The 135098-nt window shown below is 41.8% G+C and overlaps 3 protein-coding genes across 4 annotated transcripts; all 3 read left to right on the top strand.

Moving 5' to 3' along the window:
- Positions 1-28319: 28319 nt before the first annotated feature.
- Positions 28320-44119, top strand: LOC125702289 (myosin-1B-like). The gene is made up of 38 exons (XM_048965367.1): positions 28320-28538; positions 28627-28770; positions 28866-29022; positions 29576-29603; positions 29701-29815; positions 29895-29987; positions 30108-30171; positions 30258-30356; positions 30445-30548; positions 30643-30781; positions 31906-32024; positions 32179-32328; positions 32882-33052; positions 33220-33526; positions 33862-33935; positions 34623-34710; positions 34806-34923; positions 35635-35758; positions 35844-35980; positions 36082-36337; positions 37260-37502; positions 37674-37850; positions 37941-38086; positions 38176-38266; positions 38353-38742; positions 38850-38976; positions 39371-39489; positions 39801-39997; positions 40158-40341; positions 40420-40585; positions 40755-40879; positions 41063-41371; positions 41513-41716; positions 42520-42645; positions 42731-42901; positions 42987-43091; positions 43334-43429; positions 43967-44119. Exons 1-38 carry the CDS (start codon positions 28335-28337, stop codon positions 44117-44119), a joined length of 5820 nt encoding a protein of 1939 aa, XP_048821324.1. The 5' UTR covers positions 28320-28334.
- An 8860-nt stretch (positions 44120-52979) lies between these two features.
- Positions 52980-77223, top strand: LOC125702274 (myosin-1B). Of its 2 annotated transcripts, none has more exons than XM_048965329.1 (39): positions 52980-53000; positions 55865-56102; positions 56191-56334; positions 56430-56586; positions 57140-57167; positions 57265-57379; positions 57459-57551; positions 57672-57735; positions 57822-57920; positions 58009-58112; positions 58207-58345; positions 59348-59466; positions 59567-59716; positions 60666-60836; positions 61534-61843; positions 62609-62682; positions 62960-63047; positions 63134-63251; positions 64023-64146; positions 64232-64368; positions 65105-65360; positions 66275-66517; positions 67779-67955; positions 68046-68191; positions 68281-68371; positions 68458-68847; positions 69478-69604; positions 70342-70460; positions 71355-71551; positions 71966-72149; positions 72228-72393; positions 72566-72690; positions 72895-73203; positions 73300-73503; positions 73727-73852; positions 73938-74108; positions 74194-74298; positions 74538-74633; positions 76917-77223. In XM_048965329.1, exons 2-39 carry the CDS (start codon positions 55899-55901, stop codon positions 77067-77069), a joined length of 5823 nt encoding a protein of 1940 aa, XP_048821286.1. In that variant the 5' UTR covers positions 52980-53000; positions 55865-55898; the 3' UTR covers positions 77070-77223. The 2 variants fall into 2 exon arrangements, with proteins under 2 accessions (XP_048821286.1, XP_048821285.1); XM_048965328.1 differs by lacking the exon at positions 52980-53000 and adding an exon at positions 53139-53278.
- Positions 77224-93150: 15927 nt separating this feature from the next.
- Positions 93151-134779, top strand: LOC125702277 (myosin-1B-like). The gene is made up of 39 exons (XM_048965334.1): positions 93151-93364; positions 93474-93617; positions 93713-93869; positions 94407-94434; positions 94757-94868; positions 100580-100672; positions 100769-100832; positions 100922-101020; positions 101112-101215; positions 101395-101533; positions 101799-101917; positions 102014-102163; positions 102262-102432; positions 104333-104642; positions 105420-105487; positions 105574-105661; positions 107725-107842; positions 109441-109564; positions 110068-110204; positions 111676-111931; positions 113733-113975; positions 115532-115708; positions 116342-116487; positions 116571-116661; positions 118429-118818; positions 118903-119029; positions 119537-119655; positions 120349-120545; positions 121151-121334; positions 122215-122380; positions 127220-127344; positions 129784-130092; positions 130180-130383; positions 130461-130586; positions 131718-131888; positions 133466-133570; positions 133653-133748; positions 134156-134290; positions 134660-134779. The coding sequence occupies exons 1-39, from the start codon at positions 93161-93163 to the stop codon at positions 134672-134674; spliced, it is 5811 nt and encodes a 1936-aa protein (XP_048821291.1). The 5' UTR covers positions 93151-93160; the 3' UTR covers positions 134675-134779.
- The last annotated feature ends 319 nt before the right edge of the window (positions 134780-135098 follow it).

Here is a 135098-nt window from a genome sequence, read left to right as displayed (position 1 = left end):
TCCTGGACTTATTTCTGCACAAAAAGAAAATCTATGGGAAGTGGAAGCAAGAAAGAGTTAACTGGCAGGACTACAAAGAAGTTGTCTGAGAAGCTAGGGATCAAGTTAGGAAAAGTAAAACCCAGGTAGAATTAAATCTAGCCAGGAACATAAAGAGAGCAAGAAATTCTACAGGTTTCTCAGTGATAAAAATAAGGCTAGGCAAGATGTGTGTCTCCTCCAGAAGGAAACTGGAGGCCTGGTCACAAGGGATGTAGAGAAATCTGAGGTGCTCAACATCTTCCTTGCCTCAGTCTTCATCACAAGGGCTCTGGCTGCACCACTCAAGTTGTAAAAAGCAAAGCTAAGAACTGGGAGAAGGAAGATCTTCCTGCTGTAAGTAAAGATAAGGTTCAAGATAATGTAAAGAATCTGAAAGTGCAGTGCACAAGTCCATGGAACTCAACAAGATCCATCCACAGCTTCTGAGGGAACTGACGGATGGAGTTGTTAAGCCGCTATCCATCATATTTGAAAGGTCATGCTGGCAGTTCCTCCTAAGGCCCTACTAAGGCACATGGAAAATAAAGATGAGGTGGTTGGTGGTAATCATGTCTTCACTAAGGAAAAATTGTGCCTGACAAACCTGGTAGCAGCTACAGAGTCAGTGGATAAAAAAAGAGCAACTGATGTCATCTACCTGGACATGTGCAAAGTGTTTGACAATGACCAGCATGACATCCTAGTCACCAAATTGGAAAAAAAAAAATGGATTTGATGGATGTATCACTGCTGGATAAGGAATTGACCTGATAGTGACACTCAGAGAGTTGTGGTCAATGGCTCAGCTTCCAAATGGAAACCAATAACCACTGGCATACCTCAGGAATCAGTGATGGGATGGTACTATTTCACATCTTCATAGGTGACATGAATAGTGGGATCGAGTGTACCCTCAACAAGTTTGCAGACAACACCAAGCTGAGTGGTGCACTTGACATGTTAGAAGGAATGGATGACATTCAGAGGGACCCGGACAGGCTTGAGACCCATGCCAACCTCATGAAGTTCAGCAAGGCCAAGTGTAAGGTACTGCATCTGGGTCAGGGCTAACTTAAGCACAGGTACAGGTTGGATGGAAAATGGCTTGGTGGCCCTGAGAAGAAGGATTCGGGAGTGTTGGTTGATGAAAGATTCAGCACGAGCCAGCAATGTGTGCATGCAGCTCAGAAGGCCAACCATATCCTTGGCTGGATAACTTTTTACAAGGGCATGTAGTGACAGGACAAGGGGAAATAGTTTTAAAATGGAAGAGGATAGATTTAAAATAGATATTAGGAAAAAAATTTTAAAGATCTCTTTCAATCCAAGCCATTCTATGTTTCTATAATCCTATGTGGAAAAGTTTATCCGCATAAATGACTGTAACAGATCTACTATGCACCACTATAATAATTTCAAGTAGTACATAAGAACTGTAAGAGAAAGCATTGATCCACAGTCTACAAATATTATTCAAAAGCAAAACAGCAGAACACTGCTTTGTATGCTGGCAACGGGTAGTCAAACACAGGGTACACGAAGAAAGAGGGAAATATGTCTGACACCTGCTCAAATCTCCTTTGGAAAGGACTTCCAAAGTTGTCTTTTTGCATGCCATGCAGGATCTGCAGCAGGGCCTAGGAATTACAAGACATGAGAACAAATGACAGTTCTTCTTGTCCTTCTGTGGGGGCACAGTGGGGAACATGATCTGGCCATCAGCAAGTGGAAACAGTCTGTAACAGAGTCTGTAAAAGACTACAAAGAGAAAAGGATGACAGGCATTTTGTCAAAGACAGGCCAAAGACAAATCTTTTGTCTTACTCTGATAATAAGCCCAATTGTCAGGGAAAAAGAGCTGTGATGTGTCTGATCTCACTGCACTTCAGCGACGTGAGGTGACATAACAGAAGTGCATCCGCACACCCACAAAGGCACACGGAGAGACAAGGCCACCAGGGGAGTAGCAACCAGCTCTGGGTGGGTGTGCATATCTCAGTGTGCATGGGCACAGCAGTGTGTACCAGTGACTGGAATGGTGCCATGGCCTCAGTGCTTGTACTAGGGGCCAAGACTGGTATCTGAGAGCAGTTATAGGACAGACTTAGTGCCTATGCCTGGATATCAGAGAGATTCACTTTGAATGCATAAATATATTTCCACTACTAGACTTTCAATCTGAATTGTCAGAGGGAAACAAGAGGAGCCTGTTCAGGCTGTCTGTATCTCTTTGTGACTGTGTAGTGTGTCTGTGCTGATCTGTGTGGCCAGGTGTGTATGTATGTATATATGCTACACATCTATGATCAGTGTGTTTGCCCCTGGCTCTGTTGCTGCAGCAGCCTTGCCTATGTCAGGCAACCAGATTCAATTGTTGTCTTACAAGAAATGGCTCTAAAACAAAGCCTGCAGGAAAAGTGCTGGCAAAGAAGGAAAAAGTAAGGGGCTGATCATTATGAGGTGGGGAAAGAAATGTTTCCCTGTAGGACAGCCAGCCTTCTAACTGCCCCCTGTCAACTGGCAGGGCTGCAGGGACATGCTGCTCAAAATACTCTGGCAGTATCTTAGATAACAAGTGAATGACAAACATAGTTGGAAAGTTCCAGTGTCTGACCTGGCCAGGAAGGCACAAACCTCACTATTTGTCTTCTATATTAGGAACTTGTTATTTGCTCAGTGCTGACAAGGAGGAAGCTTGATGGAAGGCAAATTAATCAAAATAGAAGAGAAGGGAACTGAACAGAATCGTGTGGTTTTATGACCACCATCTCCAGCTCAGTATGACCTGAGAGGACTATTGGCAAAGGGCTTGTTCATTAGGGACATTTTCCAGGTTCACATGAAAAGAACAGTCCCTATCGGACATAATCTAGGTGTTCCTGCTCTAGCAGGGGGATTGAACAAGATGATCTTTTGAGGTCTCTTAAAATCCCTGACATTCTGTGACTATGCGAGTCTGTGAAACGTCCAAAGAAAAGGCTGTGATGAAAGTTCACTTCTAAGAGCAAAATGCAGATATATTGGCACAAGGATGACAGTGCAGGTGGCAGGAAAGAGGGAGAGCACTTGGCTCAAGGCTGTAGGAGATTCAAGAGAGTGTGTGGGCAGCCCTGTAGTTGGCTGCACAGACAGTGCACTCACATGCATGTGCACTCCCTCACAAAACTACACAAAGCCCGAAAGGGCTCTTTCTTGTCACCTGAAATTTGGTGCTTACAACCCAAGAAACAGCATTCCAGCGTTTTCTTCCCTACATGGAAGCAATCTTAGGGCAAATCCTTTCCTTTCCCTCCTCCCATCTAAGAGGACAAGGCAGTGCTAGTGTCAATATCCACTCCGTACTCTGTCCTGGTTCAGAACTACCAGCTCTGTGTATGCCTCACACCTACCACACTGAGCCCTTGGCTTGTGCTGGAAGCAGCCTGAATGCTTTGCATTATGTGGAAGCCAAACTGTGTAGGTGCCAAACTTCCTTGTTATGCAGATAATCCACTCTTTAGTAGATTCTATGACACTCAAACAGTTCCCAAACAATCCAAGCAGCCATTCAATGTGTGGATTGTTTCCTGGGCATGTTAACAAGCCCTGTGCTGCAGGACTGCTTCTGGCAGGACTTCCATGTGGGCATTTCAGCTGGGGACATGAGGGTATGACTGCTGCTCTGGTGTGATTGAACTGGTGGAAGCCCAGCACCTTCTCCTATGCTAAATGCAGAGCACTGTCAACTGCCAGGTCTTCTCCAGCCCTGTGTTATGTTGTCAGTTTCCTCATAACACTGCTCCTTCTCCTGCAGTGCTTCTGTGACCTCTGAGCACACGCAGTTTTCTCTAGTATGCATGCAGCATTCTGTGGTGAACAGAAGGACAGAACTCATCTAAACATAAAGTTATTCACAAAATCACAGAATGGTTTGATTTGGAAGGGATCTTAAAGATTGCCTAGGTGCAACGAGCCTTGCCACAGGCACAAACACCTTCCACCAGAACCTGTTGTCCAAAGCTTCTTCCAACCTGGCCTTGAACAATTCCTGGGATCACCTGGAACTTTATCAGCAACTTCTCTGGGCAACCTGTTTCACTGCTTCACCTCCCTCATGTCCATGTGCTTCTTATTCTGTGTACTTCTTATTCTAAGCTGAACAAACTACTGCAGGTGGTATCTCACAAAAGGAGCAGAGAGGGAGAGTCACCTCCCTTGACCTGCTAGCCACACTTCTTGCCGCGCAGCCCGGGATACAGTTGGCTTTCTGGATTGCAAGTGCACATTGCTGGACCATTTTCATGTTTCAATCCACCAGTGCCCTCAAGTCCTCACCTGTAGGTTTGTTATCAGTCCGCTCATTATCCAGGCTGTATTTGTGCTTGCGATTGCCCCAACTCGGGGCTTTGCACCTGGCCTCAATTCTAAAAGATATTATCAATGACAAATACTACTGAAATAAATATGTTTATAATTCATCCAAATGGAAAAGACTGGGTGGAGAAATGTTTATAGTATAAGGAAGGAAACAAGGTTTTTATATGAACAGTAGGAGTATACATGTTTGACAAAGGCAGAAGTGCTTACAATGCTTGTACTTCTGAGCTATAATTCTACAGTAGTCAACCACAAATTGTTTAATTCTAAGTGCTAATATTCTGACGTTTTCAAGGCTATTAAATTGTCCTGTGTTGATTTTAGTCTAAAATTCTGACTTTGAGTCCTGCAAGCCTTTTGAAACTTTAAAACTCCCCATGTGTAACTATCATTTCATTCTTAAATCCTTCTTCCTGACACGTGACTTATCAAACGTGCCAACTTACTGCAGACATTTCTGTACATATATATATCTGAATATGTGCTCATAGCTGCTCTACATCTAGGCACCCAGGTGTATTTTTCAGCAATGTACTGGAGTGCACAGCAAATTGTAACAGGAAAGATCTCCACACAATCTGCCGGCGGGTTCAAAACATACTGGTCATGTCACAAATCCCTATGATACTTGAACATTTATCCCCAGAGAAACCTGAGTTTCTGCTGGAACAAAGTGGTGGTGGGTTTATGCTTGGATTAGATGACCTTAGATGTCTTTTCCAACCTTAACAATTCAGTGATTCCCCTCTGCTCAGCACTGGGGAGGCCACACCTGGAGTATTGTGAGCAGTCCTGGGCACCCCACTGCAAGAGAGACATGGATGTCCTGCAAAGAGTGGAGGGCTACAAGGATTGTGAAGGAATTGGAGCATTTCACATGTGAGGAAAGGCTGAGAGACAGGACTATTCAGTCTAGAGAGCAGAAGATTCAGGGAGGATCTTAATGTCTATAAACACCCAAAGGGAGGCTGCAAAGAGGCAGAGTCAGGCTCTTTACAATTGTGCCCAAGGACAGGACAAGAGGCAATAGGAACAAACTGGAACACAGGAGGTTCTGTGTGAACATCAGGAAATACTTCACCGTTCCATTACTTTTGTTGCTGCCAAGGGAGAAAATAAATGCACCTGCATTTATTTATTATTACAGAGCAAAAGCAGCAGTGCTCTCTAAAAATAACAGTTTTATTACATAAGAAGAGGATAACTTTTATTCTCTTGCACTCTGAGATTTATTTTATTACCAAAAAGAAAGCTATGAATGTTGTTTCATTTAATTGGCAATAACATAACAGTGCTGATGAAAGAGAAGAGCATGGTCAACAGTGTCCATGTTTCTCTGAAGAAAAACTTGTCCGTCTACACATTCATCCAGAGATTACCTCCCAGGAAGGCTTCAGACTCTGCACAGCAACAACATGATCAATGCAAAGGGGAAATATCAAACTTCCATAAATAGTATGGGGCAGGCATCTGTGCTGGTATGGGTGTAAATAGAACCATCACTTTAGATGGACTTCTAACATCTAAAACAAATTTATGAATCTCTGAGTTCTTATATTTGGCCCAGATCATATTCCCTGTGCAGCTGATGGAACCAAATGCTTCATTTACTCTCTGGAGACATTTAACCTTCCCCTCCAAATTTGCAATGTCAGCGAAAAATTAGATTCTTTCTACTGAAACCTGATCCCAGGTTTGAAAAGGTGCTTAGTGATATCAATAACCTTCAAAATAGGCACTTCAGCTAGGGTCCTTACAGACATGTTTGTATTGGAATCGCTGAGTTGAGAGATTTTGATACCAAATCGGGCTCCACTGGGTTCCCCCAGTATAGGCAAGTTGAGGAAATCTCCATACATTTAGTGCACAGGAGGGAGGCAGGCAGGCAATTTTTTCATCTATTCCAACATGCACAAGAATCAGAAGGAGAGAGATTTCCAAGCACCCTGATGAGGTTCCTCCCACTGGAAAGAATATTCAGCGTCATCTGGTGCAGGCATCTGAAATGTCCTTCAGCACTTGAAAATGCCCAGTCAGCTTTCGGCTTTTCAAGCCTGAGAAGAGACAGCCAGCAAGGGTAAGATAAGGTCTGTAAAATCAAGAGAAGACAAGGAGAGCCTGTAGGGAGTGGATGGATCCTTGAAATCTCCCTGCACAAGAAGTAAATCAATTAGTGAAATTAGCAGGTGCCCAAAAACAGAAGGGATTTTTCAGACGACTTTCAGTTAATCTGCACAGCTCCTCACCACCAGCAGATCCATTTTCACTGTTCAAAGAGCATTCATGGCGGAGGCTCAGGTGCAGACGTCTTATCACCCCCACAGCAAAGACATCGGGATCAGGGTGTGCCTGAGCCAGGAGCTGCTCAGAACAGAGCAGTGCCCAGGGGAAGCATCAGCCAGTTTGCAGTCTTGCTGTCCTTTCTCGGCCTCAGCATCAGTGAGGCTCACAGCCGCTGCCTGGGAGACACTGCTCTGGGTCCATCTTTGGGCTTACCAGAGCTGCTCCCATGTCCTGGCAGGCCTGACACCTGCAGCCGGCACACAAGCACACTGGTGCCTGGCACAGAGGCTGTGCCACAGAGAGTGTGGAGCCAGGGAGCTGCTGCCTGTCAGACTTGAAATACCAGTTGCTAGCCTCAGGTCAGTCTGCTTTCTTCCACTTGTGTCACTGAATCTCTGACCCAGAGATCCTGGTTCACTTCTTTGGTGCCTGGCACATTATGTTATCACTATTAGTATCTTCTGACTAGTGAGATACAAGCTAGTACAGGTGTACAGTGCTGCTATTGCACGTCTGGACTGCAGTTTGCAATGCCACGCAGAGGTACATAACGCAGCTGCCTACAGCTTCTTGTCTGAGAAAACAACCTTCAGGGCAGTTTAGGCTACTTTATAGCTGAGATGATGGAATCATGCAGAATAGCTGAGATTAGAAGGGCCTCCAGGTGTTATTGAACAGCCTGCTCAAATCAGGCCTAAATCAGGTTGTTCTGGCAATTGTCCCATCAAGTGCTGAGCACCTCCAAGGATGAATATTCCTCAGTGCCTCTGGGGAATCCATTCTTGCATTGAATCAGGGTCTGTGGCAATAGAACAAGGGGAAATGGCTTCAAGCTCAGAGAGAGCAGATTTAGGTTAGATATAGGGAAAAAATCTTTTACAGCAAGGGTGGTAAGACACTGGAACAGCTTACCTAGTGTTGCAGTTCATTCCCTGCCCCTAGAGACTTTCAGTGCGAAGCTGGATCAGGCCCTGGGGAACCTTATGTAGCTCATTGCAGGGGAGCTGACTAGATGGCCCTCAGAGGTCCCTTCCAACTCTAAGGATTCTATAATTTTATGATTCTACAATATTATCAGTCCTGTGATAAAAAAAAAATGATTCTTCTTCTATCTCATATTCCTTATATATTTCTTTAGATCTGAATTTCCCATGTTCCAGCTTGCATCCAGTCTTCCTCATCATATCAGATAGCAGTAGACATCAGTTTCCCTTTTGCTTCCTCTATGTAAGACTGAACAAATACATTTCTTTTTGTTTCTTCTCATACATTATGTGCTTCCATCCACTGACCACCTTAGTCCTTAGAAATTGAATTCTAATGGAGAGCTATTTGGTCCATGATATGTCCTTATTGTTAGAAACCAAGCAGGCTTGAGGAAAACTTGCAAACTTGAAAGCCTGGCCAAGTCTCACAAGAAAAGGTGTGAAGGTGGGTAATGCTGAAGTATGCATGAGGGAGATCAGCGTTTCAGGAACTGGCACAAGAAACTTAGTAACTCCCATAGAATCCTTTCTGGGCTACCTCCACCAGCTCTGCCTCCACCAGCTTATCAGTTAAGCAACTCAACTGGTCTCTTTTCCATTTGTATCACACACCAAAAGTCACCGAGTCTGGGAGTGGCTCCATCTCTGCAGCACAGGAAGGAATTGCGAAGCAATCTTCCCAGCAATTGTGGATGCCCAGTAATGGTGAACACAGAGATGGTAATGGAAACTGTTTTGTAATTGAAGAGTATGTTGTAGTTGCTATACTGTATTTGTATTCTATTGTCATTTCTTCACACTGCTTTTCATTCTGCTAAATCATGATCCTCTCTAACATCAAATACTTTCAAATAAATAAACTTGGTATTATGCATTAAAGTCCCCTCATGTGCAATATGTAAAAGGATCGAAGAACATTGATCTCTGATATAATCTCATAGCAGTTGTTCACTAACAGAGCTGATGTGGGTAGGCATGATTAGATTATGCTGCATGTCACAAGAAGCAGAGGAGAAATAGGCTTTAGCATGAAGCATTTTTACTGAAGATCTGGTGGTGTTGAATCTGTATGGGAGGAAGTTCCCCCAGGAGCCTAGGTCAACAGGAAGGAATAGTAATGATTAGGTGTAAGCCAAGTTAGAAATTCAACTTGCTTTTAGAATTCCAAACTTCTGTAGTCTGAAGTCTGCCATGATTTAAATGGTGGTCACAGTTAATTTTATCTAGGTGCATCTTCCACAGACTAAAAAGAAGCCATGGCAGGCCGCTACATCTGCAACCAGGTTACTATAGGTAGATCATTTAATCCTGCTCCCTTTTCCTAATACAATACTTCACTTTCACCAGAGGTAGGAAGAACAGTTAAATGAATTGTCCTCAAAACTTTTGTTTTTGAGAGTAGCAGAAATATTCTTAAAAGATAAAAAAAACTTCTCAGACAGTTATTGTTGCTCCAGAGAAAAGAACTTGCTGTTTCTAATTAGCTCCCCAGAGAAGGACTTTTACAGTAATCCAAGATGAAATCATGACCTCAGGTGCGAATTTGTAAACAAGCTGTAAAAATCTCAACATCCAGAGTTGTACTGCATGGATTGTTTAACTCCATGAGGTCACTTAAAATCTGCTAATGCAGAGGGAGCAGAAGGTTGTTCCAGGCTGGCAGCTTGGATTTTTTTCTCAGAAGGAATGACACAGACTTCAGTCTTTCATGAGAGAAGTGTGAACAGTCTTCCTTTGCTAAGATGCATATAATTATGCACCAAAGGTCACACTACTATGGTGTGTTTGCATAAATAACTGCTATCAGTGGCAGGTAAATCATAGACATAGAATCACAAGGTTGGAAAGGACCTACAAGATCACAGATGTCAATCTCTATGAACAGAGACCTAACCTACAGCCTACAGATCTACAACGGATCTGAACAGAAAAAAGATTTGTAGGAGCATCTGTTCAACTCTAGAGAGATAGTTTCATCATGCCTCTATTTAGTAAGTGGTAAAATTCTCCTGCTCAGCCTATCAAAATGTTCTGATGCTTAGAGCACCCACTCAGTATTTGAGTGACCTGGAATCAACTCTTTCTTTTGCCTGGAGAGAAACCACAAATCCCAGAATATGCAGTCTGTAAACCTGGAATTTATTCAGTAATTGTCAATTCTTATTCTGTCATGTTCATATAATGAAAAAGATTCCATAGACTACTGAAACTGTTCATCTCCTCAGATTAATATCCTAAACACTTGTGTTTGAACATCTCTAATCTCCTTTGCCCCCAAAATATTAACTTATTCTATGCAGAGTATGAAGTTTTTAACAAAAAGAAAACCAAGATATAATGATATCTCTCCATTTAATCCTTTATTAAATTCCCAGCCCTAGCATATCATTTACCAATTCCTTAAAACACTCTTGAAGAAAATGAGAGTATGCATTTAAATCACACTGAGCAGAGACAGAGAAGACCCATCACACACTGAGTGGGACAAACTTGAAAAGTGGGCCTACATTAACCTAATGAGATTCAACAAGGTCAAGAGCAAGGTGTTGCTCTTAAGTGAAGGCAATCCCACATATGTATGCAGACTGAGATAACTCAGTTGAGTAGCTCTATGGAGAAGAACTTGGGTGTTCTGATGGAAGAAAAGCTGGAAATGACCCAGCAGTGTGTGTTTGCAGCCTGGAAGGTCAGCTGTATCCTGGATTGCATTAGCAGAGGGGTGGCAGAGGGCAGGGAAGGGATTGTCCTTATCTACTATACCCTCATGAGATCTCATCTGCAGTGCTGCATCCAGGCCTGAGCCCACAGCACAACAATGACTTGGAGCTCTTGGAGCAGGTCCAGAGGTCAAGAAGAGAGCCACAAAGATGTTCAGAGGGCTGGAGGACCTCTGCTATGAAGAAAGATTGATGGAGCTGGGCTTGTTCAACCTGGAGAAGAGAAGCCTTCAGGAGACCCTGTTGTGGCCTTCTAATATGTACAGGGAGCTTATAAAGAAAATGGAGAGTTACTTTTTATATGGGAAGATAGTGAAAAGACGAGAGGAATGGTTTTCAATTAAATACGGAGATTTATATTAGATATTAAAAGGAATTTTTTTTACTCAGAGGGAGATGAGGCACTGGAACAGTTTGCCCAGAGAAGCTGTGGATGCCTCTTCCCTGAATGTATTAAAGGCCAAGCTGGATGGGGCCCTGGTCTATTACTCAATACTCAGTGGCAACCCTACTCATAGCAGGATTGTTGGAACAACCAGATCTGTAATGTCTAGGGATGTGATTGTCCCAGTGTGCTCTGTACTGGTGTACAGTACTTAACCTTAACAGTTCTGTGTGGTTTTGGGAGGAATGATGTAAAACTATTAGAGGCATCCAAAGGAGGGCTGAGGTCCCTTGGATTGTTCAGCCTAGAGAAGAAGAGACAGAAAGGAAGACTAATGCTGGCCTACAGCTTCCTCTCAAGGGGATCTGAGGGGCAGGCATTTGTATCTTCTCCCTGGTGACAGTGACGGTATCTGAGGGAACAGCATGGAGGAGCTTCAGGGGAGAGTCAGGATGGGTATTCTTCATCAGGAGGGTAGCTGGGCAGTGGAGGAGGCTCCTTAGGGCAGTGTCACAGCACAAGGCCTACCACGGTTTAAGAAGCTTTTCCACACTGCAACTAAAAATACAATTTGAATTTTAGCCTCCCTGAGCGGGGCCAGGATTTGGACATAATGATCCTTATGGATCCCTTTCATCTCAGGATATTCTATAATTCTATGATTTGATGACTCTAGATGAAGTTCCACTAATCTCTGACCTTCAGAAATGGTGGAATTTTATAGTAGGTTTGGTTACTTGCAGCCTTTTCAGTGACTCATGTACCGTAGATAGAGCTTACATGTGCATTTTGAACATTATTCTTTTCACATTAATATAGCAAATTTTAGTTATTTCATTGATTTGAGTGGTGAGACAGAAGTTTGGGTTTTTTTTGTAGATTTAGTACAGTACTGCTATTGCAGTATTAGGTAAGACTCCATGGGGATAGTGCTCCCAGCAAAGCAAAAAAAAGAGAAATAAACAAAAAAAGAAACAAGCTTGTGAACTCTTTAGTGGAAAATATAGTGGCAAGTGATTTATCTGAATCTGAAATTTGTATACCACTTCACTTACAAACCTGGGAGTTTTCAAGATTAATCCTGGAAGACTTTGAATGGTTACAGCTGACTGAAAAAAAAAAAACTGAGACTGAATTGATATTTAATGGAAGTAAAAATTTGGGTGCTTAGCTTAAGATCAAGGCTGGGACTGGGCTGTTCTCCACCATGTGACCCAGCCTGGCATGAAGTGAGCACTATCACTCAGCAACAATCAAACATTAGTTATGTGAGCAGCACTATCTGGGCTGAAATCAGGGAAGGAGCAGTGCAGTGCCAACTCTAGTTATGGTAAATTATTTAATGCATTTTGATACATTGGCTAAACGGTTTTGTGAACAGCAAAAAATATACAGCCTTGCTTTACATTCTAATAAAGGAATTTAAGAATAGGTTTCAACATTGTAAAATAAATTATTATTTATTTTTTTTTTATTTGTATATTTGTGACTCCACTTTTAGGCAGCATGAATACATTATCTGCCAGTTTTCAAACGCAGAAAATTGATAATGTCTCTCTGCTAGATTGTTTTAAGACCTATCTTACAAGAGAAAAATACCCCTTACTTCACAGTCATGCCTTATTCATCACTTTTTGGCATTACGTACATTTGTGAACAAAAGGTTTTCAGGATGAAGCACAGGGAGATTAAAATTTCATCAAAAATCTCTGATGAACACCTTGACAACTTGCTGAGAATTGCAACCACTGTTTAAATAATAAAATGTAAAAAGATAAAATATGTTTTGTTAGTTATATATATTAACTTTATTATATATCTTACATGCGACTCAAGACAATTCATTTTCACTCAGTGTGGCCCAGGCAAGACAAAAATTGGACATCCATGATCTACTCTCTAGTATTTTAAAACTGTACCATCTCTTACTATCAGTGTCCTATCACTCTCTGATAGAGTCACTCCACATCTTTCCTATAGGTCTGCTGTTAGAAGTGGAAGTCTTCTACAAAGAATCCTCAGAGCCTTCTTTTCTTTAGGTCTTCAAGTGCCTGAAGTTTTTAGCTCTGAGAAGAATTACTGCACTGCAAACAAGACCAAAGGAATCTTACAGAGATGTTGTTAGATGTCTCTGTTACCAGAGGAAACCTGCTGTGGCTACATCACCTGATTTTGTGACTTATTTTGTTGTACTTGTTTTAAGGTACTGTGATGTGATGTGTTGTGTTATTTATATAAATGACCAATGGCACTTAAAGAAATAGCTCTCTAAAGAGTACTCTTCAATTTTGTCTGAATAGCTATGAATATATATATATAGCTAATGAATTTGGCTTTCTTAAACTCATTTCTTGAACACAGTCCTATTTGTGAGCATGTGCTGTATAGCACTTAATGAAAAAAAGTGTAAAACCAAAGATGAAGCTTAAGAGATGAAGAAGCATCACACTCACCAGAGCCTGTTACCGCATTTTAATTCTGCCCCATAAACTACTGAAGTGCACACCCTTAAAAATACTTGATTTTGTGCAAAATGTCTGACTATTACACTCCTTGCCATTTACTTCCAGTGAGCGACATAAGCTGCATGCTAGTCCTTAAGCGATACACATATTCCATCACAGTCTCAGAGGGGAGGTTATCCAGGGCCCCTATAGATAATATCAGGAGTGGGAATGAAGGGAGGGAGGGAAAGAGGAAAGATAAAGATGTGGTATGGAAAATAGTCTGGAAAGGTGTCATGTAGGGTTTGAAGGGTCTGTCTAGGACAAAGAGACACCTAGGAAGGATCATAAATCAATATTGCATCTGCTTTCTTATGTACAGTCACTTTCTCTTCCTTTCTAACCCCAGAGCCTGTTTATGTAAAGACTAATTAGTCTCTGCATTTTCTTTTTCTTACTCCTACGACTGCTCCTTTACCAGATGTATCTTGTCAGTTTTGTATAGCACGGAGAAACACACTTCCTGAAGACAGCAGTTTCTTTTATACTGATGACTTAAGTTCTTCAAGACCTTTTATGCTTCGGGCTTCACCCAGAGGCAGTGGAAAAAATGTGAATTAATACTTAAATAACAATTTTTTCTTTCCTCAGTTTCCTCATTCTTGTTAGGAAAGGACGTCTTTAGCATATTTCCAAGTCTAAGCACAAGAGACTGCATAACCTATTTTACAGCCCCCCAATACAAAATATTTTCACACAAAGAAACCATCAAGGAGAACAAATAACACCATTATGGGTAAGAAAAGGAAGGAACAGTAGAGTGAGAAAGGTAAGTACTTTGAAAACAACATAAAATGATGGGCAGCTGTCAGGCAAATAATGTGTCCCGATCAGAGTAAATGCCCTAGGTTCTGGTATTGCTCAGGTCAGCAGAAGAATCCATTCAGTCAAATCAGTCAGACATTCCCTGCTGCTGCTTTGCTATGCTTACTTGCAGCTGGCTAGAGTTGTCACCTGTCCTGGGACATCTGCCTCTTTAGGTCATGAAGAAGAAGATGCTGCCTTCTTAAAGGCTCAAGTTCAAATTCCTCTCCTCCTGGCAAATGACAATTAGCAAGCAGCAGCCACCACTTAGTATGGGTTGCACAGGGCATGCAATGGTACTAACTACCATTACCTCCTCAGCACTGATCCCAGTTAAGATCTGGTTGATTAGAGAAGCTTTGGATTGGATCACACTGTAACCAGGGGCAGGATCAGAGTCTAAAGTCTGGGACAAGGAACCCAGGGAGGGAAACTCAAGGAGTCAAGCATTAACATAAGATGGGAAAATGGGAAAAAGCACTTAATATGTTAAACATGCTAACACCATAGAGATTGTATTCTTTATGAGTAAATACTCCTTTCAAATCGGTGCATTGTTCAACTCAGTTATTCACACTTGAAATGTAACCATCAGCACTGCAGCAACATGAAAAGGAGGAAGTTCACTTCTCCTGAGGCTCTCGCAATGCCAGACAACCAGCTGAAAATTTTGAGACATTTCAACCTTATCTGAACTGCTGGAATTACCTCTCTCCTTTATGGCCCCTTCAGTGTGGGGGAGGGGACGTTGTGTCATTGGAGCTGGCAGCGTGAGGCAGCTGTCAGATCATCTTCTCAGGAAGGATCTATTTTCTGCATGCCCAAATCCCCCCTCCTCTGCAGAAGAATGTCAGCAATCCAGGGTCTTGCTCACACCACATAGCAGTGCAGGATATTATGTATCCAGAGGTGGCTTTCAATCAACTACTTCTATTTGACTGTGCTGTTTTACTTTTAGCACTACAGGAGGCCAGCTGTAAGACATGGAAAAGGGATTCAGAGAAATTCAGGACACTCCTTCTGCATTGTGTAGCTGAATCCTGATTTGATATCGTGTACGGGTTCCCAGGCTGAATGCAACCCCATTGTGAACTTCAGGTGCTGTTCTGTGTTTCTTTTCACAATCACATCCCCTTTTGTAGGAACACTTTTTGTGTTCAGCTGTTGTTGCTTTTAAAGCATACAGACATGCACATCCTTTTACTCTTCTACTTCCCTAGGACTGTACCTACCTGACATTAAACTATGAACATTTCCCTCTCTTCATGAGATTCGTGTCTTCTCATTTCTCCAGCCTGCCAAGGTCTCTCTGACTGGACCATTCAGCAGCATCAATTGAAGCAGTAGTCTATATGACCAGACAACATACATCTACCACAGAAAAATGCTCAGAGAAGGTAAGGAAGGATGATATGCACAAGAAGTTCAGAAAATAATACAGAAAGGGAAAGGGAAAGGGAAAGGGAAAGGGAAAGGGAAAGGGAAAGGGAAAGGGAAAGGGAAAGGGAAAGGGAAAGGGAAAAGGAAAGGGAAAGGAAAAGGAAAAGGAAAAGGGAAGGGGAAGGGGATGGGGAAAAGGAAGGGAGGGGAGGCCAGGACTTCTGTAAGACCTTTGACGTTGTTCCCCATCACATCCTCATCTCTAAATTGGAGAGAGATGGATTTAAAGGCTGGACTATTCAGTGGATAAGGAATTGTTCAGAAGGTTGCAGCCAGAGGCTTGAGGTCAATGGCTCTAAGTCCAGGTGGAGGCCAGTAATGAGCAGTGTCCCCAGGGTCTGTCTTGGATCCAGTCTCTTTAACATCTCAATCAATTACATAGATGGTGGAATTGAGTGCACCTGCAGTGAGTTTGCTGATGACACCAAGCTGAGCAGTGCAGTTGATATGGCAGAAGGAAAGGATGCCATCCAGAGGGTCCTTGATAAACTCGAAAGTTGGGCCCTTGTTAACCTAATGAGGTTCGACAAAGCAAAGTGCAAGGTTCTATACTTGGGTCGAGGCAATCCCAGAGATATATACAACCTTGAAAGTAGCCTGCTGAGAAGGATTTGGGTGTTCTGGTAGATGAAAAACTGAACATGAGCCAGCAGTGTGCATTTGCAGCCAGAAGGTCAACAGACAATGTGGGCTGCGTCAGAAGAGGGGTGGACAGCAGGGAGAGGGGCGGAATCTTCCCCCTCTACTGTGCTCTCATGAGGCTCCATTTAGAGTACTGCATCCAGTCTGAAGCCCCCAACAGAGAAAAGTTGTCAAGTTTTTGGAAAGATCTGTTCAGCCCGGAAAATAGAATGCTGTGGGAAGATCTAATTATGGCCACCCAATATTTAAAGGGAGATTATAAACAGAAGGGAAATCATCTTCTACATGTGTAGATAGTGATAGGACAAAGAGGAATGGATTTAAACTAAAGGAGGAAAGATGAAGATTAGATGTCAGGGGGAAGTTTTTCACTGAGAGGATAGTGAGGCCCTGGCACAAACTGCAGAGAAAGGTTGTAGATACCCCATCCCTGGAAGTGTTCAAGGCCAGGGCAATCTGATCTAGTATGTGATCTAGCAGTTGGCAACCCGGCCTGTAGCAGGGTGGTTGGAACCTGATGATCCTTGAGATCCATTCCAACCCAAGCCATTCTATGATTTTATGATTCTATGACTGTGGCAATTAACAAGATACCTAAGAAGTCCATCCCTCCCAGGAATGTGTCCTTAGCTTCATTAACATATAAATGATTACCCCAAGTCCATTGTTTCTCAAAAACACACACCTGGCTTTCTAAACACTACAGTGATGTTCCTTACCTCTTTCATTTCTTTGAAATGGGATGTAATCCAGATTTCTGCAATCTTGTGGGGATAGAGCACAGAGGAACTGGGGAGAAATGATGCCTCAGCATTCTCTCTCTATGATCATAGTTAATAAAGCTTCAGTCGAAATGATCCTAAAGTGTATCTGCATTATTATATACTCAGAGTCCTGATATTCTCTGACAGTAGAAAATTACATTATAAAGATGGGTGCTAACTGCAGGCTGTTCTGAATCATCAGGAAACATATCTTGATGTTCAACATGGAAGAAGGATTAGCACCAGCTCTGGATAGTCGCATGGTATTCATGGTATCCAATGATATCCTGCAATACTTGTGTTTGTCCAAGGCTCTCTAGTTTAACAAGAAGCCTTGGCAGAAGTGGGAAAATTGCAAACAACTTGCTATGGTGCATGGATGTCCAACCTTTTGGCTTGTCAGGACCACATATACATAAGTTGTTCTGAAAGCAATGCCTCCTATTTATTTCCACAGAAACTACAATAGATACAAAGAGCACAGTAATACTATTGGAGCAAATTCTCAGCTGCAAAACACTATTTTTCAACATTGTAACCACCATTAGCTTGGCATTTTTGCCAGCCAATGAACATGGTGCTCATAAAAATCTGCGCCAGATAAGGTGACCCAAAGTCGCCACTGTTGAAGCACACCAGCCAAGGCCTCACTGTGCTCATTGTGCTCACCTGTTTGGTCTTCATAAATATTCAGCAAGAAGCAAGGAATGTCAGTGAGTGCCATTTTTTCCACATGGATGAGTTCAATGACAGACTTTTGTTTCATACACACTTCCATGTCAGGCATCATTTTGTCAGACTGCCCCTCTGCTGCCATCTGTCACACATCAATAAAATGTAATGGAATATTGGTGGGAAGATGCAGACTCTGCTGCCACACTGATACAGGCTGATTTGATTAGCAACAGGGATCAGTATAGTAGTTTAAGGATCAATACATTAGTTTAGCAAAAGGAATCAACAAGTACTAGTTCTAAAGCTTTCCATTTCAGCTTTGCTTGGTGTGTGAGCAGTCTTGTTTTTCTCAATGATTCTGCTCCACAAGAAGCACTGGGATCATAATAGGCCACTTCTCTTTGCATCCACCAGGTGCAAGGAGTTTTTCCTTGTATTTCACGTATATTGTTTCGGAAGTGGCTCATTGTGACATAACAAGCAATGGAAATCTGTCAGATTTGGAAAAACAGCTGAAGGTTGGCCAAAGGTCTCAGAGTTGAAGCTGATGATGGAAAAATGGGGAGAAAGAATGTGGTTGTACAGCACCTTAGATGCAACTGCACATGCACTGAGGGATATTAGCATATATTGATGAGGTCTTGGAAAAGAATGAATATGTATGCCAATGTAATGTGTATATATGTATCAAGTGTTTAAATGTAGAACTTGGGTGCTTGATTTGTCAAGTGGCCTGAAACTTATCACAAGGAATAAGGGAAAGCTGCTTTCTAACATCACACTGGAGTTAGGGAGTTTTCTTCATGCATTATGGATGACAATACGACCAACATCCAGCTCTGACATCGTGGGCCAACATCGTAGCATCAGAGATATTACTTTCAGAGCAGACCTTGTAAAACATACAATACTGTTAATATAAAAAACATTTTAAATTTTAATTTAAAAATGTCTTTTTAAAAACATTAAAAAAGAGAGCAAAAAAACATAAAACTAGTGGGATATGTGACTTTGTTTTTGTGAAACAGACATATCACCCCAGTTCGATGGCAGCAGCTGCAGTTTCAGTGAGGTCCCAAGGTGTTCAGCAGAGATTTTTGAAGGAATTTCATTTCACTCTTCCCCTTCCTCATCCTTGAAGACAATTGTTCAGAAATGTGCGTACTGCTAAAAAATGAAGACACAAATAAAGTTTGACAGTTCATTGAAGGCTATTTTTCTCTAATAAGAGATGGAGTATGAAAGTCTGGTAAAGAGATGTGATCAGATTTTTGAGTTGAATGTCTGACTGCAACTCCTTACGTTCTGTTTGAAAATTTTCAGGTATGAATTTATATCAACTGAAAATGGTGTCACAAACCTGAATTGCTGATTTTATTTTTTTTTCAGTCTTGAAACCTGTTCTGAAACTTCTTTATCATAATGGAAAGCTTCACTGTTCAGAGCACTGTGTTTACCTGATGGATCAAAATGGACTTATCTCCCCAAAATTATTCTTATAATTAAGAATTGAAATCTCATGAAACAAACAAACAAACATAAACACAACTTCTTTTCAATGCATCCATCTCATTACCTTCACAGTGTTCTGTGGAGATTTTGCATTTCCAAAAAGCGAGAGTCCTGTCTTACATAGTGTATTTCATGTATGGGCTACTCTTAATCACTGTTCATTCTTTCTTCTTTTTTTCTTTTTTTTTTTTTTCTTTTTTTTCTTTCTTTTTTTTTTTTTTTCTGGTTCTACTGTGCATTTTTTTAAGTGGAGTAATCGTTTGGGATCCCTAGTCAAGATATGCATGCCTCACCCATTTAACAGCATAGCACAACAATTTTTCCTGTTTGTATTTTCTTTATATATTAATCTTTTGAGAGTTGCCAAACTCTGACCTACTTGATTGAGTGCCACATTTTTAATAGCTTTTCGTAAAGTTTCTGAGATATCTGGCTATGCCAGGACCCCAAAATGATGAAATCTTCATTGCTATCCTGCAGAAATAATTTTTTTAAGGTCATGCCATCAGAACTACTGTAGTACCATCAAACCTGATCCTACTTAAATAGAGTTAATAAGAACATAAAAAAAAAATCAGAAATGGACAGATCAGAAGCATAGAAGCTTTACAAGTGAACCCCCTCTGTCCACTCACTGCATCTTGGCAAGTTTCTTCTCCCTTCCGTTCAGTGACATGCAGCTTTGTTGTGAAATCTCTGCAGTCTACTCAAAGAACATAAGGACAAATACATCCAGAGTGAACAGCTGTTTCATAAACTGCAGTAAATTACAAATTTGTTTGATAGAAGCCTGGACAGATGAGGGAAAGAGGCATATATTTGGGAATTTTCTTTATTTTCAGCAAGTAGTACATGTCATGCTGAAGACAGGATGTCAGAGGAAGGTGTAAAGCTATTCAGGAGTAACTTTCAAGGATCTGTAAGGATTATTAGTGGCCAGGTGCAGTTAACAGGATAGCAAAGAGCAGCTGCTGGGGATAATGATCAAACAACACTGACCAGCTAATGCTAACACTTATGTACACATGTGTGCTAGACTCTGACTCTAGGAAAGGCAGGATCAGGAAATGGCCAGAGTCTCAATAGAAAGAAGACACTGATGCCCTTTCACATATTACTCCTTTCCAATCTGTCCAATAACTTTAATTAAGCCTGTTTGTTTGTTGATGCAGTAGGAACGGAAGAGGGTGGCTGCTCAGATCAACTGATCAAAATTTTCTGGTCTTCTGAGTAGGACTCCAAGCTTTTCCTTCAATAAAGGCTCTGAGTACCAAAGATTCATCTCTTTGCAACAGTTATATCATGGCAATGCAGTTCTCTCTGCTCTTACCTACCCCTGCAGCTGTAGCTGAAAAAGTCCAATTCAAGGTGTTTTCCATCAGTTCTTACAGGCAGAGTAGACCAATTTTTTCTGCCTCCCTCCAAGAAGCAGAGAGTGAGTAAGACAAAGAAGCTTGAAGATGCTCTTGCATACAAAATCATTTACTCAGAAGCTTGAGAATGATTTGCCCTTGCTTGCAAGTTGCTGTGCAGAAGCTTGCCAATTCCACTTGCCAGAAGCTTGCCTTTCCACTCAGTCTGTACACTCATACCAAATAAGGTTTTAGTTACAAAGGTCTATAGACAACTTGAACTTATGATCTTTGGACTTACTGTGCAGGTCTAACAGGTCACATGCAAGGGGGCACATGTATTAAGTGGACCAGGAAGTCTGTAACCACCAAGTACTTCAGGAAAGGAGGAGGGACAATGTGTCAGGACAAGGGATAAAAAAAGAAGCCGTGACTTCTAACAGATTGAGAGATCCCATAGGGATATGTCGTGGTCTCTCCCTTTAACAGAATAAAGAAAGCTAAATCGTAGAATCATAGAATTGCTCAGGTTGGAAAAGATCTTAAAGATCATCAGGTGCAACTGCAACCCAACCATACTACCCTAACTCTAACAACCCACCACTAAAGACTCTCCTCTGTCTCTCTTGGGGATAAAGATAACTGAGCAAGTCTGTTGAGCAAAAAATTCCCAAAAGTTGGGAAATACTGTCTCAAAAATAAAGATGTATAGAGGAGTTCTTAAATCAAACATTGAGAGAACACAGAAGAGTGTGTACTTTTAGGTGAAGTCCTGCTACTCTCTTCTAAAGCATCAGTAGGTCTCCCAGTTGGATTCACAAGCTTCTATTTTTTAACTAGATTTGGTACTTCGCTGGAAGACACAAAGCACAGTGGGAAAAGGTAAGAGAGTAAGGTAGTTCTAAAGTCAACACCTATGATGTGGTAGACATGACAACTGTACATTTAAATCTTGTTGGAAGCTGTGCTCCGCATGACAGAGTATGCAGAGACAGATAGCTGCAAAGTGCTGAAAACTGAGAAATACTGGATAATGTCTTCTCTTGGTAGGGTATATGGAAGTATGGTTATAAGGCAAAGCTACAGAAATCTAATTGATGGAAATTAGTGTGAGACAAAAAGGATAATGCACATCTGAATTTCTTTAATTCCCATCATAGTTGGACCCCAACAAATGTGATTGATTCAAGCAGTTAATGATGCTGGGAATGTAAGTATATGTTTAAGGATGTTATACAAAAGATGCAGTACAAACTAAAAAAAAGCATGAGGAATGTAGATTTGTGTCCTGCCCTCTTTACACAGCCAGAGGAAAGCACTGTGATAGACACGGAGAATATTGCTACCTAACATGTACATCAATGGAACATCCTTCATATACATTTGTGTTAACTATGTGTATGTGTTTGGAGAGAGGTCTGCAGTTGTCTTGAGACCTCAACCTTACCTCTCCCATTCACATATATTTGGGTAATTAATGACAGGGCTAATCTTCCTTCCAGCAGGCTAGATTGATATGAGAATTTTCAAGAAAAGATTAGCCATACCAACAACATGTAGACATTCAGACACACTATTGTCAGACAGTGCCAAGTCTGAAAAACCTCTAGTAGTGGAAAATGATGTAGTCATCAAGACACCCTTGATAATATTTGAAAAGTCATGGCAGTCAGGGGAAGTCTCTGGTGACTGGAGAAAAGATAACATCACATCCATTTTTAAAAAGGATAAAAAGGATGAGGAGGGCCACAAAAATGACCCAAAGGATGGAACATGTCTCCTATGAAGACAGGCTGAAAGAGGTGGGGCTATTAAGCCTGGAGAAGGGAACGCTCTGAGATAACCTGATAGCAACCTTTCAGTATCTAATGGGGAGCTCCATAAAAGAAGGCAACAGATTCTTTAGCATCGTCTGTGGTAATAGGACAAGGGGAAATGGTTTCAAACTTAAAGAGGGGACATTTAGGTTGGATATAAGGAAAGAGTCTTTTGCAGGGAGGGTGGTGAGGCACAGACACAGGCTGCCCAGAGCTCTGGTGGATGCCCCATTCCTGGAGAATTTCATGGCCAGGCTGGACTGGGCTCTGAACAACCTGATCGAACTGTGGATGTCACTGTTCATTGCAAGGAAATTGATCTAGATGACCTTTAAAGGTCCCTTCCAACTCTAAGGATTCTGTGGTTCTATGAGAAAAAATATGATTACACAGCAGAATAACAGGGAATAGCAGATATTAATAAAAAGAAATTCACAGGTTCCTATCCTCCTACATGCTAGAGGAAGGTCAACTGAGCACCACTTTCCAGACCTCCCTTCCTCAAACCCACCATTGCAGAAAAGAAGTCCATGCAAATTAACACAACATCAAAGAGCAAATCAGTGCATAAAATGAAAGAGCAGGACCACATTCTAATAGTTTACATTTCCTCTTAGAAAGCAGTTGTACAAGAGGAAAGAAAAAGAGCCTCAGGAGGCTTTTCTGTAGACTCCTGTAAACTCCTTCCCTATTCCATTCCCAATAGTGGAGAACTATGACTTGTCTGTAGAATTTTGTGCAGCAATCATGAGCCTGACATTCCTCTTTTATAGCTTTAGACTGGCCATTTTGGAGGAATGTAGGAACAATTTCAGGGCGTGCAGGGATGTGAAAAGGAATGCTTTGGCCCACATGGAATTATATCCGGTGATTTAATTTTCAAGATTATTTCTATCACCTCCTTCAAGCTCAGCACCGGTCCATCATGACATTCAGGAAGTCAGGGGAAAGTGGCAGGAAACATACATAGATGGACAAGGAACTAGAAACTCCTAACTCAAATACAAAAGAGGCACATGGGAGATGGACAAAAGGTCACATCACCTAGGAGAACTATAAAGATGTGTGTGTGTGTAGGGATGGAGTTATGAAAGTCAAATTCCATCTTGAGTTGAATTTGGCAAAGGAATGTAAAAATAAATAAGAGGGCTCCTAGAAATATAGCATCAGCAAAAATGAAGACTAGATAAAAGGTAGGTCTGTTGCTCAGCGGAGCAGGTTACCTAGTGGCAGGAGACATAGAAAATGGCAAGGTACTGAAAGACACATTTCATCTTCATTTTCTCTGGTAAGAGCTGTCTTCAGATTTTTAATTAAAGCAGTGGTGATAACATACCAATGCTTTTAGTTGTTGCATGTTGCTTACACAGAGTCAAGGACTTTCCTGCTGCTTAATCTGCCCTGCCAATGAATAGAATGCACAAGATATTGGAAGGGGACACAGCCCGGACAGCTGAGCCAAATGGACCAAAAGGTAATTCCATAGCATGTGGCCTCATGCTCAGCAATAAAAGCTAGAGTAAAAGGAGGAGAAAGTTGGAGGGGATGGCATCTCTCCAAGTAACCATTAAGTATGAGTCCTGCTTTCCTGGAATTGGCTGAACATTAGCCTGTTAGTGGGAAGCAAAAAATGAATTCCTTGTTTTGCTTTGCTTGCATGTGCAACGTTTGCTTTACATACCAAATTGTCTCTATCTCAACCCAGGAGTTCTTGCACTTCTCTATTTCCAATTCTCTTCTCCATCCAGACTGCGGACGGTGAGCAAGCAGCTGTGTGACTCTTAGCTGCCTTAGAGGGTTAGACCACAACACAAGAATTGAAGAACTTGGATGTACTCAAATCCAATGTCTTCATGGAATGCATCTTAAGTGCTGGAGAGCGTTGGCATATGTCACAGTAGGTAACACAGGTAGGAGTCCAGATGAGTCCTAAGTATTTCCAGAGAAGGATAGAGATTACTATTCCATCAGGAAGTGTGGAATATGTGTAAAAGCAAAAAGAGAAGTGGATTTTAGTAAAGGTTTTGACCTTATATTGTACAGCAGAATACAGAAGAATTGGATAAATGGATGGATAATTAGGTGGGTTGAAAATTGGCTCAAGCCCTGAGTTCAAGAGATTGTGACGAATGGCATGATACTCAGTTAGCAGTCAACAACGCACAGTTGTTCAGTACTGTAATAAGTGTTTTCACCAACACCAGGGATAATGATGGTACAGAGTGTAACCCTGGCAAGTTTGCAGATGTCAAACCTGAATACAAACCAGCAGTGTGCTGTTATTGTGAAAAGAAACAAATTGTATATGAAGATATGTTAGAAAGAGTGTGATCAACACATGTGAGGAAGATGTTATCGCCCCTCTATTAAATAACAACGTGGAGAAACAGGAGAGAGTGAGTTGGTGAGCTACTAAATTGGCCAGCACATAAAGCATACAATGCATTCAGTCTTGCAAATAGATTGCAGGGTGGTGTGGCAGACTAAAACTGCTTGACAGGCACCTGAAAAGATGATGAAGACAAATTATTCCTGAGAGCATCAGATGATGAAACAGTGGCAGTGACTGCGAGTAGTGGCTTGGAATGTTCAGCCTGCACATTGTTTTCTGCTAGGAGGATAGTGTGCCATTGCACATGGTTGCATGACTTGAAAACATGCCTCATGATTTGAAACCATGACTAGGATCCTCCAGATGTTCTTTCCCACCGACATTTCTGTGGTTCTATGAAGTACCACTTCTTTTTCTAATGGGGACAGTCAAATTTGGGGAGCACTTATTGTTGTTTTTCTGATCAGTATTTTGAGTATCAGGACAGGGGTAAGAGAAACATTTCATCTCTTCTCATACAGCAAAGCAAAAAAAAATGCTTCTTGATGGAAATAAAGGCTGATTAGTCTCCCCATTGTCACTTTTCCAAACTAGATTGGAAGATGCAAGGCAGTGCACAAGATGTCACTGGGACACGGTGGTGCACATGCTGCAGAAGGAATATGTGTGAGGTGCTATCTCCTGAAATGAATTCTATGGATTGTAGAAAGTGGCCCAGTATTACCAGGTTTAAAAACACAGGGAACAGAAAAATGTTATATGTAATTCCCTCTTTAAATTATTGCCTTGCCAGATTATTCCTATTAGCCCTAGGAGGTGAAACAAAATACAAAGTATCAAACTGACAGACAGGATGATATATTATAAGTGTGATCTTTGAACCACTGTACTGGAATCTTAGTCATCCTCTTCAATTAGCATGTGCAAAGGACCTAAAAAGCAAGCCGAATAATAAAGAATCATTTTCAACTACTACTAGACTTAACGACAAAGTAAGGACTGTATAAGTGGGTATTGCCAAGGGCACTGAGAGCTTTAATCAAAATGAAAATTATGACAGTTATCTTACCACTGTATGGATTTCAGCTGCTAAGCTTTCCATTCCTGCACAACTTGGAAGTCATGTCAAAAGTCAGAGCAGCTCATCCTTGTTCCATGGAAGGAATTCAGATGGTAGAGCGCACCTTACTCTTTGAAAAAGAAACTGCAGATCTGCAAGTTCCAGAAGTTATTCCCAGAAAACTCATGAATCTCAGACTTCAGTTAGATAGAACAGCTAGCATTCTATTTGTGTCTTTTTTCCTTACTCCTATCCCATAAGATGATAAACATTAATTCTATCTATTGCTTGTCTGTAGCACCAGAGAATACGTCACACTGCCTACATTGCCCTATGAATTCCAAAAATACATGAATGATTTTCAATTATTTAATGCTTCCAAGTATATCTAATGTTCCCCTCCACTGAGAACTACCATGCTAAGTCTAAAAACTATCTACACAACTGAACTTATTTGTACATGGGTAAACAAGGTGCCTTCCTAAGTCACAACACATCATTACTGATGTATCAGAATACGACAAGTGCTCTTCTTCCTCCATGTAAACAGCATCTAAAACAGTGAATTTTGCCGTTGTTTTTAAAATGAAAAGATATTCTAAATTTAAGAAAAGCTATCTTACTGATCTAAAATTGTATGCTATGGACTACAATTATGTTAGTTTTGTTATTTATGTTAACAGAAGCATATGGTGGAATAAATCTGCCTACACTACTCAGAATTTGCATTGCTTGCTATAGGAAATAAAAATGACTTGTCTACATCCACAGGTTAGACCTGTCTAGACTCTGAATTTCACGGGAGTTCTGCACATTTCTGTGGAGTCTCTGTTTGGGAGCTGGGAAGACTAGTATATTTGTGACTTAAACCCCTGTACTTTAATTCGGAAACCATAGCCACTGTTCAAGGTCTTTACAGTATCAGTAGAGTGCTGAGCTAATACTGTCAATAAACCTAAAAGACAAAGAAAACAAAAAGCCAGCAATCGCTGCTGATCTAACCTGACTGAAACCTCTGCTAGACATTTCTGAGGGAACTCTCACAGTCAGATATGGAGAATAGCAAGGAAATACTTCTGAAATCCAATTTCTAGTTGTAGCCAACTTGTGACAATTCAGAAGATAGTAAAAGATGTATATAAATATATGGATTAAATAGCCTGACCTTTTGAAAGCAAAGAAGAAAAACAGTGAATTGTAAGTAGTTGCAGTAAGGTAAACATAATATTGCTGTCCAAAATTTTGCAACTAGATTATTCAAGATATTGCTAGTCTTTATCTGCAAGAATATCTTGGAATAGAATCTCTCTTTGCTCTTCGTAATATTTATCCTTCTCATTACTGCTGAGTCGTGAGGCACACAAATCTTATATGTCAAACAGCAATTCAGGAGTCAGGAGAAGAGAAGCCAACAATTCCAAGTCCTGCTCTACTTGCTGGGCAGCACTTCCTCCTTTCAGACCCCCAGTCAAAATATTTATAGGAGATTTATTCATGTAGCAAGTAAGACTTCAAATATTTCTAAATATATCCATGATGAACATGAATGAGAATCATGTACTCAGTCAACTTTGCCAAACAATGCTTTGCCAATTTTTTTTTTTACCTAAGAAAGAGGAGGAGGGAGTTGCATGTGCCGACCAGAACCTATAAAAGCACTGCTGGGACAAGCCTTTTCTGTCTCTACAGAAACCTTCCAGCCTTCCAGGTAGGAATATAGTTGACTGGGTGCTGGCAGAATCCCTTTGCATTCCTGCTGCCTGTGGAAATGATTTCCTCAAAGGGCTGCTTCTATCAGCAGAAATTTTCTATCTACTTTCAAGTCACTTGCATGTTTTCACTCTGTGGTTTATCCTTGGCATTCTGTGCAACAATAAGAACAAATCTGTTATTTCTGTTTTTCAGCACTGACCAGCATCCAGCCTGTGAGCCATTTGTTGTCACGAGAGGTAAGACTCTGATTTATATATTCATAGGAATAGACCCACCAAGAAGAGTTTTATGCAGCTATGTGGGCACTTTCTACAACCCCTTAGATCAGTAAAAATTAATGCAGTGAATTTCTAGCTGGGTTTGCTGTCTAAAACAGCACCTTTTTTTTTTTTTTTTTTTTTTTTTTTTTAATAAAACATACTGTACATGCTGGGAAATATTTATTTTCTTACCAAACAGAAATATTAATAAGAAACTGCCTGTGAATAGAACTTCATGAAAGAGAAGATACACTTCTCAGATTGCTGTGAATATTTTGCATTGAAAAGTTTCCTTATTTTGGTACAGCTTAATCTTAAAGGATCAGATCAAAAGGAGAAGGCTGAAAACAAGAAAAGCTAGAGCTCCAATTTCTAGCACAGAAGAACATCTTGCTAAGACCTAAAATTGCAGAGATTTTCCGCTGTAGGATACTGAAAATCTAATAGTTCTAAAGAATGGAACATGAAAACTGGAACTAAAGAAAGTAAAAATCATCTAAATCAAAGAACACTATTACATCTGAGATCTAAATAAATTGAATGTAAATGTAGGGGAAAAACAGATTAGACAGAGAGGGAAAACTCAAGAATGGATAGAGAAGAACACAGTAAAGTGATGTCCAGTACAAAGGAATTTCTTCCATCACTCAGAACTTAGGTATATCTGTTCCTTTCAGCCCCCTGCTGTGCTGAACTGCATAAACCGCAGCCATGTCATCAGACGCTGAAATGGCTGTCTTTGGGGAGGCAGCTCCTTACCTCCGAAAGTCAGAAAAGGAGAGGATCGAGGCCCAGAACAAGCCTTTTGATGCCAAGACATCTGTCTTCGTGGTACATGCTAAAGAATCCTATGTGAAAAGCACAATCCAGAGCAAAGAATCCGGGAAGGTCACTGTCAAGACTGAAGCCGGAGAGGTGAGTAAAAGGCAAGATATACAATGTGAATTTAATTCCCACAGTGGTTTCTGAGCTGACATGCAGGGATTTGTCTTTTCTTTGGCAGACTCTGACCGTGAAGGAAGATCAAATCTTCTCCATGAACCCTCCCAAGTACGATAAAATTGAGGACATGGCCATGATGACCCACCTCCACGAACCCGCTGTGCTGTACAACCTCAAAGAGCGTTATGCAGCCTGGATGATCTACGTAAGTACCAGCAGCTCTCTTCCTTGGCTGGTAGCTGGGGAGGACTGCTGTGCCAGGCTGAGTGGAAGCCAACGTGCCGTGTCCCTTCCTTGCAGACCTACTCGGGCCTCTTCTGTGTCACTGTCAACCCCTACAAGTGGCTGCCGGTGTACAACCCGGAGGTGGTGTTGGCCTACCGAGGCAAAAAGCGCCAGGAGGCCCCTCCACACATCTTCTCCATCTCTGACAACGCCTATCAGTTCATGCTGACTGGTGAGTGCCTGTTCTCCTCCAATGCAATCTGAACTGAAGAGCCCCATTGCTCATACTGCTCTATGTGACAAACCAGCACCAAACACCACAGAGCTGTATGACAGCAAGTGAATGAAGAATTAATGTTAAGATAAGCTGGACCAGATACACACATAGATTCAATCCTGCGTGCTATTTACACTGCGTTGTACCAAATCCTACATTTTCCTAGTGCAGAAGTAAAGCTGGACTCAGAGTTTGTTGCTTTTTTCCAGTGATGGAAGAGAAAGCATTATTGCTCTAGACAGTTGCTTACTTTGAACACAGGTAGGCATTTTGTCTAGATTCCTTGAATCTAGAACTGTGTGAAGGGCAAGAGGATACACAGTTTATGTGAGGACCTCTGACAGCTGTATGCCTCCATTTGTGCTGCTACTGTGGGATATGGAAGCAATCCATTTCTTTTCCCGGGGAATTAGTGCTTGTGAAGAAGCTCCAACTTACAGCTTTGCTTTCAAGTCAGTGCAGTGCTACTCAGGACAGTGGCTAAGCTTTCCTTTTGCCTCTTTCACAGACCGCGAGAATCAGTCGATCCTGATCACGTAAGTACGCTCCTGCTCGGGTCCCTGCGGGGCTGCCCTGTGCCAGGGGACCTTCTCCCTGACCTCATGCTCTCTGCTTCTCTGTTTGGCTCGACAGCGGAGAATCCGGTGCAGGGAAGACTGTGAACACGAAACGTGTCATCCAGTACTTTGCAACAATTGCAGCTAGTGGAGATAAGAAGAAGGAGGACCAGCCAGCGGGCAAAATGCAGGTGAGCTCCTAAAAGTAGGACCCTGCAACTGTCAGACTGTTTTCTGAGCTGAAGCATAACAAGAAGATTTCTGTTTCAGGGGACACTTGAGGATCAAATCATCAGTGCCAACCCTCTGTTGGAGGCTTTTGGGAATGCCAAGACTGTGAGGAATGACAACTCCTCACGCTTTGTAAGTTGTTGCCTGGCCTAAGAAGAAACAACTCTTCTTCTCACCATCATAACAAATGAAATATTTTCACAGTCAGAGATGGGAAGGTGGACCTAGGTCACTTATTTTTTATTCTTTCAGGGTAAATTCATCAGAATCCACTTTGGTGCCACAGGCAAGCTGGCTTCTGCTGACATTGAAACTTGTAAGAGACTCTCCAGGCCTGATTGGTCATGTTCTTTCTGACTGTCCTTGCCTTTTGTGCTAAGTTTCTCCTTCCATCCTTGACAGATCTGCTGGAGAAGTCCAGGGTCACTTTCCAGCTCAAGGCTGAAAGAAGCTACCACATCTTTTATCAGATCATGTCCAACAAGAAGCCGGAGCTAATTGGTAGGAACTTCGCCAAGCACAGTACACTGAACAGTCTCTTTCGTTCTTTTCCATGCCAATTCTGTTCGTGTTCTGTCCTTTTTCTCAGAGATGCTGCTGATCACCACCAACCCATACGACTATCACTATGTGAGTCAAGGGGAGATCACAGTGCCCAGCATTAATGACCAGGAGGAGCTGATGGCCACTGATGTAAGCAGTGCACAGGAGTTTTCTTGGGTGAGCTCTGACCTAGAAGCAGGCATGGTATTTACGGCTAAGCATTCTTCACTTCTTCCTGTGTTAGAGTGCCATTGACATCCTGGGCTTCACTCCTGATGAAAAAACAGCCATTTACAAGCTGACGGGGGCTGTCATGCACTATGGCAACCTGAAGTTTAAGCAGAAGCAGCGTGAAGAGCAGGCAGAGCCAGATGGCACAGAAGGTATCAGCACAATGTATACTGAAACACTCGCTAATACAGGCAGTAATTCCTCTTCAGCGTCACTGACTCCACCCACGGTTTTCCCCTGATGCTCGTATTGCAGCGTATAAGGCTGTCCTAAATAGAGGTCTTCCGTGGAAGAACACAACCCAGTGGGTGATGCAGACTGCTTTGAACTATGCAGATGCAAGGGCCAGGGAATCCTGAACCACATTTCCATTGGCTGACATAGTAGTAGTCAGGCAGAAGAGAGACAAGAGGGGCTGCTTTCTACATCTGGCGCATAACCAAGAACCGCTGCGCTCACTGACTTACATTCATGTACCCAAGCAGCTATCTGTCATTTGTCATCAGTGGTAGTCACCTCCTGAAGGTGTTGTTTCCGTGTAAAAATATGCTAGAATCCTGATGCTGCCCTGAAGCCCGTGTTCTGAAGGCAACTCTCAATGCCTGCAGTAAGAGCACTGTCCCATTTTAAACAGTGGAATACTCTTCTAATAATCATGAATCAATCTGCTCTGGTTTCTTCTTACATTTTCTATGATTTATTCAGGCATTCTTAGACAAATCATTGTGCATCCCGTGTCATTGACAGGTCTGAATCTAAATTCCATTGTAGAAGTAAAAGCAGAAATTTTTTATGCCAACATTTTGACCTCTGTTAGAAGGTGCACTTTTAAAATTGCTCTTCAGTCAGCTGTAAGCATTATTTTTTCCTCAGTGTTTTCCTCTCTTGAGTATCCTGTCTTTAACCTTACTTCACCTGCAGTCACTGATAGAAATTGCACTGTATTTGCTTCTGTAAGGATCTCTGATTTCTCACTATCATCCCAGACTTAGTTCTCCTTTTTCTTTTTTAAAGCATTTACTATTGATTTTCATTTGCATAAACGTGTCGAAATCATTTTTTTCATTCAATAAAAATCAAAATAATCCATCACTGAAAAAAAAATCAAACAGTATACATGTTCCATATCTTCTGGGGATTGTTTTTACGATAAATTGTAAATATGTATTTTTCTAAATCAGAATTCTCAACTGGACTGGAATTGTCATTCACTGTTATTTTAGAAGAACACTAATGTCTCCTAGTGCTCCAGCAAGAGATTTCTTTTTCTCTTTAGTTGCAGACAAGGCTGCCTACTTGATGGGTCTCAACTCAGCAGACCTGCTCAAGGCACTGTGCTACCCCCGAGTCAAAGTTGGGAATGAATTTGTGACCAAGGGTCAGACTGTGCAGCAGGTAACAAAAATTTGGTGGTTGGCAACTGACACCTCTTTCAGTAACAAACTCTATGACCAGCATCTGGGCAGTGTTTGATAACTGATACCCCAGACTTTCAGTTTTACTCTGCATGATAACTGGAAATCTTCTGTTTTTTGTTTGGTTTTTTTAGGTGTACAACTCAGTTGGTGCTCTGGCAAAGGCTGTCTTTGAGAAGATGTTCTTGTGGATGGTTGTTCGCATCAACCAGCAGCTGGATACCAAGCAGCCCAGGCAGTACTTCATTGGTGTCCTGGACATCGCTGGCTTTGAGATCTTTGATGTAAGAGTGGTGTTTTAACACAGTTTTACAAGTAACTCTACTGTGTGTTGAAGGATTTAAGAAGAAATTGCCTTTTTTTTTCTTTTTAGAGGGTTTTGATTCTTTAAGATTGCATCTAAAGCATCATAACTCCTACAAGGATTTCCTGAGAATAGAGTTGCGTTGCACATATGCTAACAGACATTCATAAATGTAGGGTTTTTACTGTTTACAAACAGCAGATTAATACTTTGTACATAAAGCACAGACACAAATTCCATAGACAGTGCTTAGATGGTTTGTGACACTTTTAAATCAGTAACTATAAAACCTTTAACTGAACTGGGCCAGTCCAGGAGATATCAAAACTGACAAGTTTAAATGAGTTCATAAACATATGAATAAAGTTCAGCATGACAGCAGAGACATCCTGACAAGTTCCAAACTGCTGACTGAGTAGAGAAAGATCCACTTGCAGATCCTTCCATAATTTGTTAAAAAAGGAAATGGCGATGTTCTTTATACTCACTTTTTCATATTTATTTTAATAATAAACTCTATCTCTATTCTTCAGTTCAACAGTCTGGAACAGCTGTGCATCAACTTCACCAACGAGAAACTGCAACAGTTTTTCAACCACCACATGTTCGTGCTGGAACAGGAAGAGTACAAGAAGGAAGGAATTGACTGGGAGTTCATTGACTTTGGGATGGACTTGGCTGCCTGCATTGAGCTCATCGAGAAGGTATCTTCTAATTCACAATGTCTAATACAAAAGAATCATAAAATCATAGCATTATAGAATTATGGAAAGATAGAATGTCTTGAGCCAGAAGGCAAGCCAGAATGAAATTTTTTTCACTTTCTTTCTCCTCACTGCTTTCTTTCTTCATGTATTCATATTTCTCCCAGCCCATGGGCATCTTCTCCATCCTGGAAGAGGAGTGCATGTTCCCCAAGGCAACTGACACCTCTTTCAAGAACAAGCTCTATGACCAGCATCTGGGCAAGTCCAACAACTTCCAGAAACCTAAACCTGGCAAAGGCAAGGCTGAGGCCCACTTCTCCTTGGTGCACTACGCTGGCACAGTGGACTACAATATCTCTGGCTGGCTTGACAAGAACAAGGACCCCCTGAACGAAACTGTCGTGGGGCTCTACCAGAAATCATCCCTGAAGACATTAGCCTTACTGTTTGCCTCTGCTGGCGGAGAAGCAGGTCAGTCCTTTGAAATTCTTTTTTTCTTATTTAGCAACTCTGATAACAGTGAATATCAGTAGAATGTTCTTCAGAAACTGCATTTTGTGCAGGGTCTTCCATGATTGGAGTTTATTAATAAAGGAAAACCAATGAATCTGTCTCAGACACCCACTCAGCCATGATAATCCTGAAGATCCTCTGTTCTTTTAGTCTGAATGTTTTCTCTACTTCCTGCCTCATCCTAGTTTCCTTTCTTAGTTTGATCTTTATATATGACCAAGATTCTTGCAGTTTTACACTGAAAAATTCTACAGCTCAAAGTTCTAATACCTTCTTATTTGGCTATTCTTCAGAGAGTGGTGGTGGTGGCAAGAAGGGAGGCAAGAAGAAGGGTTCTTCTTTCCAGACTGTATCAGCCCTTTTCAGGGTAAGTACAGATGTAATTATCTCTTGATTTTTCTCTTTTTACTTCTTGAAGATTCTGACATTCCAAGTTAAATTCCATAAGGCATTTTACTGAACCAGTTAACATTTTTCTTTGTATCAAAAACATCTTTTTCATGAAAGGGCTAACTTCAGCAGATGAGGCCAGGGGAAAGATAAATATTGATTTAGTCCTTCCTTGACCGATAGAAAAAGTAGCCTAGGTCAGGCTACAGTTTCATTTATATGCACGTGGGTTAGCAGAACTAAGCGTCTTCTGTCCTGGAAGGACAATGGTGGATATGGATGTCTGCCTGAAAGAGTATCTAGTCTGGATCTGCACATACTTTTGCAAACGGCTATACACATGAAGTCAAAGCAACAGGGAAACACCAACACCAGCTATCACCTCTCCAGAGAGTAAGGCAGATGGAAACATCCTTATTTGAACACTAGATATGATCAGGCATCCTGTACAGTTTTTTATACTGAGTAAAATATGTGTATCTCTGAACAGCTTTGCCATCACTCCAAACCAGAACTTCAAGACTAAAAACTATTAAAAAATTCAAATTGGTGTGGTTCTACATGGGAATATCAAGTCCATTATTCCTATACAACAGCTCCAGTTTCTCACAAAACTGCAGGGGTAACATTTGTTAATAAAAAACCTTTGTTCTTGCTTCTACAGGAGAACCTGAACAAGCTGATGACCAACCTACGGAGCACTCACCCCCATTTTGTGCGTTGTATTATCCCCAATGAAACAAAAACTCCTGGTAAAAACCTGAAGTAGAGATAAATCTTATCGTGATGCAGCCATTATTCTCTATGCTTTATAATGAAATACCAAATAATTATCTCATTCGGTTAGGTGCCATGGAGCATGAACTGGTGCTGCATCAGCTGCGTTGTAATGGTGTGCTAGAAGGAATCAGAATTTGCAGAAAGGGATTCCCCAGCAGAATCCTCTATGCAGACTTCAAACAGAGGTCAGACTCTTTCCTGTTCTCCATTGAAACTTTACTGCTTAAGTGCACTTTTTAACTACTTAAGATTGATGGTTATTTTGAATTCCAAAACTACCTAATTAAATCTAAAACAAAGGAAAATTGCTGGAATGTATAACCCAAACCAACATTTATGTCCAGCATAACAATTTCTAGGAGAAACTGTTGAGAAATAAAGGGCTCATCAGATGTCATCACTGACTTTTATTCATCAAAAAATCAAGTTTTGCCAAAGTGTCTGACTATGGAAATAAACTAGAGCTACAAAAGCTTATGCTCACAAGATTAAAAAAATGAAGATTGATACCTGGATGCAAAAAATTCTTATGCACGAATTACAAACTCAGAATGCTTTAGACACTGTATCATCTGATAGTTTCAGGGAATAATAATTTCTTACCACTCACACAGTGGCAATGTTCCTGTCTAGCAAATTTATATTTAAAAACAACAACACAACTTAAGAAACAAAAATAACAGAATGCAATAGTTGGAGATCAGCATTCTATTTACACCTAGACTTTAAAACTTTTATTTTGTTGTTGAATTTGGACTTAATAATTAATGTTATCTATAAAAAGGGATGGAATGCCACAGGCTCATTCTGCAGCAAAGAATATCATTAATTTCAATAAAACAGCATAACCTTACAACTTGAGATTACATTAAATCATATCTTCTTTCATTCCTCAGATACAAGGTGCTTAATGCCAGTGCCATCCCTGAGGGACAGTTCATTGACAGCAAGAAAGCTTCTGAGAAACTCCTTGGGTCAATCGATGTGGACCACACCCAGTACAAATTTGGTCACACCAAGGTACAAATACTGCTTGACTGAAGAGCTACGTATCTGTACTCTGCAGTACCAGAAAATTATGTGCTGCAACATTCCATTTCTCAAGGTGTTCTTCAAAGCTGGGCTGCTGGGACTCCTGGAGGAGATGAGGGATGAGAAGCTGGCACAGCTCATCACTCGCACACAGGCCAGGTGCAGGGGCTTCCTGATGAGAGTGGAGTACCAGAGAATGGTGGAGAGGAGGTAGGTGTTCCCCATCTTCACTTAAAGGCACTGTATTTGAATAAAAGTTTTACCACTCATCACACTCAAAATATTCAGTGTACATTTTAATTATGCTTCAGAGAGTCCATCTTCTGCATCCAATACAATGTTCGTTCATTCATGAATGTCAAGCACTGGTCCTGGATGAAGCTGTTCTTCAAGATCAAGCCCCTGCTGAAGAGTGCGGAGTCTGAGAAGGAGATGGCCAACATGAAGGAAGAGTTTGAGAAGACCAAGGAAGAGCTTGCAAAGTCTGAGGCCAAGAGGAAGGAGCTGGAGGAGAAAATGGTGTCCCTGCTCCAGGAGAAAAATGACCTGCAGCTCCAAGTGCAGGCTGTGAGTATTATTTACTCCAGGGGGAAAACAAGCAAAGTTTAAGTTCTCTTTCACAGTAGAGAATCCCCCATCTGCAAACAAAACTGCCTTAAAACTACTGTAACCTGAATCACTAAAGGTAATATTCATTGTCACCATTATAATATGGAGTTCCGGCTTGGGAAGAATTCTGTAAGTCTCCGATCCTGTAGCTATGTTACTCCGTGTAAGTTCACATTATAAGTCCCAGATGTAGAAAATAGTGAATAGGTTTATACAGATAATGGAGAGAGATTAGAGTTGATGACAAAGACTGTCTTTAATCAGTTGTCGAAAAAAAAAAGAGCCTTGTGACATTTCTTATGGTATGTGGTATCTCACATGTATTCCTGCAGCTACTACTACTCCAGAAAGACACAAATACCCTCTACATCCAAATACAACTGACAGCCCATACAATGTATACAGTCTCCTTTTGCATATCAAAAGTTTTGGCAATATTTGGCAATTTTTTGAGCATTAAAGAGTCTACTTCAGAGCTTCAGAATACAGTCAGATTCAAGTGGCCACCTACAATTACATCTAGATTATGTACTGCTTTACCAAATTCAAATTCAGTTATGCCAGTAAAACCCTTCACAAACATAAAACAAGAAGATTTCTGTACAATTTTACCCACTTACAAATTTTCAAGCAAAGGAAACAAAGACCGCAGTAGAAAATGATTTTTTATATATTTCTAAATCTTATTTATAAATACAGCAAGAGGAGACCTGAGGATGAAATAGAACTAAAAAAAAATTCTGACTAAAAAAAAAAAAAACACATTTCCTACAAGATAAAAAAAATAGAAATTCCATGACTTCTTTTTCAAAATGACTCCCTTTCTATTCCAAGCCTGCTCAAATTTGGAAATAGAAAAAATGACTATCTTTCCCCTCAGGAAGCAGATGCCTTGGCTGATGCTGAGGAAAGATGTGACCAGCTCATCAAAACCAAAATCCAGCTGGAAGCCAAAATTAAGGAAGTGACAGAACGAGCTGAGGATGAGGAGGAAATTAATGCCGAGCTGACAGCCAAGAAGAGGAAACTGGAGGATGAATGTTCAGAGCTGAAGAAAGATATAGATGACCTGGAGTTAACGTTGGCCAAGGTTGAGAAGGAAAAGCATGCCACTGAAAACAAGGTACGAGGCAGAAGCTATCAATCACACTCCAATAAAGAACATTTTGTGTTTTTGTGCTTTTGGAATTACAGAATGTCTTGAGTTGGAAGACTCAAGAGGGTTGTAAGTCCAAATGTTACAGAAGTCTTGAACCTACTTGCTTTAATTATACTTGCTCCCTTCTTCTGAAAGGTGAAAAACCTTACAGAGGAAATGGCAGCCCTGGATGAGAACATTGCCAAGCTGACAAAAGAGAAGAAAGCCCTCCAAGAGGCCCATCAGCAGACACTGGATGACCTGCAGGCTGAAGAGGACAAAGTCAATACGCTGACCAAAGCTAAAACCAAGCTGGAGCAGCAAGTGGACGATGTAAGAACAAAAGCATATGGCTATTATAGGTTATTATATTTGTGGAAATAAACATGGCTGGCAGAGCACTGATGATCTCATTCTGTTTAGCTGGAAGGGTCTCTGGAGCAAGAGAAGAAGCTGCGCATGGACCTTGAGAGAGCAAAGAGGAAACTTGAAGGAGACCTGAAGTTATCCCATGATAGCATAATGGACTTGGAAAATGATAAGCAGCAACTGGATGAGAAACTGAAGAAGTAAGTGAGGTTGTGGGACACCTGAGTGCTGGGCAGGTGCACGTAGGAGGTTTTGTTCAGGTGTTAACACAGTTTGTTTTGTGCAAAAGGAAAGACTTTGAAATCAGCCAAATCCAGAGCAAAATTGAGGATGAGCAAGCCCTGGGCATGCAGTTACAGAAGAAGATCAAGGAGCTGCAGGCAAGTCTCTGGTCCTTCCCTTCTGGCCTTCAGAAAACATCTGAAGGAGAAGGACATGGGTGTGAAGGGTTCCTGATGCTCCCCAGGCCCGTATTGAGGAACTGGAGGAGGAAATCGAGGCAGAGCGAACCTCTCGGGCCAAAGCAGAGAAGCACCGAGCTGACCTCTCCAGGGAGCTGGAGGAGATCAGTGAGCGCCTGGAGGAAGCAGGAGGGGCTACGGCAGCTCAGATCGATATGAACAAGAAGCGTGAGGCAGAATTTCAGAAGATGCGCCGTGACCTGGAAGAGGCCACGCTGCAGCACGAAGCCACGGCTGCCGCCCTGCGGAAGAAGCATGCGGACAGCACAGCGGAGCTTGGGGAGCAGATCGACAACCTGCAACGAGTCAAGCAGAAGCTGGAGAAGGAGAAGAGTGAGCTGAAGATGGAGATTGATGACTTGGCCAGCAACATGGAGTCTGTCTCCAAAGCCAAGGTACAGCAATACCTTATAGGTTTGTTGCCTCATTGGAATTCTGTGGAATTCCACCTCCTTGTGGGGAGTGTGAACTGCTAATTCTCTTTCTGTATGCTGACATATAGGCAAGTCTGGAGAAGACATGCCGAGCATTGGAAGATCAGCTGAGTGAGATTAAGACAAAAGAAGAGGAGCATCAACGGATGATCAATGATATTAATGCTCAAAGAGCTCGTCTACATACAGAATCAGGTAAGACTTTCACGTTTCCTTTATGTCAATGAACAATGACTGAGTTGAGTCTGTTCCATTTAAAGTAGAGGAGACACAGAGGGGATCACAGAGAACAATTTAATCTAGGGAGCTCTCTTCAAGATTGGGTTAGACCACACGACATCTGAAAGCCCTTTCCAACCTAAAATCATCATGTGTTTCTGTGATTAACTTAGTGTATAATTTACCTTATAATTTACATGAGGCCTGTCCAACAGAATTGTCTCTCCTATAAGGAGAAATGTATGAATTAATATTATAATTTTTTGAAAGCAATGTAATTGAAATATATTGTCTTAAAGCCCAGTCCTAATTGTCCACAACACTGTCATCAGTGGCAATTAAAGGCCTAAGTTTCTGCAAACTTTCCCAGGTGAATATTCACGCCAGGTGGAGGAGAAAGATGCTCTGATTTCTCAGCTGTCTCGAGGCAAGCAGGCATTCACCCAGCAGATTGAGGAACTCAAGAGGCATTTAGAGGAGGAGATAAAGGTGAGGAGGTTATACAAAATTTTGTTTTATCCAGTGCATCCCCCTTACCAAAAGGTGCTGCAGACATACTAGATTACAGAAAAATTGTGTTGAGAGAGAAAAAAATGATAGTTAATTCAGCACAAGTTGTTTTCTTCCTGATATCTGCCACCTATCCTTGGAAGATATTGCAAATTCCCAGCTATTCATTCCTCATTCTATATATTGCCATTATTTTCACGAAAATAATTATTAAGAGTCCAATAGCTTATCAGTCAGAACACTTTCCAAGAGATTTCTATTCTTCATCATCCTACAACTTCTCTCCACAGGCCAAGAACGCCCTGGCCCATGGCTTGCAGTCTGCCCGCCATGACTGTGACTTGCTCCGGGAACAATACGAGGAGGAGCAGGAAGCCAAGGGTGAGCTGCAGCGTGCCCTGTCCAAGGCCAACAGCGAAGTGGCCCAGTGGAGAACCAAATATGAGACGGACGCTATTCAGCGCACAGAGGAGCTGGAGGAGGCCAAGTATGTGGAGGGGAAGTGGGGAAGTCTGACAGAAACTAATAATGGAAAATTGAAGAGGGCGCTGTAATATACTGGCTGTAACATACTGGCTGCACACCACTGCTTCCTATGGACCTGAGAATTTGCTTTCTCAATGGAAATTGTGCTTACAACCTCCCAGGAAGAAGCTGGCACAGCGCCTGCAGGATGCAGAGGAACACGTTGAAGCTGTGAACTCCAAATGTGCTTCCCTGGAAAAGACAAAGCAGAGGCTGCAGAATGAGGTGGAGGACCTGATGATTGACGTGGAGCGAGCAAATGCTGCCTGCGCAGCTCTGGACAAGAAGCAGAAGAACTTTGACAAGGTATTCTGGGCTCCAGGCCTGTGTTTCCTGGGCACACAATGATTGTCGCATCCGAACTCACGATCTGTTTTTCCTCAGATCCTGGCGGAGTGGAAGCAGAAGTACGAGGAAACGCAGGCTGAGCTGGAGGCCTCCCAGAAGGAGTCTCGCTCCCTCAGCACAGAGCTGTTCAAGATGAAGAATGCCTATGAGGAGTCCCTGGACCACCTGGAAACGCTGAAGCGTGAGAACAAGAACTTGCACCGTAAGTACACAGGCCTCTGCTCTTAGCAGGGCTTTTTCTCAACTGTGTCTGTCCACCTCTCCACGTTTATTTGCCTGAAGATCTACAAAGATGTCTTTGCCTTAATGTGCAAGGGCTATTCCTTTTTTTTTTTTGCCTGGTGTATTACAATATAACTTTGCTCACACAGAGGAGATTTCTGACCTCACGGAACAGATTGCAGAGGGAGGAAAAGCAGTTCATGAGCTGGAGAAAGTCAAGAAGCAGATTGAGCAGGAGAAATCTGAACTTCAAGCCTCTCTAGAGGAAGCAGAAGTAAATCTTCATTTCATAAATTTTAGTATACAAAATACATTGAGCATCATTATATCATTATATATTGATACACAGGTAGCCTTTGTTTTCCTTTGCCGATTAGACATGATGGTGTATTAAATTCTTCAGCAGAACAGTTTATGTAAACTTACTGATATTGTCAATTATATAATTAATTGATAGGCCTCCCTGGAACACGAAGAAGGGAAGATCCTGCGTCTCCAACTGGAGCTCAACCAGGTCAAATCTGAGATTGACAGAAAGATAGCTGAAAAAGATGAGGAAATTGACCAGCTGAAGAGAAACCACCTCAGAATTGTAGAGTCCATGCAGAGCACCTTGGATTCTGAGATCAGAAGCAGGAATGAAGCCCTGAGACTGAAGAAGAAGATGGAGGGAGATCTGAATGAAATGGAGATCCAGCTCAATCATGCCAACCGCATGGCTGCAGAAGCACAAAGGAACCTGAGAAACACACAAGGAGTGCTCAAGGTATGTAAAAACTAAAGATGTACTGATTGATTTCTCACAGAGGTAAAAATGTTCTTGTATTCAATTTTATCAGTTCTAGCCTGATGAGAAAACAGCAAAACAGGAAAAATGTGCCTCACAATGTCTCATATCTCCAACCAGGATACCCAGATACATTTGGACGATGCTCTCAGGTCACAGGAGGACCTGAAGGAGCAGGTGGCCATGGTGGAGCGCAGAGCAAACCTGCTGCAGGCTGAGGTTGAGGAGCTACGGGCAGCCCTGGAGCAGACAGAGCGCTCGAGGAAAGTGGCTGAGCAGGAGCTTCTGGATGCAAGCGAGCGTGTGCAGCTCCTCCATACCCAGGTCTGTTTATAAATGTAATAAATGTTCATATATTTGCTCCATACAAAGAAAATAACTAAGGACTGCTTGAACATAAATAGCATTTAGTAAATTATATATTATAATGTTTAAAGTACAAGTAAGAAATAGTAAAAGTGAGTTTTTGTCTGCAGATACAGCAGGGAGCTGTAGTATTAGGCTACAGCAGAAATATTTGAAAATTAATCTTTTATCATAGTCACTGTAAGTATTCTGTAGATTGGGCTCAATTGCTTTCGGCAAGTAGACAGAAAGTGATAAGAGAAGGTTATGTTGTTTTTCTTGGCAAGTATAAATTCCCTCTTTGTTGACTCACAAACTGTAGGAAAAGTTTTATGGAGTACATTCTATAATATTGAAGCATATCACAGCCACAGGAAAATGAAAATCTACCCCAGACACTCCATTAGAACAGCATTCCATGAGACCTAATGGTACTATTTTGCAGTGTTCTGAATTTGATATAAGGTAATGGAAGCAAAATGTTGATGCTCTTCAGCAGAACACATAAGATAATCAACACCAGGATGAAACTGGGAACGTTTGGCAAATTCAAAGTCAAATGCAAGAAACAGTTCTAGAGAACTCACATAATTATGAGACCCATTTTCATTTTTTATGAGTATATCCCATGGCTCTTCAGACATCTTCTACTACAACTACTTATGGGAGATTCTTCATATAAATATGAAGAGAACTCTATATAAAAGTGTGTAAATTGTTTTTTACTAAATATGGTGTATTAAATCTGCTGGAGAAAACACAGTATACTTTTTCTTCAACAGAACACCAGCTTGATCAACACCAAGAAGAAGCTAGAATCAGACATTTCCCAAATTCAGAGTGAGATGGAGGATACCATCCAGGAAGCCCGCAATGCTGAAGAGAAGGCCAAGAAGGCCATCACCGATGTGAGTTGGGGCATGCCTTCACTGCTGATGGTGGATGCATTCTCCCCAAACATCTCCAGTCACAAAGGGATTCTTTCTCCTCCAGGCGGCCATGATGGCAGAAGAGCTGAAGAAGGAGCAGGACACCAGTGCCCACCTGGAGAGGATGAAGAAGAACCTGGACCAGACGGTGAAGGACCTGCAGCACCGTCTGGATGAGGCAGAGCAGCTGGCCCTGAAGGGAGGCAAGAAGCAACTCCAGAAGCTGGAGGCCAGAGTGCGTAGAGCTGGTATTTGTGCAAGTGTGTGCAATGCCAGGTCAGAGATAGCAGGGAAGCTCCAAAATGGGCTTTTCATTGCAGGTGCGGGAGCTGGAAGGGGAGGTTGATGCTGAGCAGAAGCGCAGCGCTGAAGCCGTGAAGGGTGTGCGCAAGTACGAGAGGAGGGTGAAGGAGCTGACCTACCAGGTAAGGCATATAAAGCTTTTTCTTACACATCCTTCTCTCATGAAGTCTGAATGTTGTCACACTGACATTGCAATTTCTTTGATATTGTGATTTCTTCCCATTGTTCTCTTTCATTGACATGGTTAATATGTCTTTGTCTTTGGTCCTACTGGACAGCAGTGCTCTCTGATGAGTGCTACTACCTTTGTTTCATCTAAGGGTGGAGGATAGGACGTGTTACTATTACTTACCCTTTTCTGTAGTCTGAGGAAGACCGGAAGAATGTTCTCAGGCTCCAGGACCTGGTAGACAAGCTGCAGATGAAGGTGAAATCCTACAAGAGGCAGGCTGAGGAGGCTGTAAGTATCATTCTGAAATGAGCCATAATCTTTTCTGTTTTGTTTTGGTTCTTTTTTTCTGTGCAGCTTTTGAAATTTTTACTTTTTAAATCCTCTTGCAAGACACAGCAATGAAAAATTTAAGATTAGAACTGCTGCTTTGAGGACGCACTACAGTGTCCTATCTCTATTTTTGCTCTAAGTGTCAGTTTACTGTTCTATCTCTTAATTTCTGCCCTACCCTATCTATTAGCAACTGCTGCCAAAATGTCTCCTGCCATGGATTGTGTTGGGAATGTGCTATGTGTAAAATAGTCTTGGCCTTTCCCGTACCATGATGTTCTTTTCTCTTCTGAAAAACATATTGCACTTAACAGCTTTTTTCTTTGTCTTTTTTTGAAGTTAGCCCTGCTTGCCCAGCATTTGGATTTTTGTCTGAGCAGTAATTAATACTGAACTGTTTCTAAAAAAATTGAATATCTTGGAAAACATCCACTCATTAGGCATTCTGACACCATAAGCACACTGTTGTTTTCATTACTCCCTCTCCCTGTACAGGAGGAGCTGTCCAACGTCAACCTCTCCAAGTTCCGCAAGATCCAGCACGAGCTGGAGGAAGCAGAGGAGCGGGCTGACATTGCAGAGTCACAGGTCAACAAGCTCCGAGCAAAGAGCCGGGAGATTCATAAGAAGATAGAAGGGGAGGAATGATGCTCACAAGGCTAAAATGTGACCTGAGGCATGCATAAAATGTAAACCTCAGTGTTGCTTTTTTATGCAATTGTCGCTTATGTCTAGGTAATAAAGAGTGTAGAGACCTTTGCATATGATTAGCATGTTGTAATTATTTTAGAGTGCATGTACACTGCTTATGTTTACATTTAAAAGTATACTAAACAAGAATATATTTACATTTTTTAGAATGCATTGGGAATAATGATGACTAGCACAAATTAATTGCCACTTCAAAAATGGGGACACTGGCAAGAATCCACAATTTAAAAACCATGGAGGAAAAAATAGTCTAATTGAAAATCAAGAAATATGATAATATTTTTTTCTAAGGAATTAGTATTGTATCAGAAAAGTCAGCTACACAGAGGCTGAGTTTGAATATGGGTAGATATTTTTATAACATAGCAAAAGAAAAATAATATTGCAGGCTTCATATTCTTCCAGAAAGTTCTCTGTGAAACAAAAGCAGGCTGCAGTCTACAGCTAATTTTGCTAAATAGCAGTACTAGGAACAAATACTGGAGTGCAAATAGTCTTCTCATGTTGAGAGACGACAGCTTATCCAGTTAACTTAAAAGAAAGGATATGCGGAATCCACTCCAACTTTGGTTCATGACTTTTACACAGTAAGGAAATTTTTTAACATAAAAATTCACAGGCAGAAACAAAAACTTAGAAGAGGTTTAGCAGCTATCAACAGTGGATGGAATTCTTTCTCATCTGTTGATGTACATATGTAGAACATGCCTTCTATAGTAATCAAGCATAATTTCATAATGAATTACATGTTCTGAGTGAGATTCACCTGCTTCATTCCAATGCAGAACAGATACCTACTGGAGTGTTTATTTCATCTCACTGATTCACTTCACTATTTCCTGCATGAAAGTTTGCTGTAGGAAAACCTGCAGAAGGAGTCTCTGTGGAAAACAAATACACTCTTCTGGTTTAACTACAGGCATGCCCAACCCGTGGCCCACATCCTGTGGGTGGTCCTGTGTCCAGCCCCTGCCCCGCACCATGAGGGCAGCAGTTCTTCCCACCGATTGGATCGGCCTGGCCCTGGACGCATCCTTATCACCAACAACACCAAACATCACCGATTTTTTTGTATATTTGCATCTCCGTTTTCAGTTGACATAAATATATTACCTGCAAACTGAATGTATAGGGTTTCAATCAGATGTTCTAAACTAAAAAATCTGATCATGTCTCTTTATCAGACAGTTATAAGAGCTATCTTACCAGAGAAATATATCCTCACTTCACAATGAATATTCATGCCATCACTTTTTGGCAGTACATACATCTGTGAACAACTGTTTTAAGGGATGAATATAAGAAGAACAAAATTTCATCAGAAATCTCTGGTGAACACCGTGAGACCTCACTAAGAATTGCAATCATTGCTATTGAACCAGGGCAATGCATTAGTTTCACAAAAACAAACTCATATATACCACTAGTTTTATGTTTTTGTTGCTCTTTAACATATATACATATATATATAAAGTATATCTTTTGTATAAGTTTATGAAGTTAATAAGTTAATGTATATAATTATGAAGTATAAGATATGAAGTATATCTTCTGTATATATATGTATATATATACATACATATATATATATCCTCATATATATATATACAGAAGTTTAACTACTTATAAACATTAAATACGTTACATATTTTATATACAGCTGAAAACAATTCCTCTTCACTCAGTGTGGCCCAGGCAAGCTAAAATGCTGGACAACCATGGCTTACTATATTCTGTGCATTCTGACCTGCACAGAAAGTTCTCTGTGCATGTTGTGCTTAGACAGCAAGAGGTATGGAGGAGTATCTGTCACCATTGGAAGAGACCAGTAGAAGGAAAGATTAGAGGGAGTTCCTGCAAAATGATGCCCTGCGGAAGTGAAAGGAAGACTGCCTAGGTCTTCCGTGACAGACCAAGTGCAGCCAGACATGATTTCATGTGGGAGAAGTTGCACTTTTGGGCACAAAATACAGATTTCCTCACTTGGAAGTAGAGGAGAGAGATTAGTCATATACCTATTTAATCTTTACCATCTTGGAACATATTTTGGGAGGTCCCTTTGATCAAGAACACTACAAGACATAGCTCTCTACAAGGCAACATTGACAATCTTGTGTTATCTCTTGGCTGAGAGATTGCACCGATCATTTTAAGGTGCAATCAAAACCTGGTGGTGAGAGCAGCTAATTATGGCAAAGAAAACAGGAAGTATATGATAATGGAGAGGTAAGCTGGAAGGTCTGTCATGTTTCTGCATTGCTACAGAAACTTTCACAAGTGGTGAAAATCTGTTTTCCTACCTAAAAGTATCTTTCTACTCCTCTTTCCTTGCAGGCTCTCTTGCTCCACGACCTGTTCTCAACATGAGCCAAGTCCCAGCCAACATCACACATTCTTCAAAGGGATTCCAGCCAAAATTCAAAAAATGTCACACAAAGGCCTAAGAATAACAATCCCTTCTTTAAGCTATCACATCACAGTAATGTTCTAGATATTGGACAGAAGCTGGATGGTCAGCCCATAGGGAAAATGGAGCAAGACCAATCGAAAATACATGGTGCCTGTTTCATATGCAATAGTGTATCTTTACCACCAAAACTTATCATAGGTGTTCAGTGGAGAACTGGCTTGTGCTGTTGAATTGTCACCATGATCCATCATCCAGAAATCATAAAGTAAATCAGATAAACATGGAGATACATTTTGGTAGTGATCACTTCTGGCTTAAAAGAATCTGTCAGAGGATTAAAACACTAAATGGGACTCCTGAGTGCACACATGCTCTCTGAATTGTCTCTACAAGTTAACAGTCACTTTAAGGATGTCTTAGCCTAAGTAAGTCTCCTAAAATCTGCTCTCACAAACCAATGTTGGTGCTCTCAAAAAGACTGGATTCTTTGGAATGTGGGGTCGAGCAGGGTATGAAGACTGCAGTTTGGGAACAGCAGAGCCAGGCTGGATAAAGGAGAGGTGTTTACCCCAGTCTCTAGATCAAGAGCCTTTCACCACAGGGAAGATTCAACGAGTAAATAAGAAACAGAGTGTTTCTTTCCAAGCATCTCATTTGTTTTTCACTTGTATTGCTGCATATTTCAAAAGCTCCTTAGAGGAGGGAGGAATGCCCTAGGTTGGGCATTCTATATAGTAATGTCACTACGTATTATATAATTACAGTTTGAGTTAAGCCCTCCCTTACCTTTCTTTAAGTCCTTACTTTCTCTCTGCCCAGGGAGGATTTATCATATAGCCATCCAAGAACGGGCTTGGGAAATTGTGGGTTTAGTGCCAGCGCCCAGATCCATAGCAAAGGTATAGCTGTCACCTCATAGAATACAAATGACATTACAGTGACTACTGATGTTAATCATTCACATCTAGATGAACATGCCAGCTAGGCAAACTCTTCTCAGATGCAATGTTATTCTCATATCATCAAGTCCACTACTCTTTCTGTCTACACAACCAATTCCAGGGCAAGAAAACTGCAGTCTGTGTAGCTTCTTAAAAGCTTTAGTTCTCTTCCCTGTATGACTGAGGCAAAGCTTTAGCACTGGATGGAAGGAGTCTGTGCTCCTTTCCACTAATTGCAAGTAAGGCCAGAACTGTGGGCAAGTGTGCTATGCTGTAAAACGTGTTAAGCCTCCAGCCATCCTAAAGAAATAAGGCAGTGTGAAGGTGGTGATGCATTCCTCATAACCCGAGCATGTGGAGGCGGCTACTGCACTATACCAAGATCTCTGTGAACAAAATGAGCCAACTCTGCCCATGGACCCACTTCATGCGCAAAGTCTAGTGGTTCACAGAATCACAGAATCACAGAATCACAGAATTGTAGGGGTTGGAAGGGACCTCCAGAGATCATCGAGTCCAACCCCCCTGCCAAAGCAGGTTCCCTACACCAGGTCACACAGGTCGGCATCCAGGCAGGTCTTGAACATCTCCAGAGAAGGAGACTCCACCACCTCCCTGGGCAGCCTGTTCCAGTGCTCCGTCACCCTCACTGTAAAGAAGTTCTTGCGCATGTTTGTGCGGAACTTCCTATGCTGCAGTTTCCAGCCGTTTCCCCTCGTCCTGTCTCCACTCACCACTGAAAAGAGTCCAGCCTCGCCATTCTGCCCCCCACACCTTAGATATTTGTAGACCTGGATCAGGTCCCCTCTCAGTCTCCTTTTCTCAAGGCTGAACAGACCCAGTTCACTCAGCCTTTCCTCATAGGGGAGATGCTCCAGGCCCTTCACCATCTTAGTGGCCCTCCGCTGGACTCTTTCCAAGAGATCCCTGTCTTTTTCCTGATCCCTGAGATCAGGAAAATCCTGATCCTGATTTTCCAAGAGATCCCTGGTTCTGTGTGTCCTGCTCTAACCTTCCTGCTGCCTCACTTCATCTCCCTTCTTTCACCTTCCTCTGTTCACAGGCTAGTTTTCTTGCCTGATTATTGTCATTCTCAACACATTGGACTTTTTCAATTTCCTAAGAACAAGTTATTAGTCCCAAACATAGTATCTGTGTTGTGCTGAACTAAACATTCAGCAACATTCAGTCTAGCAAGTAAATTAGACTGTTTGGAAATGCACATAGTGTATCTAAGGGCTCTGTCTAATTAGAAGTGAAGTTGTTTTTCTCTTCAGGGACTCCTTTTACTGGTCAAGAAATTTGTTTTTGCAAAGCCACAGAGAGTGTGTGATTGACTTGGTTGGTATTTTTGGCACATGTGACAAGCTTTAGCAGCTATCTCAATCTTGCTGTTTATTTAAAGTAAGTGCTAAACATCTCTGGCTATCCCTCCAGAATTGTCGATCCCTAGCTGACCTTCATGCGTCCTTCTTGGATATTTCTTCCAACCCACCAGCCAACTCTCAATTGCCGTAAAAAACACCAGCTTCAAACGATAATGGTTTTTAATAAAATATGTAAATAACATTTTGGCAGCAGAAGACCGCTAGAGGTAAGAAGGGACATGGATCGGTTCATTTTAGAAATCATCTTTAAACATCTCTAGTGCTTTTCATGCATTTTGAACCCCTTGGATTATTGTGGTGCCCTTAACACAAGTAGCACCTGTTTTCTCTGTGACACTTGTAATGCTGAACACAGCCTAAGTGGCAAAGTGAAGAAGCATCGCCCACAGTAGGATTCGTAAGTGTGCTAACACATGTTCTGTTATTCCAAGGGTTCTACCACAAGCTCACTCTAAAAGATCACGGTTTTTGGTACCAGCTGCTTTTCAGAGATGATGGCAAGAGATAAGTGAGGTGTTTCTGGTAGCATATTTGTTCTTTTGGCCTCTCACCACGGGAAAGATCATTTGCTGCTGCTGTTTGCCTATGGCTGGCTCCCCCCCCATTGGGTGTGTGAGGAGTGCCTGGGGAGAAGGCAGCTCTAGACCGTCCCTGCAAGTGTGCAGGGACATGGGCCAACAAATGTCAGCTAAGAGCCGGATTTAAAAACTTTTTTGGTGGTCCAGTCAGCTGTGTGTGAATATTAACACTTTCCTTTCTCTTTTCACTGTTCTCCCAGTCTCGCTGTGTTCTGCCCCCCGCACCTCGTGCACAGAGCCTGCCCTGAGCTCCAGCTGGCAGCTGGTCTAGCACAGCCTGCCACAGGCCCCAGCAGGCCAGTCCACGCTCAAAGGCCACGCTCCCTGAACCACACGAGGACAGCTGAAATGCTCTTCAGAACATATGAGCTTGAGCTCCATCAGTGAGCTCCATCAGTGGAGCAGGTCCAGAGGAGGGCCACAGAGATGATCAGAGGTCTGGAGGACCTGCCCTACAGGGAGACACTGGGAAAGCTGGGGCTCTGCAGCCTGGAAAAGAGAAAACTGGGAGGGATTTTATAGCTCTTCCAGGGGACCTACAGGAAAGCTGGGGAGGTGCTTTTTGTACAGGCGTGTAGTGACAAGACAAGGCAAAATGGCTTTAAGCTGGAAAAGCGTAGATTTGGACTAGCTATTAGGAAGAAATTCTCTACTGATGAGACACTGGAACAGGTTGCCCAGAGAGGCCATGGATGCCCCCTCCCTGGAAGCACTCAAGGCCAGGCTGGATGGGGCTGTGAGCAACCTGGTCTATAAGGAGATGTCCCTGCCTATAGCAGGGGGTTGGAACTTCATGATCTTAAAGGTCCCTTTCAACCCAAACCACTCTACGATTCTGTGATAATGGGATCTCAGATAACTAGCTTGCAGGAGGGTGCCATGCATGTCTGCATACAATTTACTATGAAATGAAAGGATGGTGGAGGACTTGACCAAATGTGGAATGCTGGTATTCTAGTGTGGTAACACTGGAAGAGCTGTAGTCATGCAGGTGGTAGGGAGGAAGTTGCATGGGATTTGGTAGGGAAGGACAAAAATATCAGTCAGCCCATTATGAAAAGCTATGAAAACTTGCGGCTGTCTTTGTTCTGCTTGATTGAAATGAAACTAATCACAGAATGATATCATAGAATTGGTTGGGTTGGAAGGGACCTCAAGGATCAGCAAATTCCAACCCCACTGCCTCAGGCAGAGTTGCCAACCAGTAATGTTCATTTAAAACAAAAGATTTCCTGACACTTTAAAAGAGGGAAAGTATATATATATACTTTCCCTCTTCTAAAGTAAATATATATATATATATGACTTGACACAATTAGTTTTTTTTTCTTTTACCACCAAAGAAAACAAAATAAATTTTATACAAAATTTAATCCCCAAGACACACACACACACTTTTTCTTGACCTCCATCTTTTATTTGCTTATGCTTTTTCCAAGATTTTTCATCTCAGAAAGTCACAGTTTGAGTTTTTCTTTGATGACTACAGAGTTTCTCCAAATTAAGAAAACTGCTCTCAAAAGCACAAAAAGGAAAAAGCAAAAGCAATAATAAATTCAGAGAGATAACCAATATTCACATGGAAACAAAAACAAAGGGAAAGAATGAGAAAAACAGACCAAGCAAAATTTTAGTTTGTGAATATTTTCAATGTAATATTGAAAAGTACCTTGAAAAATTATTTCTTTTATGTCCTTCAGTCTTCCAAAAGTTATGTACAATTCTTTCTTCTGTTTAAAAACTTGTACATAAGGGCTATTAGCTGTGAGAACATCGTGCATGCTAAAACATACACAATTCAATTTTTTTGTTAGCCAATTTTAATCCAGATAAGAAGTGCAAGTACCAGTGAAATGAGACATCACACAGTCAGTAAGATATCTGAAATTCTCAACAGACACCATTTCTCAAGCACTATAATTGCATTAAAGATAAGTAACGTGGTTTTTTTTTTTTTAACTCAGCTAAAGATCTATCCATTAGAGTTAAATAATAGGATTCAATGTCATTCTTCAGTGTGGTTTTACTCCAAATGTGAATTTGACCTCTGCCAATTTTCTTCCCAGCCCCAGGATTACAATATTGTCACAGTGAGAGTCAGCTGAGAGAAGAGGAGGAAGGAATTTCCTTGCTTTCTTATCCAGACCTCTGAGTAGGTGATGCTAAGAGGGCATGAGACACAACAGGTGCTGCTATGTAGAGCAGCAGTATGCTAAGGGATCAGGTGAAGTTGCTGAGTGTTTTTTTAGTTCAGATTTCCTTGCTTGTAGAAGGAATTATATGTAAAAAAATCAGTGTACATTGCATGAGTGTGAAAGTGTTTCTCCACAAAGTAAAAGGTTGCACTGCCCCCCTTACTTTTCATTTCCTTGCTACATTGCAAAATACGTGTAATATCCTTCATAATCTCAGCTGCAGACAGCTTCGGTGATCAGCGTAGTAAAGAGTCTCTTTTTGCATGTTAGCATGGGGACTGGATCTTTCTAATGCTTACTACTTCTCTTCCAATCTAGCATATGACATGATGATTCCTCTTTCAGAGAAGCTAAATGTATTCATCTTTCCCTCCATCTAGCACATTTACTCAGCAGAAGCAGTGTAAACCATTCTGTTGTGTTGAGACAGCACATTTTCCTACTGCTTCCAACAAGATGCATGTATTAAGTTCAGTGAGCAGCTCAGTAGCTCTGTTTATATGACCCTTGAATCATTCAGCCCAGAAATGAATTAAATTTCTGTGCCTTTCTTCTGAGCTTTCTCACTGTTATTTTAGTCTTCTATCTTCAACTCTAGATTTGATTAACTGGTTTTGTTTTTCTTGGACCTTGAACCTGTGGTGACCTGGTGTTATCCCCTTGGACTCACACTCCTATTACATTATTTTCCTTAATCTCATAGCCTGCTTTCCTTATCACTATCTCAAAGACTTATTCTTTCCCCATTCTCTTGCTTTAGCTTCAGCCTATTTTCTAATTGAACGTATGCTGAACCCCTCAAACCTCATTCCTGTGACTTCTGTTCCTATTCAAATGCTTCTTCCCGTATTGGGATTGCCTTTCTCTATGACCCTGCATGTCACTGCAAGCCTTTGTGCTTTTTCACACTGCAGGCTCAGAGCATTTGCAGAAGGTAGTAGTCTGTATATTCACCTCTCCATCATGTTTTGTTACAATATGCTGGCTCTTTCACTTCACTTTCTCTGCTGAAGTTATTATGACACTGTCCATGCAGTCCCTTTCATCTTCTTTGGTACGTACTCCTGTACGCTCCCTCCCCTCTTCTCACACACTCTTGTCAAATTATTTATAGGAGATAGATTCACAGACCTGTTATGTCTAATTATATCCATTCACTTCTAATGAATGGGAATTCTGCTAAGAGTTAAGACTGCCAAAAATGTTTTGAACTAAGAGGCAGGAGGTGGCTGCTACGTATGCAAATCAGACCCTATAAAAGTACCTTGGGGTCAGTGTTTCTTGTCTTTCTTCAGAAATCTCTAAGGTAAGAGTGTCAGGGGCTTCTGACTGGGGAGGTGGGCGGGTGAAGGGAAACTGGCCCTGCATTCCGCAAGCACCAGTGCATTCCTGCAAACACTTATATTCATTCCATGGGAGGCTGCTAGTGTCAGCTGGGATTTTCAATCTGCTTTCAAGGCATCTGTACATTTTCCATTTATAAATTTTCTCCGGAATTCTGTGCAGCAGAAGGAAATTACTAATTCTGTTTTACTACACTGACCAGCTTCCAGTCTGTGAACCATTCATCTGGTCTCACAAAAGGTAAAATACTGATTTATTTGCTCTTTCGGGATAGAGAGAGATGCTCTAAGACAAAGATTCTATGTAGCTGTGCTGGCAATCCCTGTATTCCATCTGTTTATGGCCATTGTAGAAATACAGTATGATACGTGGGCTGGATTGCCTGTAACAGACAGAATTCAGAAAGACAGTAGTTTGAAAGCTGCTTTATTGCCAATTCTCCCTGGGATTCTTCTACAGGGAGTGGTTTTCTACATTTATAGACTCTTAGTCCTAAGCTTATGAATAATAGCCCTGAGAAAAAAAAATCAGGTAGCAGTTTTCAATTACTTATCTATAAATTAAATATGTTCTTGAAGCCAACAATCATCCTTTTCGTTGCCTTTACCTCAAAAATGAAGGGTTTCTTGTACTGGTCTGGAAACAGTGGGGAAAAAAAATATGTTTATTTGAATAATACTAAACACAGTGTTAAAACAACTGTTGAAAGATTGAATCAATTTTACAAACCTATATAGTCATTTTGTGAAATGGTCTCACTTTTTTAATATTAAGTCAACAAAGTTGAAAACCTAGTTAGAAACAGAACAGTCACGCTTCTGCTTATGGCAGTAGATAACATCAGTACATTTGAATTGATAAAAAGATGTGTAACTTCTTTATTGGCTAAGAAGAGAAAGCAATTTTTATCACACAAACGGTGTGGAATACTGAATGAAATGAGTTTCAGAATGTGTTTCAGTGATGATACTGAGATTATTATTAAAATATTATTTCAATGAGGCCGGACATAATTCACTGAAGAAGTTGTTAAATGGTAAAAGGTTCAGAAAACAGTATAAAAAGTATTCAAAATTCAACATGTCTTTCCCACAACCAAAGTGAAATAGTTTCTCAAGAAAAGCAAACAGATTATTTGATTTTCACCTAAAGATCTTTACCTACCTATGTAGGTATAGAAATGGGCTTCCTAATTTATTGGAAAACTGCTTCAAATTCTAAGTTGGAGATCATGTATCTAGATGAAATTTGGAGGAATATACCTTAACTGGCTTTACAATTGCATGGAATTTTTCCTTCAAGATAAATGTTTGGCAATAATACATGGTGTTACTCAAAAGTGGTTAATGAATGTAAGATTACTCCGTTTCTGCTGTGAAACTGAGAAACAGATCAACACAGAGAATATCAACACTGTTAGCAGATGGATCTGTGGAATAATTGAAAGATTTAACACCTTGGGCTATTTTATCCCAAGGAAAAGTCTTTAATGAGAAGTGCTAATAATACTAGCTGCCTGCATATCAAGTGTTCTCTTTCAGTTCTTTATTGTAGACATGCAGTCTGAAAGATACTACATAGAAAAGACACACAAAGGCTTTCACAGTTTCAAAATGTGGAATATCCACTGAGAGTAGAACCGTGGAAACATTAATCTGAAAATACAGTAGTATAGTAAGCCTACTGCTCTTACTTTCTTAAAAAATAAAAATGAAAAAAATTATAGAACAGAGCTCTACATTAGCAGAAAAGAAAAAAAAAAGAAAGCATCAGTTATCAGTTAAATTGGATGATGCATATGCTGATGTGATACATTTAACATTTAATCAGCAATATGATCAGAGGAATTGAGTTCACCCCCTGCAAATTTGCAGATGACACCAAGCTGAGTAATGCAGTTGACATGCTAGAAGGAAGGGAAGTCATGCAGAGGAAGCTGACAAACTTGAGAAATTCACCCAGGTAAACTTCATTCAGTTCAGCAAGGCCAAGTGCAAACTTATGCCTGGAGTGAGGCAATCCCTAGTATCAGTCAGGTTGGGTGATGAGAGAGTGAGAGCAATCCTACCAAAGAGGACTTGGGGATACTGGTGGATGAAAAATTGGATTGAGTTGGCAATGTGCGTTTGCAGTGCAGAAGGCCAGCCACATCCTGGGCTACATTCAAAAGTATAGCCAGCAGTTCTAGGGAGATGATTATCCCTCTCTACTCTGTTTTCAGGAGACCTCACCTGAATTCAAATCTAGGAATTCAAATCTACTGAATTCAAATCTAGGAAACACAGTGTAAGAAGGACATGGAACTGTTAGAATAGGTCCAGATGAGGTCATAAGGATGATCAGAAGGCTAGAACTTGTCTCCTGTGAAGACAGTCTGAAAAAGCTGGATTTACTTAGCCCAGCGAAGAGAGGACTCCTGGGAGAGTCCTCGTTTTGGCCTACCAGCACTTAGTGGGAGCCTACATAAAGTTGAGAAGGGTCTCTTAATCAGGAAGTGTAGTGACAGAACAAAGGATATAGCTTTTAAACTGCAAGAGGCAGAGTTTGAATAGGTATTAAGAAGAAATTCTCTACTCTGATAGTGTTGAGGCGTCCCTGCAAGTGTCCAGGGCAATATTGGAATGGGCTTTAAGCAACCTGGAATAGTGGAAGGCATTCCTGCTCATGCTGATGGGAGTAAGAATTAAAACTGGTATTTAAAGTCTCTTCCAACCCAGACCATTGTATTATTATGGGATGCTGTAGCAGAGCACCATAAAAATCCACTCTAATGTATTAGGGTTTCTTCTGTTGCACACTATTCTAATGAATTTTATAACCATACAGATATTTGCTGCATTACTCCCAATAAACAGCAACCATGGCTACAGATGCTGATATGGCCATATTTGGGGAGGCAGCTCCTTACCTCCGAAAGTCAGAAAAGGAGAGGATCGAGGCCCAGAACAAGCCTTTTGATGCCAAGTCATCTGTCTTCGTGGTACATGCTAAAGAATCCTATGTGAAAAGCACAATCCAGAGCAAAGAATCCGGGAAGGTCACTGTCAAGACTGAAGCCGGAGAGGTGAGTAAAAGGCAAGATATACAATGTGAATTTAATTCCCACAGTGGTTTCTGAGCTGACATGCAGGGATTTGTCTTTTCTTTGGCAGACTCTGACCGTGAAGGAAGATCAAATCTTCTCCATGAACCCTCCCAAGTACGATAAAATTGAGGACATGGCCATGATGACCCACCTCCACGAACCCGCTGTGCTGTACAACCTCAAAGAGCGTTATGCAGCCTGGATGATCTACGTAAGTACCAGCAGCTCTCTTCCTTGGCTGGTAGCTGGGGAGGACTGCTGTGCCAGGCTAAGTGGAAGCCAACGTGCCGTGTCCCTTCCTCGCAGACCTACTCAGGCCTCTTCTGTGTCACTGTCAACCCCTACAAGTGGCTGCCGGTGTACAACCCGGAGGTGGTGTTGGCCTACCGAGGCAAAAAGCGCCAGGAGGCCCCTCCACACATCTTCTCCATCTCTGACAACGCCTATCAGTTCATGCTGACTGGTGAGTGCCTGTTCTCCTCCAATGCAATCTGAACTGAAGAGCCCCATTGCTCATACTGCTCTATGTGACAAACCAGCACCAAACACCACAGAGCTGTATGACAGCAAGTGAATGAAGAATTAATGTTAAGATAAGCTGGACCAGATACACACATAGATTCAATCCTGCGTGCTATTTACACTGCGTTGTACCAAATCCTACATTTTCCTAGTGCAGAAGTAAAGCTGGACTCAGAGTTTGTTGCTTTTTTCCAGTGATGGAAGAGAAAGCATTATTGCTCTAGACAGTTGCTTACTTTGAACACAGGTAGGCATTTTGTCTAGATTCCTTGAATCTAGAACTGTGTGAAGGGCAAGAGGATACACAGTTTATGTGAGGACCTCTGACAGCTGTATGCCTCCATTTGTGCTGCTACTGTGGGATATGGAAGCAATCCATTTCTTTTCCCGGGGAATTAGTGCTTGTGAAGAAGCTCCAACTTACAGCTTTGCTTTCAAGTCAGTGCAGTGCTACTCAGGACAGTGGCTAAGCTTTCCTTTTGCCTCTTTCACAGACCGCGAGAATCAGTCGATCCTGATCACGTAAGTACGCTCCTGCTCGGGTCCCTGCGGGGCTGCCCTGTGCCAGGGGACCTTCTCCCTGACCTCATGCTCTCTGCTTCTCTGTTTGGCTCGACAGCGGAGAATCCGGTGCAGGGAAGACTGTGAACACGAAACGTGTCATCCAGTACTTTGCAACAATTGCAGCTAGTGGAGATAAGAAGAAGGAGGACCAGCCAGCGGGCAAAATGCAGGTGAGCTCCTAAAAGTAGGACCCTGCAACTGTCAGACTGTTTTCTGAGCTGAAGCATAACAAGAAGATTTCTGTTTCAGGGGACACTTGAGGATCAAATCATCAGTGCCAACCCTCTGTTGGAGGCTTTTGGGAATGCCAAGACTGTGAGGAATGACAACTCCTCACGCTTTGTAAGTTGTTGCCTGGCCTAAGAAGAAACAACTCTTCTTCTCACCATCATAACAAATGAAATATTTTCACAGTCAGAGATGGGAAGGTGGACCTAGGTCACTTATTTTTTATTCTTTCAGGGTAAATTCATCAGAATCCACTTTGGTGCCACAGGCAAGCTGGCTTCTGCTGACATTGAAACTTGTAAGAGACTCTCCAGGCCTGATTGGTCATGTTCTTTCTGACTGTCCTTGCCTTTTGTGCTAAGTTTCTCCTTCCATCCTTGACAGATCTGCTGGAGAAGTCCAGGGTCACTTTCCAGCTCAAGGCTGAAAGAAGCTACCACATCTTTTATCAGATCATGTCCAACAAGAAGCCGGAGCTAATTGGTAGGAACTTCGCCAAGCACAGTACACTGAACAGTCTCTTTCGTTCTTTTCCATGCCAATTCTGTTCGTGTTCTGTCCTTTTTCTCAGAGATGCTGCTGATCACCACCAACCCATACGACTATCACTATGTGAGTCAAGGGGAGATCACAGTGCCCAGCATTAATGACCAGGAGGAGCTGATGGCCACTGATGTAAGCAGTGCACAGGAGTTTTCTTGGGTGAGCTCTGACCTAGAAGCAGGCATGGTATTTACGGCTAAGCATTCTTCACTTCTTCCTGTGTTAGAGTGCCATTGACATCCTGGGCTTCACTCCTGATGAAAAAACAGCCATTTACAAGCTGACGGGGGCTGTCATGCACTATGGCAACCTGAAGTTTAAGCAGAAGCAGCGTGAAGAGCAGGCAGAGCCAGATGGCACAGAAGGTATCAGCACAATGAATACTGAAACACTCGCTAATACAGGCAGTAATTCCTCTTCAGCGTCACTGACTCCACCCACGGTTTTCCCCTGATGCTCGTATTGCAGCGTATAAGGCTGTCCTAAATAGAGGTCTTCCGTGGAAGAACACAACCCAGTGGGTGATGCAGACTGCTTTGAACTATGCAAATGCAAGGGCCAGGGAATCCTGAACCACATTTCCATTGGCTGACATAGTAGTAGTCAGGCAGAAGAGAGACAAGAGGGGCTGCTTTCTACATCTGGCGCATAACCAAGAACCGCTGCGCCCACTGACTTACATTCATGTACATTCATGTACCCAGGCAGCTATCTGTCATTTGTCATCAGTGGTAGTCACCTCCTGAAGGTGTTGTTTCCATGTAAAAATATGCTAGAATCCTGATGCTGCCCTGAAGCCCGTGTTCTGGAGGCAACTCTCAATGCCTGCAGTATGCACTGTCCCATTTTAATTTACACAGGAGGTTAAAAAGGAACAGCAGTTAATAGTGCAGATGTGGCTGTTACATTTTCTGTTGACTTTAAGCTTGTTTCCAGGACTTCCATTTGAAAACCGTCAGCTAACATGCATGTATTGTGTTTCCTTTCCCTGGAATTTTTCAGGGTTTTATTCACTTAGAGGTTTTTGGAAGTATTTCTAAAAACCACAGTTATTTACACCTAGAAAATATATCATTGTATAATGTTAAGCAGAAGAGTTATATAAGATATAATTCCTATGGTTGTAAAGAGAAGCAGGGAACTATTACACATTTTAAAAATACCCTGTAAAATTGACTGGGGAAAAAAAAAAAGAAAAAAAAAAACTCCAAAGATTCAGCTTGTAAGTATGTGACTCAGAAGATGATTTATGAATAATATGAATAAATATGATTTATAGAACATGATTTATGCAGAAACCATTCCAGATTACTAAAAGATACATCTACTGGGGAGCTTATACTTGATCTGGTTGTGTGTTTGTTTAGTTGCAGACAAGGCTGCCTACCTGATGGGTCTCAACTCAGCAGACCTGCTCAAGGCGCTGTGCTACCCCCGTGTCAAGGTTGGGAATGAGTATGTGACCAAGGGTCAAACCGTGCAGCAGGTAATAAACAGCTGATGACAGAAAACACATGGCATGAATTAAAACTGTGGAACTTCTGCTTTTATCGTGGATGTTAACTTTTTATTCTATATTTGTTTAGGTATACAACTCAGTGGGTGCCCTCGCAAAATCTGTCTTTGAGAAGATGTTCCTGTGGATGGTTGTTCGCATCAACCAGCAGCTGGATACCAAGCAGCCCAGGCAGTACTTCATTGGTGTCCTGGACATCGCTGGCTTTGAGATCTTTGATGTAAGAGGACAGACTTACAAGTTTAATGGAAGGGACATTGGACTGGAATAGTTTTTTTTTTCCATTATGCAGTACTTAGCTCACAAAGTACTTAACTTAGAAAGGCTGTAGGTTTGTTGCATGCAGCAATAAAAATAGTACTTAAAAGTGCTATCAGAATGTTTAATAACTGATGGCTAAAATAGATTGTGAGGAAATTGAAACTTTTATTCTTGAAGATTTTGTTAATGCAGAAGCCAGATTCCCCCTGAATGCTTGGGAATAGACCATCAGTATAGATTAATCCAAGAAGGCAAAGTACCGAGATAACTAGCATTTTGGTGAGCGCTCTGAATGTTTTCCAGTGTTCGTAAACATGGTCAGGCTAGGGCTTGAAGGTGTAAATATATGAAAGGATGGAATGCTTCAGTCACCACTCCAGGTCCACATTCATGGAGGACCAAGAGGATGCTCAGAGGATTGCAGCAACTCCCTCATGAAGACTGAGGGAGATAAGCTTGTTCATCCTGGAGAAGATAAGGCTCTGAGGGGAACAAGTTGTAATCTTCGAGGACTTATATGGGGCTTACAAAAAATGTGGAGAGTGACTTTTTACACAGACACATAGAGATAGGACAACGGGGCTGATTTTCAACTAAAAGAATGGGAGGAAATTCTTTACTCTCAGTGTGGTGAGACAATGGAACAAGTTGCCCAGAGATGCTGTCGATGCCCCGTACCTGGATATGGTCAAGGCCAGGTTGGATGGGGCCCTGTGATGTCTGATCTAGTGGGTGGCAAACCTGCCCACAGCAGTGGGGGTTGCAACTAGATGATCTTTAAAATTCCTTCCAACCCAAGTCATTCCATGATTCAGTGAGACCTTAACGGGTTGAAAGTGCGACGTATTAGAAAATCTCATGTATTCATGGAACTGAACTTTACAAGTACATATCCTTGCATTCTGCAGTTCAACAGCCTGGAGCAGCTCTGCATCAACTTCACCAATGAGAAATTGCAACAGTTCTTCAACCATCACATGTTCGTTCTGGAGCAAGAGGAGTATAAAAAGGAAGGCATCGAATGGGAGTTCATTGACTTTGGCATGGACTTGGCTGCCTGCATTGAGCTCATTGAAAAGGTATTTGGGACTCCTGCACTTAATAGTTTTTCAGATGTAAAAGGAATTTTTCTATGCTAAAATTTAGACTATACCAATACATGGCACCCACGTTAATGCAAGGCATGTTTGTTTTTTTCTGGTCAGTGAGCTCTGTATATTTGTCTTCACCTGTCTGATTGTGAGGTGGTTAAGTTGTACCTTATATCACTACCTGTAGGATTTTGTCAAGTAGTATATATTCACAGGTGGGCAAAATTCTCAGTCCTAGTCACAGTAGTAAGTCTGTTTTAGAATTCACACTGAAACGCTTGTATTCTTTTATTTCTGCTGAGTGAGTAAATAAACTTAGCAGCTTCTACTTTAATGTTTGAAGGAATTTTCTATCTTGTTTCAAAAAAAAAAAAAAAAAGCATTTACATAATGTAAACTCTTTGTTACACCTAAATGCTGATAATTTCATTCATTTTACTTTTCATCTTCAACTAACATGCACAACATGAATGTTTACATGCTAGATCTGTACTACATTAAAACTTTGAAATGAACTGTGAACTTGTTTTCATATAAATGATGAAACATCTACTAAAAATATGCCATTTCTGAAAAAAAAAAAGAGATGACACATTTGTATCATCACTATCTTCCGTTCCTTTTTCTTATATTATTTCTCCCGTGTCCTGACTTTCTTTCTTTATATATTCGTATTTTCCTTCAGCCCATGGGCATCTTCTCCATCCTGGAAGAGGAGTGCATGTTCCCCAAGGCAACTGACACCTCTTTCAAGAACAAGCTCTATGACCAGCATCTGGGCAAGTCCAACAACTTCCAGAAACCTAAACCTGGCAAAGGCAAGGCTGAGGCCCACTTCTCCTTGGTGCACTACGCTGGCACAGTGGACTACAACATCTCTGGATGGCTTGAGAAGAACAAGGACCCCCTGAACGAAACTGTCGTGGGGCTGTACCAAAAATCATCCCTGAAGACATTAGCCTTACTGTTTGCCTCTGTTGGTGGGGCAGAAGCGGGTAATTTATTTTAAATAAATTCTACAATAATAAATAAATATTTGCAATAATATTTTGCATCAATTTACATTAATATTTATGTTACATAAATGTAGCACTTCCAGATTCATAAGTAAATGTAGCAAGTATTACTTTGATCACTAGAGTTTAAAATATACAGAAAACAGGGCTTATATATATAAAAGGCTTCTTAAAATAATGAAAAGATTGTGAGTCTAAAATCTTGTCTGTTTTTTGGAATTTAGTCACTCAGATTAATAAAGAATATCACATTTTCCTAGAAACTTTAATAAACGTGTTGATTTTATGATCAGACAGCTACACTAAAGAATTTACAAAGACTTACTGACACACTGGATAATTTCTATAGTAAGAGGCATTCCCAAATACTTCAGGAAGTAATATCAAACTCAAAAGAGTGGCGCTAGATTTATGTGTAATTTTAGATATAAAGATACTTAAAGACTAATAAGTTGTTGCATTTGCTGTATTCATTCATGAGTTAATTCCTTAATTATGCTACTGTGCAAGATATTGCATTTATTTTCTGTTTCCATTTTCTTAACTTGTGTTAAGAGAAGTCATTAGATTTTCTTCTACTATTGTCTGAAAAACACTATATTGTAATTATAAACACTGTCTGAATTTGTTATTTTTTCTCATATCACTACAGCTCGTATTTCTTAAGACAAAAATACATATTTTTTAAAATTCTAACCACATTTGTTATTCATTTCTTTTAAAAGTAGATATATTATTTTTCAGAGAGCGGTGGCGGTGGCAAGAAAGGTGGCAAGAAGAAGGGGTCTTCTTTCCAGACTGTCTCAGCTCTTTTCCGGGTACTGCAGAATAAGTACTATAAACTCTACTAAACTGTGAAAAAGATACAGAAAAATCAGTACAGGAAAAAAAGCTTTATATCAATCTAATATATAAAATATTTATGTTCAGAAAGAGTAAAGGCCTATGTTTTGTAACAAAGGGTTCTCATTAGATTGGAAGAATTACTACAGAATTGCCAAAAAACTATGATCATGATCTTAATGCAGCAGCTTTACTCCATCTAATAATGAGATTGTAACATTTTAAAATATAATCTTAACTCTTATTCTTAAGGAAAATTTAAACAAACTGATGAGCAATCTGCGAAGCACACATCCCCATTTTGTGCGATGCCTCATTCCCAATGAAACAAAAACACCTGGTAAGTAGTTCAGGTTCAAACATGCAAGAAATGTGTTATTCTCTGTGCAGTACAATGAAGTACAAATTCATAATGTCATTTGTTAGGTGCCATGGAGCATGAACTGGTGCTGCACCAGCTGCGCTGTAATGGCGTGCTGGAAGGGATCAGGATTTGCAGAAAAGGATTCCCAAGCAGAATACTTTATGCAGACTTTAAACAGAGGTCAGACTCCATTTAATTCATTTTTACCACATCTTTACTGAATAATTTCTATTTCCTAACTGTTTTAAATACTGTGGATGTTATGGAAGTTTTATAGTACCTATCTTCATTCATACTAAAGTCAATTGTCCAAATTACTATCTAATTTCTTTCTATAGCTGACTATAAGAGCCACCACCAAAGGGCAATTTGGAGTCTTTTATTAATTCTTTAGTATGTCATAAAGCATCCAGAAAGTTGACTAGCTTGGACTTAGTTAACTTTCAGATAACAAAGAAGAATGACTTGTAGGCATCAGGATATAAATGTGAATAAAGCAGCTGCAAAATACACTAGACTAAGTTTTTAGAAAACTAAATAAAATTAGGTTTTTCTTCTTTCTCTGTATCAGCTGCAAAGCACAGTAAGAGCATGTACTACAACTATTTTAGATGAGGAATTGTTTCACATTTTGTTCTTGCACATAGAGTTCTCCTTTGAAGATAAGGCATTAAATGTGCCTTATAAGGCATGGGAAACACCTTATATATCAGCAGTTACTTATGAAAAGCAGTATTAAATGTGTCAAGGATTTGTGGATTAAGGAAAGTGATTGCTTCATTCTAAAACCACATTTACCCACAAAAACGTCATTTCTAAGAAATAGTGCAGAGTTCAAGCTTACTTCCACTAGTGACTTCTCTTGCAGAAAAACTAAACAATGGAATCAGTTGCTACAGGTTTGACTGAGCTTCCAGGAATCTGTTATTCATAATCTACTTCCTCCCATAGGTACAAGGTGCTTAATGCCAGTGCCATCCCTGAGGGACAGTTCATTGACAGCAAGAAAGCTTCCGAGAAACTCCTTGGGTCAATCGATGTGGACCACACCCAGTACAAATTTGGTCACACTAAGGTACAAATACTGCTTGACTGAAGAGCTACGTATCTGTACTCTGCAGTACCAGAAAATTATGTGCTGCAACATTCCATTTCTCAAGGTGTTCTTCAAAGCTGGGCTGCTGGGACTCCTGGAGGAGATGAGGGATGAGAAGCTGGCACAGCTCATCACTCGCACACAGGCCAGGTGCAGGGGCTTCCTGATGAGAGTGGAGTTCAAGAAAATGATGGAAAGAAGGTAGATGTGTACAGTTATTTGGCCTGCTGGTCCAATGACACACACCAATGACATGAATGCAAGTGAAAATGTGCTCCATCTCAGTGAATCTCATATATTTCTCATTAGTTCCGTTTATCAGTATGGATGTGTTTGAAAGTGTACAATGACAGTAGATGAAATATAAAACTTGTTTTCATAAAAAATCCAGTATAAAGCCCTGTTTTTGGAAGAACAAAAAAATTAACTTATGTCACCCTTGATAGTAATTTTTATTGAACTCTTTAGATGCCCAGAATTCAGATATGCAACCTAAAATAACTGTAAATAAATACGATAATAAGTTATAAATAAAATAATTATTCATAATTGTTTTAGGTTACCATTATAATCAAAGGGGAGAAATACATACCCCTAGCAGAGGAAGAGCATTCTTCTTCCTTAAATAACTCATGAAATGAACTGAGTCCCCTCCTGGAGGTGCTTCATAAAAATGGTTCAAACATCTGAATTTCAAATCTGTTCGTACAAATTGGCCATCTCTACATCACTAAAGGACATTTGCTTCAAATGTTCATAAAATATATATGTTTGTGTATCTATAATCCATTATGTAGAGAACTATAAGAAGTATTCTATGTAGAACAGTCACTACATAATATATATATTGTTATATAGACAGTTAATTATGTATTACACGTTTAAAAATATATAAGGTAATATATATAAGATAATATAAAGGTTCAATACCTTTTAGGGAGTCCATCTTCTGCATCCAGTACAACGTTCGTGCATTCATGAATGTCAAGCACTGGCCCTGGATGAAGCTGTTCTTCAAGATCAAGCCCCTGCTGAAGAGTGCAGAGTCTGAGAAGGAGATGGCCAACATGAAGGAAGAGTTTGAGAAGACCAAGGAAGAGCTTGCAAAGTCTGAGGCAAAGAGAAAGGAACTGGAGGAGAAAATGGTGTCCCTGCTGCAAGAGAAAAATGATCTGCAGCTCCAAGTACAGGCTGTGAGTATTGCTAATGCTTTGGCTCTCATAATGCCCTATGTGAAATTATCACAGTTTTCTCAGTTAACAGACACATTATTCCAAAGCAGTATTAATTTAAACAGCATATAAATAATTATATAAATAGGAAGGATATTAAAATATTAGTTAGTAAAATAGAAGGGAAAAAACACATTAAAAAGCTAAGATGAAATACATAAATTTTAACAGATTTGCAATTAATTATGGCATTTGGTTCCTTACACTTTAAATCAAGAGAGAATTAAACCATTTCCCAAGGAAGTTCTGCAATTTACAGTATGATATTTTAAATCATAGATGACAACTTACAGCCTCTAAATAGCCTCATTTACTATATAATTCTGTTATGTTATACTCTGATTAATGAAGGTAGCTTGGAGGTCCAATTAATACCTTAACTTGGGGAATTACAAAGGAATTCAATTGGAGTAAGAATGGATGAGAATAAGAGACATTTCTCAACCATTTCTGGTCCCTGTTTCCTCAGGAAAAATACTGATGAAAATAGAGTCCCGTCCTTCCCAGGAAATAAAAGGATAGCAGCAATAATCCCCTCAGAACTGTCTTTACTGGCAAGGATTAGGAATACGTTTCATCTGGCCCCAACAGTTCTCAACATCTATAACTATAGTCTGACAATTAAAAATATGTATTCCTTTACCTTCTGTGCTTGAGGCATTCAAAAAAAAAAAAATACACTTATGATAACAATTTCTAAGTAGAAAAGGCTATTATAGGACAGTTGTGGAGATAAACATGGCTGGCACAGCATTAATGATCTCATTCTGTTCAGCTGCTCTAAAATAATAATTCCTTGCTAGTTAAAGAATGGAAGAATAATGACTTACAAACAAATAGCATTTTGAAAAACGTTTTATTCAAATCATGTGCAGGAAGCAGATGGTTTAGCAGATGCTGAGGAAAGATGTGACCAGCTCATCAAAACCAAAATCCAGCTGGAAGCCAAAATTAAGGAGCTTACAGAGAGAGCGGAAGATGAGGAAGAGATGAATGCTGAGCTAACAGCCAAGAAGAGGAAACTAGAGGATGAATGTTCAGAGCTGAAGAAAGATATAGATGACCTAGAGTTAACGTTGGCCAAGGTTGAGAAGGAAAAGCATGCCACTGAAAACAAGGTATGAATCACAGAATCACAGAATCACAGAATCACCCGGGTTGGAAGGGACCCCAAGGATCATGTAGTTCCAACCCCCCTGCCTAGCAGGGCCACCAAACATACACATTCAGATCAGGTTGCCCAGGACCCCGTCCAACCTGGCCTTAAACACGTCCAAGGACGGGGCATCCACAACCTCCCTGGGCAGCCTGTTCCAGGGCCTAACCACTCTCCTAGTAAAGAACTTCCCCCTAACATCCAACCTAAATCTTCCCTCCTTCAACTTAAAACCATTTCCCCTAGTCCTGCTGTTGTCAGCCCTTTTGAAGAGTTTACTCCCCTCCTGGGTGTAGGTTCCCTTCAGGTATTGATAGGCTGCAATGAGGTCATCCCGCAGCCTTCTCTTCTCCAGGCTGAACAAGCCCAACTCCCTCAGCCTGTCCTCATAGGGGAGGTGCTCCAGCCCCCTGATCATCTTAGTCGCCCTCCTCTGGACCCTTTCCAAAATCTCAATGTCTTTCTTGTACTGAGGGCTCCACACCTGGACACAGTACTCCAGGTGGGGCCTCACAAGAGCCGAGTAGAGAGGGACAATCACCTCCCTGTCCCTGCTGGCCACCCCTCTCCTGATGGAGCCCAGGATCCCATTTGCCTTTCGAGCTGCCAGAGCGCACTGCTGGCTCATGTTCAGTCTCTTGTCCATCAGGACCCCCAGGTCCTTCTCTGCCGAGCTGCTCTCAAGGACCACTCCTCCCAGCCTGTACAGGTGCCTGGGGTTCTTCCGGCCCAAATGCAAAACCCTGCACTTTGCCGTGTTGAACCTCATCAGGTTCACCCGAGCCCAGCCCTCCAGCCTGTCGAGGTCCCTCTGAATGGCATCCCTTCCTTCCACCGTATCAACCGCACCACTCAGCTTGGTGTCGTCAGCAAACTTGCTGAGGGTGCACTCAATTCCCTCATCGATGTCATTAATAAAGATGTTAAAGAGCACCGGTCCCAAGACAGACCCTTGGGGGACACCACTTGTTACCGGCCTCCACCTGGACATAGAGCCATTGACCACCACCCTCTGTCTGCGGCCTTTCAACCAATTGCTTATCCATCGGGTCGTCCACCCATCAAATCCACTTCCCTCCAATTTGGAGATGAAGATGTGGTGGGGGACCATGTCAAAGGCCATGAAGCAGAAGCTATCAATCACACTCCAGAAAAGAGCTCTGTGCTGTTATGGGAGTCGTGTACCTAGCTTTAATTGAACTTGCTTCTTTCTCTTCTGAAAGGTGAAAAACCTCACAGAGGAAATGGCAGGCTTGGACGAGACAATTGCCAAGCTGACAAAAGAGAAGAAAGCCCTCCAAGAGGCCCATCAGCAGACACTGGATGACCTGCAGGCTGAAGAGGACAAAGTCAATACGCTGACCAAAGCTAAAACCAAGCTGGAGCAGCAAGTGGACGATGTAAGAACAAAAGCATATGGCTATTATAGGTTATTATATTTGTGGAAATAAACATGGCTGGCAGAGCACTGATGATCTCATTCTGTTTAGCTGGAAGGGTCTCTGGAGCAAGAGAAGAAGCTGCGCATGGACCTTGAGAGAGCAAAGAGGAAACTTGAAGGAGACCTGAAAATGACTCAGGAATCCACAATGGACTTGGAAAATGATAAGCAGCAACTGGATGAGAAACTGAAGAAGTAAGTGAGGTTGTGGGACACCTGAGTGCTGGGCAGGTGCACGTAGGAGGTTTTGTTCAGGTGTTAACACAGTTTGTTTTGTGCAAAAGGAAAGACTTTGAAATCAGCCAAATCCAGAGCAAAATTGAGGATGAGCAAGCCCTGGGCATGCAGTTACAGAAGAAGATCAAGGAGCTGCAGGCAAGTCTCTGGTCCTTCCCTTCTGGCCTTCAGAAAACATCTGAAGGAGAAGGACATGGGTGTGAAGGGTTCCTGATGCTCCCCAGGCCCGTATTGAGGAACTGGAGGAGGAAATCGAGGCAGAGCGAACCTCTCGGGCCAAAGCAGAGAAGCACCGAGCTGACCTCTCCAGGGAGCTGGAGGAGATCAGTGAGCGCCTGGAGGAAGCAGGAGGGGCTACGGCAGCTCAGATCGATATGAACAAGAAGCGTGAGGCAGAATTTCAGAAGATGCGCCGTGACCTGGAAGAGGCCACGCTGCAGCACGAAGCCACGGCTGCCGCCCTGCGGAAGAAGCATGCGGACAGCACAGCGGAGCTTGGGGAGCAGATCGACAACCTGCAACGAGTCAAGCAGAAGCTGGAGAAGGAGAAGAGTGAGCTGAAGATGGAGATTGATGACTTGGCCAGCAACATGGAGTCTGTCTCCAAAGCCAAGGTAGTGAAATACATGTTTACATTAATTCCAACTTATAAGCAAGTATTCATATTTCAAAATGAATGATAATCATATTTTACAATAAGTAGTTGTCTTTTACAACTTGAATTTGTGTTTATGCATTTCAGGATTAGCATAATAATGCACTGCTTTTTTTTGGTGAAAGCTGAAAATGTTTAGCTGATGCACTTAATACAAGGACATATAGAGAACTCAGTGCTTGATTCACTGCTTGATATTTTAATGAAAGACACTGAAATTAACAGGTTTTCAGTTTTTTCTAAATTAGAAATTGCTTCAGTCATACATTTCCTTTTTCCTTATTATTTTATTCCTTCTCCCTTAAATGCATCAATGATATAATAAGTAAATGTGAAGCAGAAGTTGAAAATAATGGCACAGTGTGCCATCATCCTTTTTATGTATTTCAAAAACAGATTGTATGTTAATTAATTCTACAAATATTGGAATAAAGGATGCAGAAATATAGAAAAATATATCAGTTATTTGACATAGATTGACTTAACATGCTTTAAATCATTAGCTTCATTTTTTTTGCTTTTCACAAGACTTCTGATGTAATTATGTTAAGTCACCAATCATCCTTCATTTTGTTCTTCATGCAAATAGGCAAATTTAGAGAAGATGTGTCGTTCCCTAGAAGATCAACTCAGTGAAATTAAGGCAAAGGAAGAGGAGCAACAGCGCACCATAAATGACATCAGTGCACAGAAAGCTCGTCTACAAACAGAGTCCGGTAAGACATTTGTGGTTTGTAAGACAACATAGTCAATAGCCAGGAGCTTAGAAATAAGGGGTCAAAAATGGGTCATAGAGACCTTGATAGATACCGTAACATGAATATGAATATGAACATGAACATGATAGAACATAACCCAGCAATGTATTCTTGTAGCAAAGAAGGCCAACAGAATACTGAGCTGCATTAGGAGGAGCATTGGCAGTAGGTGAATGGAGCAGGTGGCCCTTTCCTGTATGTAGCACTGCTAAGATCACACCTTGGAGTGCTGTGTCGAATATTACACTTGTTAGTATCAGAGTTGGAGATATTCAGGAGCAAGTCTAGCCCAGGACCAACAAAATGATTAAGGCACTGTAGTTTGAAGGAAAAATGCATCTGTCTCCTAAACTAGACTTCATCCCTCTGCTTGCCAGGAAAAATTCAGATGTCAGGAATATGCAACTCTATACATGCGCTATTTGGTATTCATGTTGTAAGCTTTAAGAGACCACTAAACTTAGTTCAAATATAAAGCAAAAATAATCAAATAACAAAAAAGCAAGAGTGATTAATCTCATGTCCTGACTATAAGATGAATACTCAAAGATATGGATGAAGATCAGTGACTAATATTCAAAGAGAAGAATAAAATGCTATTTACCAAAATAATTTTCACATGTATTTGATTATCGAGGAAAAATAACTTTAACATTCATATAACATTTTTCTTACTTGCCTGCAAATTCTCCCAGGTGAATATTCACGCCAGGTGGAGGAGAAAGATGCTCTGATTTCTCAGCTGTCTCGAGGCAAGCAGGCATTCACCCAACAAATTGAGGAACTCAAGAGGCACTTAGAAGAGGAGATAAAAGTAAGAAGGTTTTCCAAAATTCTGTCTTATCCAGTGGATTTTCCTGACCAAGATGTTTTTCAGACACATATAAAATTATAGAAACATCATGTTGAGTGGGAAAAAAACCTAAACAGATATTTAATTTGGTTTTGAGTTATTTTGTCTCTCTGACACCTGCCACCTATCCTTTAAGATGTTGCAAATTCCCAGCTATTCATTCCTCATTCTATATATTGCCATTATTCTCATGGAAGAGTTATCTGGTGTCCAATAACTTTTCAGGACATTTCCCAAGAGATTTCTGTTCCCTATGTATATGGATATATCCATCCTTTTAATGGGTAAGGAATTAGACTGGCTGGTCACAGCCAAAGGGCTGTCATCAATGGCTCTGTGTCAGGGTGCAGGCCGGTCACAAGCGGTGTCCCTCAGGGGTCGGTGTTGGGACCGGTGCTCTTCAACATCTTCATCAATGGCACACGATGGCATCCAGTGCACCTCAGCAAGTTTGTGATGACACCAAGTTGAGCGGTGCAGTCGATACACTGGAAGGAAGGGAAGCCATCCAGAGAGACCTGGACAGGCTGGAGAAGTGGGCCCATGAGAACCTAATGAGGTTCAGCAAGGCCAAGTGCAGGGTGCTGCAATTGGGTGGGGGCAATGCCAGGTATTGATACAGACTGGGGGAAGATTGGGCACTGGAACAGGTTGCCCAAGGAGGCTGTAGATGCCCCATCCCTGGAGGCATTCAAAGCCAGGCTGGATGTGGCTCTGGGCAGCCTGGTCTAGTTGTTGGTGATCCTGCACACAGCAGGGGGTTGGAACGGGATGAGTATTGTGGTCCTTTCCAACCCAGCCGATTCTATGATTCTATGATTCTATGATTCTTATCCTACTACAACATTTCCACAGGCCAAGAATGCCCTGGCCCATGCCTTGCAGTCTGCTCGCCATGACTGTGACTTGCTCCGGGAACAATACGAGGAGGAGCAGGAAGCCAAGGGTGAGCTGCAGCGTGCCCTGTCCAAGGCCAACAGCGAAGTGGCCCAGTGGAGAACCAAATATGAGACGGACGCTATTCAGCGCACAGAGGAGCTGGAGGAGGCCAAGTATGTGGAGGGAAAGTGGGGAAGGCTGGCAGAAACTAATAATGGAAAAATTGAGGAGACTGCTGAAGTATTATCAGGAGAAAAATTATGCTGTACTTCAGGATGGGGTGATAGGGAAAAGGAAAATATAGCCATGAGAAAATACATATTAGGAGAAGGAGAAGGACCAAAGCTGTTCAGACACAGTAGTGGAGATTCACTGGAGTGAAAACAAGTGAAGAGCAGAGAGTGTTTTACTAAAGCCCATGCAATTACAATCATTGTCCAGAAAAGTCTGTACATGTGGTGTAAATGGGTGTCACACTATCAAGTGGACAAGACTGCTGTCCAGAAAACATACTGGCTGCACACCACTGCTTCCCATGAACCTGAGAATTTGCTTTCTCAATGGAAATTGTGCTTACAACCTCCCAGGAAGAAGCTGGCACAGCGCCTGCAGGAGGCAGAGGAACACGTTGAAGCCGTGAACTCCAAATGTGCTTCCCTGGAAAAGACAAAGCAGAGGCTGCAGAATGAGGTGGAGGACCTGATGATTGACGTGGAGCGAGCAAATGCTGCCTGTGCAGCTCTGGACAAGAAGCAGAAGAACTTTGACAAGGTATTCTGGGCTCCAGGCCTGTGTTTCCTGGGCAGAACGTGATTGTCGCATCCAAACTCACAATCTGTTGCTCCTCAGATCCTGGCAGAGTGGAAGCAGAAGTATGAGGAAACGCAGGCTGAGCTGGAGGCCTCCCAGAAGGAGTCTCGCTCCCTCAGCACAGAGCTGTTCAAGATGAAGAATGCCTATGAGGAGTCCCTGGACCACCTGGAAACGCTGAAGCGTGAGAACAAGAACTTGCAGCGTAAGTCGCTCAGCCTTTCCTGCTGGCAGGGCTTTCTCAGAAGCTTTCCTGCCCACCTCTCCACCTGGGTCTGTGCCTGCAGTGATGGGAGCAGACCTGTTATGCTGGGGTCACAGGGCCTTTCCCTCTATGCTCTATACCTGACCATGTGAATGTTCATTCTTCTCTACAGAGGAGATTTCTGACCTCACGGAGCAGATTGCAGAGGGAGGAAAGGCGATTCATGAGCTGGAGAAAGTCAAGAAGCAGATTGAGCAGGAGAAGTCTGAACTTCAGGCAGCTCTAGAGGAAGCTGAGGTACCCAGAAATATTTACTTATCTGATTTAGGTCTTGGATCACTCTCCTTGTAAGTAATGTGAAGTCATTCCCAGAAAGAAAAGCATGAGAGTTCTTGAATGAAAGTTTAGAGATGCTGTCAGAATCATTGCACTATTTTTTACTCAAGCATCATTTTCAGCATTTGTTATGTAAGTATTTAATTCTCATTTATTCTTCTATAGGCCTCCCTAGAACATGAGGAGGGGAAGATCCTTCGTGTCCAGTTGGAACTCAATCAGGTCAAATCTGACATTGACAGGAAGATAGCAGAGAAAGATGAGGAAATTGACCAGCTGAAGAGAAACCATCTCAGAGTTGTAGATTCCATGCAGAGCACTTTGGATGCTGAGATCAGGAGCAGGAACGAAGCCCTGAGACTGAAGAAGAAGATGGAGGGAGACCTGAATGAAATAGAGATCCAGCTGAGCCATGCCAACCGCCAGGCTGCAGAGGCACAGAAGAACCTCAGAAACACACAAGGAGTGCTCAAGGTCCATTGAATAAATGATGACCATTAACAAAATCTTAACTAATATTTACAATTTTAGAGGCCTATGAATCTTATAATTTCTTTCTTTGTTCTACAGGATACCCAGATACATTTGGATGATGCTCTCAGGTCACAGGAGGACCTGAAGGAGCAGGTGGCCATGGTGGAGCGCAGAGCAAACCTGCTGCAGGCTGAGGTTGAGGAACTACGGGCAGCCCTGGAGCAGACAGAGAGGTCAAGGAAAGTGGCTGAGCAGGAGCTTCTGGATGCAAGTGAGCGTGTGCAGCTCCTCCATACTCAGGCAAGTTCATGGGTTGAAAGCATTTAATGATTAGACCTGTTTTGATTTTTCAATAAGTACATAACTTCAACAGACCTCTACCATTACTATTATCAGCAAGGGTCATTCTTCATATAAAAAAACAATAGAACTCTATGTGAAAGCAGGGAAATGGTATTTTACTGAAAATTAGTGATGATATATATGTATATGATATATATGCCGTGTGGTTTTTCTTCAACAGAACACCAGCTTGATCAACACCAAGAAGAAGCTAGAATCAGACATTTCCCAAATTCAGAGTGAGATGGAGGATACCATCCAGGAAGCCCGCAATGCTGAAGAGAAGGCCAAGAAGGCCATCACCGATGTGAGTTGGGGCATGCCTCCACTGCTGATGGTGGATGCATTCTCCCCAAACATCTCCAGTCACAAAGGGATTCTTTCTCCTCCAGGCGGCCATGATGGCAGAAGAGCTGAAGAAGGAGCAGGACACCAGTGCCCACCTGGAGAGGATGAAGAAGAACCTGGACCAGACGGTGAAGGACCTGCAGCACCGTCTGGATGAGGCAGAGCAGCTGGCCCTGAAGGGAGGCAAGAAGCAACTCCAGAAGCTGGAGGCCAGAGTGCGTAGAGCTGGTATTTGTGCAAGTGTGTGCAATGCCAGGTCAGAGATAGCAGGGAAGCTCCAAAATGGGCTTTTCATTGCAGGTGCGGGAGCTGGAAGGGGAGGTTGATGCTGAGCAGAAGCGCAGCGCTGAAGCCGTGAAGGGTGTGCGCAAGTACGAGAGGAGGGTGAAGGAGCTGACCTACCAGGTAAGGCATATAAAGCTTTTTCTTACACATCCTTCTCTCATGAAGTCTGAATGTTGTCACACTGACATTGCAATTTCTTTGATATTGTGATTTCTTCCCATTGTTCTCTTTCATTGACATGGTTAATATGTCTTTGTCTTTGGTCTTACTGGACAGCAGTGCTCTCTGACGAGTTTCAGCTAGAGGAAATGTAAGTGGTGAGGATAGAAAGTTTTACTACTATTTACCTTTTTCTGTAGTCTGAAGAGGACCGGAAGAATGTTCTCAGGCTCCAGGACCTGGTAGACAAGCTGCAGATGAAGGTGAAATCCTACAAGAGGCAGGCTGAGGAGGCTGTAAGTATTAGTCTGAGCAGTCAGTCTCACTCATGGCAGAACTGGCATTTTGTGTTGGTGTTTTTCTCTGCCTAGCTGTGTTCAAGCCCTTAACATTTATGTCATTTTTTTGTCTGTGCACTACACAATAGCTCAGCGGTTCTGAGTTCTGTTGCATCAGTAGGTGATGTTGAAGTCTAAGGTCAACTCATCTGAGAGCATGTCCTAGCTTCTTTCTTTCACTTTCTTTATCTCACATTTGATAATTTCCTCTTGAAGAAATAGAAATTGCCTTCCAACGACTTCAATACATAGTTTTATAGCAGGAAATAAATGGAAAGTGATTAAATAGATACAAATCTCCCTTGAAGCTCCTTCATGCCCTTGGAATAGTTTTCAGAGGCTCTGGAACAGGTGATCTTCTGTTTGATCCTGTTAGTTAGTGGAATAGGCTTTGAATGGACCAGACAAATCTGGCAGAGAAATGCCTGGTTACAATGGTAGTCTTAAAGAAAAGGATTTGGCTTCTTTTAACATGGGACTCTCTGAGAAAAATGGTGTGATGGGGACTGAGGCAATCCATCTATCAGAGGAGAGGAAAAGCATCTTTGATTTACAGGCTTGCCAGGCTGATGTAGACAGCTTCAAACTAAAAATGCCAGAGGAGTTGCCTCCATGTACCTGACTTTTAAAGAGGTCAGTAAGGAGTATCCTGGGAATTACGAGCTGTTGTCTGACCTCATTCCCAGGGAAAGTTATGGAGTAGATTACCTTGAGTGCCATCACATGGCTCATACAAGGCAATCAAGTGATCAGAAGTAGCTAGCATGTGTTTATGAAAGATAGGTCCTGCCTAACTAACCTTATCTCCTTTGACAAGATGACCTGCTTTGTAGGAGAAGGAAAGTCTATGGATATTGTTTATCAGGAAAGCATTATATGCTATTAGATACTGTAAAGCATTTGATAATGTTTCCTGCAGTATTTCCTGGATAAATTGGTTCATGATGTACACGTGTACTTGGTGAAGAACTGGTTGGATGGCCAGGCTCAGAGTCCTAATTAAATATAGTTAGGCAGGAGAGTTGATCTGCTGGAAGGTTCTACAGAGGGATCTGGACAGGTTGGATCAGTAGGTTGAATCGAATCACACTGCATTCAACAAGACTAAATGCCAGATTTTGCAGCTGAGTCATAACAAATCCATGCAGTGACAGAGGCTTGGGGAAGAGTGGCAGAAAGCCGCCCAGCAGGAAAGGACCTGAGGCTGCTGATCTGCCAGCTGAATGTGAGCCAGCAGTATGCAGCTGGCTTACAAGCCAATAGCATCTTGGCTTGTATCAGAAAGAGTGTGGCCAACTGGCCCTAGAGAAGAGATTGTCCCTGGCACTGGTCACTGGACCACAGCTCAAATATTGTGTCACTGTGGGGTTCCTACCGTAAGAAGAATACTGAGTTGCTCATGCTCATGTAGATAGGAGAAATGAAGCTGGTGAAGCAACTAGGAAATAGGACATATGAGGAACAACTAAGGCAATTGGGGTTATTTAGTCTGGAGAAGAGGAAGCTGAGGGGAGACCATTTCACTCCCTATAATTACTTGAAAGGAGGTTGCAGCGAGAAGGGTGTTGGTCTCTTTTCTCAAGTGACAAGTGATAAGATGAAAGGAAACTGCTTCAAGTAGCAGGGAAGGCTTAGATTAGAATTAGAAGGAATTTATTTACAGAGGATGGATCAAGCACTTAAACAGGCTTGGAAATTCAGGGAAATGAGACTTCCCATCCCTGAATGTATTTAGTCAGTATGTGAATATGGCACTAAGGGGTGTGGTTTAATGATGGGGCTCAGGAGGTCAGATTGACAATTGGACTTGATGATCATGAAAGTCTTTTCCAACCTAAATTATTCTATAATTATATGTGTATTATTCGGAAATTTCTAACTCCATTAGGACGTACAGAGAGTCTTATATTTCTGTCATGTATTATTAACCATCTAACCATTTAGCATTTAACAGAGTAACTCTTCCTTTGGATTATCTGTAAAAGCATTGGAGATATTATCCCAGTCTTTGACTCTTTTCTTGTAAAGACAAAACATCACAGAATGTCCACTGTAGTTTTTCAATGTGAAAAAATTACTGTTAAACATTTAAAAACCTATTTTTAATAAGTTTTAGTAATTTTTCTAAAGAAATAATTATGAATTTGATAATGTTATTTTAGAAAATCTCACATCAACACAGTGAAGGAAAAATGGAAATTACATTATTTAAAATTTTCTTATCTGGTTTCCTTTCCCCAGGAGGAGCTGTCCAACGTCAACCTGTCCAAGTTCCGCAAGATCCAGCACGAGCTGGAGGAAGCTGAGGAGCGAGCTGACATTGCAGAGTCACAGGTCAACAAGCTCCGAGCAAAGAGCCGTGAAATAGGCAAGAAGGCAGAAAGTGAAGAGTAGATGCCTCCAGTGGTGCAAAGTGAAAGAGAATTGCACAAAATGTGAAATTCTATCACTTTGATTTGTAATTACTGCTTAGTTCTTTATCAATGTCTAGATAATTAATATTTAGTTAATAAAAACTGTAGAGATTTTCCCATGGAAAATAATTAGATCACTGTTGTATTTTAATCATTATCCTAGATTGTTCTAAGATTTACATTTTCCCTTATCTACATTTTAACGACCACTGTTAAAGCGGTCTGTTCAGCTATCCGGCTTCATTCTCACCATGGAATTTCACGTAAGGATTCCTCAAGGGAGAAACCATTATTTCTTTACAACTGAATGTAACTCTTTCTTATACATTTTGCTTTAGGAAGATATTGCATTTTAACTAAAAGGCTTTGTTCAGGGAACAAAACTTAATTGAATCTTCTGGTAATCTAGTCTAATAATTGATTACTGAATAAGCCATGTAGCTTAATTGCAAGAAAAGAATTTTTTTCAGGTTCAATCTTTTCGATTCTTCAAGACTTTTTGAGGACATTTCTACCTAAAGTGAAAACTACTTTTAATTTTTGTTCATAAGATTGATACGTAAACATAAATTGCAAGGACAGCAATACAAGCTATCTCATGTAATTGTTCATCCTCTGTTCTCTAAAGCTGGCTATATATTCTAAACTGAGAAGGGAGATACTGTATAAAAGCAAACCGCAATTAATCTTTTAAAGCCACTTCTACTTCTATAAATTCCAAGTATATTTCTCTTCAGGACAAAAATTCCTGTTTGGCATACTACTATTTTGTCACCTCACTTGTTTGCTTTTACACACTGTTTTTGAGCATGTTGAAAAGTACAGACTGATAACAAATATCTGCAGGATTCTACTACTGAGATACTTTTATTACAAGAGTTTTTACCCATATGAGGATCTTTTCTTTCTCTATAGGTGTTCACAGCAGGATATAGTCCTATCTTCAGGCTAGGCAGGGACAGCCTGGACAGACAGAGATATGAACAAACAGAATCAGTGCAACCAGATAATGCACCCAGGAAGAAAAGATCTATACAGAATTAAGTGACATTATCCATATTACTTAGCAATTGGACCAGGTCCCACCTTCATAGCTATTCTATAGGCCTGTGTGCCTATTCCTCCCACACAGAGCATATGACCACCCTAAAACACCAAGACAGAGTCTATATACTGCATGCAGAGAAACTGTCCCTGAAGTATTCATTCTAATAGCAGACCTTCTACTGCACCTCAGATTGCAGTTCTCACTGATCCAAATTATGCTACTGTTGTATCTCTGCCATACTGCTGTGCTTATACCTTCCCTATATTTTATTCAGAGTAGGACTAGGTAAGGTTTCATCAGCAGCATGAATCTGAATGTAGGATAGACCTCCCCCTCAGACTCTGGGATCTCTACCATTTAATTACATAAACTCAGGCTGATAGGTCAGGTCCATTGTATCAACCCAACATGGCAACTCATCCAGGAGTGGGACACTCCTCTGGGACAAAACCCACCTCATCACTATGGTGTGGTCCAAGCACTGTGCAGCGCAGTTACAACAAACTTCCTCTGACTTGTCACAGGTCTTATGTACACTTCAGCTGTGCCTGACAGGCTGAATATGAGTAGGCAAATCCTAAGAGAATAGGCTGGGTAACAGGTTTCCCCCTCCTTCCACACCATGAGAATACCAAAAGCAGTGCTACCAAGGATCACTGAGTCTCTATACCCACATCATCCCAGTTCTGCCTTCTCTGTAACAGAGCTAGTCATAGGGAGATACTGTCTTAATATTACCTGAAGTGATTCCAGTATTGTGCTATGCCCGTTGCAAAGCCATGACATACTGCAACAAAGTATTAAAACACAGTGGCAATAAGGAAATACACCTCTGGTCTGATCAAACATTTCTGGCAACAAACATGGATCGGGTTGGAAGGGATCTCAAAGGTCATCCAGTTCCAATCTCCTGCCATGGGTAGTTGCCACTCATCAGCTTAGGTTGCCCAGGGCCCTATCCAGCCCCATCCAGCCTTGGCCTTGGGCACTTCCAAGGGACACTACAGTACTCTGAGAGGGCTTAGAGGTACAAATGTAATCCTTACTTTCCTTAAAAATATTTTGTGCTTTTTTGCCCTTTCCCTACCTCCTTTATTTCTACACATTCTATTATAGTTCTTTATTTGGCATGAAAATTGTAGCTGTAAGTACTGTAAATGATGGTATAATATACATGCAAATACTGCCAATAATGTACACAGTATAGCTATGTAATTCCTATACACTGTGAAAGTATGTTTTGTGTTTGTGTGCCTGCTGGGATACATCTGCAGCCTTTTTACTTTTTGTACCAAAGGGTGTGGAGCTCTATCAGCCTTAGCTGTGTTGGGCTACTGGATCCAGCATGTTAGTGGTCTTGCTGAATTGCTGTCAGAAAAGCATGCAGGAGCTCCTTCAAATGAATTCTGCTGAGACTAAGAAAGGAGCTAGAAAAAGCGCAAGATCTTTACTGTAAAAAACATAGGAAAAGGCCAATAGAATAGAGAGCACAGTCCTTTTCAATAAAACAGATTCACAGGGGATGGAAGGGATCTCTGGAGATCATCCTGTCCAGCCCTCTGGCTAAAGATGCTCCCCTTGTGACCCCAGTCCGACTCCCACCCCAATTCCCATTGCCTCCCAATCCAATTTGCCCCAGCACTGCCCTGTCCCAGACCGGGTGTTCAGGTGCCACCTGGACGCCCTATGCCAGCAGAAGAGCACAGTGCCCTGCTTTGTCTGGCTCTGCATAGAGGTTGTTGAGCAGAGGAGGTAGGAGCTCATGGTGGCCCTGAAGCCCACTCCAGCTATCACAGATCCACTCACCATGATTCACCCACTCATTGTTCCCAGGCATGGAAGATGATGGGATCTATTAAATCAGTGGTTTGTAGATGACCAGGATGAGGGGACAAGGCGACACAAGATGGAGATGTGACATCAGGGCTGTGTTGGAGCACAGGCCCAGGGATGGGAGGAAGGTGGCTGTGATACCTGCTCCATCCCCACACAGCGAGCCACAACCTCAGATGGTTACCACATCTTCCACCAGCAGCTGTGCCAAGGTCATCTGGAACAGTGGAGCAGGCTGGCCCTGTACTGTCATGTACTGACTGAGCCCCTTGTTCACCCCAGACAAGAAGCTCAGCCTGTCAGACCTGAGTGGAGCAACATCCACAGGTTGATCAGTGCCTTCAAGCTCCTCCTCTGGGAAGAGCCCCTCTGATCCCTTCATTGAAGCCATCAGTAAGTACCTCTCTGCAGCACTCCTAGGCTATTGAATCTGTGGTCTGTGTGATCACTGCAGCTTCTCCAGAGCTGCCAGGCTCTCAGGAACAGGTGCAGCAGGTGGCTGAGCTGCTGCAGAGCCTGCCCCTCAATTACAGTCAGCACTAAAGAGATGGGGCTCAGGTTTGCCCTGCAGAGGATCAGGGTATGAGATATCTGAGGGGTTATGTTATATGGATCATCCTTGACAGGGGCTGTCCTACCTGTCCTGGGGGCAGCCCTGAGGAAATATGCAGCAGTCCTGGTACATGGGGTGGTTGGGGGCATTAGAACACAGCACCCCTTGCCTGACAGGAAGATGGAGCCTTGATACATGATCCCCATAGACAGTGGGGTGGGGAGAGCCTGATGGGCTGTATGAGTAATCATCCATCCCTGTGCATCCCCAAGGTGATGGAGAAGCTGGACATCAATGGTACACAGTATTTCTCAAGCAGAGTATTCTTGAGAAATAACTAATGCCACTGTTTTAAATATCGATCTTCCAAAGCATGGGCAATAATAAGGCAAAAAAAGAAGAGCAATCTTGCCTGTGTGGGCTGTCAGAAGGCCACTTCTCCACTACATCATTACTGCTTACTTTGAATAAGAAAGAGCTCAAGTGATACACAGTGTTGATGTCCCAAATGTAGAAGATATTTTATCAAAACTGGTGGAGTTCTTGGCACTATGCAAGATACTTTTGACACTCTGCTGTCATTCCTGACTCACTTGCACATTTACATAGAACACCCTGAGTTGGAATGGACCTACAAAAACCATCGAGTCCTGGTTCCACACAGTACCACCCAAACCCTACAGCTGAGAGTGGTGTCCCAGCTCTCCCTGAGCTCTAGCATCAGGGCTGTGCCCACTGCCCTGGGCACACTGCTCCATGCCTACCACCCTCTGGGGCAGAACTTTTCCTGACCCCCCTGACCATACCCTGACGCAGCTCCATCTCGTTCCTCAGCTCCTGTCACTGTCACCAGAGAGCAAAGATCAGCATCTGCTCCTCTACAGTACATTAATATCTTAAAATAATGATTGCTGTTTCATAATCTAGCAGGCTCTAACAGGGAATGATAGCAAGGGTATAAGGGCGTTACTTAGGAATGGTGTGAAGTCAATTACATAGGGAATGTGAGGCCACAAGGCCTGCTGAGATACCTTGGGAGGGCTGTGCTGGGCTCTAATGCAGCCCCATCTGTACAGCCTATAAATAGAGCTGCTGGAGTGATCTTTCCTTCAAGCTGCTCCTGGGATTTGCTTCAGATCAAGCCACTTTGGACACTCAGAGACCATGCTCAGGGACGCTCATATTTCTGCAGTGATGGTTATCTGTCTATCCTCTTCCAGATCACTTCTCAGAACTATCATATAACAACACGGACTCACACTTAGCTCTGGTAAGAAAGGTGACGTACATTCTCACATGACCTTTAGATATACATTAGGAAAGTACCAGCTGTTTCTCTCCAGTCCACATATTTTTAATTCTCCCATATGCTGGTGGGATATGACTCTCATTCACAACACCTTTTTTCTCAGTGTACAGAATTTACCATTACCAGCTCCCATTGTTTTCCCAGTGCAACCACTACATGTACAGGACCACCTTTCCTTGAAACACTTCTTAAAAACTGGCATTCTGCTAGACAACATCCATACCTCCAATAGCACGGTAGTTTTAGTAATAGCTCACACAGTTCATAGTGAACAGAGGACGGACTCTTTAACAAGGGGTGTTGTGCTAGGACAAGGGGAAATGGTTTCAAACTAAAAGAGGGGAGATTTAGGTTGGATATAAGGAAGAAGTTTTTCGCACTAAGGGTGGTGAGGCACTGGCACACGTTGCCCAGAGAGGTGGGGGTGCCCCATCCCCACAGACACCCAAGGTCAGCCCGTATGGGGCTCTGAGCAGTGATGGAGCTGTGGGTGTCTATTCATTGCAGGGGAGTTGCACTAAATGACATTTAGGGGTCCTTTCCAACTGAAACAATTCTCTGAGTCTCTGAAGTGTTTTCTAATTAGGCTGACTCAGGGAAGGCAGAAGGTGAAATAAGGCATTCAAGGTGAAATAGCCCCACGGTCCACAGGGTAATATTTAATTCCCGTCAGTAACTTACACAGAATATGGATGGCTGCCAACCTCACAACTGTAGAAACAACCTGAAGACATGATCATATCACTGCTTTAGGCTGGAAAAAGAATGATAAATTTAGGACAGAGCTCACCTTTCAGCCCAAGTACACAATGTATATCACTGACCATTTTGCAGTGCTCAGCAGTTAGCTGAAAGACATCTTCAGTGCCCATCCTCCATGAGTACAACAGAAGCTCCTTTCAGCTCCTTGACAGCTGTGAAAAAAGAAGCTAGCAAATATTTTTAAGATAGGAATCTCTCTGTGACTATAATTAATTCTATTGGCCTTGATGCGGTGTCAGACACTCAGTGGCACAGAAAATCTGCGTTTCAGTTTCACACACTTTTGAGAAGTTTACATTACCTTTAGCATTTACCACTTAGCATAAATGATAATTTTTTAAAAGTGTCATTGAAAGTCAGGCTGATGAAATATACCTTGAGTACATATTTTCAAGGTTCAGCAGATGGGTTTCTCTTAAGTGCAGGAACACTTGATGAGTTCAGAAATGTATCAGATGCACCTTTCCATTAATATACATTTACTCTGCCATCAATGGTCCTTTGAACTAAAAAATAGATGTCCAATATGTAAAAAATCTGTGAAGGGCTATGGAGGAATTTTCACTTATTTGCCCATGGACTGGGGGATTTTTTGCCAAAAAGCTTCAATAAACAGAATGTTATGAAATGAAACTATAGAGTTACCACAGCATTAAGTTACAGTGAGAATCACATGCAAGGTCAGTATCCTGTGGAGGGAAATTGTTTTCCTCCTTTTCTCCAGAACCGGTCCCACTCAACTTCGCAATGTGCTTTACAATGCACAGAACAGGGTTTATTCCATAACCAACACTAATAATGTATATAATAGAGTCTTCTCTGTGGCTTTTAGAGTCTTTCATGAACAATTGCAGATACAATCCAAGTTTACTGAACTTGTATGGAATTTAAAAATAAGATATTTATGCTGGAGATTAACTACTGTAAAAACCAGGCAACTTTTCATCACTGAAGATGTAGCAGAAGAATGTGAAAGGTAATACAACAGAATATTGTATTTTTGGAAGCCGTATATATAAGGATGGGAGACAACAAGGAGTTAGTTGCCTCTCTTCCCCATTCATTCCTCCAGGTGCAGTGCAATAACATCAATGTGGTGACCTGTTAATATGCAGTGAGAAAAGGACAGGACAGTGGACAGTATGAAGAACAAGTATCTACACGCAGCTCTAGAAAAAGAGATTTTATGAAAGCTTAGAATATCTACCCTAGATAAGACAAAATGTCTATCTAACCCATTGATGCCAGCTGCAGGTATATAAAGTTATTAAGTGTTCTGGGGACTTAGTATGGACAGCAAAGGACTGCTTGCTCTAGGAAAAGTATATTTTCATGAGCCCAGTGGAACAGAAACTGTATAACTGCAATATGATCAAATATATTTAGTTCTATGAACAGATGTGTCATGTGTCAACCTGCACTAACTGCAGAAAACAAACGCACATCAAGAAAGAGTAAAACATTTCTAGGATAACAAAATGCACAAATTGTACAGGTTGTGGCTCACATAGCTAACCTGCCAGCAATGATGAGTAGCTTACATTTAAATCTTGCATACTGCTTGACAAAGCAAGAATGAGGAAAACTCATACAGATGCTGCTTGCTTGATGATGACTTGATTGATGAGCCCATGTAAGTAGCAAAATTTACAGAATTCTCAAAATAGTAGAATTTACAGTAACTGATGAATGAGCTGATACAGCACATACTGAAGAACTGTTGCAATAAATGTGTGCCATTTTTCTTGACAATTATATTGCATGAAACACTCCAGCCCTACTTACCCTTTCAGCTTCTCATACAATGGGAAGTAAAGTAGACATTTATACCTCTGAATTATTTAGCTCCTCAGTGCCTTACAGGGGTGTTCCAAAAGGTCAGAATGCTCAAAATGCACACAGATAGCATTTCCATGTCATATATATATTCTCATTCCTTTGACACAATATCCCACAATCACCTGTTTGACAGTTATAAGTGGGGAATGTTCTCCTTTGTGGGTAGCACTGGTGTCGGTGTATAATTAGGAGGTGGGGAGCTCTCTTAAAGGACAATGATGTCTCATAAAACAAAAAGAAGCACCCTTCATGGGGCACACCCCATGCTATTCCTTTGCTGAACCTTGCAGTGCTACTCTCCAACTACTGCAGCCCACAGTGCCTCCAGACTACAGCTTACATTTTGTGGCCATTTTGTACAAATGGATTTGTCTAGCCTCTGCATTCTGGCTTCTTTATTTTTGCAGGATTCTTCTGGTTGACTGATTCTGGTTTCCTCACACAGATTTTCAGAGAAGACAATACCTGAGGCAAAGGCAGAAGAGATGCAATGTGCCTTGAAGAGAATACAAACCCTTCCAGCCATTCCAATTTGTTGTTACCAATTCTTTATTTTCAGTGCTCCAGAAGCATAATAAACAGTGTGCAGGGGTACAGAGCTGCTTTTCGTATATTCACTACCTATAGAAAAATTGGAAATTAATGGTTTTTAAACCCAAGAGGCTCTGATTACAAGTTCCTTTTATCTGCTGTCAATAAGCAGATCTGGGATTGTCATCACCCACAAGTCTTGTTTCTTTTGGCTGTGGGAGATAAGCACAGTATGGGAGATGGTTAGGTAGTATTCCTGAAGTTCTTGCATACCTTTGTTTTTCATACATCCAAGTCCTCCTCTAGTAACTGACGAATTCCCAGCTGTGCTAGAGGATGATCCTTATTATTTCTCCTTCATTCTGTAGGTCTGCCTTTGAGATAATCATTGCAATTGGCCCGTGTTGTCAGACAGCCTGCACAGCTGAAACCCATCATGGCCTGTGCCAAAGAATCACACCTTTTCTGTTTTGTACCACCATCCTTTTTTCTTTTGCTATTCTTGCATTAAAGGGACATTGAAGACCTTCCCTCTGTCTCCTCCTCTCTGGGCCGAACAAATAAAGGGATTCCAGCTGCTTCCCATAATTATTCCTTTCTAGATCCTTCACCACCTTTGTTGCCCTCCTTTGGACACTCTCTGATAGTTTTATGTTCTTTTTGTACTGTGGTGACAACAGTACTCAAGGTGAGGCCATAGGAATACAGTGCAGAGAAGGACAATCCCTTTCCTTGACCTGCTAGCAATGCTGTGCTTGATGCACCCCAGGGTTAAAAATGGTTCCATACATGCACAGTCACCAGTAGCTGACTGTGCATTCAGAAAGAATTGGTTCTTAGCCATACAATATTTTAACTAAAACATTACCCAGGAGAAAAGGCAAAATCATTTTCATTGCATAATAAATTGATAAGTAAGATATGAAAGAAAAGATGACGTCAGAGAGATAGTAATTTTTATTCCATTATTTCTATAGTTAAACCAAAGATACACACAATTAAAGTGCAAATGTATGTGCACATAGCAAATCATAAAGAATGTTAGCTGGGAATACAGGTCAGAGAGGATCAAAACCAGACTTCAGACTGCTAAATGCAAAAAGTGTGTGTAATTTTGATGCTGCAAGAAGCACAGCTAATTTGAATCTAGCCCAAATTTGATATATAGCAATCAGTCATAGAAAAACACAGTAGTATTATTTCCACATCAGAGTATTATCACCATCATTTCATGCAGTGTTCATGCTTGTGCTTCAGGACAGATTTTGACAGACTGGAGAGAATTTTCATTATAAAAAAAAAATACCAATGTAGTAAAAGTATTTAAAAGAATACTAACAACTCAAGAAATAAGAAAAAAATGTTAAAGAGAATACTTCCCAACTCTGCATGTTGCAATCCCAGACTTGAAGGAATTCTCTGTATTTTTTCTGTAGCAGTATCCAATTGGCCTTTCCTTCCTATTCAGTGACCCTAAATAGTAGGTATCTTGAACATGATCCAAAGCAAACAGCTAATGAGAACAGTGTAAATGCACCGAGGACATTCTCTAGATATTCCCTAGATGAAATGATGGCAGTAATGCATCTGAAAATCCATTTCTTTCTGGATAGAGACATGAGCAACTTCTACAAAGACATGATAAATGTCATGGTTAAAGTAAAATCCTTCTCTGACAAATGCTTTTTTTTTCCTTGTTTTTAAATTACAGACAAGATGAGATAATGTTGATAAATCTAGTTTGTCACTTCATCTCCTGTACAAAATAGTCTAATGGTAAGAGCATTTACCCAAGCTATAAGAGACCTGAAGTCAACAAATCAACTCCCACTAACACTTCAAGAACTGAGATCCCCAGCCCTCATGCCCCTAGTACATGGCTTTCAGCAAACTCACAATGTGCACATGCCTATGTGGGAATGGTTATGCATTCTCAACTTTCCTTCTGAAGTTCTGCTGTCTGCCTGTGGGGAAAACGGACTACAAGATCGGTTGGAACACAAGGAGGAAAGAAGGGATTTCTTCCTAACCTAAGAGTTAAGAAATTCACCTGCAGAGGGAAGCTGTATATGCTAATCATTATCCTAGGCCTCTTGGTATGTGCCACCATCTAGAACATCTCCTCACTGCTGATCCTGCAGAACTCTATATCTCTCTTATTTGTTCTAATTCAGAATAATTTGCTCTTTTTTTCTTTGTAAAAGATGAGTTTCAAGGGAAATGCTGGTGAGTTTCATTCTTTAATTTCATCATTTGACTATATTGTAACTGAGTGATTAAGATGCAGATGAAATTAATGTATATAAATTTTATGCCCCCTAAAACAATGAAACCAGTGTTTACAAACGAAAGACAAATTCTAAGATGACCATCACCACTCAGTAGAGATCACTAAGATACAGTCACTATCTCTCAGAAAACATCTGCTTTAGTGCTTGGAAAGGGGTTGTTTCTTTATTTATGTTTTGTACATGCTATCAGGATAAGAATAGAGCACCAAGAGAAAGTATTACATAACATGATTCCTAGACTAATCTAGGGTAATAAAAACATTAGATTAATTTGGACTGCAGACTGGAAACTACATAATGTTCGGAACATGGGGAACAACCGGGGTGGTATACGGACTTGAATGCTTTGTCTAAAGGATAGGTTAGGGTGAAGTACCAGGGAAAACTAGAGACAGACTTCTACTAGGGAGCATGCAGGGACTAGAGGTGGACAAGGGCAGGGAGGTGAACAAAGAATGAGGCTGGAGATAGGTATGTGCAGCAGAATCCCCACCACGTCAGGGGAAATGTTCATTCATGACTGGAGAAGATAAAAAGCAGAGTGGAGAAGGACTCCATTCTTCCATAATATTCCACCTCTACATCTTTAAATAAATCAGTGTTGTTTTTATGATAAGTACTGCTGTGTGATACTTCTTTGTCTCCCCAGTTCACAGTATGTTATCACTGTCACCATTTCCTTCGTGATATGAGTTGGCTCTGCTGTTATTACTCTGGTAACCATTTGCTTCAGTCTCATTTGTCTCAGTGACATCCAATGATAGCACAATGGGTGCAAGCTGAAACAGGAGGTTCCACATAAATATGAGAAAAAAACTTGGTGAGGGTGACAGAGCACTGGAACAGGCTGCCCAGAGCACTTGTGGGTTCTCCTTCTCTGGAGACACTCAAAACCAACCTGCACATGTTCCTGTATGACGTAATCTGGGTGTTCCTGCTCCAGAAGGCGGATTGGACTAGATGATCTTTCAAGGTCCCCTCCCGTCCCTGACATTCTTTGACTCTGTGATTCTGTGATTGTTTATTATATGCCTTATTAATCAGAATCATAGAGTCATAGAATTATAGAATGGCTAGGCTTGGAAAGTATCTTAAAGATCCTTCAGTTCCAAGCCCTTGCCTTGGACAGGATTGCCACCCCTTAGATCAAGATGACTGTGGCCCCATCCAGCCTGGACTTGAACATCTCCAGAGATGGGGCATCCACAGCTTCTCTAGACAGCCTCTGCCAGAGCCTCACCAACTTCTGAGAAAAAAAATTCCTTCTCATATTTAAGCTAAATCTCCTCTCTTTTAGTTTAAAACCATTCTCCCTTGTCCTCCCACTATCAGACCATGTAAAAAGTCGGTCTCTCTCCAGTTTTTTAAGCTATTTTTTTTTTAAGTTTTACATACTGGAAGTCCAAAATAAGGCATCCCTGAAGTCTTCTCTTCTCCAGGCTGAACACACACAGCTCCCTCAACCTTTCTTCATAGTAGAGGTGCTCAAGTCTTCTGTGCATCTTTGCGGCCCTCCTCGGGACCCACTCAACAGCTTCACATATTCCTTGTGCTGCAGGCCCCAAGCCTTAACAGTGCTCCAGATGGGGTGTCACAAGGGCAGAGCAGAGGGGGGAAATCATCTCCCTTCCCCCATCACCCTTCTGTTGATGCAGCCCAGGATACAGCTGGCTTTCTGGGCTGCACTTCTGGCTCATGTCCAGCTTTTCATCCACTAGAAAACCCAGGTACTTTTGTGGGACTGCCTCAACTCAAGTGCAACACTTTGCACTTGGCCTTGTTGAATCTCATTATGTTCCCGTAGGACCATTTTTCAAGTTTCTCCAGATCTTTCTGGATGACATTCCTTTCTTCTGTTGTATCAACATTCAATTTAGAGTCATCAGCAAAGTTGCTGAGGGTGCACTGAGTTCAACTGTCCAGGTCACTGATATAGTTGTTTAAGAGCACCTGTTCAAAGAAAGACCTCAGGGGAATGCCACTTGTCACTGGCCTTCACCTGCAAAAGCAATCCAGACTGTCCAGGTATCTTTGCAGGGCCTTTCTTCCCACCCCAAGGCATACCAACACTTCCCTCCAACCTGGCATCATCTGCAAACTTAACTGAGGGTGCATTCAAGTCCCAAAGATATTAAACATGGGCCCCAATACCAACCCTTGGGGAATACCACTTCTGACTGACTGCAGCTGGATTTAACTCCATTCACTACTATTCTCTGGGCCCAGTGACCCAGATGGTTTTCTACCCAATGAAGAGTACATCTGTCCCAGCTGTGGGCTGCCAGCTTCTCCAGTAGAATGCTGAGGCACTCAGAATCAAAGGCTTTACTAAAGTCTAGGTAGACTGCATTCACAGTCTTTTCCTCATCAACCAGGGGGTCACTTGGTTGTAGAAGGAGATAAGGTTGGACAACCACGATCTGCCTTTCATGAACAGACCATGGCTTGGTCTGATCCCCCAGTTGTCCCACACATGCCATATGATCACACTCAAGACAATCTACCCCATGACATTCCCTAGTACAGAGGTCAGGCTGACAAGCTTATAGTTTCCTGGATCCTCCTTCCGATTCTTCTTGTAGATGGGTTTTGCATTAGCAAATCTCCAGTTCTCTGGGACCTTCCTGTTTGATCAGAACAGCTGATAAATGGTATGAAGCAGCTTAGGAATCACTTCCACCAGTTCCCTCATACCCTCAAGAGGACCCCATCTGACCCCGTGGATTTGTGGCAGTCCAGATGGAGCAGCAGGTCGCTAACTGTTTCCTCCTAAATTGTGGGAGGTTTATTTCTGTTGCCTATCCCTGTCTTCCAGCTCATGGAACTGAGTAACCCATGGATAACTGTCCTGATTGTTAAAGACAGAAGTAAAGAAGGCACTTAGAATCTCAGTCTTGTCCTTGGTGATAATGCTCCTCACCACATCCAATAAAGGTGAGAGATTCTCCTTGGCCCTCCTCTTGGTGTTAATACATTTGTAAAAACATTTTAGATTATCTTTAACAATGGTGTCCAAATTAAATTCTTGCTGGGCTTTTGCCTTTCTCATTTCGCCTCTGCATACCCTACTGATATCCTTGCACTTTTCCTGAGTTGCCTGACTCTTCTTCCAAAGACTGTAAACTCTCTTCTTTTTCTGGAGTCTCAGCAAAACCTCCCTGTTTGGCCAGGCCACTCTTCTTCCATGCTGGCTCATCTTATAGCACCAGGGGACAGCCTGTTCCTCTACTTTTAATATTTCCTTCTTGTATCCAATGGAGTTGCAGTAATGCCTTTGATTCCCCACACCTTCTCCCAAAACTACTGGACCTCTGCAATGAAGCAAGTAAAAAATATTCTGTTTCTGTGTTTAGCCTGCTCCATAACATCCTCTACATGGTAAGCCAATAGCACAGAAGCTTTCTTCCTACAGGTTGAGCTCTGAAGCACACCTGCAAGCCTCAGATATTGTAGACCTACAGGTCAGGACTGCAAATCTTTCTTGTAGTCCATAAAATGTCTGTACACTGTCCCAAGTTTACACTGGCCTCAGACTTGCCAGCACTCTACACAATGCTTTAAACAAAAATAATGAGAGAAAAAAGCAATCTTAGCAAATCTTCCCCCTTCTCTACCAGCATGTGCAGATAGATACAGAGGTGGATGGGATGGGATCTATTAAAATTTAATGTTGTTAAGAAATAATTATGCACAGTTAAAAAAGAAGAAAAAGAATTCTTGTTGTTTGTTTAAGTGTTAAAACTCCTGAAGTCAGAAACCAAGGGTTGCCTTATTTGGCATTATTAGTGCTATTTTTGAGTTCCCTAATCCTCCACATTGGCATGGATCAACACGAAAAAAAGAAGGTCAGTGCAGCTGACTCCATACAACCTTCAGTCAATCCTGCCTCTAAGTAATTAGGAGACAGATCACAGCTTCAACACATTTGCAACTAGAGAGTAAATTATAATTGACCAAAAATAGAGCACTCAATTGCTGCGTGGGCAGGAAGTTGCATATAAAGAGCCACAGCTGAAGTTGGCTTTATTCCTTGTTACCTCCACATCTCACGGTAAGTCCCATCTCCTTGCTTCATGCTCTGACCATGACATCTCCACAACTACGGAAAGAACTGGAATATGTAGGTGCATGGTTTTTTTAGTCATCACTTCTACCATTCTCATTCATGTTTTACAAGCAGTGACAAGGTTAAATAATCCAACCCAGTCCAGTGTGGTGGCACAAGGAAGAGCAGAGAGCAGTTGTATGCTATTTCTTGAAGAGCCTTCTATTAACTTCGGTATCTCCAAGCCCTGTGAGAGGCACAAGAAAACCAACAATTCTGAAGGCAACTGAAACTGATTGAGATAATATGCAAAAATTGCTTAGTTTTTCCTGGACATGATATATGTTTCCAGCAGATCACAGCAATGTGGAGAGAAACACATCTTTCTCTGGGATTTGGCCCTGCTTTAACAATTATAAGACTACACAAGAAATGTGAACATGTTTCATAGAGCATACGCTCTAGGCATATTGACTAAAAGCTAACAAATAACTCTTGTATTTAACTCTCTGTCCTTTCTTTAACCATTCTATACAGATACTGAAAGCAGATTTCCTCCTTGGCTCTCTGAAGGTAAGGGTTTAACAAACAATCTTCGTTGATCAGTTGAGTGGAGCTCATCTAAACAATGGCAAAGGATTGTTTTTTAGAACCGTTTTCACTGCAAAAGTTATATTTTGATCATTATGACCATATTCATAAGTCTTAGTAAGAAATACTCCAGTTATGGAGAAAGAAAAGTGACAAATATTAATGCTTAGCCAAGGAGACATGAAAGAAAGAAACAGTAATGTTTTTTTGTGGTATAAATTGGTACTTTGGAATTCATAGATTATCAAAATTCACCCTCTGCAATCTGCCCAGTTGCTGAAATTGAGGATGTGCTCAGAGAGGAGGCTCACAGTACAATTCAAGAATGGTCTAAGTTTGTCCTCCCTCACGTTAATTTCCTTGGGGGTAAGGTCTAGAACATTGCATGCTGACTGTGGCTTACCTACAAGGTCCAGTATCCAGAACAAACTCAGTATGTTCTTCTGTCCTGTCTGATAGGTATGACTGTTTACACAAAAAGAGGAACCTTCACAGAGAACTTTAGTATGAAACATTCCTGTCTAAGTGTTTTAGGGAAAGTTAGTGGTTGAGTGACTGGGAGAAATATTTCTAGTACAAATATTTCTACTAGAATAATCCCTAACATAAAATTATTGTTACAATCAAGTCATCTTTTAATGACTCATAACTGATATCACCCTGCAAAATATGGTCCTTTGAAAATATTTGAAATCTAATATCAAGTACTTATCTAGCTAAATACCATTATGCTTTGAATGATATCCTTTACTACTTTATATGCCTTCATTTATTAATTTTGTCACTAAGATGTAAAGATGTTTTATGTTTAGTTGATAAAATAAACAGGTTTGGCTCTAGATGGATGATGACTGCCATTCACAGTTTGTTCCAGTACTTGATACATAAAGAAACTAGTTGAACCTTTCCTGCTTAATATTAAAACAGAAAACAGAATGGCACAAAAAACACCTCCACTTTGAAATCAGGTGTGAAAGCAAGCCTTCCTAACTTACAAATCTTGCTTTTGTATACAAGGAACTCTATTAAGATTTGTTCAGTGTTCAGTGTACACTTAAAATTATGGCAGAGGTTAGGCTCCTGAGGTTGATTAGCTCTCCTTTTCCTTTTAGTCACTGAACAAAATTACTTTCTGGATAAGTTTCAATTATTAAATTATATATAATAAGTTATTAAATGTATAATATTAAATATATATATTTAATTATGAAAAACTAAATGCACAGGATATCTAAAACTTTTCTGAATTGCTTCAGAAGAACTCCAGCCATGTCTTCAGATGCAGAGATGGCAATCTTTGGAGAAGCTGCTCCATATTTAAGGAAGTCTGAGAAAGAACGAATTGAAGCCCAGAATCGCCCATTTGATGCTAAGGCAGCATGTTTTGTAGTGGATCAAAAGCAAATGTACGTGAAAGGTACCATACAAAGTAGAGAAGGTGGTAAAGTCACAGTTAAAACATACGATGATACAGTAAGTGTTGTTAACCATCATATTGTCACTCATCATACGTCACCTCTCCAGTCCAGAAAGTTCCCAAGCCAAAATTTATTCTCCTTTTGTTTCTTTTCATTTTCTACAGACTGTGACAGTAAAGGATGATGAAGTATTTCCAATGAACCCTCCCAAGTACGATAAAATTGAGGACATGGCCATGATGACCCACCTCCACGAACCCGCTGTGCTGTACAACCTCAAAGAGCGTTATGCAGCCTGGATGATCTACGTAAGTACCAGCAGCTCTCTTCCTTGGCTGGTAGCTGGGGAGGACTGCTGTGCCAGGCTGAGTGGAAGCCAACGTGCCGTGTCCCTTCCTCGCAGACCTACTCGGGCCTCTTCTGTGTCACTGTCAACCCCTACAAGTGGCTGCCGGTGTACAACCCGGAGGTGGTGTCTGGCTACAGAGGCAAAAAGCGCCAGGAGGCCCCTCCACACATCTTCTCCATCTCTGACAACGCCTATCAGTTCATGCTGACTGGTGAGTCATTTAACAAGAATGTAGGACTGACTGATTGTTCACAGAACACTTAGCAGTTCAGGCATCTTTTGTGCTCTTCTATTCAGTGCCTGAGGGAAACAACTCCCATAGTCCTGTGGCTGAACTCCATTAAGATGCCACGGGTTGTCCAAACTCAACCATGCCCTGTTAGATAATGAAGAAAAGGCTGTAGCTAGCCATTTGGCCTTGTGCACACTGAATCAGTAAGGAATTTGAAGAAACACGGTGGAACCGTCACAGAAGATAATCTAATTTCAATTAAACAATACTCAGGACATGCACGTGAAAGGAAATAGTAAGTGGGAAAGCATTATAAGCAACCACTGCCTAATTTTGGACAGCTTCATTTGGCTGTACCTATAAAATTGCACAAGCAGATTAATGCAGAATTTACTGATTACAAAGTGATAAATACAGTTTTGACATTGATAACTTTTGAAGTCAGTTAGCTATTTCTGAGGAATAAAAGTCCTCCACTATTCATTTGAAGAGCTCTTTCTGTGGCTTTGTTTTCAGATCGTGACAATCAGTCTATCCTTATCACGTGAGTATATTTTGATATGCATGACAAAGCCGACCACATAATCATAGAATCACAAAATGGCTTGGATTGGAAGGGAACCTCAAAGACCATCAAGTTCTAACCCTCTGGTCTGGGCTAGCTGTCCCCCTACCAGATCAGACTACCCAGTGTCCCATCCAAACTGGCCCTGAGCATCTCCAGGGATGGGGCACGCACAGTTCTCTGGGTAGTTTGTGTCAGAGCCTCACCACCCTTTGAGTAAAAAAATTTTCTTCTAATATCTATTCTCATAAAGAAGTAAAAAAAGTTCCTGTTTCCTGTAACAGTTTTTTCATTCCAACAGTGGAGAATCTGGTGCAGGGAAGACTGTGAACACAAAGCGCGTCATCCAGTATTTTGCAACAATTGCAGTTACTGGTGAGAAGAAGAAAGACCAACAGCCTAGTAAAATGCAGGTATGTGATTGGTGCCCTCTTCTAATGTTTGGCTGAGAATGTGCTCGTAGAGCAGAAGCTATCAGTGCAGATTTCTACATTGCCAGACTATCAATATAAAGTGTAGTATGACTGGGCAGGATACGCTGTCCAAGCACATCTATGCTTGGTTACCCCTGCTACCCAGCTTCCATCCCCCTTCATCCAACATGAGTGAAACTCTACCTCAAGAAACAGAATCATAGAGTGGATTGGGTTAGAGGTGACCATAAAGATCACTTAGTTCCAACCATCCTGTCATGGGCAAGAACACCTTGCACTAGACCCAGGTAGTCAAAGCCCCATCCAATCTGGCCTTGAACACTTCCACAGATGGGACATTCAAATCTTCTCTAGGCAGCCTGTGCCAGTGCCTCACAATTCTCATAATGAGGAATTTTTTCCTATTATTTACCATAAATCTACTCCTTTATTGTTTAAAAACATTATCCCTTCTCCCATCACAACAGTCCCTGATGAAGATTCCCATTCCATTTTTCCTGTACCTCTTCCTTCAATTGCTAGAGGGCCCCTAAAAGTTCTCCCTAGAGCCTTCTCTTCTCCAGGCTAAATAAACCCAACTCTTTCAGACTGACTTTTTAAAAGAGGTGCTCCAGCCTTTCTGATCCTTTACCAGGCCTGCTGTGATATGCCTATATCCTTCTAATGCTTGTGGCCTCAGAAATGAATGTAGTACAGTAGGTGGGGCCTCATGAGAGCAGAGAAGATCAGCTCCCTCAAGCTGCTGGCTACACTTCTTTTGATGCTGCCCAGGATATGGTTGGCTTTCTGAGCTACAAGTGCACATTGCTGACCCATATTCTCTTTAAAAAAAAGAAAGAAAAAAAAAAAAAGTATTCCTAGGTCATCCTCTGCAGGGTTGTTATCAATGCATTCATCACCCAGCCTGCAGCCGTGTTTGGGATTGTCCCAAGTGGAGGCACACAACTTTGTACTTGGCCTCATTGAACTCTGAGGTTCACACAAGCCCACTTCACAAGATTGCCAAGGTCCTTCTAGTAGCATTCCTTCCCTCCAGCATCTTGATCACAACATTTAGCTTGGTGTCATCCATAAGCCTGTTGAGGATGTACTCAATCCAATTACTCATGTCACCAAAGATGTCAAATAATTCTGGTCACAATAGCAGCTCCTGAGGAACACTACTTGTTCTTGGTCTCCACCTGGACATCAAGCCATTGACTGCAACACTTTGAGTGAGACTATATAGCCAATTCCCTATCCACCAAGTGATCTGTCAAATTCATGTATCTCAAATTTAGAGACAAGGATGTCATGCGGGACAGTGTCAAATGCTTTGCACAAGTCCAGGCATATGACAACAGTTACTCTTCCTTTATCTATCATTGCTGTAACCTCATCATTGTAGGCCAACAAATTTGTCAGGCATGATTTGTCCTTAGTGAGGATGGCTCTCCTCCCCAGTCACCTCTTTGTTTTCATGTGCCTCAGCAGATTACAGGTGGATCTGCTTCCTGATCTTGCCAGGCACAGGGGTGACACTGATTGGCCTGAAGCCAGAACTCCTTTCTTTTTCTTTTTAAAATGGGGCTTACCCTTTTTCAGTCAGCAGGAACTTCACTGGACTGCCACAACTTCTAACATATGATCGATAGCAGCTTAATGATTTCTTCTGCCAGTTTCCTCCAGACCCTCTACTGCACCTCACCAGGTCTCATGGACTTGTGCACATTTCAGGTTTCTTAAATGGTCTCTCTCTTGATCTTCTCCTACAGTGGGCAGTTCTTCATTCCCTTGTCTCTCCTTTTGGATTTTGTGAGTAGCGTGGTGTGGTTAGAGGACTTGCTGGTGAAGACTGAGGCAAAAATGTCACTGAGTACCTCAGCATTTTCCACACAGTCATTCATGCACCCCACCCCTCCGAGTGGGACGTGGGAGAGAATCAAGAAAAAAAAAAAAAAACAAATTTGAAATCATGGGTTGACATTAAAAAATATTTACTAAGTCAGAAAAGAGAAGAGAAAAAGAGGATAATAGTTACAAACAAAACAATAGTTACATACAAAACAAGTGATGCACAAGCAATTGCTCACCACCCACTGACCAATGCCCAAGATGTCCCCAAGCAGCAGCAGGTTGCCTGACATCATTTTCAAGCTTTTTCTACATGCAGTCATATGGTCTGGGATAGCCCTTTGCCCAGTTTAGCTGAGGTGTCCTGGTTCTGCCCTCTCCTACCTCCTTGTGCTCCGCAGCCACCCACTGGCAAGACAGTGCAAGCAGCTGAGAAACTGAAGTATCTTTGGCTCTGTGCAGCACTGCTCAGCAAAAGCTAAAACATCAGTGTGTTATCAACAATGTTTTTCTGCTAAAGCCAAAGCAGAGCATCTTACCAGACATGATGAAGTTAAAAACGATTCTATTTCAGCTGAAACCAGGACAACATCCCAAGTAACCAGATCTCCCATTTGCTTGTGGAGAGGGCCCATATTTTCTGTAGTCTTGCTTTTATCACATATATAATTTTAGAAGCCATTCTTGTTGTCCCTGACATCCTTTGCTAGATTCAATTCTATCAGAGCTTTTTAGCTTTACTGACCTGATCCCTGCCTGCTCAGACAACATCTCTGTATTCCTCCTAGGCTACCTGTCCTTGCTTCCATTCACTGGAAGCTTTCTTTCTGTGTCTAACTTTGTCCAGGAACTCCTTGTTCATCCCTACAGGCCTCTCAGCATTTTTTCTGGCTTCCTCTTTTTAGAATGCATCAACTCTTGGGCTTAGTGTAAGTGATTATTGAATATTATCCAGCTTTCCTTGCCTCCTCTTCCCTCCAGAGTTGTATCATACAACCTACCTCACAGATCCCTGAAGAGAACATTTCCATAATGTAGGAAATAACTAAATATAATTTCCTAGCCAATCCTTATTTACACAGGGAAAGCTTCAACCGTAGGCAGGAAGATAATATAAATCTGCACAAGTCTTCTCTGTCATGACAGTCTGCCTGTGTACTGAACCATTAGTATGCTCTGAGGGCTTTCCTGAGGGCTTTCAAGAGCCCTCAAATAAAAGTAGGGTACGTTAGGATTTCTTGCTCAGTGGTTGCTGTCTCCCCTTATGTGATGGAATTAATAGTCAGCTCTACATATAAGGTATCATTCCCATGCACATTTGCTGCATTATCTGCAACAAAATATATTGCATTTGATTTTTCTCATCTACATTAAGTTTAAAACAGATTAATTAATTAAAGTGTCCTCATTTCTTTCCCAACATGTTTACACTGAAATAGTTGGCTCCCACTGGCATGAAACTGTGTTTCATTCCCAACAGGGAAAGTACAGTAACTATGGGCTCCAGAGAGGTCACACTGAAGTTAGAGTAATTTCAGGTGCACCACACAGTAATTTCTTCTGGCTCGTTCTTCTGTCTGTGATCTGTGTAACAGCCCTGAGAGGCAGCATAAGAAAAGGGTCCGATTTGGGACAGCTGGGACCACTTGCCTGACATTAACCCCAGAGAGGAACCTTCCAGGGAAGAAAACACACACCCCGATGCCCCTTTCTGCTGAGCAGCCCAGCTGCTGCAATCTGAGCCCAGCAGTGCACTTACATGGAGCAGGCTTCATTCCCTAGCACACAGCAAGCAACAAACATCCTTGTGGCACAAGTGTCCCCAAAATCTGTGAGGAGGTATGTGCATCAAAGAGGGTGATGCCTGTCAGTGTGCTATTTGAGTTACCCGAGGGCACAGTGGATCCTAAGGAAATCCCAAGGCTGAATACTTTTTCTTACTGAGGGGCAGGTGTCTGTGATTGATGGGTTGTTATGGCAAAGACAATTTCAGTAGAAGCACTCTTTCCATCAGCACCATTTCAGTATCTCTTGGGCTCAGTTTTCACCAGCTGCTCACTATGCTAGGAGCAATCTCAGCAAAACTTGGAGACAGCTGAAAGATGTACTGACTTGATACAAAAAAAAAAAAATCACCAGGTTCTCAGATGGACAACAACCTGTTCTGCCCTCTTCTGAGATTTTTCATATTTATTTGATATTCGCAATCTGTATAACAGTAGTATGTTTCTTTTCATAAGGCCACTAAATTAGCAATCTCTTCTTAAGACCACTAAATAAAACACTCAGTTATGGCTCCATCTAGCCCAGCATCCAGTCTCAGACATAAGTGAAATCAGGTCTCAGGCAACACTATAAGAATAAAGGAAGTGACTTATGATATTTCCCAGGAATGCTTTCTCAGCCTTGAGAAATTTGTAACGCAGCCTGCAGACAGAACTCCAGATTGAACTTGTGTAAAGGATTTCAGATCTTCCATACTGTTCCCATTCACTGTGCTACCTATGCTCCCTGGTTGCAGCTATGCATTAAAATGAAGTTTTTTGGCGGTGGAATCAACTGCAGTGACACACACCTCTTAAAATGAGGAATTTCATTTAGAAAGAGATACGTGAGAAGGCACTACCATAGATATTCGAGATTTCTTATGAGAGACAGAAGAGGGACACAGAGAAAGCGAGCGCTTCGGATACCGCTCAGTTTTGAAGGGCTCTTTACTTCCAAACTAACTTAAATCCTTTGCGCCGCCTGCAGACACTGTTGGGAAAGGCGCTGCCCCCCCGCCGCAAGATGCTGCGGGCTGCTGCACCGTACCCGAATGATGTGCAGCACTTTCAGCTCTGCTGATGATCTTTCACCTAGATAAAACTGACGGGTTTTTTTTAATCTCATTCTTTGCTTTGCTTGGAAACCATCCGTGCCAACACTTTCATTTTCTGACTGCTCAGGGATCAACCAGGTCTTTGCTAAGAGCCCTGAGAAAACCTTTCTCTATCATCCCAAAGCAGCACACTGTGACTCTGCCTTGTGTAACCTTCCTGCACCTGTACAGAAGAGACATAATGTCACAGAAAATTCTTTTCTTGCCCATTTTTTTTTTCGTTTAAAAAGAGAGATACAATAGAGTACTGAAATTTTGCATGTTGATCTTTTCTTCTGTGTTCCATCCAGTTTTCATGCAGGAAAAAAAAAAAGATAAACAAACAAATAAATAAAGAGGAAAGAAAAGATAAGAAAAAGGAAAGAACTCCAACCTCCAAGTGTCACTGCTCCCTTTTTTCATTAGGTTTGGTATTTGAGTCTTAGGCTTCACCCATGTCCTACCCCTCTTATCAAAGTGTGTCTGGAGATACACTGCTGAAAGGCTGCTGCTTGTTTGAACGTAACTGAAAAATTTTATATTCTTCCTTGTTAGGTGGGTCCTACTTAAAGCTTTAAGACTGTACCATTTTCACTGTTTTGTGTTTGAGTAACCTTCAGAAAAAAAGAAAAAAAAGAAAAAAAAAACAACACTCATTTTTCATATTTTCTTTATCTGTTAGTGTCCTTTGTGAGCAGTAAATGGAAATGCGGAAATGCCTTTCTCAAGCAAATGCCAACCTCTCTGAGCTCTGCCATAATGATTCTGTATATAACACACAGCATATGGTAGAAAAAGGAAACAAAATACAGATTGATCTTCCCCTGAAACCAATGGCAACATTCTTGAGTGACAGATAATGAGTGTTTAAAAACTCTGTGAATTGGAGGTTAAAGTAATATGTGAGATGTAAAAATGACCAGTTTGTAATGTATCCCTTGCCATATTTGTGAGCAACTAGTAGTGATTACTAAGATTCCCTTTCTCCCTGAACTAGGGAACGCTTGAGGATCAAATCATCAGCGCCAACCCACTGCTGGAGGCCTTTGGCAATGCCAAGACTGTCAGGAATGACAACTCCTCGCGCTTCGTGAGTTCATTTCATTTCTGTTGGAATGCAGACATCTAACGTATGTCTCATCCACTGATCACTCTGGCCAGTAGGTTGATCTCTACAACTTAACAGGGGAAGTTCATCCGGATCCACTTTGGAACAACAGGAAAGCTGGCCTCTGCAGATATTGAAACCTGTGAGTTGGAGCTAGTCAACACACACAGAATTCGTGCATTCCTGGTCTAAGGTGTCCCAGGAGCCTCACAGCATCTCTCTTTTGGTTAGATCTGCTGGAGAAATCCAGAGTGACTTTCCAGCTAGCCAGTGAAAGGAGCTATCATATTTTTTACCAGATCATGTCCAACAAGAAGCCGGAGCTCATTGGTGAGTGCCAGCACAGCTAGGCTCTGCTCAGTGAGCTCCGTTTGCACTCTGACCTGCCCTGTACCACCAACGGCACACTCTACACTTGCAGATCTCCTTCTCATCACGACCAACCCCTATGACTTCGCCTATGTGAGCCAAGGGGAAATCACCGTCGCCAGCATCGATGACAGCGAAGAGCTGCTGGCAACAGACGTGAGTACGGAACCCTGGCCGGGCAGATCCGAGCTGCACGGCCTGGATGGATCCCAGCTTGTGCCACCCCACAGCAGCCGCTTCCGGCACTCACCTGGCCAAGGTCACGGCTCCATTGCAGCGTGGTGCTGCAGGCCACGCTCCTCTGGCCCTGTCCAACCGGTCTGTTGTGTCCGCAGAATGCTGTGGACATCCTGGGCTTCAGCCCCGACGAGAAGGTGGGGATGTACAAGCTGACGGGAGCCGTCATGCACTATGGGAACATGAAGTTCAAGCAGAAGCAGCGGGAAGAGCAGGCGGAGCCGGACGGCACAGAAGGTGGGGAGGGTTGCTTGTAATTCTGGGACTGCTTTTACCTTTCCAGAAACTAAGCTTTAGCAGGCGGAGCAGGTGACACGAGGTTGCTGGTTCAGTTTATGGACACTGCTGTGCTGACAGGATGCACTCTCCATAGCGTTGAAGGGAGCTCCCATCACACCAGGCACATCTGAGCAGTGCCCAGCTAGGCTGCTTCTAACAAATGCTTCCTAGAGGATTGAGGCATGTTTGCCCATGCTGTACTCCCTTGCTGTTTTCTTCCTAGTGGCTGACAAAGCTGCCTACCTGATGGGTCTGAATTCTGCAGAGTTGCTCAAGGCTTTATGCTATCCTAGGGTGAAAGTTGGGAATGAATACGTGACTAAAGGACAAAATGTCCAACAGGTACCTAGAGAGCCGATTGGCTTTTCATTTGTTTGAGTTCTTTCAGTTTCAAAGTTAGCTCAATCTTCCTTACTGCCTTGGCTATGTTTCTCACAGGTATACAATTCAGTGGGAGCGTTGGCTAAATCAGTCTACGAGAAGATGTTCCTATGGATGGTTACTCGAATCAACCAGCAGCTCGATACAAAGCAACCCAGGCAGCATTTCATTGGTGTCCTGGACATCGCTGGCTTTGAGATATTTGATGTAAGTTACAGTAGGTATGTTTGCCCCTTGATAATTTTTCCAAACTAAATGGTATTTTTGTTTGTTTGTTTGTTTTGTTTTTTATTTTGAATTTGCAGTTCAACAGCCTGGAGCAGCTGTGCATCAACTTCACCAATGAGAAACTGCAACAGTTTTTCAACCATCACATGTTCGTCCTGGAACAGGAAGAGTACAAGAAGGAAGGCATTGATTGGGAGTTCATTGACTTTGGGATGGACCTGGCTGCCTGCATTGAGCTCATTGAAAAGGTAGAGGAAGCATTCTTCTTTTTAGGAAAGCACATTTATTTCCTGGTCATTTATCTTAGTGAATTTAATCTTAATAAATTCAAGTATTTATGTTGATTGATTCTCCTATAAAAACAGGCAATTTATAAAATCTAAAGTGTATCTAAAATCTATTTTAAAATTACAAATTTATACAAAGTTCTGGAGCAGCAAACTGCCTCTGCACAAAGGGTGATTTTCTGATTGGGATGGAAAGCAGGGAGGCACATTAATTTTGCCTTTAGTAGTAGACAGTAAGGTGAAATTTCTAGTTTTGCTTCTTGCAGTAATTGACAGAATTCAGTTCCATGTTCTCTCAACATAATTCTTTCCAAGCCCTCTATCAGTGCCCTCTGACACTACAGTGGTAGTGATCTTAATGGGAATTAACTTCCCACTGCAGCAGAGACAGTGATCAGTGGCTGTGCACAGCACTTACATAGTGTCTGCAAATCGATGCACGCACATCCAAACATCTTCCCTTTCTGAAGCACATCAGTACCTATTCCCCGCCTGCTGCCCAGTGACTCCTTCAACCACCCCACAAGGACATTCACCACTTAATACTCATGGATGATGCCTTTGCACATATAAGCCTCACATTTCTTCCTAACCTTCCACTGTTTCCACCACACAGCAGCACCAGCACAACCATTCACAGACGGTGCATATTGCTATACTTATGCTTACTGCTCAGTGACCACAGTTTGTGTCCTGCATCTATGCAGTACAGAATAGTTAAAGCCACAGGAATTACATCACATGCGTTAATATAGTGCTGTAGTCACTTTTGTAATGACAGGGAAGAGGTGGACACATCTAGGATGTAAACCACAGGATAAAATTTCCCATTAGTGATTCTGTGAAATGTCTGTATGCATGCACTGATGCTAGAACAATCAGGACAGCTAACTCAGATCTACATTTTACTTTAGAGACACCTACAGCTAAGTAAGATATGTCCTAACCCCAGAGCTCTCACAGAACAGCCCAAACCTACTGGGCAAAAGGTTCATTCAAAACACGGTGTTCCTGTCCAACACGCACTTCCTGGGATAGCTGATGCTCCGGAGCAATACTGATTATAGTTATGGCAGCTGTCTACCTGCTGTAAGCTGTAAGCATCTGATGGAACCTAATTAAATTATATGTTAGAAAAAGGCATATATTATAAAAAGAAGGAACTCCTAATCTCTAGTCCAATGAAATAGAATTCAAGTGAGTATCTCCAGCAAAATTAGAAAAAATATAACTGATCTGCACTATCAGAAGATTCCTAATTTGGCTCAGATGTAAGCTCTGATGTGTCTAAATGTATGCCTGCATTTCTGTATTGAAATATTTCCAATTTTAAATGCATTCTATGATAAATCAGAAGGCTATGCATATTCTACTGTGCCAGATAGATGCCAATTACATTCCATGTAAGGTGAGAAAAATCTTATCGCTCATGTGCATCCATTATTTATGCACATTTTTGAGGAGCCATGAGACTAAGTTTACATTGGCAGTTGCAACCGGATCACTTGTAACAGACATACACAACAGCATCAGCAGTCCCATGAGCAGGACACTGAAAGCTGTCTTCTGAATTCCTATTTTTATTTCACTGGTTTACATCCCGAAGAGTTTAGGGAAAAGATTATTGAAGCAATTGAATATAACATGAATTTTACAAGCCTCTCACTCAGAAGATCACTGAGATGTATCTAAGCAATAACTATATCATGTTTGATTATTACAGTAACTAACGATGTCTTCAGAACCTGTGCCTCACAAATTACAGTCACGGACACAAGCTACAAATCATATGCAAGATGAAATTTTATTCACATTCTTCTCCTCACTGCTTTCTTTCTTCATGTATTCATATTTCTCCCAGCCCATGGGCATCTTCTCCATCCTGGAAGAGGAGTGCATGTTCCCCAAGGCAACTGACACCTCTTTCAAGAACAAGCTCTATGACCAGCATCTGGGCAAGTCCAGCAACTTCCAGAAGCCCAAGCCTGCCAAAGGCAAGGCTGAGGCCCACTTCTCCTTGGTGCACTACGCTGGCACAGTGGACTACAACATCTCTGGCTGGCTTGAGAAGAACAAGGATCCCTTGAATGAAACTGTTGTGGGGCTCTATCAGAAATCATCCCTGAAGCTGCTGTCCTTCCTTTTCTCTAACTATGCTGGGGCAGAAACAAGTAAGTGCTCATCGATGAGGCAGGAAAAAAACTAAAGTCTATTTCTGTTTTTCCTCTTTGGGGTATTGTCTAGGTTCTTTATCATCCTTTAACCCAATCCTAATCTTGTGTGCACAAGACTAAGATACAAACATATATAACTGCAGAAAGCTCCCTATTCTCCCTGTTCATGGTGCAGAGAAACAACACTCAGCAAGTCCAAAACAAAGTGACAGGAGTCGAATGTTTCCTGACTTACTGAGTTGTGATTCATGTGCATGCTAGCCATTATCTAGATGGGTGTCAAATATATTTGGAAAATGCAAGCACTTTATATTCTTTGAAGACTATATTTTGTTTCTCACCTTTGGGCTGCCATAACACAGAACAGATCCCTATTCTTCAACTGAAGCATTAGAATAACATTTTTTTTCTAGAGAAGACTTCACTGCACTCATAAGCAAATGTTCATTGCTGAGCCATTCCTGTGGCCTATCACCAAATTACATACAAATACAAAAATAAGTTGAGGGTGTATCTTTGAGTCAAAGTAATGTCAAATGGCACAGAATAAAATGTAAAATGTCAGGCCACAGGGTTCCATACCTCCAAAGCTGCATGCATTATGATGTAAACTAAGTCATATATCTGAGACCTAAATATACCACATTGATTAATAACCAGCTACCTATAGTTCACATAAAACTACCATGCAGCAGTGATTTGCTATTTCACTTTAATGTCTCCGTTGACATACTGCTTACTCCAGCCTTTCAGCTCTTATGCACTTCTCCCAAGGTGACAGTGGCAAGAAAGGTGCTAAGAAGAAGGGGGGATCTTTCCAGACAGTATCTGCTGTATTCAGGGTAAGTGAAGTTCTCCTTAAAATTAACCAATAAAAATGCAAAAGCTTTGTAACTCATAGCTTGGTCTTTGTGTTGTTCTGTCACAGGAAAATCTAAACAAGCTGATGACTAACCTGAGAAGTACCCACCCTCATTTTGTGCGTTGCTTGATTCCAAATGAGACCAAGACACCAGGTAAGTCTGTCATTATACACTGAACTGACTAGAATTGAACTGTTCAGCTTCCACACAAACTTCTTCTGATGCTCAAATGAGCTTTCTAGTCTTGTCTGTAAAATTTTGAGCACTACGTGATCCTTCACACTTAGCTGTCTTTGCTTAACGAGTGTGCAGAGCTGAAGATAATAAAGATGAGATTTATTAGAGTTGATGAATTTTAGAATGAATATCAAATGATGAATATTAGAGTGAATGCTGAGTTGATGAATATTAGCACTGACACTTACAGGTGTCTGTCGGGAGTAACAGCACTACCAAGTTCCTAATAAATGCCTGTTTTTAAGGCAGTGAGTCTTTCAAAACTGCTGGGTTCAGACCAAGGCAATTTAACAACTTCTAAATATTTAGTGTTAGAATCCAATTCTAGCTGGAAGACTGTCAAAGAAATCATGCATCACTTGTAGAACTCATTGTATAAGCTGCTGGGTGCTGCTTGCACCTGAAAAGCGTTTTGATGTAAAGTTAGTTTTGTTCCTTTCTTGAATTAAGTATTAAACTCTTGCAAGGAGTTCAGTCTCCAAGAACAGTTCAGTTTGAGGCCATTAAGTACCCTGTGTAAGTCTCAGGAGTATAATCATCACAAAGCCGGATATTGGTGGAATGATAAGGTGTAGTAGATGCAAAAGGAATGCAAGGGATAAGAAGTTTAGCATCAGTTTGCTCTGCTCCAGAATTTCCAAGCATTTCTTACCCTTCTTTTTGTCTCTCTTGGTAACCTTGAAGAACACAAATATGCTATGAGAAACATGCATATGTATGACATTCAGATCTCAGCTATTCATAGAATCATAGAATCATAAAGGTTGGAAAAGACCTCTGAGATCATGCAGTCCAATCATCCTATTCATCTAAACTACTTTTATATTTAATTGAGAGAAGCTGGTATTTTAAGGTATGACTCATCTGGCCCTTTTTAAATGTCTTAGGATGAAATGAATCACACCCTAGAAAACTGTTTCGCTCCAATGACTATAAATGAAGCCAGTATGGAAAGTCCACATTCCTGAAGTAATGAGAGAGTACCCTGCTAGGGTCTTGACAGTAGAGTAGGCATAAGGGAATTGAGGAAATCTACTGAAATATACATGAATGAATGACTCTGCCAGACATAGCTATCATTTTAATATTCGGAGGGAGGTGACTCAGAGGAAATATCATATCTGCCTTTTAAGAAAAAGAGTGGTGATGAGTGAACAGAATTAAGAATTGCGAAGGAAGAGAAACTGGACATTTTCTGATTTTTAGCTGTTCTTAGGCTAATTATGCTCAACTTTCCAAACTATGCCTTTGGGTACACATTATTTACAGATTACAATGAAAAGGTAAGGGTGAATGATATGGGCCATTCTGCATTAATTAATCTCTGTAGCAGCTGACAGAAATTTCTTCATCACAAAGTGATTCCAAAAGTATTTTAGTCTACCAATTGTACTTTGTTTGCAATACATGGGAATAAGATTAAGAAATTTAATTGATTATTATATCTGATAGAGATCATTCTTCCAATTTCAGTCATCCACCTTCTACAGGCAGTTAAAATGACTGAGAGCTTTAAGGATCCCTGTTATCCCTTCAATTGCTGGAATCTATCTTTCAAATCTAAGCAAGGTTGAGTGTAGTGAATATTTCCACAGCAGATTCGAGGTAGAATCATCTCTGAAATGAAGAGCTGTGGCACACATTGTGCCACCTCTACCTGCATCCTCTTGCTGTCGCAGATTTTTTCATTCCATCTTCTGGAGTACTTCTCCACCATTTTTGAGAAATGCAGCCCTATGCCTTTTACCACTGGTGATTTATAAGCACTGCCAGTCCTAATATTCTGAGTTGCAAAGCTCAGTTGGTCAAAGCAACTTTCTGCAACTTCTATGAATTGAAGGCATGTTCTGTCTTTATTTCCTTCATCTTTAATCAAGGCTGGTTGAATTTTAGCAAAAATTGAAGTTACTCTGTCATTCTAGTAAATATCGAGATCCTTTGGAAAAAAATTGAGTTATTATATACATGTATTTTTTAAGGTGAAATGGACCATTACTTGGTGATGCATCAGCTGCGATGCAATGGGGTTCTAGAAGGCATCCGAATTTGCAGGAAAGGTTTTCCAAGCAGAATCCTTTATGCAGACTTTAAACAACGGTACGTCTTCAGTTATTACTGTCTGTTAACATAAAAATTTGGTAAACCCACAACTCAGGTGACAAATACGGTAACACCATGGAGAAACACCCTCTGAAACAGACTAGTTTGGTGACATTTGAGGGAACTTTACCATAAATATTATCATTAGTCACTCCAGTCTTTTCCCTCTTTGATCAGACCAGAGGTGTGTTGATTTGTCAGAACCTGCATCATTTCTGAACTGTGGTCATTGCCTATTGCTTCAAAGAGTCACAAAATGCTTGTTGGATGAGTTAAGTGGCATTATAGATTACTCTTTATGAGTCTATGGGAGTCTTAGAAAACGATACTAAAATAATACATTGATACAGTCTCCTTAGATTGCATTTACTAAGCATTTAAAACTCCAAGGCTTTGTTGGTGCTTTGTCACTGGCCTGCATCCTGTAACTACCTGTACTGCCTGTATCCTGTTAAAATGGAGACAATGAAACTGGCTTAAGAGTGCTCAGTTGCTAAATCAGAACTGGGTACTATTGCTATTAAACGTACCAGTAGCATCTTTCATGCTGACTTGGTGTAAAAAGCTCTTTCCCAGAAAAAGACATAGCCTGTTTGCTTCTTCCTTCCCTTCCTGGCCTCTTTGGCAAGAAATTGATAATACTCGTTTTGCAGCAAGAATATTAAGACTTTGAAGAAGTGAAGACTGGAATGCAGGACCCCTTTGAATATGCCCTGCAACCTGATGTTTAATTCAGTAAGATATTAGCTGATCTCAATTGTCAAACCATAACTTGACGTGACAGGTAAAGGGGACACTCCAAAATAGCAATGGTCCAGAAACAAAAATTGCTGTACAGTGCAAAGGAGATGTGCTGAGGTTCGGAGGGAACTACAGCAGAAGCCTAAAATACAAAATAAATGGATTGTTCCACTTTCACTATCTTGATTTTATATTTTCTCTTACTTGACTGCTAGAAGTGCCCCAGTGTACAGTCACCCTTCATCATTTCTTAATTGGAGGAAACCCCTTTAGAAGAGCTAGGCAATCCTGTCCACGACATGGCATTACCTTAATCATTAAGCTATCTTGCAACATGCTAAGACTGTTGCTAGCAGTTAAAAAATAATACCATGTCATTTTTAGTCCAAACTGAAGGATTCAGTGGTGGGACTTGTAGAGACAGTGAGTTCTGTATTCCTTTTCAAGGTTTGTATTCCTTTTGGAATACAGTTGATTTTTGTTAGCAGCTTTAATTCATCTTCCCCTTTAATTTAAATAGCCTTATTCTGGTAAATGAAACAAGTTGAGATGACAAAGTTGACATGTTCTCACTGTGTTCTTCATAATTCCTGGACCTACAAATACTGTTAAGTATGCACATTAATTTTGTATGTCACAACATACTATATTGTTACACAGCCAACAGATTCCACTGCAGAGTAATCATATCCCCTTGTCATCATATTCTGTTCAGCCAAGTCTATCTAGGTTTCACATGGTGTACTCAGCTGCTTTCAGACACCTCAGCTTCCAATCACATTATCTTATTATGCACAGTAGCCCCAGTTCTCCTCATGCTGTTTGCAACCAGCGCTTTGCAACCGGTCTTACAGGTACAAGATTCTTAATGCCTCAGCCATTCCAGAAGGCCAGTTCATTGACAGCAAAAAGGCTTCAGAAAAGCTTCTTTCTTCCATCGATGTGGACCACAACCAATACAGATTTGGCCACACCAAGGTAAAGTTCTTGTGGAAGAGTGGGTATATTAATGGCAAAAAATAACACTTCTTTAAAGTATTTCTTGCATATAAAATCAGCCTTCATGGTGATTAGGAAACAACTGTGTACACTATTAAATGAAGTTCATCATGTATGGTTCTCAAGCCACCTGAAAGTTACTTAACAGAGCCTTGACCATTGAGATACAAAAGGGTACAGTGAAAAGACAGAATTGAATGGCATGCTAGGTTAACTCTTTGTTTTATTAATTAGGTCTTCCCCAGCTTACTCTGGAGCTAGCCTTGGATGACTTCACAACAGCATGATTAGATCATGCAAAGGGTGATTTGTCACGAAACATTAGGAGCACTGAAAATATCTACAGTGACCCAAAATTTCTTTACCCATTTAACAGTTACTCCATACTTTCTTCCAAATCTGCCTTGCTTACCCTACATCACATGCCAATCATTGGGTCTCTGCCTAATCCTCAAACTGCTTAGCCCTCTCTTATGTTCTAGGTGTTCTTCAAGGCAGGTCTCCTGGGACTCCTAGAAGAAATGAGAGACGAGAAGCTTGCGAGCCTCATCACTCATATGCAAGCTATGTGTAGAGGGTATCTCATGAGAATTGAATTTAAAAAGATGAATGCAAGAAGGTAATAAATGAACACAGCACAAGTCATATTGTGCAACATCCAATTCAGGGACAAACCTGTTCTCGGTGAAGACATTTAGAAAGATTAGGGGAAACAGAAAAAGCAGAAACTAACACTTCCCTTGTTGTAACATTCCAAATTCTGTCAATGGCAGTTTAGTAGCTGGACTGAGCATCTGGACCATGATAGTTAACAGTGAGCCCTTCCTCCAGGAATGTAATAACCTTTAGAATCATTTTCAACCTCTGAAGAACACTGTGATAGAGATAGACAAACCTTAGTACATGTTCATTTGGCTGTTTGGAATATGCTGTCTGACAATTTCATTAAATCACATCAGTTTGTAATGAATGGATTCACATTCTACTCTACTTGTTTTATTTCGTTGCTTCATTTCTGTCTAAGATGAGGAATTCTGACTTGTACAGAAAATATATGTTATGTGGAACAGTCGAGAAAATACCCTTTTCATTTCTGTCCTTTTGAGTGGAACAATTCATGTGAAATTTGGAGTGTAGGGGTGGCAGCACTGCACACACCAAGCAAATAGTGTCAAGTATTTTTGACAAGTGAAAGCTGTTCATGGGGAGCAAAGATAACATAAACGCATAGGACGCTATCTGCCAACTAGTAGCCTTTATCTGTAATACCTTATCATATATGTTTAGCTCAGCAGCTTCCCAAAACAGGGGTAGTTTCTAAGAATTCGATAACCTGTACTGGATTTCTCTGCAATGAACTGTCAAAGCTGCCTTGAACAAAATCCTGTGGCATTCAATAGAAACAATGAGCATCTGGAGTTCTTGTGGGGACCTGCAAGAACCACTGAGTCCAACATCTGGCTTCACACTCTGGTCCTCCTGCTGCAACCCTCTCCCAGTGACCTCTGCACCATGGGAGGCACTGCTGGCTCTGCAGGTGGAGCACAGCACGCTGGGCACGCATGGTGGTTCCATGTGCCCTGTTCTTAGGATCATGGTTGGAGAGCCAGAGACAGTGTTGTTGTGCAGACGGGGGCTGGAGCTGCCATACTAAGGTTTCATTGTTGTTTTCATTTTGTGTGTCAGTAATTTCTAATATTATAGTTGGTTTTTTTTTCAGACCCAAAAGCATCAAGCTGCCATTTCCACAATTTACAGTAACACCCGTTTATAATCTCAACATGAATGTCAGTTTTCACTCTGGTCTTCACCTGAGCGCTTGTGCTTTGAGATTCAGGAAAGTTTCAGAGGTTATCAGACAGCATAACAGAGAATTCTAGTCCTCCCTCTTATGCCCAGACATAGCTATTGTTCATTTTACAGAGCCAGGTATTCAGCAGTCCGGTGTCCAGAAATGACTTTAATAAGCACAAGCAAAGTGAGATAAAACTTCCCTGAACAAAATGCTGATGCTGTGTTACCAATAAGAGTCTGCTTCTAGCCCAAGTCTCTCCAGTCTCATAACCTGTATTATTTTCATGCATTTTCAGAGAATCCATTTATATAATCCAATACAATGTTAGAGCATTCATGAATGTCAAGCACTGGCCCTGGATGAAGTTGTACTTCAAGATGAAGCCCATGTTGAAGAGTGTAGAATCTGAGAAGGAGATGGCCAACATGAAGGAAGAGTTTGAGAAAACCAAGGAAGAGCTTGCAAAGTCTGAGGCAAAGAGGAAGGAGCTGGAGGAGAAAATGGTGACCCTATTGCAGGAGAAAAACGACTTGCAGCTGCATGTTCAGTCTGTGAGTAACCTCCATTTTCAAATTCACCTCCACTTTCTCTTTTTCTACAGCTATTTCCATTCTCTTTTCCAGTGTCATACATAAACAGACAGGTAACAGGGCCACATTCTCCTCTACCTTTTATCTGGTCTTGTCATCTATGCCTAAGCAAAGTGGGTACAAAGCAGATATATAGTATTACCACTGTTATGAAAAAGGGAAATTCTGACAGGGATCAAGTGTAAAGCCACTTTGCCATGGATCTGCAATGTGTCCCTGGCTGCATTCTCAGGATCTGTATGAAATACAGCTTGTTTCCTGAGTTGCTGACCATTCTAATATGGAGCCAGGAATGAGGCTACTTTTCCATCAGAGACACGAGTGATAGCATGGAACAAAGACTGATGTTTTTCAGCTGCAACAATACTAAGCAGAGACTGAATCTGCATAAGACAGGAATACTATCAGCTGTTACAAGGTAGTAAGATACTTTATGGCCAAGGGCTGTCTGGTGCGAGTGGAACTGTCACTTGATTCCATCTGCTCTTGAAGTAGCTGGTCTTTGGACAGTTCTGTATTATTTCAAGCCCAAAGATGGTCACTGTGCATGTCAAAGGATAGATTCCTTCCCTAAATCCTTCTTTAGCACTTCAACTTAACATCATTCAGTTTTCTGAGTTCATTTGCATCCTTTTTGGTACTTAGTGTCCTGTTCTCCAGTGCCAACCTATTCTATAAATATTTTAGGCTTCACCATAACCCCTTCACATAGAATGTAAGTGAAAAAAAGCAAGAAGCTCAGGTTTAGCTTCCAAGTTAGGATTCCATCAATGTACTCCATGGTTTCAGATTTCAGAGCATAAAAAAAGTCTTAAGATATGATTATTTCCCTTAGAGTGTTGTCTGCCTCTTTCCTGACTCAGTTTCTCAGTGTTTCATCACTGGAAGAGCTGTTTGTGTCTGCCTTTTAAGTCCTATTGCTGTGTGAATTTCAATCAACTCTAATTGAAACGATCCTCATAAGCCCTTTTCTCCATGTTTGTCCTCAGAAAACACTCAGTAGCACACACAGTAGCAGTAATTTTGAGTGCCCCATGAGTTTCAGTATGAATTTGAGAGATAACATCCTTTGTTACTGCAGTGATGTCTTTCCTCCATGACTTTTCTGGGAAACAGCATATACCTTTTATGGTATTCTGCCTAGAATACATCACAGTAGCATTAATTTGAGTAACATCTGTCAATCGTGTTGCTCAAAATGTTATAGTAGAAATTGCAGGCTAAACTGTAGGTTAAGCAATGCTTTTTTGCCATAAGCCCAACCCCATTTTGGCTGAAAGAGGTTAAACAATGTGAGAGCCAGGTAATCTCAAGTGAATTATGGGACAGAAGGAGTTAGGGGAGAGACAGTCAGACCTGTGTCATTAGAGCTGGAGGAGCTTATTAAAGATAGAATAATCCAACATTATGAAAGATGACTTTCAAATGCCTTATGTTTTACAAATACTCATGTAGGTTCATGCTTCCATGACATCCAGTTTGCTGATCCAGATTGTTGCAGATCCAGTTTGTATTACTGACATCAAACCACCTGGCCAGCTTAAAGAAAGGGCTCTATTGTGGGATTATGGTTCACTTTCCTAAACCACGACCAAGCAGGGTTATCTCCAAATGACTGGATAATGTGCATTACTTCCTAACTGCGTAGGAAATTTTACCATGACTTGTGCAGTTCATTTCCTGGAGGTGGCGCTTGAGCAGCGTGAGTTGCGTTTCATCATGTGCATGGTAAATGTAACACACCTTCAATGTGTTCTGACAGGAGAGTGAAAATCTAGCTGACGCTGAGGAGAGATGTGAAGGTCTCATCAAAAGTAAAATTCAGCTGGAAGCTAGAATTAAAGAACTTAATGAAAGAATGGAGGATGAAGAGGAGATGAATGCTGAATTGACAGCAAAGAAGAGGAAACTTGAGGATGAGTGCTCTGAGCTGAAGAAAGATATTGATGATCTTGAACTGACTCTGGCCAAAGTGGAAAAGGAGAAGCATGCGACAGAGAATAAGGTGATAGACAAATCAGGAAATTATTCTTCCCCAGACAGTTTTCCCAGACAGGTTTCAGTTTTGTGGGATGTTGCAGAGTTTCCTAAGTGCTCTCAATGGAAGTGATACGTGCCCTAGGCACAAAGAGATATTGCCACTTAATTGCCTGTAACAGAAGAAATTTTGCTAAAATTATAACTTCCCGTTAGGAAAAATATTTTTTTCATGGCATTTCAAAAAAAGTTAACAGCTTGTTGAGGTGTTTGTTGGAGAATTTCCATACGCTGCTATTTTCAGGCATAAGGAACCAGTGTCTCTCCTGTGGATGGAGAACTAGTATGCTTGTGGGTGGCTCAATAGAGGATGGCTGTGTAGATCCTTTCTCCTCGATGAATGAGGAGAACTGATCTTCCAAATGCAGAATGTTTTCTTATAATCCTCTTGTGTTTAAGAAGCCCAGATCTCAGCCAGGATGGCTATCCTTTCCTTTCTTGACTTGACTACACGACAAGAATTCCTGAATTCGAAGGATCAGGTTGTCATTAGCTCATTTATCTCCCAGTAAAAGCATTGATCTCTTTATATACGTCTCAACGATTAATGTGACAAATCAGAACTGAAATCTTAGAATTCAAAAGCCCACACCTGTGGTGACAGCATTCAGTCCTGCCATAGAAACAATACTAACAGAGATGTATTTACAGGTTAAGGTTTCCTTTACTGACGACACTGAAAACACTTCTGGATCCTAAGTTTGCAATTTTAGACATGTTGGACATTTCTATGCTAATGTTTAGAGGAAATCTAGATGGTGCTGGGTAGTAAGATAAGGACCACATAGCTAAAGCACCCAGCAGAGTGGACTTTCCTTATGGATACTGTCAGTCTTTCCCATCTGAATGAGACAAGTGGGAAGCAAACATCAGGCAGACACATGCAGAGAGGCTGATATGTTCGAGATAAGGTTGTTGGTAGTACAGTGGTTCATGAAGAGCAGGGAATAATTTTCCAAAATAAAGCCACCAGAGCTGGTATGTCAACAGATGTGTCAAGGGCTCTAGACCTCAATTCATGATAATCTCTTAAAAGGCAGAAGATTCTTTGTGTCTTGCCAAGTTACTTAAACTTTTATGGAAAATTTGACATACTGTGATTTGCTGTGATTTGCATTTGGTAGTATCTTCTAAACAACCTCAGTTGCTGAGAAATTACAGCTGTGTGCCTAGCAAATATATCACACGCAGAAAATGCATTTTTTGAACAAGAGCAACTCAGAGGCCTTCAGTAAATCCAAGCAGAGTACAGCTTGCAGGTACAAGTGAATGTCTAGCACGTTACACTATAAAAACTGGCTGGGAATCAAGACCAACTAAAGCAAGCATTTTTTACCACTTCAGGACCACAGTGGTATGACAGGCACGATACTGGTTACTACTCTCATCATAAAAAATGTAGACCTTCTGTGGAAATCACTTGACTCAGTCCATGCAAGATTTTGCAGAAGTGCTTTCACTGTGTTCTCAATCTGTCTGCTCTTATTACACCCCCTCATAGTATGGATGCTTGATGCCTAATAGGTTAAGAATCTGACTGAAGAGATGGCAGCTCTGGATGAAAATATTTCTAAACTCACCAAAGAGAAAAAGGCCCTCCAGGAGGCACACCAGCAGACACTGGATGACCTACAGGCTGAGGAGGACAAAGTCAGTACACTCACCAAAATCAAGACCAAACTGGAGCAGCAAGTAGATGATGTAAGACAAAAAAAAAATGAAGTTGTACGGGTGGATGCTCTGACAGATCAGGAAAGAAATCTGATGTTGGGAGAGTAAACAACATTTAGAACAGCCAAGCCAGCTCTAACAATTTTACCTAATAACTTACAGGCAGTTGATAGGGTGTTGTGGAATCCAGTATATTTTCCATCTTTTCTTGGCTGTTTAATCTGTGCTCATCACTAGATGTTTCAGCATTGTAGACTTTTGTACTACACATTTTAACCAATTAGCTTTAGCAGCTATCTGAGGCAGTTTGAGGGATTGTTGCAGATCTGTGTACTTTATGGGTCTAATCCAGAAAGCTATGGACTCTGGGAAATTGTCAGTGCTTTGCAGTCTGTATGGTAGGAACTACAGTCACTGGAAATCTTTAATTTCTTTATTTTTGAATAGCTTGCATTTCATGTGTGCACACCCAAGTTGTGATCAGCTTAACATCAAAAACCAAACCCTGATCATGTAGTAAGAGTGGGAGGAGATGAGAATATGTATAGGATCTGGTTGCTTCCCCTGGTTTTGATTTGCAACTCTATTTAAGATTTTTACATCAAGAATATTTACTATTGAAGTATATTTTATGTGTTTCAAAGTATGTTTTATGTGTTCTAGCTTGAAGGATCTCTGGAACAAGAGAGGAAACAGCGAATGGACCTTGAGAGAGCAAAGAGAAAACTGGATGGGGATCTGAAAATGTCTCAAGATTCCATCATGGATTTGGAAAATGATAAGCAACAGATGGATGAAAGGCTAAAAAAGTATTGCACTGACTTATTCTCTAAATTCCAAAATTAATATTGTGTCTTAACTATCTTGAATTCACATTCTTGTTCTTTAACAGAAAAGATTTTGAAATTAGCCACCTACAAAGTAAAATTGAGGATGAGCAGGCTCAAAGTTCTCAGCTGCAGAAGAAAATCAAGGAGCTTCAGGTAAAGTCTAAAGATATCTAAAGATAGTTTTAGAAGCTGAGTCCTGGTTTCTTGGGATTATCTGATATTTTCTTAGAATGTCATAGAGAAATATTATTCTGCACATAAAAAAACAATGAACATAGACTCGCAGTGCTGTTCCTGTCTGACAGCACTTTACAGAGGCTCTGATCTATAATCAGAGGTGAGTATGTAAGAATTTCTTAAGCAGAGCTTATGGCAGGCTTCAAAAATGGCTAACATACTGAGTTAAAATAGTAGTGAAGCCATGAAGAATTACCTTTGTAAGAAAATTAAAGAAATCAGCATAGAGATCACCATCTCAATGCAGAGCCACGAAAAACAGTTCCTTTCAGTGATATCACCCCATGGTTACTTGTCCCAACATTCATTACGTTGTGTTTGCTGATGGAGACGACCTACCTTCTGCAAATTCCTAAACAGCTCACATCATTTTACATTTTTTAGAGGCTCATCCATTATGCCTTTAGAAAAGTGCAGTTCTATGCCTGTCATTACATTTAAAAAATCCATTCTGAGCTATAATATTTAGTGAAATTTCAGATTTTCACAGAATCACAGAATCAAACAGATTGGAAGGGACCTCTGCAGATCATCTAGTCCAGCAACCCCTAAAGCAGGTTCCCTACAGCAGGTTGCACAGGAAAGCGTCCAGGCAAGCTTGAATATTTTCAGAGGAGACTCCACCACCTCTCTGGGCAGCTTATTCTAGCGCTCTGTAATCCCCACACTTCTTTGTGTGGGGATTCGCAAAGAAGTTTTTCCTCATGTTCAAATGGAAATTCCTGTTTTCTAGTTTGTACCCACTGCCCTTTATTCTGTCACTGGACACCACTGAAAATAGCCTGGCACATCTGCTTGGCTCCTGCTCTTTAGATAGTTATAAGCACAGATAAGATCCTCTCCTCTAGGTTGAAGATCCCCAGCCTTTCTTCATAAGGGATATGATCCAGTCCCTGACCATCTTTGTAGATCTCCACTGGACTCTCTCCAGCAGTTCCCTGTCTTGGACTGAGGAACCCAGAACTGGACACAGTACTCCAGATGTGGCCTTACAGGGGCAGAGCAGAGGTGATAACCTCCTTCATGCTGCTGGCCACAGTCTTTGTAATGCACCCCAGGGTCCAATGGGCCTTCTTTGCCATGATGGCCAACCTCTTGTCCACCCAGATCCTTCTTTACAGACCTCCTTTCCAGCAGGCCAGCCCCTGACCTGTACTGATGCATGTGGTTATTCCTCCCCAGGTGCAAGACTCCACACTTGCTCTTGTTGATCAGGTTCCTCTGCACACAAATCTCAGTCTGTCCAGGCCTCGCTGAATGGCACACGGTCTTCTGCTGTGTCAGATCCACCTCCCAGCTTTGTCTCATCACCAAATTTGCTAAGGGTGCACTCCATCCCTTAACCCAGGTCACTGATGGAGATCAACAAGAGCAGATCCAGTACTGACTCTTGGGGAACACTGCTAGTTAAAGACCTCCAATTAGACCATGAGCCACTAATCACAACTCTCTGAGCACTGCAAGTTGGCTGTTTCTCAGTCCAACTCACAGTCCACTCATCTATCCCACAGTTCCTAAGTTTACGTTCACTGTATTGAATGTCCTAGGACACAATTCAGTGAAATTTCTTGCAGTGCTTTACTCTCCTTGTTGATATAACAAAAGTGAGTATTTGTTCTTTATTCCTTAAAGCGTACTTTAGGTCTATTCAGGCATTCTCATTTAAGCAATTAACTTTGCTAGGCTCGTACAGAAGAACTGGAGGAGGAAATTGAGGCTGAACGTGCAATCCGTGCAAAGACTGAAAAGCAGCGAGCTGACCTCTCCAGGGAGCTGGAGGAGATCAGTGAGCGCCTGGAGGAAGCAGGAGGGGCTACGGCAGCTCAGATCGAGATGAACAAGAAGCGTGAGGCAGAATTTCAGAAGATGCGCCGTGACCTGGAAGAGGCCACGCTGCAGCACGAAGCCACGGCTGCCGCCCTGCGGAAGAAGCATGCGGACAGCACAGCGGAGCTTGGGGAGCAGATCGACAACCTGCAACGAGTCAAGCAGAAGCTGGAGAAGGAGAAGAGTGAGCTGAAGATGGAGATTGATGACTTGGCCAGCAACATGGAGTCTGTCTCCAAAGCTAAGGTTGGATTAAATATTTCTCGCCACTGCAGTTGTTTTTCTGAACAATTAAATGAGCTGATAGATATGCTCTCTATGTCTTAACAGAGCAATCTGGAAAAGATGTGCAGAGCTTTCGAAGACCAGTACAGTGAAGTCAGAACTAAAGATGAGGAGCATATGCGGCTAATTAATGATATGAACACCCAGAAAACACGTCTACAGACTGAGAATGGTGTGTCCTTAGATTAAATATAATTGTTCACTGCCAAGTATTTAAGTATGCCGCCTATATATTTTCTAACACATTCATTACTGGGTGATCTGAACAAAATTCAGACTGTAGAATTTCTTCCTGTGGGTAGTCAAGAAAACTCTGCCCAAAGGAACAAAGCAAGCCAAAAGAAGTGCTCTCAATCAAAATGAATGTGTGGGCCTGTGGTCAGTTCATTCCATTTCTTTCGATGCTAGCATATGCTATCTCTGACAGCTTTTTCGTATCTGGTGAGAATGAAATTATAGAATCACAGAATCCACAGAGTTGGATGGAACCTTTAAAGGTCATCTAGTCCAACTCCCCGGCAGTGAACAGAGACATCCACAGTTAAATCAGGTTGTTCAGAGCCCGTCCCTGAGTTTTACTTTAAATCTTGTAATCTTTTTGTGTATGGCTAGCCTTTCTCATTTGTATGAATTTTCTATGTCTCATGTTTCTGTCTAAAAAAAACCATTTTCTTGTTAGGTGAACTAACTAGGCAACTGGAGGAGAAGGAGTCCTTGATTTCCCAGCTGACTAGAGGCAAACAGGCTATCACACAGCAAACAGAAGAGCTGAAGAGGCAACTAGAGGAAGAAAATAAGGTGATTTGTTTTAATTTGGTCCTTAAAATTGTAAAATAAATCAATGTGATAAAAGAATAAATGAGAGCTCCTCTGAGAAAAAGACATTAACAGTGAAACTTCAGAACTTTGCCTTGGAGTATAATGCAAGAAGAGACATTAGAAATTAAGTAAGACAATTTAAGCTCTTCTTACCATGCTTTCTGAAGTTCAAATACAGGAGAGAAGTGAATGTCTGTGTACGTGCCTTACTGCTGCGGGAAACCCCTGATTCAAAGAATACAGCTGCAGCCAAAAAATAAGGAAAAGATCAGGAGTGAACTATCCAGGATTAGAAATGACAACATAGTGTCAAGTCTTCTCCATCTTCAGACAAACACTAAATTCTACCTGAAAAGCTTACAGGGAGACTTTTGGAGAGATTATTCCCACCTTTCCCACTGCAGCATTTACTGTATCTTGTCCTGAAGCACGTGGTGCTGCTGTGTTTGAGAGGCAGCGTCCCAAACAAACTGAACAAAATGGCCTGATCTTGATTAACATTATCAAGTCTGTAACACAGAGTCCCAAATACTGTTGACTTTTCTCCTTCAGCTACCCTAGCAAAATGGTCAGTGAGATGTGAAATTTTTCTCAAAATGCAATAAAAAGGTTCAGTCACAAATTGTCAATTTTGTGTCTGTTTTGACAGTTTGTATAATTCTGATTGTGCAGGCCAAGAACGCCCTGGCCCATGCCTTGCAGTCTGCCCGCCATGACTGTGACTTGCTCCGGGAACAATACGAGGAGGAGCAGGAAGCCAAGGGTGAGCTGCAGCGTGCCCTGTCCAAGGCCAACAGCGAAGTGGCCCAGTGGAGAACCAAATATGAGACGGACGCTATTCAGTGTATGGAGGAGCTGGAGGATGCCAAGTATGTGGAGGAGTGGTCTTGAGCAAAAGATAATTATGTAAAAATATGAGAAGGAATTGGAGGACACCAGAATATGCTTATGGTGGCAATATGCACAGCATTGCGCTTTGTAATGTGTTGAGAGTGAAAAGGTGAGGGAGAAAAAAAGAGTTAAAGGAGGAGGAGTAGATGTTTGGAAGAATCTCTGTAGAATGCAGAATTCCAGTGTATTAGTTATGGAGTTTAACATAATTGTTGAAAAATCATATTCTTCACACTGCCAATGCAGAAATTGTTTCTGCTTCCTCCCCATCTTGGTGTAGTTTACCCCTTAGATGCTCTTTTTTTCTGCACTGATTCCATCACACATATCACCTTTCTCCTAGATTTCTGGGGAATCCTCTTCCCATGTTACTTGCAGGTTCATATCTCTTTCTTTGTGTTCTCCCAGCCTATGCACCACTCCAGCATTCTTTGTGATCCGAGGCTCTTACTCAATGCTTTGTCACTGTGATAATATCACAGCTTTCTATGCTGGCTCTCTACTGTGCCAAACTCCCTTCCTGCCCATTTCCTCAGAATGACAGAATTTTCCTTTTCTTAGCACTGCTTGTCTCATCCTGCAGAAAGAAGCTTGCTCAGCGCCTGCAGGATTCAGAAGAGCAGACTGAGGCTGTCAATTCAAAGTGTGCTTCCCTGGAGAAGACAAAGCAGAGGCTGCAGGGAGAAGTGGATGATCTCATGATTGCTGTGGAGAGGTCGAATGCAGCCTGTGCAACATTTGATAAAAAGCAGAAGAATTTTGACAAGGTTCATTCAGAAAGGCTACTAGATATGAACATCATAAAAATTTGATAGGCCAGACCGAATTCTGAAAGTATGAGAGTTCTGCACTCAACCTAAGATAAATTACATTTTATCTAAAGCAAAACTGTGGTAAGAAGCACGTAACACAACAAATAGTAATGAAAATGTCACAGTGTGAGTAACCCCAGGTAACCACATCAAAAAATAAAATAGCTTCTGATAGTTTTAAAAAGCACAGTTTTCACGAGGGGGATTGGGAAGCTCTGTATCGAGTGGAAGACCAAGCAGAATGAGAAAGTTTTCAAATGCATACCAACAAGCCCTGACTTCCAGAAACTAAAGGGGGCTATAAGAAGGAAGGATACAGACTCTTTAGCAGGGTTTGTTGTGACAGGACAAGGGGAAATGGTTTCAAACTGAAATGCGGAATTTAGGTTGCTTATAAGAAAAAATATATACAATAACGGTAGTGAAGCATTAGAACTGATTGCCCAAAGAGATGATGGATGCCCCTCCCTGGAGACATTCAAGATCAGGCTGGACCAGGCTCTCACCACTTGATCAAGCTGTAGATGTCCATGTTTTCTGTCCATTGAACTAAATAACCTTTAGAGATCTCTTCCAAGGCAAATGATTCTGTGATAATAATTTTATGACTTCTAGCTGATGCTTGTCTGTCAGCTTTGAGGGAAATTTAAGTAGTTATCACTGAAACAGCCACAGTACGTGTATCAGTGAATAGACTGCCACAGGCAAAGATTACTGCAAAGCAAAAGATTGCAAGACAAACCACGTCTCTTAGGTTCTTATATTATAAATGTGCAGGGACAGGCGTACTGCAAAATGGACCACTCCTGTGCACTGATAATTCCTGTCACTCTAGGTCATGGCTGAATGGAAGCAGAAGTACCAGGAGTGTCAAGCTGAGCTGGAAGCTGCCCAGAAGGAGTCTCGCACCCTTAGCACTGAGATCTTCCGTATGAAGAATGCCTATGAAGAAGTGCTTGACCAGGTTGAGACTGTCAGACGGGAGAACAAGAACCTTCAGCGTAAGTTCAGATCTCTGTCAGCTGGGATCCACAATTAAATGTTTCTGTCAGTAAACAGGGGAACCTCAATTTCAGGCTGTTAGGTTGCTGTATTCCTTTGTCCCACCACTGTGATAATGTGGTCAAAAAAGGAAGGATGAGTTGCTGCATTCTCCAGTAACACCACTTTGTGCTGTACCAGACGAGGAAAGACCTTGCTGTAATGCTAAATCAAAACATCCCTTTGAAAAGAGAAGTCAAGAAAGGGAGTGAAATAAGTATTAGAACCATTAGAGAAATTCATAGATTCAGAAAGCAATAAGGGAGCAAATGCGTTACCTTGGGAGAAATTTGACATAGTCTTACAAAACACAAAGGAGCAAACTTGGAATTGGGCTTGATGACCCTTATGGGTCCCTTCGGTTGGAAATATCTAAGTAATTTTGTCAGGACGGTATCTCTGATAAAAGCAGATTTTATTTGCAATTGCAATGGCAGGCGTCCTGCAAGCAGAAGCGCCTGTGGACACAACATGACAGCCTTGTTATCTGGTGTCAGTCAGCAGTCATCCTGTTGTTTCCAAGAAGTCTCGGTGCTCTCCTTGCCGTATTGATATGGTGATTTTCTTTAAAGTCATCATCGTTAAACAAAGAGCACTGGGGGATGATGCCAGGCCTTCCAATGTCTCTTCAGGTGCTTCCTCGGGCAGGCTGTGGCTTGTTCTCTGGTTTGCTCTCGTGCAGGATATTCTTGCAGTGTGTATAACAAAATAGACATCTATACACCTATATACAGAGTGTGCGTTCCTGGGAAGGTTCGTCTAGAGGATCAGTGATGTAAACTTATCAGAGATCTTCCCCAAGTTAAGTAGAAGGACTCCCAAAAAGAACTATGATAGCGGAGACCATGAAATAAAAATAATATTATCCAATTCTAATGCAGAAACAACATTTGATTCCCACACTTCCAACTCAGGATATTATATTATTTTCTGATTCTACGAAAATGAGAACACGTGATGTACATCTCAGGTAGCCCACTCAAATAGTTGAGGGTTCAGCAGCTTGAATGTCTGGAAGTTATGGAGGCTACTGTTCTGGGTTCCTAGTTGCAGGGAATTTCTGCTACTTCTAGCATCCTTGCTCTTTTTCAGATATATCAAAGACAAGGGAATTAGTGTTTTCAGGAACCTGTTCTGTCAGAAAATTCAGTCTGGTTTCAGGGCAAATGCTCTGAAGGCTAGAACATTCCCACTGAATGTCAACAGTAATTTCTGATGAAATTCACTTGGAATTATCTGTTGTTTAGCCATTAGCAAGAGAAACAAAAGAAGGAGCATGTACCTGTGACAATGATTAAGAAAACTGCCAAGGCGCAGGCAGAACTGAACTTGGCAAGGGACGTGAAAAACAATAAGAAAACCTTCTACAGGTACATTGCCCAGAAGAGACAGGCCAAAACGGGCGTACCTACTTTGGTAAATTTAAAAGGAGAACTGGCTTCAACAGATGAAGAGAAAGCTGAGGTGCTGAATGAGTTCTTCACCTCGGTCTTCACTGGTGGCCAGGATTCTAGTCTTTTTCACGTCCCTGAACCCTGCATCCCCAAACCTCTATGTGGGGACCAAGGAGGTAAATCCCTCCCCACTGTAAGGGCAGAGCAAGTCCGAGAGTGCCTCCTTAGACTGAATGAATACAAGTCTATGGGGCCGGATGGCGTGCATCCCAGGGTCCTGAAGGAGCTGGCTGAGGTGGTTGCCGAGCCGCTCTCCATCATATTTGAGAAGTCGTGGCTGTCAGGTGAGGTCCCGGACGACTGGGGGAAGGGTCACGTCACTCCCATATACAAGAAGGGGAGCAGGGAGGACCCGGGGAACTACAGGCCGGTGAGTCTCACCTCCGTGCCTGGGAAGATCATGGAACAGATCCTCCTGGACAACATGCTCGGTCACATAAAGAATGAGCATGTGATCCGAGACAGCCAGCACGGCTTCACCAAAGGAAGGTCATGCCTAACTAATCTTGTGGCCTTCTATGATGGAGTGACGGCATTGGTGGACGAAGGGAAGGCGACCGATGTCATTTACCTGGACCTGAGCAAGGCCTTTGACTGGTCCCCCACCACATCCTCATCTCCAAATTGGAGGGAAGTGGATTTGATGGGTGGACGACCCGATGGATAAGCAATTGGTTGAAAGGCCGCAGACAGAGGGTGGTGGTCAATGGCTCTATGTCCAGGTGGAGGCCGGTAACAAGCGGTGTCCCCCAAGGGTCTGTCTTGGGACCGGTGCTCTTTAACATCTTTATTAATGACATCGATGAGGGAATTGAGTGCACCCTCAGCAAGTTTGCTGACGACACCAAGCTGAGTGGTGCAGTTGATACGGTGGAAGGAAGGGATGCCATTCAGAGGGACCTCGACAGGCTGGAGGGCTGGGTTCGGGTGAACCTGATGAGGTTCAACACGGCAAAGTGCAAGGTTTTGCATTTGGGCCGGAAGAACCCCAGGCACCTGTACAGGCTGGGAGGAGCGGTCCTTGAGAGCAGCTCGGCAGAGAAGGACCTGGGGGTCCTGATGGTCGAGAGACTGAATATGAGCCAGCAGTGCGCTCTGGCAGCTCGAAAGGCAAATGGGATCCTGGGCTCCATCAGGAGAGGGGTGGCCAGCAGGGACAGGGAGGTGATTGTCCCTCTCTACTCGGCTCTTGTGAGGCCCCACCTGGAGTACTGTGTCCAGGTGTGGAGCCCTCAGTACAAGAAAGACATTGAGATTTTGGAAAGGGTCCAGAGGAGGGCGACTAAGATGATCAGGGGGCTGGAGCACCTCCCCTATGAGGACAGGCTGAGGGAGTTGGGCTTGTTCAGCCTGGAGAAGAGAAGGCTGCGGGGTGACCTCATTGCAGCCTATCAATACCTGAAGGGAACCTACACCCAGGAGGGGAGTAAACTCTTCAAAAGGGCTGACAACAGCAGGACTAGGGGAAATGGTTTTAAGTTGAAGGAGGGAAGATTTAGGTTAGATGTTAGGGGGAAGTTCTTTACTAGGAGAGTGGTTAGGCCCTGGAACGGGCTGCCCAGGGAGGTTGTGGATGCCCCGTCCTTGGACGTGTTTAAGGCCAGGTTGGACGGGGTCCTGGGCAACCTGATCTGAATATGTATGTTTGGTGGCCCTGCTAGGCAGGGGGGTTGGAACTACATGATCCTTGGGGTCCCTTCCAACCCGGGTGATTCTGTGATTCTGTGTGATTCTGTGATTCTGTAACTATAGTAAAGCATCTTAATTCATTCAGCTTTTAAAAATATATATATCTTGAGTTCACATTGTACCTTCACAATGTCCAGCCAATTTTGACCTAGTCCAGATCATTAAATTCCTTGCTTTTAAGCCAGTCACTTACTCTAGAGCACTGTATGCAGATTCCTAGATTATCTATTTTCACCAAAGCTGTTTTAATCAATTTATATGCAAACCAGAAACACTGGGTTTCTCATTACAAGTTCATAGAACTGAAACTCTGCTGAGAAGGGCAATGCAATACAGTGGATTCAAATTGGTCTGTCAGACAAGGTGTGGAGCCCCCAGTCCAAAAAAGACAGGGAGCTGTTGGAGAGGGTCCAGAGGAGGGCCACTAGGATGATTAGGGGACTGGAGCATCCCCCCTATAAAGACAGGCTGAGGGAGCTGGGCTTGTTCAGCCTAGAGAAGAGAAGGCTGTGGGATGACCTCATTGCAGCATTTCAGTACCTAAAGGGAGCCTACAGAGGGGAGGGAAATCAATTCTTTGAAAGGGGAGATAACAGCAGGACAAGGGGAATGGTTTTAAGTTGAGGGAGGGGAGATTGAGGCTGGATGTCAGGGGGAAGTTCTTTACAGAGAGAGTGGTGAGGAGCTGGAACAGCTGCCCAGAGAGGCTGTGGATGCCCCGTCCATCCCTGGAGGTGTTCAAGGCCAGCTTGGATGGCGGGGGGCCCTAGGCAGCCTGGTCTGGTATTGAATGTGGAGGTTGGTGGCCCTGCATGTGGCAGGGGGGTTGGAGATTCATGATCCTTGAGGTCCCTTCCAACCCTGGCCATTCTGTGATTCTGTGATTAACCCAGAGGTGCTTCTATATTTCTGGTACACTGAAGCTCTGCCTCTTCCCAAGCTTTTATTTCTTATGGTTTTCCCACAAAACTCAGGCTGTGTAACTTTCTTTTCTGTTCAGATGATCACAAGGTCACCTATGAGCACATGCGTACAGCTCATGACAATATTCTACTTCTTGATGGTTTCTAGTGCCATCACTGTACTTCCCCTGCTCCACACCATTATAATCCCATTCATGGATAGGCACCAAATTAACGGAATCTGCAGAAACAATGATGAAAACAGATACTCGTTTTTTTCAGACCACTTCAATCACTGCCATTAGAAAAAAACTTGGAGGGTTGTTTTCTATTTCCTGATTGGAGCATTGAGCAGCTGTGGCACAACAGATTGGCATTTAATAAGTGAATTAACTGTGTAAAGCAAACAGAATTTAGTTCTTTTATGTGGAGCTGAATGTTCCCTGGGGAGTATTTTAGAATAAAATCAAACTGGACTGTCTCTGGAGACTTAATTTCCGAATCCAGAAGTAACTGATTGCTCTCTGAGCTCTCTCCACTTGGTTCTCCTCATTTTTAAAATTGCACACTGAATTGGAAATAGCAGCTAATCAGAAATAAAGACTGCACATGATACAAGACCTGTTATTTCTTCTCACTGTCACTTCCTAGAATATTATTATCTCTTCCATCAATCCCACTGCCAAAAAGCAATTGCAGGTGCCAATGACAACATTATTTAAGATGAACTCAGTGTGCATTTTCTGTGTTTCAGAGGAAATTTCTGATCTTACTGAACAGCTTGCTGAAACTGGAAAAGCTAATCATGGACTGGAGAAAGCAAAGAAGCAAACTGAGCAAGAAAAATACGACCTTCAAGCAGCGTTAGAAGAAGCGGAGGCAAGTGTCTCAGTAAGAGGGCTTGTTTTCAGAGAGATCATGGATGGAGAAAATATGGAGATTATACACCCCTGTTTATCCTGATAATGCCACGAAGGTGCAGTATGAGATCACAAACAGAACAACTAACAGGGCCTGTCCCTCTCCTGCACCAATGTGGCACAGCTTGTTGTGCTGCCATGAGCAAAAAACTCAGTCTAAAACTGAGCTCATTTTGCACTACTAGTTTGTTCTGCTCTTCTGAAAAGCTACAGAAAGGTCGTTTGTGTTTCGAGAATCTGACTATTTTTGTTCCTTAGTCAAATTGCTCTAGGTTATTCAGAGCCTTGTTTAACTGTTCCCTGCAATTTCCAAGGAAGGAGATTTCATAGTAGGACAACCTTTGCCCTTGCTGCGTAGAATCATAAGATCATTAGGGCTGGAGAAGACCTCTAAGATCATGTAGTCCATCTGCTCCCCTACCACCAGCATTGCCCACTTAACCATGCCCCTAGGCACTATACCGACCTTTTCCTAAAACACCTGTAGGGCTGTGACTTAACCACTACCGTAGGTATCCTGTGACAATGCCTGACCACTCTTTCTGACATAAAATTCTTCCTGGTATTTGATGCAAGAGGGCATCAAGCTCCTTTGCGGGTGTGGCGAAAGAGGTGCGAAATCCTTCGCTGGTGAAGAACAAAGGACTTTTATTGTAGGTGCTTAGAGTCCTCAATACCCTCGCAACTCAACAGGGTACATGTAAGGCCTGGGCGCCTCGTGGGTGTTTACGTCCGGCTCAAGTTATTGTTGAGCTTTATCACTCATTAGCAATACAACGGTCATCTTTATCCCACATCTCCTCCTTTTCTGATAATAAAATAAGAAGAAAAAATATCAGAAACAATTCTAGAGTTAGCAAACTCAAATTAACACACTGGACAAACGATGGGCTCTTTAGAATACCAACAGTAGTTCGTGTTGACCAATTCCCAATTATTCCAGTCCTTATGATTTCTTGGTGAGACTGCTTGACAAACAAGGTGTGACTTGATGATGAGCGTTCAAACCTCTGCTGGCAGTGCAGTGATCACGTTACAGCCGGCGCTGAGACGGCTGGCTCACCCTGCATGCAGGCACCCATCTCGGACCTGTTAAGACACAAGCACAGCCTTGGCCCCACGTTATCAACCCCCTGTTCGCTAATTAGAATTCAGACTTTTTTACCATAACCTATGTAAGCTCTTTCCTTGACATGAGTTAAAGCATTTTGACCAAAATGCCTGTAAATTGGGGGGGCCTCAGTTGTCCACCCATTTAGAAAATTAAGAACATAACATGCTTCAGCTATTCTTTCCCAAGGGGTCATAACCACACTCCCCCTTTTTTGTTTATTAGCAAACTATTACCACACTATAAAATAATAGCACCAATTATATTAATAGCATAGTCATCATAACTCAATCAAAGCCTCAATTGATTACACACTAAACATAAGAGTTTCATAGAAGGTCACGATTTGTTGAGTCGATATATGCACACTCACTCAGGCGTTTATTTTAGACAATTCCGTAAGTGGGAAATGGAAACTTTCTAAGATAATGTATTGCTACTTATTGACCCCTGCAAGATGGCAAACCACGGAAAGGAGAGGGAAGAAACACTGACAGTGGATGTGATAGGCAGTGCCAGCAGGGCGTCCCCTACTTCAAAGTGTGCTTTTCTCACCCATTGCAGACTCTCTCCCGCTTTTGTTCTTCTCAGGGTCTGCAGGGTTTTTTCCACTTGTGCTCCACATCTGCAGGCCAGTGCATGATATGGAGCCCAGGTGGAACACCTGCTTGCAAAACAGAACAAACCACTAAATTAGATTTCTCTACAAAACAAAATACAGAAAGTTTTTTACACCTACAATCTTATCCTGGGTCCTTCCAGGTCCTGAATAATTCTTGATGTAGCACAGAGTAAGAGGCACCCTAATCAGAAAACAAAACTCTTTACCCTGCTTCCCCAACTGCTTTCAGTCCAGTGGAAGTGAAACTCTCCCTGAACCCAGGCTGTCCCTTACCTCAAGTGCAGTGTCCATAAACAGAATTCAGCATGAAGATGCAAGTGAAGGCAAACTTCTACTGAGCATAACGCTTGGCTTTCCTGTCAATTTAGTGTTTTCACATTTTGTTATCTCCGCAGTGTGAACATAACTCTCAGCGTCCAGACTTTGTGGTATTGGAGGCATTTTTCTAAGCTGTCTTGTTACCAAATTACTGATTACTATGCAGATAAGGTATAACTCCTGTATATAAAAAGAGCAGTCTGCTTTTTAAGAGCTAGGCCTTTTCTAAAGTTGTACAATAAGACAAGCACATCTGTGTTACTAACTGTGAAGTGACAAAATTCTGCATGGGCATTTCTCAGCAATGAACATTTCAGAGACAAATAATATTATTTCAACACTACCAGGGCTCTTTAGAACACGAAGAAGGAAAAATCTTGCGTGTTCAGCTGGAGCTGAACCAAGTGAAGTCAGATGTTGACAGAAGGAGTGCAGAGAAAGATGAGGAAATTCAACAGCTGAAGAAGAATCATCAGCGGGTATTAGAGTCTATGCAAACCACGTTGGATGCTGAGATTAGAAGCAGAAATGATGCTTTGAGGCTGAAAAAGAAGATGGAGGGAGATCTGAATGACATGGAGATACAGCTGAGCCGTGCCAACTGTCAGGTAGCAGAGACACAAAAGCATCTCAAAGGCGTGCAAGGGCAACTCAAGGTAGGGACCGCAAGGGCATCTGTCCAACAAGGTCTTTGACACTATTTCTGCTTTCCTCTGAGTCTTATCATGCCTTCAACTTCAAAGGATTCCCAGCTCCATCTAGATGATGCTTTGAGAGAGAATGATGACCTGAAGGAGCAGCTTGCTGTGGTAGAGCGCAGGAATAATCTGATGATGACAGAACTTGAGCAGATGCGAGCTGCCCTCGAGCAGACAGAGCGAGCCCGCAAAGTTTCCGAGCAGGAGCTGACAGATGCCAGTGAGCGAGTGCAGATTCTCCATTCTCAGGTATTTGTTTTATAATATGCATGTTGGACTACTATGAAATGGGATGGGAACGACCTGTCCTTGGACTGTCCCAACAGAACACAAGCCTCCTAAACACCAAGAAGAAACTAGAAGTGGACATTACTCATCTACAGAATGAAGTTGAAGATAGCATTCAGGAAGCCAGAAATGCAGAGGAAAAGGCAAAGAAAGCAATCACAGATGTAAGTACTTTTGCTTGTCTCACTCTATTTTACACTATTGCAGTGACATTTACACCTTAGAGAGGCAGCAGTGAGGTGAGAGAGAATTGATTCTTCAACTTAGGAACAGAAAATATCAGTGACACACAAGCCCTCCCACCTGCACCTTTTGCACAGCCTCTGCTCTACTGCTTGCTGTGGAAGAACCTTTCAGTCAAGTTAATCTACTCATGTTCTGCAGCAGTCTATACTGAAAAAGCATCCTGTCTCCTCTTTCTGATACTCACATTCACTTTTGCAATGGATGTAATAGACAGCAAAAGCCAGATGGTGGCAAAATTGAAACAGGAAGAGAGTATTTTGGACTAAGTCCTATCTAAATATTGCAGAAAAACAGGATTTGAGACTAAAATCATACATGCTTCTATATGTAAGAAATATTAAAAAAATAAAAAGGCATAATAGAAATGTTTAATTTAAACAAGGAAATTGTTCATGGCATCAAAAGAACGAAGTCTTAGAACTATCTAGAAAAGGTATATGAAAATAAAACAGAAAATGCTTATTCTTTTGTATCACATTGTGGCACACCTGAAGCAATGTGTGTAGCTGTGGTTCCTTCACAGTAAGAGTGCTCTAGGTTCTCCTTTGGCCTCCGTATCCTTTTCGTGAAACAGTGGTGACAGCTATCCACCCCATAGTCTGAAAAGCCCAACAGACACAAACTCTTCATTGATGTTCAGGAGAACCTCAGAGTCATTCCACTGGTAAAAGCTGCTTAGGAGTCTGGATGTCAGGCAGACTTAGGTACCAAACAGTGATGTATTCACAGTCAGCAGAGCGCTTGCTGGTGATACTTCAAGATGCCACTAACTTCCACTTTCATTTAAAAACTTTGACTCCTTTGTCATTTGGCTGCCTTATTTTTATTCTTGTTATCAAACCCTGCCCAATTCCCAAGTCAGAGTAGCTTTTGAAATACAGATATCAAGAAATTGTGATTCTTTATATGACAGACCCTTAACACAATCATAGGCAGCTGACTGAGAATGCGGAGAGTCATTTGTCACTGTGAGCATTTCTCCCAAAGAAGGCACAGAACCGCCAGTGATATGGAGATGTATTCATAACATAACTCTGCATTACAACCAGGCAGCCATGATGGCAGAAGAGCTGAAGAAGGAGCAGGACACCAGTGCTCACTTGGAGAGAATGAAGAGGAATCTGGAACAAATGGTGAAGGATCTGCAGCACCGTCTGGATGAAGCTGAGCAGCTGGCATTGAAGGGTGGAAAGAAGCAACTCCAGAAACTAGAGGCTAGGGTATGGTGGAGATGGGGGTAGACTAAGGTCAATGTCTTTAGCTGGACCTTGGCTGCTAGAATATCTTGGAAAGGCAGGGATCTCCATCAGATTTGATGAGGGTTACACTTAGTGAAGTGTCGCACTGCAAGTAAGGACCTTGAGAATGACCTCATAAAACCTGAATGAAATGGTAAAAATGGTGGCAGACAAACACCAGTATAGGCATACATCTAGAGAAAAACAATTTAAAACATGTTCATGTGGGGATGAACTTGGAACTGGCACTACAGCTCAGCAAGGAGAGGTCTCAGTACATGATGGGCCTTAGAAACTGTGTTCTCAGTGTACAGAGAAAACAGAATGCTAAATTAAATTAAAAAAAAAAAGAGATGGGCTTTATTAGGAAATGCACTGAGACCACAGGTGGAGAGTATCACTTGCCACTGTGTGTACACTGTGCAGTTCTGGTGTCTGCATCTCAAGAAGGACCTACAGCTTAGAGAAGGACCCATACTTAGAGAAGTATCCAGGGGTGAGAAATTTTGGTGAGAAACACACAAGGCTAAGACTCTTCAGTTTGGAGAGGAGATGGCTGAGAAGAATGTGATCAAAGTTTACAGAATCATGAAAACAGTAAAGAAGATGAATTTGGGATGGTTAGGAATCAAAATACAGTCTATGATTAGACAAATATTATAAGTAAGGAAATGTGATGTAGACCATGTGACCCTTACTCAGAAGTCAGTTTAAAACAAATAAAATACTTTACAGACTGGGCAGTGAAATTCTGGAACCTGTTGCCATAGGATGCTGCAGAGGCAGCTGATGGAAGGTTCAAAGAGGAATTAGAAATCAGCAGGTTTATAAACTCAGGGGAACAGGTACAGATGTGCCACCTGAAACCTGTAATCTAATGTCTGGAAGCTGGGCAGGTGTGAGGGGGTAGACAGCAGCCAGTTTTCCCTGCTGTCCCCAAATAGCAGCTACTCTAGACACTCAGAGACAGAGCACTGGGCTAGATGGAACATTTGCCTGACCCACTGAATCAGTCTAAAACTATTTATCTTCCAAGATACAGCACAGCTGATGGGGAGTTGGGTGTTCTTGGTTGTGAAATGAAATACACACAGAAAAGGAAAATAATTGGCATCTAGATTTGACTTACATACACTGCAGAACAGGAATAGAGCTGTGGGAGCCCTCATCAAATGGGTAGTTGCAGGCAATTTACAAGGTAATTTTGAAAATTACAAATGAAACATTTCTATTTCCCTAAACTATGCGAACGAAACCCTCCCTCCCCTGTTTCAGTTTCTTCTTCCCTGACAGATTTAAGCCTAATTTTGGTTAAGGCAGCCCCAGGTATACAAAGCTAAGTTCCCTGTAAAAATAACCGTGTACTCACACACTATATCACTGCTCATGTAGTGTGGTAAGCAGATGTTAGCTAGTCTAAGCCCAGTAAGCAGCTGCAGGAAGCTGCTCTGCACTGCCACTTTCTCTGCAGGCTTTAGTCCACAGAACCCTGGGTCCTGCAGCAAGATCAGCAGCCATTCCTGGCAGCTTCCTGTCTTTATTGTGGTACTGTGTTTCAGATTCATGAGTTAGAAAATGAACTTGACATTGAGCAGAAGCGAGGAACAGAGTCACTGAAAGGTGCTCGCAAATATGAACGAAGGCTGAAGGAGCTCACTTACCAGGTATTACAAATCCTCCGTGTTCTTCTTTATCTTTCTTGTATTCTACGTGCATCACCTTGGTATTAATTTTCACTTCCCACAGTCTGAAGAGGATAAGAAAAATATTCTCCGGCTCCAGAGCCTGGTGGACAAGCTGCAGTTAAAAGTGAAAGCATACAAGAAACAGGCTGAGGAAGCTGTGAGTACAGGACTCTTTAAGTCCTTTTGGCCCTGGGTGAAGGTTTCCAAAAAGTCTAGGCTACCACATTTGTTAAAATAATTGAATACTCAGTTTGATAGAGCAGTGGTGGTCATTGCCTTTGAACAGTGCTTATTTTTAAAGAGTTCTGACACACAACAGAGTGGACACAGTTGTAGTTATCCTGGCATTTTCACACTTTTGGAGCCACACCAGGCAGTTTTCCCAGTGCTCAAGTTGTTTGTGGTACTAGATGAAATGTACTGAGTGCTGGTAATGCATGGATGGAGCTGTGAGGTTAATTGCAGTAGGTGCCATTGGAATGGAATGGAATGGGTGCATAGTGTTAATGGGAACAGGGCAGTGCTAGGTTGTGTGCATGCCACTGATGGAACCGTGACTTCCAGGAGGAACAGGCAAGCACTAATCTCTCCCGATGCCGCAAGACCCAGCACGAGCTGGAAGAGGCTGAAGAACGAGCCGATATTGCTGAATGTCAGGTTAACAAACTGCGAGCCAAGAGTCGTGACATTGGAAGACAGGTGAGTTGGAGTGCTGCAGAGAAGGACCCTTCCTGTGCATCGGGGGCTGCAAAGATCTCTGCTCAAACACCTGGCAGCCACAGCTGTATTCCAACTCTTGTATTGGAGTGTCATCATGAAGGAAGGCCAGAGTTGGCATTTATTCAGAACCAGTGCTTTTTGAAAATCCTGTTAGTGCCTCCCAAGATACATACCAGCTATAATCTACTGTAAGAATCCAGGACTCTCATCAGAACTGGGAGATAATACTTTTTTGCCAGTAATATGGCATAACATGTGCAACATCCACAGACCTGAAACAATCCCACAAGTAATTCTTTTACACCAGTAACTTGTACATTATCTTCCTTTTTTTTTTTTCACATGTAGAAATCAGAAGAATGAGGTCCCTGAGAAGCACTGCAGCAAGCTCTGTGACACTGTACACTTCTATTCATGTAACAGATATTCATTACTTGCTTCAAATCTCTTGTTGTGCATGTAACTTGGCTCTGATTGCTTCATTCTCAGCCAACCCTAAGTAGAAGCTGTCAGAAATAAAAATAAACCTGCATGATGGTAAGGACTATCACTTTGTAAGGAGGTTGACAGTGTTTGTGAATGGATGGAGTAGACAGGCAACAGTTATGAAGTATGGGTCACATCCCATGCAGGGAAAGGATACCTGAGGTAATGGGACACATCCACTGTTTCAACTTTGATACTTTAAAGAAATTAATAGTTGAACAGGAAAAAAATATAGCAAAAATCTCTCTGTAAGGTTGTAGCAATGCAACTAGCACTCTCTTGTTTGCCTTAGCAAGTCCCC

The sequence above is a fragment of the Lagopus muta genome, chromosome 18, assembly GCF_023343835.1.
Source record: "Lagopus muta isolate bLagMut1 chromosome 18, bLagMut1 primary, whole genome shotgun sequence".
NCBI classification, from domain to species: domain Eukaryota; kingdom Metazoa; phylum Chordata; class Aves; order Galliformes; family Phasianidae; genus Lagopus; species Lagopus muta.
Note: the sequence above shows the minus strand (reverse complement) of the source record. Positions and strands in the feature narration are given on the sequence as shown.

What these genes read in the sequence shown, in the direction of transcription:
- LOC125702289 (XM_048965367.1), top strand. Translation starts at nt 28,335, where the DNA reads ATGTCATCAGACGCTGAAATGGCTGTCTTTGGGGAGGCAGCTCCTTAC. An exon ending in ATTTAGAGGAGGAGATAAAG is followed by an intron (nt 39,490 to 39,800) that starts GTGAGGAGGTTA and finishes TTCTCTCCACAG; the next exon opens with GCCAAGAACGCCCTGGCCCA. An exon ending in CCTCTCTAGAGGAAGCAGAA is followed by an intron (nt 40,880 to 41,062) that starts GTAAATCTTCAT and finishes ATTAATTGATAG; the next exon opens with GCCTCCCTGGAACACGAAGA.
- LOC125702274 (XM_048965329.1), top strand. Translation starts at nt 55,899, where the DNA reads ATGGCTACAGATGCTGATATGGCCATATTTGGGGAGGCAGCTCCTTAC. An exon ending in AGGAGCTGATGGCCACTGAT is followed by an intron (nt 58,113 to 58,206) that starts GTAAGCAGTGCA and finishes TTCCTGTGTTAG; the next exon opens with AGTGCCATTGACATCCTGGG. An exon ending in GCATTGAGCTCATTGAAAAG is followed by an intron (nt 60,837 to 61,533) that starts GTATTTGGGACT and finishes ATTTTCCTTCAG; the next exon opens with CCCATGGGCATCTTCTCCAT.
- LOC125702277 (XM_048965334.1), top strand. Translation starts at nt 93,161, where the DNA reads ATGTCTTCAGATGCAGAGATGGCAATCTTTGGAGAAGCTGCTCCATAT. An exon ending in CAAGAAGCCGGAGCTCATTG is followed by an intron (nt 101,021 to 101,111) that starts GTGAGTGCCAGC and finishes CTACACTTGCAG; the next exon opens with ATCTCCTTCTCATCACGACC. An exon ending in CTATGCTGGGGCAGAAACAA is followed by an intron (nt 104,643 to 105,419) that starts GTAAGTGCTCAT and finishes ACTTCTCCCAAG; the next exon opens with GTGACAGTGGCAAGAAAGGT.